This window comes from Dromaius novaehollandiae, chromosome 1 (assembly GCF_036370855.1).
Source record: "Dromaius novaehollandiae isolate bDroNov1 chromosome 1, bDroNov1.hap1, whole genome shotgun sequence".
NCBI lineage: Eukaryota > Metazoa > Chordata > Aves > Casuariiformes > Dromaiidae > Dromaius > Dromaius novaehollandiae.
This window is the reverse complement of record NC_088098.1, coordinates 87,341,940-87,444,362: the sequence shown is the minus strand read 5'-3', so window position 1 is coordinate 87,444,362 and position 102,423 is coordinate 87,341,940. Positions and strand designations below refer to the sequence as shown.

Below are 102,423 nucleotides of genomic sequence, written 5' to 3'. Positions count from 1 at the left end.
CCGCTGCCCTAAGTGGGCAGGTGTGGCCCCGGCCCTGCTCCTTTCGTGCCCAGCTCTTATTGTGAAAGGGGCCTCAGCGCAACCCAAGCTGCATCTTCCTCCCCGCCTCAGTCCACCCCTGCTGTCTGTCTCCCCGCCCCTGCTCTCCCACAGGCCTGGCCCCGCCAAGACCCCCCCCCCACACCTCTGGCCCCTGGGGGAGGTCCCGAGGCCCCGGGCCAACGCTGTCTGCCGCCGCCCAGCGACGGCAGCCTTCACTGGCTGCTTTCCTGCAGCAGGCTAGCGATTTGCACAGGCTGCTGCCAAGCGAAACACGAGTCAGAAGAAAACACGCTGTTACAAGGGTCTCGGCCCACTCGCATCTTGCTTGTTTTTTAATTCGTGGGGAGTTTGCTCTTGAAAGAGAGGATCCAGTTTGGACTGCTCCTGCTGATGGTGGGGCTGGGCCCGGAGAAATGATCACTTCACTTTCTGAAAGACCTGAACACAAACCTCGTCCTCAGCCGTCATGCGCTGGGGGAAAGGTGAGGATAAAAAGATAAACGGGTTTAAGCTGGATCCTTCCCGTCTCTCATCTCCCCCTCCACCCCTGCTTGGACCCAGGCTGCTGTGCTCCAAGGCAGGGCTGTGCTGCTGCCATTGCCTGTTGCCCACAGCCCTGCCTGCCCTCTCAGCTTGCATGGTGAGCCTCCCCTCACAAAGCCCCAGCTGGTCACATTGCGGGGCGGGGAAGGGACATTAGCTTCACTGAGCTGAGTTAACTTTTAAGTCGCGGAGGCGGATGTTTGTGTGAAGTGGTCATTGCCCCTGAAGAGCCAGATCAGGCCCCTGAGAGGAGCTGGAGGGAAGCTGCACAGGCTCCTTCACAGCCTTCAGCACCCACATGGTGTATCCCCCCATTCTCTGGGATTTAGCACGCTGCACCAGACCCTTCCTCACCAGATGCAGCTGGTCCCCCTCCAGCCAGTGCCTCCAGCCTCTGTTCCTCTTCTCTCCTAGCTGCTCGCAGACCAGCTGATCACCTTCCCAGGAGACAGTCGTCTGAAAAAGGAGGAGAGGTGGAGACATAGTCCCAGGAAAAGAAGGTCCTGGCAGTACTGATCTCCAGGGCTGACATTCACTGTTCCTCTCAGACACATATTAAAATGCAGTCCCTGATCTGGCATTTCTTTTGTGGCTCCTAGGGACTGATGCTCTTTGTGGGGGGTGAATGACCCCATGGCTCTGCAACTGAGTACTGGTAGCGGGCTGAGTTTCTGGCTTTACAGGGCTTTGCTACAGAGGATAGTATCCTCTGTGTCCCCAAAGTCCTGGTTTTCTAGCCCTCTGGTATACATCCCTCTGCTGTGGGATATTTGCTCATAGAATCACTTACTCCTGGACCTCCAGGATAAGGCCAGCGCTGAGCCGGGCTCTCTCTTGGTTCATGCATCAAAAGCTGGGCAAGTTCCTAAATTTCTAATCCAGCCCAGTCCACTGACATACTGCCCTGCCTGGGCTTCTCACCTGGCACTTGCGTCCATCTACAGGTCCCAGGTCTTCCTCAAACTGGACTCCTAGGTCAAAATCCATCACATAGTCTCGCAGGGAGGTGATTGTGCGGATGATCATGTGATCTCCTGTGTGGATGATCTCTTTATCGGGCTTTAGGAGGCAAACCAGTTTCCGCAGGACCACGTTGATATCTGGAAGATGAGACGGGAGTGGCAAGGTCTGTGGGCTACCTATGCACCTCCTCTAGCTGCACCCCTGCAGAACTCCTCCAACCCTTCAGCTGGGGAGTCCTGACCATGATACCCCCTTCCCCCCCACCACATCATGGGGGTATCCCGGGGCTAAAAGTGAGAGTCAGACAGAAGGATCAGAGGGCTCCCAAATCTTTTCCTCCTCTTGCTTTATTCTTGCTCTATGTTTGGAGACAGAAAGAAGGAAAAGAGGAGGAAGGAGCTGGAGGAGGAGGGTGGAGTTACCTAAAGCCCGCAGGTAATTGTCCATATTCTCTTGGGAGACGAAGCGGTAATAGCCGGTGAGGTTGGGAGGCATCTCGGGGCAGAGGGCCTGGCCTGGCAGAGAGGACGAGAGCTGGGAGCGCTGCCCGGCAAGGACGGGACAGGCCTGGGGGTGGGAGCGGGTGAGCTCCCGCGGCCGGGCCAGTCCCTCTCCCGCGGCGCGGCGAGGTCCGCGGGGCAGCCCAGCTCTGGGCTCCTCGCTGCAGTAAGAGTCCCCGCGCCGGCAGGAGCAGGATAGGCCGGGACTGCCTCTGCTCCCGGCATCCCCGTCTCAGCTCGGGAGGACGTGAGGGCAGCAGGTCGCCTTCTCGCCCTCCGCGGAGGCTGTTTTGTTAAACTCCCGGCTGCCAAGCAGCAAGCAAGGCCCCGTCCGCTCCTCGCGCCGTGACGCCGGTGGCTGCGAGCTTCCCCAGAGCTGTGCCCTGAGCCCCGCTCCCCGCGGCCCGGCCGGTCTATGCCGTCGAGGAGGCGCCGCTGCAGGCTGGCAGCTCCGCCTTGCGTCCTCCCGGCCCGGGGAGCGTGGGCGGCGGGGTCTGGACGCGGTTTGCTGACCCCGCCCCGGCATCCTCCGGCCCTCCATTACCCCCCCCCCCCCCCGCAGCGGAGAGCAGCTTCCTAGGGGGAAGCGCCCCCCACCTCTCGCCGGACTGCAGCGAGGGGGGTAAACAGCGGCTACCCCTGCAGCGCCGCGCCGCGCCGCGCCCCCGCGGCTCGCCTGCCCCCGCCCCCCTGCAGCACCTGGCTGGCGGGCTCCGTGCATTGGCTGTCGGCGCCCATCCATCACCGCCGGGTCCGTGACGTCATGCTGCAGTGGCGGGGCGGGGCCGGGGCGTGGGGCTGCCGGGGGAGGTGCGGCTCCGTCCCTGCGCCCGCCGCCGCCGCCGCCGCCGCCGCCGCAGCCAGGGCGTGGGCCGGGCTGGGCCGGCGCTGTCCAGCTGCCCTCAGCGCGCCGCGGCCGGTGCCGCCATGGGCAGCCCTCGGCCCCGCGCCTCCGTCCTGCTCCCGCTCCTCTGCCTCTGTGCCCTGCCGCTCGGCGGCTCCTCCAACAAAGGTGAGCGGCGGCGCCGGACAGCGTGCCCAGTCGGGGCCGGGGCTGCAGCCCTGCGCTCCGGTGGGACCATCCGGCCGCCCTTCGCGGCGGGGGCTGCGGGGCAGCTGTCAGCAGCAGCTCATCCATCCGCCTTCCGCGATCGCGGTGTGGCTCATGTGCTGTCAGTCGCCTTCATCTGTCACATTTCTGTCTCCACTGACCCCCAGCACCTCGGGCTTTCTCTGCCGTTTCAGGCACTCTCATCCCATCCCTTCTCTCTCTTCAAGTACTCACTCCATCTGTCTCTCTCCACTCTTTTTCTACAGTCTTTTCTGCCAGTGTTCCCTCCTCCTTTTCTCTTTTTTCACCCACTTGTCTTGCTTTTGTTTCAGTTCTTACTCTGTGGGTTTAGCTTTCCCTCCCTTCCTTAGCATGCTGACAGAGAATGTGTTGCTTCTCCACAGACCCCTTCAGTTTTCTGAAATCCATCTCCTACATCCATCTTTCAAGCCTGGTTCATGCATCTGGGATCTGCCTATAGGAATTACTGTACAGTTATGTGTTAACTATGCAAGTTGCTTACATAAAACTGTATTTTATGCGCTAAATAATAATAACCGCCCCCCCCCCAATGCAACCACTCTAACATTCTGAATGCAGATGTTCTTTGAACACATAGAGTGATGGATAAAGATGTAGGTTCCCAGTTCTGTAGGCACAGAGACAAGAGATCCATTCTAGGGAAGTCAGTGAGACAATCTGACAGAGTGGGGAACCCTGAAAACATGCAAGGCACTCAAGGGTCATCAGGGAATGTGACATTTTAAGGTGTTTTCTGTGCTTCAGCAGAGGCAGGGCTAGTTCCGACTGCAGACAGCAGGTGCAACAGAGATCACTGTGTATGCTGATATTGGCAGGGGTATTTATTTGTATTACTCTAGTGCTGAGGGGCCCAGTTGCAAGGCAAGGCCCCTTATGCTCTGTTTTTTCTCTCTCCTTTGTGAATTTACACTCTGTGAAACATCTGCCTGCCTTTGGCAAATGATTTTAGTCATGTAAGAGCTTTCTTGAAGCTGGTAGGAGCCTGTTTTTCTAATCCCCAGGAACTTGCTTCCCAAGAAACCAGGCTGGTGATTCCCAAGTTGCAGGTGGATGCAGCAAAGGCTTTATCCCTCTACTACCAGCTTGTTACCCCAGCAACAGGGCATTTTTGGCATTTGTAGCTATGGATTCCCACCTCAGTGGTGTGGTGCATGGACTAGAGCCATCACAGAGAGGAATCTGGCGGGGGCAGTGGAGGAGTGGGGGGAAATGTGGGCACTTGCACACAGGAAGAATTCTGCCTGCATGCTGAGCAGGATGGATGTTTCTCTGGATTTTCTACACAATGCTTTATAATCTTGATGAATATGGTGAGAGAGAAATCCGAACCTCTAGCCTTCCCCGCTATGCCAGGCTGGGTCTGCTGGCTCTGTCCTGCTGGTAAATCCCCACTCTGACCCATAGACCCTGCTGCAGCAACATCCCTTGGTCCTGATTTGCAGAAGTGATCATGGCTGAGTTTGTAATGGATGCTGTCCCTTTTGAGTCAATACTTAACCCCATTCTCAGCATGGTCCCATAGGGTACTTTGCTGCAGAGAATGGATTCACATATTGGAAGTAGTACCCTTGAGGGGAAAGGCTCTGTATTTTATTCTCCACCCACTCTGAGCCAGGCTGTGCTCAAAGAATTGCCTGGTTGTAATAAATCTTGGTCTCCACGGGGTGGGAGAGTGGGGGATTATCTGGGAATGAGGGTTGTAACTAGGCCATGTACTATAATCTCTGAGGCCCATTTGGCAGGGAGTGGGCATGGGGGAGGTTAATTTGTAATGATTTTTCTTCTCTCTTCCCTCCCTTCCCCCCACCCCTTTATTTCTCCCTTTCCCTTTCCCGGAGCCTGTGTGATAAAGATTAATCTGCTATTTCTGGGCCTGTGACATTTTTTGGAGCCTCCTGCTGGTTGCTGCCTCTATGTCAAACCTGGCTGGGCTCCAGCCAACAGGATAAGCAAGGAGGGGTCAAGGGAATATGGTGCTTGCCATGGCGTAAGGAAGGAAGGAGCAAGGGACTCTGAAACTAGATTGTTATATGCATAGGAAGACTGACTGAGAGTGGACCTGGGCATGTGTTTGAAGATCCTACACCTTAGCCCCAAGGATGCAAGGCAGGAGTGTTAATAGCTGCACACAAGACTTGTCCCCTGGGGACACCCTAAGGGAAGATGTATCCTGGATCTTTTAATTATGGCTTCAGTGAGCTAAAGGATTTAGCATTTGGAATCTGACCTCAGAACCAGGCTACTTCTGCCTCTTGAATTTTTTAAAATCTCTTCAGCCTTCCTGGGCCCTCAAATGCCTCTCCACACCTGTCTAATAAGATAGGAGGAGGCCAGAAGGAACGCAGTATTTCTGAAGAGGTCTCCCAAGAGCGAGGTAGGGTAGAACTAAAGAAAGACAACTCCTTCCTCCCAACCTATTTTTAGCCTTCTTTATTGTCAGAGAAGAAGGTGGGGAGGGGTGATTGTCACCTGCCAGTGGATGACATTCTGCTCTTTCTTTACTAAATCTGTCATTTCTGGTTAACACATTCCTGTGCTCCTTCCCTTCCCCCAAATCCATCTCAGCAAATAAACACAAGCCCTGGATTGAAGCCGAGTATCAGGGCATCATCATGGAGAATGATAACACGGTCCTGCTCAACCCACCACTCTTTGCACTGGACAAAGATGCCCCACTGCGCTATGCAGGTAGGTGGGTAACAGCTTTGGGAAGGGTGGGAGGCAGGAGGAGACCTCCAAAGAGACAGAGACATGGTCAAATACATCCCTGTGCCAGATTCTGAGTCTGTTCAGGAAATGACCACCTCCAAACATTATTCTGGAGGAGCTCCCCAGAGAAGTCTAAAGACAATTTTGGGTATACCTTGATTTAAGATCCTGTGAACTGTTTTCATTTGAGAAAGAAATGAGGGTGGAGCCAGCTACTTTTTGACACAGTTCTGCTATTTACGAAGATCATATGCACAGTCCTGTTTCTAAGAGTGGTGAAGAAAGCTGGTAGGGCACACTTTGCAGGTCCACATCCCTCACAGTGAGCACAAATCTCTGAAAATTCAGACAATGCTTCTCTGAGATTTTTTTTTCACGGTGCTTGCTTAGGCTGTGCCTGGAGCTTTCTTATGCCTTCTTTCTCAGCTTTGAGAGAGAACAGGTTGTGCCTGAGAGCTGAACTTTAGGATTTAGGTGACCCCATCTGTAATTCTCTGAAGGACTGTGCACATATTGTGTGGGGATGGATGAGACATCATGGATCTGCATGTTTTGGCTGTCTATCTGCAATAAATGGCCTATTTGGCCTCACTTAGGGGAGGAGGGGGAGGAGAAATAATGATGGAAAGGTGCTCCCTCAGTACTGTCACTGTACAACCTTAATACAGCTAGCTTGAGCCTTGTAACCTCTAGTCTTTGCTGATGCTGGTTGTCTCCTTGCTGCGGGAATAGTCTCCAGCAGAGGGCAATCTGCACCATAAATGGCTGCAAGAGATGGTAGAAGGAACTCCTAAGGAACCAGAAATTGCACCAAAATGAGGGGTGATAGTGAGGGAGAAAGGAGACTGTGAGTTACAAAGGAAAAAATATAGGAGAAGGAAGCGAGGGGATGTACTGCAAGGATGCTGGTGCCCAATGAAAGGAGAACAGGGAAAAGGGTCACAAGGAAAGGAAAATTACTGCTCTCCTCAAGCCTTTCATTTCTCCCCTTCCTCTTTCCCCCTGTGGGTACCAGGTGAAATCTGTGGCTTCCGGATCCATGGGGCAGGGGTGCCCTTTGAAGCTGTGATCTTGGACAAAGCTACAGGCGAGGGGCTGATCCGGGCTAAGGAACCAGTGGATTGTGAAGCACATAAGGAACACACATTTACCATCCAGGCTTATGACTGTGGAGAGGGACCTGATGGGGTTAATACCAAGAAATCACACAAGTAAGTCTATGTGGTGCTTACTACATGTTACGAAATGCAGTCTGTTATGGAAGTGGAAAGGAAAGATACCGTGGGAGCTCTTCCTGTAGCTATGAGGATTTTTCTCTAGCCTTGAGCCCGTAGTATGTTAATAATACTGAGTGAGAAATGTGATGGTCCTGTTCACTGACTCTGTGAGCCACATGAGTGAATACACTAGAAATGAGGAGCGTTTGACAGTTGTGCCTAAGGGTAATGTCTTATGTTGCTGCATATGGAAGAGGTCCAGATTATATTTTCAGTCCTGTTACTCTTTCTCTGGGATCAGAAACCTTTGTCCAAACTCCCATGGGCCAACACTGCTGTGCTGAAATCCAGGTCCCTTTCCTTATCCTTGCCTCTGATGGCTGGAACTGGAACTAGTGCACTTCAGGGGCACCGATTTGCAGGGAAGTTTAGGTGGTGTTTGGTTCGCCATCAGCCGATAAGTTCTTACATTTCTCTGCATCAGGGCCACAGTGCATGTTCGAGTAAATGACGTGAATGAGTTTGCTCCTGTCTTTGTGGAAAAGTTGTATCGTGTGGCAGTGACTGAGGGAAAGCTGTATGATCGCATCTTGCGTGTGGAGGCCATTGATGGAGACTGCTCGCCACAGTACAGCCAGATCTGCTACTATGAGATCCTGACCCCTAACATTCCCTTTCTGGTTGACAATGATGGTAAGAGTCTGAGCTGACCATGACCATGTCACACTCCCTTTCTGTCTTGTTCTCTCTGCCTGTCCCATTTGTTGGCAGATGTATGCTATATGAACTGTGATTCTTCTAGCATTCCTGTCCTTTTATTTCTATTCTATCCTTGTGCAGAGATGCAGCAGCCATTTTGTGGGATGCTGTAGCATGTTACAGAGAGGCACTCCTTTTTGGTGGTTTTTGTAGTTGAGTTGACTGTAGTTGAGTAAGAGTGGTTTCTACAAGGAACATCTTTGATGAGGCTGTCTTTCTTCTCCCTTCACCTCTTTGTTTTGCTAACCAGGGAACATTGAGAACACGGAGAAGCTGCAGTACAGTGGAGAACGTCTCTACAAATTCACAGTAACGGCATATGATTGTGGAAAGAAGCGGGCTTCTGATGATGCTGAAGTGGAAATCCAGGTGAAACCCACCTGCAAGCCCAGCTGGCAGGGTATGAAACCTCCAGATAGAGTTCTGTCTTCCCTTTGCTTATGCTGAACTGCTTAGTCCTACTGATGGGGAATGTTTATATATATGAATATAAATACGTGTGCACATACATATGGTTAAATTCTGGCACCAACCCATCAGTCCCATCTAAGGTCACTGTATTGCAAAGCTACCAGAACACAATTCTAACATGGGGAAATCATTCCTTGTATGACTGGGAACTATTGTGCATTTGATAAGCCACATAGACTGTATTCAGTATAGACTGATTTCTTTGGTCTGCTCATCTTGAGAATCTTTGGCTTTTCCAGAGGTGCTGTGTGCCCACAGATTCAGCTAAGTTAATAGAATTAAGGGGAAATCAACAGATAAATGCTTTGCCTGATAAGAGAGGTTAAAAATCCATGGGACTAGCTGTAGAAGATGAGAATTTGGACTCTGTGCTTCTAGAAATTCTCCCCTTGCAATGATCCCAGCCATGTAAGGTTGAATGGCTTGTTTTTTCAATGCAGAAAGGGCCAAAAATCTCTGGTTTTGGCCCAGTCCATAGATGTCGTTTGTGTGAACCAAATGGTCAGGCCTTGGGTCCTTGTCAGGACCTAACTCCTCTTTTTCTCTCACTCTCCTTTGCTAGGCTGGAACAAGAGGATTGAGTACACACCGGGTGCAGGCAGCCTTGCACTCTTTCCGAGCATTCACCTGGAGACCTGCGATGAGCCCCTGTGGAACATCCAGGCCACGGTGGAGCTGCAGACAAACCATGTGGCTAAGGGCTGTGACCGCGATAACTACTCTGAGAAGTCACTACGCAAACTCTGTGGTGAATGATTCTTTCATGAGCCAAGCACAGCTCTGACAAAGCAGCCTGCCCCTTCCCCTAAAGGGAGGCACAGTAATACCTCTGCACTTCGCACAGGAGAACTGATGAGACACAATCCTCATATCTGCTGTGGTCAGCAGCGCCATGAGGATGCCTAGCTCACCTGATGCACTGAGGGCAATGAGGACCCTGCCTATATTACTAAGGGACTCCCAATGCTGTCCGTGCTGGAAAGCTGGAGATTTCTGTTCACTGTCCCATTAGACAGAGTCTGTGGGACTTTCCTCAGCATAGATGGAAAGTCACCATCCCACTCCATGTGTGGCCCATAGGCAGCTCCTCTCCCTGTGCTCTGGGAAGTTACAAATGGCCCTCTAGCACCCTCTTCTTCTGTGCCTCAGTTCCTAGGCTCCTCAGTCTCCTGTTGCGACATTCCTGACTATTTCCTTCTTGGTAGGTGCTGCTTCAGGAGAGATCGACTTGTTGCCTGTACCTAGCCCCACAGCAAACTGGACTGCACGGCTCTCAGTGCACTACAGCCAGGACAGCAGCCTCATCTACTGGTTCAATGGCAGCCAGGCTGCCCAGGTGCCTGTGGTGAATGGGCCAAATGCCCATGAGGGGCTGAGTGACCACTTCACCCTGTCTGTATGGATGAAACATGCTGTGGTGCCTAGCAAAGGCAGGAGGGAAGAGGAGACAGTGATCTGCAGTACAGTGCAGAGTGGTGAGACACTTTTCCTGGGGAGCTGACACTTCTGCCCACTTCTAACTTGTTAGAAGGGACTGTCCTTGCAGGTGGAAATCTCTTTTCAGAATGGGACTTGGGAAGGGGTCTGTCTTTAGGAACTTATCTTCTCCAGCCTGCCAGCTCCTATCACTTTTTTTGAGAACAGTCAAGCCCACTGTGAACACATGGTGCTGAGTGCCAATCATGCAGGCTAGCATGTGTTTCTGGGCTCTGGCTAGTGACACTGCTTTGAAGAGTGATATGTAACTCCCTGTGCTTGCCCCCTTGCAGAGGATGGCTACTCACATTACTCTCTGGCTGTGCATGGCTGCCGAATTGCATTCCTATACTGGCCATTGCTGGAGAGTGCAAGGCCTGTGAAGTTCCTTTGGAAGTTGGAGCAGGTGAGGAAGTGTTTGCCTTCTCTTCTTGTTCTTTCTCCTTCTTGCTCTTGCTGATCCCTCCTTCTGCTGTCTACTATATATAGGTCTGTGATGACGAATGGCACCATTATGCCCTCAACCTTGAGTTCCCCACTGTCACGCTTTATGTGGATGGAGTCTCTTATGACCCCGCTCTCATCCATGACAATGGCCTCATTCATCCTCCGCTGCAGGAGCCCTCCCTCATGATTGGAGCCTGCTGGACTGGTGAGTGCCCACTCACCCATGTGCCCAGACCTATGCTGTTCCCATAATGGAAACAAGGGAGTGGAGGGAAAGCCAGAAGAGGTGGAAGGAACACTGCCTAATATTAAATGATGCAAACAACATTGCAGCCATCTCAGCACCTTGGCATCAAAACCAGCGTGGCTCCTTCTCTCCTCATGGGCTAAGCCAGGAGGTCATGGTAACAATAGCTCAGGAACAAGTGTCAATGGCAGCAGCAGTAGAACATGCAGACAGATAACCAGCTTTCAGGTGAAGGAGAGATGAAAATACCTCATTTAGGCACTGGCTTTTTTACCAAAGCTTCTCATCAGAGGACAGGCAGTACTGTTTATGCTGCTGGTTGTATTGTTGAGGATTCATGTGCCTTTAGTGTCTACATGGAGAAGTCACAAATCATTCTGCCCAGGAGATGAGTTGGTAGACAGAGACCAGGTTAGGAACCTAGTTAAGCCACTGCCAAATTAAAACCAGTGCTGTGGAGATGAAAGGCTGCCTTTCCAAGATCTTTCAGTTCTCCTACAAGAATGGAGCAGGACAAAACCAAAGAAATTTGCCTGCTGCTTGTCATCACTCCAGCAGAAACTGCCAGCAGGTCAGACCTTTCCTATAGTCCTGCTTCTGCCTGGCCAGGGATATTAATCAGGTTGGGACACGCTCCTGGAACCGTCTGAGTTTCAAAGAGTGACAAAAGTGGCTTTGTTGAGAACATGGCTAGGATCAGTGATAAATGAGAACCACTTAGTTCCTGGAATAGGTATCATTTTGAAAGGAGGAAAGAAACCATGCTTTCTTCCTTTTATCAGTAACTCATCCTACAGTCTCACCTTCCCCTTCATAAGAGGGACCATGCCATCTCTCTTCCAGGATGTACTGTCTGTAGGGTTGAAGGGTACACTGCGTGGCACATGACTCCAGAGCTGTTCTTTTGCAATAGGTGATACCAGAGCTTGCTTGGCTCTGAGTCCACCCTCTTCCAAGGCCTAATTGCTTGTCTGAATGTTCTCCTTTTGCAGAGGAGAAAAACAAAGAGAAAATCAGAGGAAATGAGAACACTACTGATACTGTACAAGGTAGGGTAAAGAAATAAGGTAGCTCTCTTCCTCTCTTCACCATGCATGACTATCACTTCTTGCATTGTCTCTTTCTCATACAACTCCCCCCCACCCTGGCCGAATCCTGCCACCTCCCACCATCTTGGGAGGAAAACCCTTATTATCTGACAGACTGCTCCTTGACACCTTGATCTCTGTGGAGCATGAGAAAGCCAATGGGAGGACTACAGCCTGCTTTGAGAGACTGAATATGCTTTTCATGTGGAGAAATAGAACAGTCCTCATGCCCGGTCATTGAAGTTGGTCTCTGAAGAACACAACAGCTATTAGAGACGTCAGGAGATACCACCCCATCCCTAACTGTCTATAGAGCATATCATTTTTTTGAAAGCCCTCACAGAAACCAGAGTAAGAAGGGGAGGAGAAATTGTTTCCATCTGGCATTCAGCGGTTTGGCAGAAACTTCTCTACACTACCCACTGTTCACTGCCCTAGTCTTTCTGTCAGTTGGTTTTTCTCATTCTTCCCCCTGTCTGGAATTCCAAGAATTGCCATCTCCTAACTTTAACAACCCCTGTCTTTGTTGTCCTTGTTCTTCCCTGTCACATGTACTGCTCTCTTTCTCTCTCTCTCCTTCAACATTTATATGACCCTCACTGTTGCTTTTGTCTTTTCTCTCTTCCTATACCCATCTCTCACACCCTTCACCTCCCATGTTTCCCTCAGGAGATCCTTTGCCGATACACCACTACTTTCATGGTTACTTGGCTGGCTTCACTGTGCGGCCTGGCAGCTTGGAAAGCCGGGAGGTTATTGAATGCCTCTATGCCTGCCGTGAGGGGCTTGATTACAGCGACTTTGACAGTCTGGGCAAAGGGATGAAGGTATGCTCATCTCCCCAGCCTGCATGGGTCTCCTCCACTCTCCCTGCTTTACTTTCTAGGACTTTGCGTGCTTCCCCACCTCAGACAGATCCCTACCTTTCTCCTTTGCATCTCCCTTAACCTGGACTCCTGGCATTTGCCAAAAAACCCTGAGTATTTTCTTCTCTTTCACCTGTAGGTTCATGTCAACCCCTCTCAGTCCCTGCTCACCTTGGAGGGTGACGATGTGGAAACCTTCAACCATGCAATCCAGCATGTGGCTTACCTGAACTCACTGCGCTTTGCTACTCCTGGAGTCCGGCCGCTCAGGCTCACCACTACTGTCAAGTGAGTGGACAAAGCAGCACCTCCGGCTAAGCTCAGTAGGAAGATTACCTCTCTTTTGGCTATAATTGCACTCCCACACCTTGTACTGTAACTCTGATTGATGCCCCTGCATAGTTAAGAGTCTTCCTAGAAAATAAGCATTAAAGCATCCAGATGCTTGCCTGGGGTCCATTCAGGTGTAGCAGAACTTCTGCTTTTGCTCATGATGTTCCAGGCATGTGGGCTGGTTTTAATTTTTCTCTACGGTGTGTGGATGTCACCAAGTCACCTGAAATACAGTGATGTCATTCCCAGCACATCTCTCTGTCTTGCATAGCAGGCCATAGGGAAGCTTTTGGAAGACTGCCAGAAAAAATATTCCCTTCACTGGCAGTAATGGGCGGGAGATGCTCTTTGGCCATGGGGTGGGTAGAATCTAGGTCCAAGTAGTACATTCTCCTTCTCTCCTTCAGATGTTTCAGTGAAGAGTCCTGTGTCTCCATTCCTGATGTGGAAGGCTATGTTGTGGTGCTACAGCCTGATGCCCCCCAGATCCTGTTGAGTGGCAATGCCCACTTTGCTCACCCTGCCTCAGACTTCGAGGCACCTGATGGGGTTCCCCTGTTCCCCAACCTCCAGATCACCTGCTCTATTTCTCACCAGGTGGAGGCCAAGAAGGATGAGAGTTGGCATGGTACTGGTGAGTGGAGTATAGGGAGAGGTGTAAGACAAATCAGAAAGATGTGCAAGTGATGCTGTTCTGCATAGGGAGTAGAGCCCCTCATGACACCCAAAACAGGAGAGAGCTTACAAATACAGAAGCAAAGCACGTTGTCTGTAAATATTCAGGGTAATCGGTTCTTCTCCCTTTCTGCTCCTCCCAGTACTTTTTCCATCCTCCCAGTTCCTTGCCTCACTCCCTCCTCCTTCTTTCCCAGGCTGCTGCTTCCTAATCCCTTTCACAGTTTGCCTACATTTCCCCTTACTGAACCTAACACTGGATGTTATTCCTCTTCTCCTCTCCACTCCTGCACTTCTTCAGTCTCCTCCTACTTCTGTCTCTACTGCTTCCCATATTTTTTGCCCTCCAAACTCTTCCTTCACCACTTATTCCTATAAATTCTGCAGTTCATTTCCTCACACCCTATAATATCTTGTCTCTCAATTTCCCTCCATTGCACTCAGATTCCTTCTCTGCACTCTATGTTGCACATGTCCTTTCACCTCTTTTGTCTCTCTTCTGCTAATCAGAGTCTTTGCTCATAGTTTTCTGTTTAATAGCTAGAGATATGGTTACTTTTTCTGAAGATGCTCTGGACGTGCTTCCCTGTTTGCTTCAGGTAGTTGTTAGTAGATCTCTTTCCTGGGGCCAGCTTTGCCTTTGCTTATACAATGATGAGTATCTTGACTTAGGACAGGTTGGTCTTAGCCCTGCTGAAAGCAACTAGTCATTGAGAGTGGTTGCCATTTTGAGTAAGATAGGATCTCAAACATGGTTACCAGCAGTTGTGAGATACGGGAAAGCTTTCAAAAGCATTCAGTGTCTGGGAATGTGTGATATAGTTGTTGCTAATTTGCACATTGCCATCCTCAACAGAGTCCTTATAGCCAAGATGTATTATCATGAACCAGTTCCATAATGGTATGTTGTTCCAAGATAGAGTAACTTTATTATGTGCATAAATAATATCATTAGAGTCAGAGAGAGTCCTCCAACAAATAATTATAATAACAATGATTTTACTCAAGATCCATGCGAGCAGAGAAAGAGAAGTCATTATTTATGATGTGGGCACTTCTAAGTAAGTGGGTACCATTATGAGTAACTCCTGTCTTGATTCATGTCTGTCTGGCTTTCTGGCCCTCTCTTCTTTCCTCTCAGTGACAGACACACGAATGTCAGATGAGATTGTGCACAACCTGGATGGCTGTGAGATCTCACTGGTAGGAGATGACTTGGACCCAGAGAGGGAATATCTGCTGCTGGATGGGGCATCCTTGCAGCAGCGGGGCCTTGAGCTTGTTAACACCTCTGCCTACCTCACCATCACAGGTATGTCTTCTCCTTGGCCACAGTTGTCTTTTCATGCCTCTTTCACTGCCGGTAAGGCATTGCTGGGAGAAGCACTTAACCCAGTGTTAGAGATGCTCTGAGGTACTTTGCAAGGCTCTGAGAGGTAGCTGTTTTCTGAACTACTGGCTTTTGATGTCTCAGACCATTTCCTTGGAGAGATGGTTCCTCCTCCAGCACACAGTGCTGGGGCACAGTGTCTGAGCTCTGACTCAGCCTTGCATCAGTCCTCCTGACTTTCTCCCATTGCCCTTGAGGTTTGATGGTCTCAGATGCCAGTAACACTGGTGCAATGCTTGTGCCCTCTCCAGAACTTAACAGGACTTTTGCTCTAGATCTTTCCCTCCCTTTGACGTGTTTTAGCAATGCAAGCAAGGATTTCACCAGATCCTTTCCAACCAGTTCCAAAACTGCTCCTTTCCATGAACCCAGCATTGCCTTAGATTTCTCTATAGCTCTCAGGCTCTACAGGACTGTTATGCTAGATAACACAGAAGCAGGAACTTCCTCATCCCACAGCAGTTCTCTCTTCTTGGTCTCAGGAGTGGAGAGCATTGCAGTATATGAGGAGATACTACGTCAGGTCTCCTACCACATCAGCCATGGTGCTGCTCTTTATGAAAGGAAATTTCACCTGTCCTGCACTGAAATGAATGGACGCTACTCCAGCAATGAATTTACTGTTGAGGTACAAGATCAATACATGCACATACAGTTGCTTCTGCGTGCATGGAGAGGAAGTGGTGCACAGGAATGCACAGCAATGTTGGCGGGATCACAGTGAACACAGGGCTAATTCTCTCTCTCCCTCACTCTGGTCTTTCTGCAGGTGAATGTCCTCCACAACATGAACCGAGCTGCTCATCCTAACCATATTCTGAGTTCCCAGCTGTTCATGCACCGAGGCCATCACTTACCCCCAGAACTATCTGGGCACAGTTTGGCAAGCACACATGGTGACTCTAGTATGTAACTCTATCTTTTGGTTTTATTCCCTTGAATCAGAATGTTAGTTTTCTGATATCTTGGTAGAATCTATAGCATAGACTTCCTTTCAGGCTCACTCCACCCATCTTACAGAGGTTTAATTATACTGTCCTGTCCCACTCTTCTTGAGCAAATGGACTGCAGTCTTGATCAAATTTTGTTTTAGAGCTTGGTGTGACCATTATTCCCCTTTGTTGTGTTGCTTCTCTGATGTACGTAGAAGTTGTCTGAAACCTACACCTGGGAAGGTCTAAAAAGAGCAGCCATGAGCTGGTACTATTCCATTTGTACATCTTGCAAATGGGCTATACAGGGCTGGGTAATGTAATTTCAGACAGATGTGAAGAGAAAGAGAATCAAGGCTGGCACTGCTCTAAGAGGAGATAGAACTAGGTGATGATCAGTAAGGCAAAAAAATATGGGAGTCAGCACCCTGCAGACAAGAGGCTAAGAGGAAGATTCTTGTCCCCAGAACAGAGAGCGAAATGAGGACTGAATCCCAGACCAGAGATTAGATTTGTTCGTTTGACCTGGCAGCTCTGTGCCACAAGCATGAAAGCAGCCTAATTCGTTCCTCCTAGGTTGTGAAAGCTCAAGATCTGTTATAGAGGACCCTATGTCATTTTTGGCATCCTCCTGTAAGGAGCATGGATGCTTTGCCTTTGGTTCTAGCTTCGTGCAGCAACTGATTCAAAGCTGGTCCAATCTGCAACTGAAACTGAACCACTGCAGGGATAGCATGCTGGGAGAGCACAAAAGATCTGCCTTTGCCACTCCCTTCCCCAGCTCTTCCTGAATGCAGCAGAAGCAGCTAGGAAAAGTTGTCCCTTGCTGTACAGAACCACCCAAAACTAATCCAAGGAGAGCCTAGATAGGTTGTCCAGGAAAGATGATTCTTTGGGGAATCAAGGCTCAACCTAGAAACCTAACGGGTTGGGCTGAGGCTCTTAGATGAATTTGAAATCTTCTCCTGTGGAGAAGCTGGACTTGGACTGTGACATTAAATTAGAAGACCATCACAACCCTCACCGCTGCCGCATGTGCAAAGCACACTTCTTTGGGCTTCCTTTCTTCCCTAATCCCACCCTCATGTTTCTATCTCCCAAGGGTAGGATACAAATGACTACTATGTGATGAATTCTGATTAACTCAGTAAGTGAAGACATGCAGATCCTACAGGCAAGACCTGATGTTAGAGGACTTGGGCATCCTGGGAAACTGTACAGGCATTGAGCAAGGATGCAGCAGCAGAAGGCAGGAATCGCCTGTGCCCAGGGGAGTGGAAGAGTCAGGACATGTTCCGGCCAAAACTAAGAATGCAATCTCTGCCCAGCAACCCTGTTTTCTATGGGTTAGGTGTGGGTCAGATTGGAAATATATGTTTATGTGACAGACTCTGACCACTTCTCCTCCTTTTCTCTCTCCACAGTGGTCCCCAGTGCAGCCACTATCATCATTGTGGTGTGCGTGGGCTTCCTGGCACTCATGGTGATCCTTGGCATCCTGCGCATCCACTCACTTCACCGCCGGGAAGCAGGGCAAGAGGTCCGTGGGGCTGCTACAGGGGGGCGCACAGGCACCAGCAGCAAAGACGGTGACATGTTCTGGGATGACTCAGCCCTCACAATCATAGTCAACCCCATGGAGGTGAGAAGCAGTTACAGGGGATTGGGCTGGGGGGGCGGGGGACAGCTGGGTTGCCAGATCTTTCGTCTCACCGGATGTCTCATCTCCCCAGTCCTACCAGAGCTGCCAGGAGAGGGCAGCAGAAAGCAGCGAGGGCAGAGCTAGTGAGGGCATGGAGGAAGATGATGACAGCAGTGACTCAGAGACACCTGACTCCCCAGACAGCAACGATGTGGATGACCGACACATCATGGGCAAAAGAGATGGCTCTCACCACTACTAGGAGCCTTAAAACATCATTCCAATGGATGCCCACACCATATGGAAAGACGGTGTGTCTTATTTTAATCTCCTCCTTCCCCTACCTTGTACACATACTCTCCTCCCTCATTTCTGCCTTCCATGTTCCTTCCTCTTCTGTCATTCTCATTGTGGACATTCCCCACACTACTGCCCCCCCCCCCCATTTGGCTCTCTAGAAACACCTGTTAGAGCACTTGCACCTGACAGTGGCACAGTTCAAACTATGATGAGGAAGGAGGGGCTTGGAAAGAATAGAAAATTGGAAGAGGAGTCAGCCGTAGGGCTCAGAGTGGGGTCTCTCACAACCCCTCCCCACTCTCCAGATATTATATATATATATTGTATATTTTTTCAATGTTGTCATTTGAGGTTTATTCTTGTTTCATGCAAAAAACAAAACACTGCAGCTTGTGTCGCTTTGTAAAGTTGTCGATACTCCTAAACTAAATGAACGAAGGAAAGAAGGATGAGGAAATGAAATGGATTTTAAAATAAATGGATTTAAAATAACATGTTCAGGGCTTCTGTGGTTTTTCACTATGAGCAGGGAGAGAAACAGCCAGCGTAGTCTCTAGTGTAAGACTGGAGATTGTCCAGCCCATGTATTTACTTAAATAATTGCCATCTCTGTGAAAGATTATGTTTGTGTGTTTGTGCACGCATGTGTTAGAACAAGAAAAACACATCCCCCCTGTCCTTTTCCAGAGTCAAAATACTCTCTTTGCAAAGACAATGTAGCTTCCCCACACATGGGGTCTAGGAACCCATAGAGGAACAGAAGGCATTCCAGGCTGTGGCAGACAAATGTAACACATGTAGCAAAGAGTATTCTTTGATTGCAGAAAAAATAAGGCTCTTTCCATACACATAGTGTGTCATCAGTAGAAACAGGCCAAATCCTCCACTTCATCTACCTTTTCTCCAGATCCACTTCCTTTAACAGCATAAAAGTATATTTCACACCAGGGATTCCAACTTGCATCATAATGGCCCCAGCACTTCTGACGGAAGTAGTTGTCCTCCTCTTTCTGTCACTCAGGTAAGAAGGGGGTGCAAGAACAATGGATGTAAGCAACACAAGGCTACGAGCTATTAGGGTAGTGCTTCGTAGCAGGTTGTGTTTCTTCCCTTCATCTACTTAGTCCAATTTCTCAGATCCAGCAAAAGGAAGACACTGTGTAACTACTCAGCTGCCCAACATTTCCTAGGGCCAATGGCTACATTGTGCTAAGGACTCAAAGCAAGACTCTGTAATAAGACCTTTACTGGCAGCCAAAGTGGAAGAATCCTCTTTAGAAGTCAGAGGACAGTACAGTAGGCAAGAGCCTAAGAGCCCCTCTGAGGGCATGAAAGGTCTCACCACAAGATCTCTGTTCATCTTACCACATCTCACAGACATCTCCGCTCTAGACCCTGTCTTCAAGTCCAACTGTGCCCATGTGTGGGTGCTTCTGGGTCCAAATGAAGATTCTGAGGCTAAGATACCCACACACTTTCTCCTTTGTCTCCCTTCCCCCTCCTTAAGTTCCACACCCTTGCTTTGTACAGACAGCTAACAGTAGGCACTGTCAAACCAGTGCACTGATACCTTGAAGCACTGTTTTCTGGAGTACTTCAAGTCTCCAGAAAGAAGGGCTACATTGTGCATTCTGGAGCTGAAAGTTTCGCACAAAATAAATTCCTGAGAATGCTATGCCTGATGTTGCAGACACCACCCAATCCTGCTATGCATTGGAAAGCACCACCTCTCAGAACATGGAACAGGACCAAGTCTCAGAAGCATGAGGCCCCTGAGGTCCAGCAGCCTCAGCCTGGTGCTGCAGTGTGCTTACAAGGTGGAGGAGGCCAAATGAACAATGAGTTCATAAGTAGCCATCACGATAGCTGTGTTGGGAATCTGGCGGATCAAATGGGCCAGGAGCCCTCGATATAAAGCCATGGGTCCCTCTTCATGGACCACAAGTTGCAGAGTCTGTATAAAGGAGCGGTACCGGCACCCTTCTTCTCGCAACCGTGTCCGAATGACCTCTGGAGAGACAAAAGGGGAAGGGATATTAGCAGACTGATCCTACAGGCAAGGTACCATACACCAAGGGAAACAGAAGCAAGGAGAGCGGACCCACTCACCATGTGGATATGCAATGCATGAGGCACATGTTTTGGAGACAGCAGCAGCTCCCATTAGTCCAAAGAAATCACGGCTGTTTGGTGGAAGTCCGAGCGGTGGGGACAGGGAATGACAGCTGTTCCTCAGCTGCTGTTTTAGTGCTTCATATATGACAAAGTGTATGATGGTCTCTGATACTCCAGCATAGGAGGCACTGATTCCACGGTAAAATCCACGCAGGCCTTCAGTGCGGTATACATGCATGGCACATTGGAGGGCATTACTGCTTAGCTCCCCCTTCACCCTGTAAAGGGGAAGAGAGGGGAGAGGGTTAGAACTGCATATTGCTTCACTGACTTAAAATGCTGTTGTGAACACAACTGTATGACTTTTCCCCAGCCTGCCCTGAAGACATGTTCTGCTGGTGGGTCACAGACCCATCCCCAACCCCATTCCCAAACCAGCCTGAATTTGACACAGAGTGGCTCTAAATTGCTAGCCTTACCTGGCTTCCAGTTGCATTCTGGTTTTCACTAACCAGATAGGATTAGTGAGCGTGGCAGAGGTAACTCCTGGAGAACAGAAGGGAGAGACAGCAGTGAACACCAGGATCATGCTGACATTTTATGGGGAGTTCCTGATCTATCGGCTCTACAAATGCTGCTTGGCAAGCTGCAGGTTTCTGCAATTCGAGAAAGACCTCAAGTTCCCTGAGAGAGGAGACGTTTAGGGCAGACTATTTGATTCTCTCCCTCCCTACAATCCAGCCTTTGTCTGGTGGTTCCTAAGCTCTTCTGCCTCCCACTCATAACCTTACTGTAGGTGCAGCTCTGACAAAGAGGCAGGAAACAATAGGCTAAACTTGTGAGGGCAGACAATTTTGTGGAGAACTCTGAAATATCCAGAGATGTAATTCTGTGAAGGGTCTAAATTATACATGGCCTTTTCCCTCCTCACACCTGAATGGAGCTCTTTTGCTGATAGCAGCCATAGGGCTAAAGACTAAATCCATGACTTCAAGTGATTAGCCTAAGAAGAATGAAGAGGGAGCAAACGTTTGTTTACCCCAAAAAATTGCTGCTGCAGATGGGGAGGGAGAAAGCTTCAGAAGAGGGAGCAGGACTGAAGGGAGCAGCAAAGGGGAGGGGGTGAAATCTCTTTCACACTCAGAGCCAAAAGGACCCCTTGGCTCTGATCTGGGACAGAAGAGGCTCACCTGCACAAGCTGCTGACAGCATGTGTACTTTCTTGGACTCTGGTACAAGAACAGCATTGAGCCTCTCCTTAACACCAGAATAGGCAGCAAAATAGATAGCCCTGGTTGAAAAGAAATACAGAGAGGTTACAGCTCACCAGGAAGAGTGAGAACAGCAGTGCTGTGGGGCCTCACTCCAACTTCGCTTACTCTCAGCATGGGTTTGTCTCATGTGACCTCGGACATCACCTACACTTGGCCTGCAGCAGTCATCTTACCCTTCAGTTGTGATCAGAAGGTCTAAAAAGTGCCTGGATGAAAGGGTCCTGCAGCACAATGAGCTCAGGACCCTGGCTGCTTTCCAAAGGTGGAGTAATAGCTTTTATGGATGTACTTTAGAAAGTGTACAGCTTGGGCTATCCTCAGGGAGAAGTACTTACCGAGAAGGAGCAACCCCAACAAGGTTTGGGCCCAGGCCTCGGAACAGGGATCGTATGCCTTCCTTCTCAAGGATGGCCCTATGGAAGGAAATGAACAAACAAATCAGGAAAAGACCTAAGCTGAAGGCTCTCTTGTTCCTCCTTCCTCTTCCTTCAGTACTTCCTATAGTCTCCTCTCTCCACCTCCAACGCTATCCTTTTTCTGCCCTACTCTCATTTTCTTTCCAGTTACTCCTCCTCTCTCCTTCAGTCATTTCTTCGTATTCTTGCTGACAGCATCATGCTGGGTGTGATGAAACTACTAGCTGAGAAATTTCTCCCAGTCCCAGCACCTCCCTTTCAGGCTCAGAGTTCACAGTACAGATCAACTGTGATGAGCTGTATCTGTGCTCATATGAAACTTTTCACCACAGCTGCAGAGCTGTTACCAGCCTCAACCCAAACACTGCTTCCATCTGTCTCTCCATCTGATGGCCAAACTTTCACTTCCCCGACACTAACATGCATGCTACCCCATCCTACTCACCTCAGCAACTTGAGTACTCCAGGGGACGGTGGGGCTGGGTGTATCAGCCTCACACTCATACCCGGCAGCTGTATCTCAGGGAGGCACACAGGCCGCAGCGTCAATTGGGATGACTGTAGACGTGTCTTCACCACTTCCAGGGGGCAGGTCAGGATGGCTCCAGCTGTGCCACCACATCTAGCGCATAAAAAGGGCATAATAGCATATGTAAGAATGACACCTGTGCAGGAAGAGGCAATAATTCTGACTTTGTTCTTCCCCTGCCTCTCCCCTGTGTTGCTTTTAGGTCCCCTAGCCTGTGTCACATGCGACCTCTTGCTCTGACATTGATTAACGTAATAATGGCTTAGCTTGGGACATCTCCTGGCAGGCTCACTCAGAAACCAGCATTTGAGACAAACAGTCCCAAGTCCATAGCAATGCAAAAGTCCCTCAGCTCAAAGCTGCTGATGTTTGCATTTAGAATTTCCTAGAGCAAATAGTTCTTCTGCCCAGTCTCACTGCAATGCCTTCGGTTGAGATCACCAGGCACAGTACCTCACACCTCCCCAGAGAAGCATTGGCTCAGACAGAGGCAGCACAAACTCTCCCACCTCTCAGCCTGCCTGCTTCTTTCAATCTGTAACCTATTCAGTCCCATATTTGCAAGGCCCTGTAAGTAAGATGTGCATTTTCTGCCAACAGCCAGGCTCACACTCCCCAGATTTGCCTAATGAAAGAGGACCCTGACCTTCAACAGACAAAAGCTATTTTTGCAACCCATGAACCATCGGTCAACCTAGTCATACTTCAAAAATGTTGAGAGGACACGTACCCTCTTTTCCCCTTTTTGCCATTCAGGGACAAATCAGAACCAGAGAACTGATCTATTCAGCTCCCAGCTTTTGACCCTTCAGGTCTTCTAACCAAGAACTCTGTTCTTCCACAACCTGCTCAGGTAATACCTGAAAGACTGTTTTGAGATGAATTTGTGTGTAATGACGACAACTTGAATAATATAGCCAGGCAGAGACTTTGACAAGGAGACTTTCATCTCTGCTATAGCCAAACTCACAAGGGACAGAGGGTAAAAATGCTCACTCTAGACTCAAAGAAACATATATGGAGCAGCTCACACATGACTTTACTTCTGGCACTTCATTTATTGTTGCTTGCAGGTTAGGAAAAAAATAGGCTTTGGTACCTATTGCAATGAAGTCCAAGAGGTGACATTCCAGCAGCTGAACAAGTCTAAAAACAGGATCTGCAGATAGCAATACCAGCAACTACTTATGCTACTCCATTGCACTCCTGCTGCTTTCTCAAGCCCTTTACAGATCTGTGCAGCTCTGATGACAATCAGCAGCAATTTTCCTCAGCAGATACTACAATTGGTGGCAGTCCGGAGATCAGGCAGAACTTGACCAAAGAATGTAACTAGGGTTCAGAAGACAACACAAGCACAAGACTAAGCATCCTGGCTCAGGTCCTCTGGATGAACAAGCAGCTCAAATATGGAATCCAAGACAGCCTGCTTAACCATCCAGGAGTTATGTGAGGCAGAGCCTTCTTTTACAAAAGCCACACTGATTCTTCCCAAATAGACCATATTTATTCAAGTGGCTAACAGTCCTGTTCTTTACCGTAGTTTCTACTGATTTGCCTGGCACAGACTCCAGACTTATATGCCTGTTGTTTTGTGGATCAGAAGTGTAGTTTCCAGCTCAGGAAAGAATTGAGTGCAGTGGTGACAGATTGAGGAGTCTCAGAAGTCTGAATAAATGCTACTACAAGAACAGTTTCAACTTCTTACATAAAAGCTTGGCAAAAAGTACAAAAGGACTACACTTACAGAAACAATTGCTTGGTACCCTAAAGATTTCTCTCTGGAACTGTGCATGAGGATACCAATTTTATGTCATATCTGTGCTTCTTCAAGAAGCCCCTGGAAAGAGCAAACTGTGGTCTGCACTAAGGTGGCTCCAAGCCTCTGCCTAAGCATGGTGAGGATATGAATTTGAGCCCATTCCCCACATGTATATGAAAGTTTCCCGAGTTCAACTTCCTTAAGCTACCAAAAGGTGTAGCTAATAGAGAAGAATTTTAAAAGCAACAGTAAGAATTAAAGAAATTGTTACTCTTTAACATGGTGGTTATTTAATCAGCAGTTACAGAGTCTGAGGAGAAGGGAGGACTTCTAAGCCAGTATGGCTAAATGGCAAGACTAAGGAGAATTTTTCAGGGAGCGAAGAATCCTGACTAAACTAAAGCTATGGAAATAAAGTGTCCAAAAAAAGAGATCTTAACTGTGATGTCTTATCATGCACTAGAAGATAGTACAGCTGCCCTCAATGTATGAAAGGCATATGTCTTCAAAATTCTTTGGTTTCAGAAGAAACAGAAGACAACATATTCTCTTCACAAAGAGACAAACAATTTTTTGGTCCAATATTAATGAAGGCAAAATGGAATGAAATCTAGTAGAAATAAAAATTTTAAAAATCAGCAGGCATGAAAAACCTGTGGCCAAGGATACTGAAAAGAAATGATTGAGGACACATCTTGCCTACAGATTTAAGGGCTTAATAAATCTTAGAACACTGGGAAAGTCTACTAACCTAGAAGAGCGATAATTACTAAAAAAAAAAAGTGTATTTGTAATGATTTATGCTGCTAAAGGCTGTATAAATGGAGATTCAAGCCAGGAGAGAATTACAGAATCAAATCACTACAGACTTAAGATACTTTGTATTAGTCAATGTTGGTAGAGGGGTTATATCATTTTTTATAGAACTTATCAAACTAAAAAAAGCCAACAAAAGTGACTACAAAGATGTAAAATACTTCAGTTTTTGTAAAGAGCAGCCTCGATACCTCACAAAACTGCACTTATAGCCTTAGCACTCTATCTACAGCATAAATGCTAAACAGATTAAAATTGGACCACAAAATCTTAAAAAAAAAGAACAAACAAACAAAAAACCAACCCCCCACTTTCTCCTCCCTCTCCAAACAATTATAAGGAATCAAACAGCAGTGCTCAAGTGAGAGTCTAGGAAAACTAGTTCTAGACCTAATAATTTTCAGTATTTCCATCCACAGTCAGGAGGTAACATTTAACTGCTGATAAAATCCATGGGTGACAAAGATTGTCACAGTGGCAAATAACAAACAGAGCTCCAATGAGTGGCAGAAAAATGAGAGAATATATGGAATGGAGAAGTCACAAAGGGTCATTATGCTGGGCTTACACTGATTGTTTTAACAAAGCCAAAATCCTGAAGTCTAGAAACAGGCAAAAAGGCAATTCCTACAAAACAGCAGGGAGAGCAGCAGTGGACAAGCAGTATAACATGCTCCCAGAACAAAGCAATGGCAAAAAGGGTTATGGAAGGAGAAGGCAGATAATTCTATCTTAGAAAACAACACTGCCTCTACATCTTGTTTTCACATTTTAAAAGGAAAACTGGAAAGTTTGAGGTGGCAGAAAAGAGCACAAGAAACCTGAGGGCTGGAGAAAGAGGATTAGTAGGAATATAAAAAGCACCATTAGCATTGTTTAATGATCTGAAAAGGCTATGCACTGAGGTGACAAGGTTTACTACTAATTTATATTTACTTAGGCTAGCCAAAAATTGAGATGATGTGAGAATCTTCATTTAGGAATGGCAGTACTAGGTCAGACCAAATCTCCATTTAACCCAGGATTCTGTCTAGGACACAGACTAACAACAGTTACCTACAGAAGAATAGGAGTAGAGAGTAACATAAAACTCTTCTCCAGAATACACTCCCAGCTTCCTGCAGATTCCAGCTCAGGGATTTGCTCAGCCATACGTGTTGCATTATTTAATAGCCTTCAACTCTTTTTTCTTCATTAATCTGTCTAAATGCTTTTTGGACACATGTAAAAAGTTTTTACCTTCTAATGCCCTGTGGCCAGGAGTTCCTCAGTTTAACTGCACACTCTGTTAAGAGCTACATTTTTGTGTTAGTTTTGAACAAACCTCTCACAGCTTCCATTTGATGTTCCCTAGTTCTCATACTAGAAGAGAAAATGAACAATTGCTCCTTCAACAATGAGATCTGTTTAATTAGGTAAAGCAATAGTATTAACTAAACATTGCAGCAATAATCCAAACTTCTTATTTATCTTTTGGGTTTTAATTGTCATTTGAGGATTATCGCCCACTGGGCTGGGGCAGGATACAAAGCTCCCACTAACGCATGGTCTGTCACTCGCCAAACTTTTGCATAGTTTCTTAAGAACCATAGTGCAAAATGAGGATGAAGGAAAGCTTAAAGAAACTTCCTCATGAAAAAAGACTAAGATACAGTGACTTTGTAGTTCAGAGAAGAAATTAACAGAGGGGAATAAGGTATACAAAATAACACAGGGAATGGAGAAGGCAAGTATACATAAGCGAAGATCGATGCAGCACAACAATTATATGAACTGCAGAAAACTGGAAATTAACTAATTAAAATCAATTAAATGATATTTTTTACTTACATGTTAGACTGTGGAACTCACAGTAATATGGACTCCAACAGGTTGGTAGAATTCAAAAAGGGATTAGACATTTGTTTAGACAATTAAATTAAGCAGTTATTCAGAGAAGTCTGGAGGGCCAGGATATCTTCTACTTTAGGAAATCATAAACTTAAAGTCTGTTATTGTTTTGAGGCTTAATGATAGATGTTTCTTAAAGAGAGGAGCAATGAAACACATAGCAAGAAGGGCTTTGCTCAAGGGCAAATTCTGAGGCATGGCTAGGATCAGCGCTCCAAATGTCTGACTCACCAGAATCAGCTGCACCATTTAAAGTCAAAAAAGACATGCAGGAATCTGAGACATGCAATCATTAAGTGCTGGCCACCCGCCCAAAGACATAGATGCTCCATGATTTGCTCTGCTGAAGTTGTCTTGTGGCATCTCTCACTCCCTGCTCAGCACCCTGCTCTCTTTCCCCACCATCCATGGTGAACTCGGGTTGAATGAAAAATCAGTCTGAGACCACTGTAACTTCACAGGGAGGCTCCCTTTCTTCCCAAACTACAGAATCATGAATTCAAACAAAGTGCTACAGGTGCGCACCGTATGCATAAGCCTGTATCTGAATCTGGAACAGCGAAGAAAGCACGGGTGGAAATTGCAGGACATAAGCAGGAGCTGGAGTGGGGAAAGACAGGACCCCTCCTCTCTGAGCTCTCTGACAGCTCTTCCTGGACAGGGGGACACCTGGCTCTGCCACCTCCGGGGTGAAATAAGACTGTGGAAAAGTGGGGAACGCAGGTCACTTGCTCAGGTCCCAGTGTCCCTGGCAAGCGCCAGAGACGCTGGCGGGCCACGGGTGCGGATGCAGCGCAAGCCCCAGGGCCAGCGTCCGCCCGGAGCCCCCGGCTGGGAGGCAGGCGGGGAGCTGGAAAAGGCCCCGCACCCCCCACCCTCCGAGGTGAGGAGGGCGCCGCTGCCAGGCGGCCCGGGCCGGCTCGGCGAGAAGGGGACGAGGCTCGGGCCTGTGGCGCCCCGAGGAGGCGGAGCGCCGCGGCCCGGCGATGCCCAGCTCGGGGAGCTGCCGCGGCCGCCCCGGGGCTCCCAGCTTCGCTCCCATCCCGCGCGGCGCCACTCACCCTCCGGCGACCAAGTGGAGCAGGGTGCTGTGCTGCGGCATGGCCCGGCCATCTGCCGCCGGGCCCGGCCTCGCCGCCCCGCCGCAGGCCCCCGCCGGGGCGGCGGCTTGTCCCGCCCGCTGCCGCCCGCCATTGGCTGCCCCGGCCTGGGCGGGAGGCGCCGCGGCGGGCCCGGGAGGAGGCCCGACCGGGGAAAGGCCCGGCTGGCCGCGCTGGGGATTCGGCCGTTCGAGGGGCTGCCTGGGGGCCGTGTATGGAGGGCCAATCCTCCGGGATTGCTCCGCTGCCTCCCCCTGCTGCTGAGCCACTTTCCACCCAGAGGCGTTTTGTAGGTGGGGGAACCAGGGCACAGAAAACAAGGTCGTTTCTTTGAGATCGGACCACAGGGAAGCGATGGGTCAAAGAGGAGAACTGGATCATTCCTGACTCTCATCTTGGCCCTATGGGACTGCAAATGCTTCCTGAGATGTTTTGTTTTATGTGAAATCAGGTCAAGATGCTCAAGAGAGAAAATAGAACAAATTAGACCCACGATTTAGATTTTCAAGGGTTCAGTTTGCCAAAAAGAGGGAATATTCAGGGCCAAAAGATCCTCAGACTGCTTCAACAAGCATAATGTAAAGCTTCACATGACATCAGAGTTCACAAAATACCATCTCCACTGGAAAAAAAGCAGAACATACATCAGCAATGTAGTGCTCTTGCCAAAAAGGCACATGTCATATCAGTATGCATAGATGCATAGACCAAAAGATAGTCTGTAAGATAGGTGAAATAAGCTTTCAGCTCTCCTTTCTACTCGTGTGACGTTCGCAGGAATAGAGCGTCCAGTTTGGGTACCACACTGCTACAAAGCAGGCAAATATTGGGGAGGGTTCAGAGAGCAGAACAAGTAATTTAATCTAAGTAGGAGGATCTAAGTAGGATGATCTAGTAGTCCATCTAAGTAGGAAGACTGAAAACAAAGTGGCAATGTTAGTCTAAAGAAGCTGTGGAATATGCTTCTTCAAGGCCTCCAACAGGCTATCTTCAGACTAGTGCAAATGATACTGTCACATTTTCAACAGATCGAAGGGTTGCTTAATGTTGGAACTGTTCAGTGGCGTGCAGAGTCATAGTGCTGCTCTGCAGGAGCCTTGGTGTACCTGAAGGGAGCCAAGAGCCAGGGAAAAGGCACTGTCTTTTCATGAGAAGAGAAAGAAGGGAGGAGAAAAGAAGAGAGGCTATATTTCTTTGTGTCTTGTTGCTGCAGGCAGTGGAAATGAGACTGGGTGCATTCCCTATTGTGCCTGTTCTTGCTGTCCAGATTGAGGAAGGGATGCTCGTGGGGCCATTCTTTCTGAGCTGTCTTTGAGTTTCCCTGCCCTAAACCAGTAAGACAGGCTGAACTGGCATCATAAGCTGGTGTTGTGAATGCACCCCAAGATCCTGGCACAAATGTTTACGAGTTAAAGCTGCTTCACCTGCAGTTCTTCACTGCTCCCTATTTCGGCCCAGTCTCTGATTGCTTTTGGATTTTGCCCATGCCTTATTATCTCACTGCCTACATTCTTCTTATCTATGTCTTTATGCACTCTACTGTTGTCCCTAGGACCAGCACTGTCTCCGTCTGTTCTTCTCAAATGTAATTGAGGATTCTCTCAAAAAGCCTCCTCTCTCTGTCTGTCTTTTCACGTGCTCTTGCTAACCCTTAATCACGCTAAGTATGTACAGGATTAGCATTTTTAATAGTTGGTGAGTTTTGTTTTTCATTCCAGGGGCTTCTTACTGGAAGGGCCAGGTTGCTCCTAGGTTGACTACAACTTGCAGGCAAGTAGAAAGCAATATCATAAGGCAGACATCTAGAAGAATGAGATGTATTTTACCAGCTTTACATAACACATGCAGCCTAGGGCCCTATGGCTCTAAGAGTGGTCATGTCAATAACTTTTCAAGTGTTGACATGTTAATGCAGCTGCCTGCCAGATGTAGGGCACTTGCACATTAGTGTGTGAATTGATGTTAGAAATGTGCTTTCAAAGTGAATCTTCCAGTCATCCTCACTGGTTCATATTGCAGAACAGTCTCAGAGTGTGCACACTACACTCCTCTCAGAGGAAACTAAGCTAGCAGATGTGCCCAAAGAGCACACCTAATGCACTTCAAGCACTAACTGGTATTCAATCCATGGGGTCAGAGAAGAGAGAAGCCAAAGTAAAACCCTCAAACATGTTTGGTGTAGATCTTGGATCTCCAGCCCCACCTGTATCACTTTAGAGTTCCTGTTGAGCCATGCTACTTGCTAACATAGATCTGGCCATAGATGTCATGTGAATTTCAAAGCTGTGAGGGGAGCAGTCAAGAAGATTTACTGCCAAGGAATACAGTGTCTAAAACAGCACCAGACATAAGCTTTTGGTCAGATGAACTGCATCTGGGAAGCGTGGCAGGGATGCTGCAGAGGAACATATTCCTTTTGAGAAGGAGGAGACAGGATTTGATTCTTTAAACATTTTTTTAAGCACCCTAATGTCACAGGAGGCAGTATTCATCACGCAAACTCCTCTTTGTGCTTCTCCCTTTCTTTTAGAAGCTATGATTTTATCAGCTCTGATTTTCCAGGTGGTTTGCTCTTCCTTTGGAATCACACATGTAGTGAGAGGGCTGAAAACTTTTAAGGAATTGATATTTCTATGGCTTATCTGAAGCCACTATGTACTTTTCAGTTAAATGCAGTTTCTACCTGTTACTGCTAGCTGCAATATTTTAGTGGTCCAAGAGCAAATAATAAAATAGCAGTCCATCAACCAGATGAATGTGTGCTATATTACAAGAAACTCTTATGTCCTTCATGTACCTTTACAACAGCTCTCCACTCAGGCTAGCAATGTAGCCTCCTGTAAAGTGAGCTACAGTTACTCTTAATGCAAAAATTGCCTACCCATATTTGCAATTCAACCAAGATCTGTGGTGTACAGTACACCAACATCACAGCACCACTGCTGACCTAAATATATACAGTATATTTATGGATTCCATTCCAATCACATAGTATAAAACTATATATATGTGCAATATATGTAAGTACCCAAATGAATGGGCACAGCCCGGAGCCTGGAAGTGCACAGTGGGATGCAGTGCCTACACGCTGCACCAGCCCTACCTCCCCATCCCCATCCCGCCGGAGCTAGCCGGCACTGGCTGTGCACAGACCCCGCGCTCGGAGCAGCCCCGGCGTGCCGGGGACGGGCGGGGCGCTGCCCCTTTAACGCGTGCCGCTGGTGCCTGCTCCTTTAAGGATTAGCCCCACCCCGCCGTGCCCCGTGAGCGTCGCAAGCCCTGGCGGACCCGCGGTAAGGCACTGGGCGGGGGGAGCCCCCCGGGCCGTACCATCCTGCCCTCGCGGCGGGGGGGGTCCTGCCGCCCGGGCTGGTGGCCCGGGAGGGGCTGGCTGGCAGGCGGGCGAGGGCGGGGGCTGCGGCCGCGGGGCTGGCCAGGGGGGCTGCGGCCTTGCCGCCCTGGCGAGGGGGCTGCTCTCCCAGGCCAGGGCGGGGCGAGTCAGGGAGGGGAACCCCCCCGAGACGCCGCCAGGCCGCGGGGCGCCGCTGCCCGGCGGCGGCAGGGCGCGGGGCCTCCTCTGCGTCGGTGCGGGCCGTGCCCGCCGGGCCGCCTTCGGCGGAGCAGGCGCTGTGGCGGCATGCCCCCGAGCCAGGGCCCTGCCCCAGGACCTCCCCGCCGGCAGGGCGGGGGCGGTGCCGCCGGGGAGGGGGGCGGCGGCGCGCCCAGGATGGCCGCGCGGGGGCCGGGGCGCCGGATGCGGGCGCCCCCGGCGGCGCGCGAGGCAGGGCGGCGGCGCTGACGTTCACCGCGGGGCCCGCGCGCGTGTCGCTGTCCCCCGGCGGCAGGTGAGGCCCGGCGGGGGTCGGCGCTGTCGCCGCGTTGCGCCATGGCCATGAGGGATTTGATCGAACCGGAGTGCGGGGGCTCCAACCCCCTCATGAAGCTGGCCGCCCACTTCACCCAGGACAAAGCCTTGCGGCAGGAAGGACTCCAGGGCCCCCTGAGCTGGCCGCCCGGGGCCCCCGGAGCCGTGAGTGCTGTGGGAAGGGGGCGGACGTGGTGCCTGCCCGCAGTGGGGGGTGGTGAGCGCGGGGAAGGGGTGCGCGGGCCCCTGATGAGTGCGGGGCAAGTGGCTGCTGGAGGGACTGTGGGTGCAGGCCCTGCTGCTTTTTTAGGGGGGTATTGAGGCTGTGGTGGACTGTTTGCCTTACTGTTGTGGGAGCTAACCCAGAAAGGAAGGGTTTAGGCAAACATCACTGGGCATATTTCTGCTCCTGCAGCTTCCACATAAGCAGATAGGTAATGCCAAGAAAGTGCTGTCAGCCTAACCTCAAGGAAAAGGAGTATGTGAATTTATCAGGTCTCAGCGTGTGTGTGTGATGGGGGTCAAAGCTGTTGGGGTAATTGTCCTCTATTCCCTGCAGGTATCCAAACCGCTGGGAGTGGCCTCTGAAGATGAGGTAAGAATAGACTGATGTATCTCCTTACTGTTTTTCTTTTCAACACCTCACTTGTTACTTTTTTCCCCTGTTCATTCTTTCCTTCTACCTAGCCCACTTCTTTCTCTCATGCTCCATTACTCTGCCTGTTTTTCTTCTGTAGTATATTCATTCTCTATCTGTCTCTTTGGCAGCTGGTTGGAGAGTTCCTGCAAGAGCAGAATGCCCCTTTACTGTCTCGTGCACCGCAGACTTTTAAGATGGATGACCTGTTGGCTGAGATGCAGGAGATTGAACAGTCAAACTTCCGACAAGCCCCTCAACGAGGTGAGGGACGCTGGATTAGGTGGAGAGCAGGAAAGGATCTCAGTATTTTGGTTAAGCTCCTAGCAGGGTGGTTCCCTTCTATTCACCACTTGTGAGATTGCATCTGGGGGCTGAAATACATGATATAAGAGGAAGGGCTGAGGGAACTGTGTGTGTTCAGCTTGAAGAAGAGGATTCTAAAGGGGAATCCAATTGCTGTCTTCAGCTGCCTAATGGGGAGACAGAGCCAGAGTCTTTGCAGTCATACAGAGCAAAAGGACAAGGAGCAATGGAGACAAGTTGCAAGAAGGGAAACCATCTCTAGATATAAGGAAAAGTATCTTCCCTTGGAGGATGATTCAGCACTGGAACAGGTGCCCAGAGACCAGGGAATCACCATCCTTGGAGATGTTAGAAGTTGCCTGGTCAAGACCCTGAGCAGCCTGATACAACTTTGGAGTTACTGTGCTGTGAGAAGAGAGGTAACTTACAGAGGTCCCTTTCATGTGAAATCTTTCTGTGATTCTGCTCTAACAGACAGAAAGGAACCTGATCAGAGAAGATGAGGGCTATCTGAAGGAGCCTGGGACACTTAAATCGTGTCTATGAGTCTTCCCATCCTCATTTATGTTTTTCTTCCTGTAGCTCCAGGCGTGGCAGCCTTGGCACTGTCTGAAAACTGGACCCAGGAGTTCTTGGCTCAGGCAGATAGTTCTGGTGATGTCTCTTCAGACTACAATGAAGCTGACTGGTCACAGGAGTTTATTGCTGAAGTGACAGGTGAAGACCCTTTTGGAAGTATGGCTGAGCTGTTGCCCAGTCACGTGTTTTTGTACAGTGGAGTTACTGAATGTGAAATAAGAGTAACCGTTTGGGGCCCAAGAAGTCAGTGTTTTCTCTAGCAGTGTGAACGTGAAAAGAAGCTGCTTTGGGATAGCTTCACCAAACTGTTCACTGTCTGGTGTGGGTGCTCCTATTCAGGTGTAAGGGGCTTTTGTTTTTAGCCGGGATTACTTGCAAAACTCAGTGGAAGCAGGCTATTCAAACTGTTTTTTTTTTTTAAACTAATATGATTCAAACTGATGCAAATTCTGTAGGTGGACTGGTACTGCTTCTTCCTGTTTACGTATGTTTCTGACCCATAGGATGAGCTCTGTGTTCCAGTCAAGGTACTAGTTCATCTGAAAAGCCATTTTGCACTGTGTATAGAGCTGCGACCATCTATGACCTAACTTGGAAATAATGAGTAAGATTTAAATAGATGCTATTCTCTCTCCCAGCAGTGTCCACTGTAGAGAGCCTGGTAGACCCATTCATTCACTTTTTCTCTTTATATTCCTGGGAGTAGGTACCATAAGTCTTCAGCACTTGCTAAGGTCTTCAAGAGAGTCTTGATGAAAAGCACTGGAGACTTGTAATGCATTGGTAATTTTCCTGACCTACATTGCATCTCATATAGAGCAACAGAGTAAGTTGTGAAATTGAAGTAAATTATCATAAAGATATTGGCATATCACCACAGTGGCATCTGTCTGAGGAGACTCTCTGAACCCTAGGCTCAATTTTTAGATCCGATAAACAAACAGAAGAAATAAGCATTAACAATCTTTCTTTGAAGCAGTCTTCCCTGCATATGTTAGCTAACTGCATGTAAATTGGAGAGGGCAGAATCTGAAGTTAACCTGAGTGATGTTCTACCCACATTACTCTACTTCCCATTCTTCCCCATGTCCTATGCAGATCCACTGTCTGTGTCTCCTGCCAAGTGGGCAGAAGAATACCTAGAACAGTCAGAGGAGAAATTGTGGCTCGGGGAATCGGAAGACCAGTCACTGGCAGATAAATGGTGAGTTTTTCTTCTCAAGACTAGTTATTACTGCTAGGCACCCAGATGAGTGAAGTATGGATATGTGACAAATCCTGTGTGACATTAATGCTATTGAGTGGTGTAACCAAAATCAACATTCTCAGGCCTTTGGTTTCAGAGAAAGGAAGAAACAATGCTTGGAGATTGAGTTTTTTAAGGGCCCTCAGCTTTTCTATTTTTCTAGTTCCAGGAAGGCATTGCGATTAGGTTAGGCTAGGTGATCTCATGCCTAACATAAAGTGATTTCAGTAGTGAGTTCAGTAACTCTTACTTGAGCAGAACTTGTTTTCCACAGCAGATGCATTTTTAGACTTGTAGATCTCAAATGATAGACTCTACTAATTGTGAACTTTCATCACCTTGTTCTTCCTATTTGACAGACCACATCCAGCCTTTTCTCTGCATATTTCTAGATTCAGCCTTCCAGATATTATTATTTTTCTCTGTGGTAGATTAAAGAACTCTCAACTACTAGAAATCTGCTCTGTATCGGTACTTGTTGACCACAGTCAAGGTTTTCAGTTGAAGAAGCAAAACCAGAGAAAACATGTTGAGTTGTGTGCTCACTCTGAACCCTAAATCCTCTTCAGAGTTTCCGCTTTCCCAAGATATGGTTCCTATTCCATAAGCATGACCTACTTTCTTTGTTCCTAGATGTATGACCTTGTCTTTGGCAGTATTAAAACATGCAATGGTTGATAGCATATTAGCTTGCCAAGTAATTTGGGCTGTTCTGCAGAACTGTGCTGTCATCATAATTGCTTAATTCTGCTGCTGTTTGTGTAATTTGCACAATTAACCTAGTAATAATTTTGAATTTTTGCACATGGATAAAGGTACTTTGGAGACCACTCAGAGTCTTTTGGGAGGGATTGAATCCCTGAATAATATTGTCTGCCGCTTTGTGCAGACCAGCGTTAGTGAAAGAGTTTAGCATGGTCTAGTATCAGACCATCTCTTTCCCTTTTATGGTCTTTGTGAACACAGGTATGAGGAATATCAACCTGAGGATGATCTTAAGAAAATTGCTAGTGATTTCCTTTCTACAGTGGATGATCCCAAGCTCAGCAATTCTGAGGTGAGAAATACCTTGAAGAGGACTGAGCTGAAAGATATCTAGAGTGCGTAAGGGATGTGGGGAATTGAGAAGGGGGAAGACAAAGGAATAAAGCCTCCTGCTGTCCCATGTTTCCCATTTCTTCCCCAATTCCTAGAAGTTGAACCCTACAGTCCCTGTCAGATGTTATCCCTCTCTACAACATGAGCCTGGTGAAGTAGGAAGTCCTCTTTTGGCTTTCTGTGCCTGCTTTGCAGAGAGGAATCCTGTTAGTGAAGAAGAGGCATGGGCAGAGGGATTGTTGGTAAAGCATCTGCCCAGCTCTACCCTTGTTTCATTTCTCTGCCACAGTTCCTAAAGTTTGTTCGCCAGATCGGAGATGGGAGGGTATCGATCGAAGCTAATCAGGTGACCCTCAGAGACCAAGATCAGGCAGAGCAATGGGCAGCTGAGTTTATACAGCAGCAGGTAGGAGCCGAGACCTATGTGCACCCAAGGTGGAAAGTTCTTTGCTGCAGTGCACAATCTGGGAGCTAGGGAGAATGGCAAGTCAAACTCTCACCAATGCTTTACTAATGATTAGCCTGGGGGGAGAGGAGGGGCACAAGACTGCTGGTCTTTTCATAGCAGAGTCTAGCCAGAAGTTGGGAAGGTCTTTGGCAGTGTGAATTTTCTCATCTCACACAGCATCTGGGAGGAAGGGAGAATCCAAAAGAACTCTTCTCCATTGTACAGGCCATCAGTTCTTGCTCATGGGGAGGAGAGGTTATCACAGCCCCTTTTGCTGTTTTGGGATGTGCCCTGAGGTTGCCAGATTCTAAAAGGAAAAGTGTGTTTCTGTTTCCAAACTCCCAGGGGGCATCCGATGCCTGGGTGGATCAGTTTGCGCAATCTGGGAACATGTCAACTCTTGATACGGAATTTGAGCAGGCAAAGACTGCTGTGGAGGTAAAGCTGGAGGAGGAGGAGGGCTGGGATAACAACAGAGAACCCATCATACGGTTACCCCTCTCCTTTGCATGTTGTGAGGAGGGCTAGAAATTCTAAGAGGGTGTTCCCTGGGGTATCTTTAGAGCTCACTTACAGTTTGAGGTACTCTAGTGGCCTTCTGTTCTCCCTTCAGTCAGATGTGGACTTCTGGGACAAACTCCAGGCAGAATGGGAGGAGATGGCCAAGAGAGATGCAGAGGCTCACCCTTGGCTCTCTGATTATGAAGACCTAAGCTCCTCTTCATATGACAAGGTAATAGAGAACAAGGTCTCCTAGCCCTGTGATGGGCTACCCTGAAGAGGCTGGCAAGCTCTTTGCCTCCCAGGTGAGTTCCTCAGACCCCAAATGCTGCTAGGATTCTTCCTCACGCTGACTTTTTGCAGTTGTTTGCTCCCTCAGCCTGGATCAGCCAGGGCTTCAATAAGTACTGTTCTTGTGCTCCTGTGCAGAAGTGGTCTAGTTCTTGTCCCACACCAGACATCAGTTAATGCCAGGATTCCTTGGAATGAGCAGACTAATTGTCTGTACTGCCTACCCCAAACCAGAGCTGATAGGGCCCACACCAGATGTTCAGGCACTATTGGAACTTATTCCACATCTGGTAGAGTCGCAGGTTGGGGGGATTTTTCAGCACAGAGCAGGCAGGAAGAAGAGCCATTGTTCTGCAGCAGGCTCCCAGCTAGCAGAGTGGATGAGGTGCTGGCTTCTCTGCAGCTTGAGTGTTTCTGGTGGGACCAGACCAGACTGAGGTGTGCCCTAGACAGTGCTTCTCTTTCTAAGCCTGTCCCCTCATATTAGCTCCCTGCTTGTCTTTCCTGCCAGGGTTACCAGTTTGAAGAAGATAATCCCATGAGAGATCACCCTGAGGCATTTGAAGAAGGACGGAAGCGCTTGGAGGAAGGAGACCTCCCCAATGCTGTCCTGCTGTTTGAGGCTGCAGTGCAACAGAAGCCAGATCATATGGAGGTGAGTGGGAACAAAGCTGTTGGGCCTGGGCCAGTTATCTTGCTACTTGGTTCTTTTTCCTGTGTGGTGTCAGGATGTGTGCAGAAAACTCACTTCAGTGTTAGGAGCTATGTAGGTTGTATAGAAACATCTCAGTTTTCTGTGGCTCTGAGTATGTAGCTGATGTTTGTCAGTTCCAAGGAAGACCGTGGGGAAGAAATTTTATGCCTTAGGTCAGATTCAGAAAGCACAAAGCCTTCTGGACCAAAGTCGGGTAAATTCTTTGGACCAGAAGAGACTACGTGTGGATCCGAGATAAGGAGTGTTCCTATTTTTAGTTGCTTCTCTGGAAGTCTTTATTGGCATTGTTGATGTAGGGGTGCTTTTGGTGGTGATGATGACTGTTTTTAATATCTATATTAAAGACTAATTCTAAACAGTTCGTAAGATGTGGGGTCCTGGTTAACATCCTCTCCTGGTATATGGAGGATCTACCCAAAAGGGTTGAGAGAGATGGCTTGGGTGTCTTCACTGTCATCTTGTCAAGCTATGGACCAGGGAGTATAATTTTGATGTTGAGAAGAGGGTTTCAGCTTCTAATTCAGTGAATAATTACTTACATAAAGCAGTTCAGCTTCTGTAGGAGGGGTTTCAAAATGGAATAGTCTGTGTGCCTTTCTCCAGAGGCAGAAGACATGGATATCATTCTCAGGAGGAAGAAGAGGAATGCAAACCTGCCTGTGTTGCCCACTTCTGGAGTGCTTGCTTCAGGGAGCCAGGGATGCTGAATTCTCAGAGTGTGTCTGATTCAAGCTCTGCTATTTGTATATAATGGGAAATACCTAGTTTGTTAATCCTGACACTTAGATTTGAGTTTGACCTCTCAGAACAGAGGTTCTTGGCATATGAGGATACAGTCATCTGACTTTCTAGGGTTCTTGGGGGGGAAGTGGCAAGTGAGCGGGAGTTTTGAAGATCTACTTTAGCTTTAAAGCGTTCGAAAGATGTTACTAACACTTCTTGAGAATCTGGCCCTCTTTTCTCATAGGCTCTGAGGGCTGCAGGCTGAGCATAATAGAGAGGTAGTTTAAATTTTAGGGGAAGAAATCTTGGGCCACTTCTAGCTAGCTATATAGAAAGTCTTTTGAATTCTTCTGCTGTGACTCTGCAGAAAGCAAAGGAGAAGTGCTCTTCATAGTCAAGACTTTGCAGATGATACAGTGATTATATAGACTTGTACAATTTCTTGCTGTGAAAGAAATATGATAGTTTCTTTGGTTCAGATCACAACTTTACCTTTAATCTCAGTTCTTCTGCCCTCAGAACACTGCGGTTATCACTGGTCAGCTCTGTGTTGGAGCTAGTTGCAAAGCGAGGCCTTAGAGATTTGAGGCAGTAGATCACCTCTCTGCCTTGTGTTGGCTCATGCAGGCTACTGCAGTATGTCTGGGTCTTTGCTAACGATACAATTTCCTTCCATAAGACAATGGATACTGCATTTTACATGACTTAAATTCAGGAAGCAGCTACTTCATGCTGACAGTCCAGCCAACTATTCTGTCAATTTTTGAGCATGCAGTGAGGTTATCAACATAAGGTGAATGGGTGCTTACTTCAGATTTAGTGCCTTACTTAAATATTCATTATGTCAGCGGCCTGGAGATGGAAGTGGTTTTAATGTATGGGTGTGGTGATGATCGATGATTCAGTCAAACAGTGCTTCTGCTTTCAAGTCTCACAGTTGCTTCCCCAAGTAACTTCCCCAAGATCATCGCTTGCTGGTGCACCACTGCATGAGCATATATAGCTGCCTGCCTTGGGGGGTTTCCTTACTATCAGCACTGCTGCTAGGCTGTTTTACTCTTATAAAGTTGGAGGTCTGCTTTTCCCTCCTTCCTCTGTGATTTGGCCATAGTTAGATGCTCAAGGTGGAGCTTCTATGGCTACCAGGGTGAACTGCCAACAGTTGGTTTATGATAAGTCTCTAGGCTGTCATTCACCTCTCCTATTCACTAAAATAACCTCAGTTTTATTGGCCTTGAGAGCCTATGGACCGTAAAGCCTGCATGTCTCTCTAGGGAAACTTGAGGACATCTACAACTGGTGTGTATGCTTGACTTGTATATATTTGGTCTCTGTGTGGGAATGCTCCCATCATGTGTGGGATAGTATGGCAGATTTAATCTGTGTGCCTGTGATTGGTTGGCTGATCTTTTTCTCTGGATCTGAAGAAGTCTGACTTGGTGCATCTTTCTCTCCTCCAGGCCTGGCAATATCTGGGAACGACCCAAGCAGAGAATGAACAGGAGCTTTTGGCAATCAGTGCCCTCAGACAGTGAGTATTGCAGAAGGTCCTCTGAGCAGTGCTCATTGTTTTGTGCATAATGCTATAAGGATCAGCTGGCTAGTGTGATGTGCTCTGTCTTGATTGTGTTACCTCCTGTATCTGAATGTCTCCCATCCCGACTTAATACTGTAGTCACTTTTCTTTCTTTGGCCTGCAGGTGCTTGGAGCTGCAGCCTGGGAACCTCACCGCACTGATGGCATTAGCAGTCAGCTTCACCAACGAGTCCTTGCAGAAGCAGGCATGTGAGACCCTGCGAGACTGGCTACGCAATAAACCAGCCTATGCCCACCTGCTGGAGAAGGAACCAGAGGGGAGTGTCTTGGGGACAAACCTTGGGCCTCCCAAGCGTGTGCTGGGTTCCCTGTTGTCTGAGTGAGTTAGGGGTATAAATTTCAGCCTTTAGCTGAAAGTCTTCTTCAAGGGCCAGGACTTGGCCGGGCAGGAGCAGAGCGGGCAACCCAAGGTCAGCTTACTCCACAGTGCACAAATACCCTTGTTCTGTGCTTCCCTAGCTCACTTTTCTTGGAGGTGAAAGAGCTGTTCTTGGCAGCTGTGCGCAGCAACCCCTCGGCTGTGGATCCTGATGTTCAGTGTGGCCTGGGTGTCCTTTTCAACCTGAGCGGCGAGTACGAGAAGGCTGTGGATTGCTTCAGTGCCGCACTCAGTGTGCGCCCCAATGTAAGAAAGGGCAGAGCAGAGTGCTGTGGTGGGATGCCTGGATGTTTATGAGTGAAGGTCAGGGTGGAGGTGCTGCTTTTCTGAGGAATATATCTTTTGGATCTAAGTCAGGTACATCGGGAAGGGAGGGTTGGTTTGGAGCTTAGAGATCAGTTTGTCTCAGTCCCTCTCTCTGCCACTTCCTCCAGGACCATCTTCTGTGGAACAAGCTTGGTGCCACCCTGGCCAATGGGAATAGGAGTGAGGAAGCTGTGGCTGCATATCGCCGGGCACTGGAGCTCCAGCCAGGATACATCCGGTCTCGCTACAACTTGGGCATCAGCTGCATCAACTTAGGTGCCCATCGGTGAGTCAGGGGTGGGCAGGTCTGCTGTAGGCCGTAAGCATGCATGCGTTTGTGGGAGAGAGACTGCAGTACGTTACTGGGGCAGTGCTGTGCTGCATGCAGCCTTCCCTTGGCATTGGAGAGCAGAGAGAGCACGTCTGTTTGAGGACTCTGCCCTGAGAAAAAAGTGTCAGGCAATAGTAGTTAGAGCAGGGAGCATCTGGACTTTGGTTTCCATTAAGAGAGAAAAGGGGGGATCTCTGACAAGTACTTGGGAAGGGAGGAGAAGGTAGTTCAGGAGGAAATGGGGAAGGAAGTACAGGATGTACCATCTTTTCCAGTAAGAAAGTGTGTGTTCTCTGTTGACAGTGAGGCTGTGGAGCACTTCTTAGAGGCTTTGTATATGCAGCAGAAGAGCCGAGGCCCACGTGGGCAGCAAGGTGCTATGTCTGACAACATCTGGAGCACCCTCCGCATGGCCCTCTCCATGCTGGGGCAGAGTGATCTGTATGGGGCAGCTGATGCCCATGATCTTCCCACACTCCTTCAGGCATTTGGCCTCCAGCAGTGACTCTGGGATGGGCTCCCCTGCGAGTGCAGGACTGGCCCAGCCCAGCAGTGACCTTCCCTAGGGAGAAAATGTTCACTAGGGTTCACACATATCTTCGCTTTGGTAGGACAGATCATTGGCAACCATTTTTTTGAAGGACCTCCTGTTGAAGAGTACAGCTTCCACTACCCATCTGTTGTGGCCTGAGGATCTCCGAGCTGTTCACGTTATCACCTCTATGGCTGACTGACCCTCTGCTGGTAGGCAGATGATTGAAGTGAGGAAATGGCAACCCCCAGTCCCCTTGCCAGACTGTGCATTTGTAGTCATGCTCAGCATGGCTTTGAAACCTTACAATAACCTTCAGAGACTGCCTGCTGGACATGTCATGAATGCAGGTTGCTTTGGTGGGGTGGGATTGCCATTTGATGAAAGGGTGACAAATTCTGGATTTTGAGCGTGCTTCCTCCATGTATGTGAGTGCACGTATGTATATGTGAGTTGCTAGGGCAAGCTGGGAGCAGCAGCTCCCTCTTCTGGGTACTAGTGACTTTACGGTACAGCCACACATTAGTTTGAGTGTTTTGGTGAGTCTTTTCAGAGCAGAGCACTGTACTCATGCTAGGAGCATGGGTGGGAGCCCTTAGACTATAGGGGTAAAAGGAGATCCCAGAGTTCAGACTTGAGGGACTCTGATGTGAATAAGAGTCTAAAATGTAAAACCCTCTCTCAGAAGGGGAGAGAGGGTCAAGTCTTAATTTTCACACGATCATCTGTCATTGTTTCTCCTTTGTGCAAAAGTTCTCCATCCTGCTTGTAATTGAATCTTGTTAATTATAAATATCTGTATATGATTCTGTTGGGGAAAATGTTTTTTTAATTGTAAAGTATTTTGTATAATATAAAGGGGTGGAAAATTAAAATTGCCAAAATGATATCTCTCTCTGTGATCTGTTGGAGCTGCATACAGTGGGTAATTAGATCTCTGGAGGTATAATCCCACTGGAATTCAAGAATTGGGTCAGCATCCCCTTCTGTTTCTGTCTCCCCTTTCCGCACAGGTTTTGTTTTATTGATAGTTCCCATGCAAATGAAGTTTTCAATGAGGGAAGCAGTGTTTAAAGCATATTGGCTCTTTAAAGAACCTGGAGCAGGCAACAAACACTTATCCTTCCTCTTCCACCAGGCACCTGTTTCCTCATACCACTGCCTCACAGGCTTGTTTTTCTCAGTGTATCCTCTCTCCACCATAACAATCAGGAGCAGAAAGTGTGGACAGGGAGCTGTTCTTGCTGTGTGTTTTCTGATCCCCTAGCTCTACCTGTGCCTGTCAGCCTGTGACAGCAGCATGGCACCAAAATCTACATGCACTGTTTTGGAATTGCTATAATGCACACAAAACAAAATGTTGCTTTCTGCTACCCAGAAGGCAGGAAAATGGTGTTTCTGCCCCCCCCCCCCCCCATACGCTGTGCTCTTGGGCAAGGATGTTTCCCTTGCTTTTGCTTTCTACTGGCCTCCACTGTTCTGCCAGATTCTTCTGTGCCTGATAAACGATAATGTCAGGGCCTTTGCAGTTCCTTGCTTCCTGTCCAGGTGTTTTTCTCCCTTCCCTAAATTCTTCCTGGTTCCCATAAAGGTGGTTCTGTATCCAGCTCTCTGCTCTGTTCCTCTCACCAAGAATTTTCTCTGCTTGCCTTCTTGCTTCACACTCCCACTATCACAGCTTTGCCTTCACTTCTCTCACCCCCAGGCACCATTTAATGCTTCTATCCTCCATGAACCCTAGTTGTCTCAGTTTCCCTCGCTATTTGGCTGAGTCTCTTTACCTTGTGTTTGGTGTCCTTCCCTATCACATATCCCCTCCTGTCCCTGGAGCTAGAGTGGTTGTCACCACTTGTTCTCTTTCCCTGTAAATCATTCTCATTTTTTCTGCTCCCTCCTGCCTTAAATCATCTCACTTCTCGCCAGTCGCTGCTTCTAGCCCCCTGGCTAGCATGATAGACCCTGACCTATGGACAGGGCTTCTACAACAATACTTACACTAACAATGAGGAAGAGAGATCATAGTAATGGTCCTTGAGCTGTGGTTTCTCTCCCTTTAGTATTTGTGCCATTGCTGAGGTCTGCCCTTGACCTGGACACCACTCCCTCTTACTCCTCCCAGGGGTGAGTGAAGGATAAGAGGTTGAGTTGCCTCAGTCTGGACTGTGTCTGACTGTATCCTGCTAAGACTCAATCTTTTGGACAGGATGTTGGTTAGCAGCTGGCTGATCTCATCTGTGCTCAGGTATCAGTTCAGCACGTCCTGCCTGCTCTCAGCAACCCTGTCTCTCTGGCCACCTCCAGACCAGACTTACACTGGGACTCTGTAGGTATCTTGATCTTCTGCTTGAAGTAGGGGAGAGAGTAGGGCCTAATCTGCTTTCCAGCCACATCCATCTCTTCTGTCCCTAAGCTCTTTCATTCAGTGGAGGTGAGTAGCAGACACTGAGCATTTCAGATTGGCAGAAAGATCAAGATAGGGAGGAGCTTTTGGAGGTCTGTTGTCCAACCCCCTGCCCACAGCGTACCTGACTTAAGATCAGGTTGCTCAGGGCCTTATAGATGGTTGTACTCTGAAATTTCTATCTCCTTGCCTTTTTGTACCTCCTCTGGTGTATAAAACACAGTGGCAGGACCTATCACCACTGAAAGCATGTAAGGAACTGCAGCAGGCCTTTCTTTGTTCTTTATCAATTCCATGAGCGTCACAGGATACAAACTAGGTTTTTCCTGGAGCACTGGGCATGTGGTCAAAGTGTGGTCCAGTATGTTGTTCTTTTACTGACACTTCTTGCTCAATTTCTAGTGTGTTTCTGCCTTCAACATTTTATTTATTTGATTGCTAAGGCTTCAAGAAGTCCTAGATTGTCTTGTCTCATGGTGTTGGCCATGCTCAACCCTCACCTGGAGAGGTACCACAAAATTAAGCTTTCTGTTCTTTGAGATACTTATATCTCTAGCCACAGTGCTCCTTGTTAGCTTCCATACTATCAGGAAGGAGGATGCGCTGTGAGTGTATTCTCTGCATTCCCATTGCTGTTTCCTAGTCTTGAACCTCTGAGCTTCATTATGTCAGTTTTATGTCCATTTTCTTGAGTTACAACCCTCTGATCTCTTGTTCTGGGTCCCTAGGCTCCTCCCTATTTTGCCTGTATGTGTAGAAGTCCTTTCTATTCAGAATGGGCCTAGACCCATCCTTCTCTAGAGCAATGTTGTGGGCCAGTGGGCAGACATGGGTGTTCATGGAAAAACTGTAAGGATAAGCATATAGTAGATACGCTCATTTTCTCTGGGAATCTACTGGTTAAAGACTGCCTGACCCAGAAGTTGTATCTATATGTTTAATGACCTTTGGTGAATTTATCTTCTATGACTGTCATGTTGATTTTTGAACCAATTGGTGCTTTTGGCCTCCATAATGTCCTGCAGTTGCACAAATGAACTGTATTAGACATCCAGAGTGTTCTGTTTTAAGCCTGCTGACTCTTCCTTTTCCGCCCCTTACTTCTGGTACTGTAAGAAATGGCAAATAATTGGTCTTGGGGTCCACCTTCCGTAGTTTTATTAAATCTCTGTCATACCCTTCTTTAGTGTCTCTTTCCTGAATAGGAGAGTTCTAGCGTAGTCTGTTTCTCTTCAGAAGGAGCCCTTTCCCTACCTCTGTACCCCATGCTTCTGGATCTTTCCTAGTTTTATCGTATTCCAGTGTTTCTTCCCTGTTCTAGCCTGCCTCGGGGCCCTGAATAAAAATGCCATGTCTCTTCCTCCTCCTCTGAGTCAAGCCCTGATGCTCAGAAATATTCTGGCACACAAGTCAGCTCCTGCAAAAGGGTAGAGAGTTGCAGAACAGCTCTCTCTCACCTAGAGCAGCTGCAAAAGAGCAATGGAGGCAGGCTGCTTTGTCAGCGACTCTTTGGGAGCTTCTGTGTATGATGGTCCCTCATTAACCTACTCCTAGGCCTGTGTTTCCCTGCTTGGGCAAGGACATAAGGGGAGAAACCTTCCGCCTGTCACCATTATGCTTTGTCTGGTATTTTCTGCTGCTTTTGGATACCTGATTTGAGACCTTTGTACCTTGAAACTCAGTAAAAAAACCAGAAACTGGTTTTAGGCAGTTATAGATACAGAGAACCCCTGAAAATCAGATCCCAGACAGGTAGTTTTTTGAAACTTTTCAACTTCCCTGTTGCATTTTTTAAGTGAAAGTGACACCTAGCATTGAGTCAAAGACAGGTCAGTGTCTGTCACATTTTTTTTTGGTTGTTCCAGGCCACCAAAGGTTAGAGGAGCACTATCTGCTAATAAGCCATGTGAGAGTTACAAAATGCTCGCTACATTTTCTGAACATGAGACTTGCAAGCTGAAGAGGAGAGGCTTTCCCAGCCAAATACGGTGTCGTGAAGCTAGGATCTTGTGAGCGTCCATTTATTTACTTATTTATTTGCCTTATTTATTTAAAAGCTTCTAATTAGTCTGGGCTTTTGTGTTTGCAGATTCCAGCTTAGCAGCCATGCCATGGAAACCCATTTGCACATTTATTAAATGCAGGTACAGAAAACAACCCAGTTGGATTTCTGACATTTCAGACTAAAACAATTACAGTGTTTACTGAGGGCCTGTTGCCCTTTCCTACATCTGGGAAGGGGAGATTTTGGGAAAGAAATGGGAAAGGGAAAAGCTTTTCCCTTCCCCTGCTGGTTTCTGTCTCATGTCAGCTGGGACTCATAAGACTTTTGTCACTCTGCGTTTGCTGTGCCTCTCTTTCCAGTATATCTTTTGTGGGGCTCACCCCCAGTGCTGTGAGTGGATATGCAGCACCCATCCAGTAAGGGTGCAGCTCTAGACAGTAATAGCAGAGGCAGAGAGCAGATCCAAATATCCTGTTGTACTTCTCTTATTCTTTGCTGTAGAAGTGGTATTGTTCAGCCCCCTTTGCTCAGCACCAGCAAACGGCAAGTGCAGCAACCAGAGTGGCAACCAGAGAAAAGAAAAAAAGGAGAGTTTGTGTGGGACGTATGTTAGGCAAAAAAGAGGCATTATTTTTTCCTCAAGAGTTTGGCAGTGAATATATTTGTCTTTTGGTGGCTGGGCTGTGGACAGGAGGCTGGCTGGTTGAGTGCCTGGCCCTGCAGTCCTCTCCCTTAAGCCAAGCTACTCTGCCTCTCTTAAGGAGTATGTGAGCCACAGCCTGCAGACAGAAGAAAAGTGAAAGTGAAGAGAGAAGGTGGGCTTTATGAGTCTTGTCCCTGCTGGCACCTGAGCTCAAGCTGTATGCTGTCTGGAAGGCCTGTCCCTCCCTGACTGAATGGGGAGAGAAGTACCAGATACCAGGGACAGGGTTTGGGGATGCAAGGAGCCCATCACCTGTGATGGTTTGGTAGTTGTGGCTAGGCTAGAACTACCATGTGGTGCTGTGATCAGACCATGGCACGGATGGTTATGAACTGGAGCTGCTCCTCACAAAGGATCACTGCTTTCATGATGTGAGACTTGTGGTTCACAATGAAGGTACTGGCCCAGCCAGGTTGTTCCACATTTTGACATAACTTATCAAAGGTACACCTAGAGAAACTGCTTTTTTGGAAGGAATTATCCATGGTTTGACTGTGGATTGCCACATCCATTAATAAAATATTCTATATATTCTTCCCTGTCATTAAATTCCAAGGATACTGGGTGCTGCTGTCTGCCTGGCAACAGCTAATCTCCAAGGTGCTCCTATCATTGCTCACTTTTACCTCCTGGAAGATGGTGCTGTTGATAATATTCTTAGGGAGATGAGTCTGACCCTGTGAACAGCACACACAAAACGTTACAATGTTTGCTTCTTCAGCAAGTCCAAGAAAACCATGTTATAGGTGCCTTGGCAGTAGCCTACTGTTCTTGGTATTTCGGCTCACTGAAAAGGTAAGTGATGGTAGCATGTGTTAATGTGTGTCTTAGATACCTAGCTTAGACCCACACTCATCTCCTCTCACCTTATCCACCCATGTTGTTCCCCAGTTAATGAATTCCCAGGCTTGCCCAACCAGACCTTGTTCCACACCCATGCTCTGTCTACTCACTCAATCTTTTCTTGGCTGTCACCAAATCTTGGATCAAAAGGTCTACATAGGGCCTATCTCTGTCTCCCTCCAGTCCTTCTCTAATTGAAGCAATGCATAATCTACACTTTTACAATGCTGAGGTTCCTGCAGAGAGCTTTTTCTCATTCTTTTTCTTGCTCTCTCTGCTCGTGCTGTTGCTAATTCAAGGGTCAAGTGTACACAGAGTCACTGTATTAATACCTATGGGAAACCTCACAGTTGCCTCAGAAACCTCATTCTAGAGGTGCCTGACTGACATCCTCTTAGTAGTGGCATGACTGAATATAATGGACCCACAGAAAGCAAAAGAATTAGTCACATCTTGAAGCAGGAAGTAAGTTATGGTATGCCTAAGAACACATAGGTTGCTCTCACTGGGTACACTGTACACGATCATTGTTCACAGCTCCAGTGTCAGGATACAGCGGTTAGCTAGAAATGCAGGCTTGCATGCAGAGTTTGAGGGGGAAACTCCAGAGCTCCAGCTCATTTCAAATTTACAGCCTCTTTATGGAGCTGCATAATGATAAAGATACATCATGCAAGACTATGAGTTTATTTTATGCATCACAGGAAGCTCTGCAAGCAAATGCTATATACAGGTGTGTTTCTAAGCTACAGTTCATCAGGTTCTTGCCTAGGTGCCTTCAGTCCACAGCTGTCAGGCAAAATAGCAAATAGAGGGACTGGGAATATGCAATCCATGTGTTATTTCCCCCCTTATTTAAAAGTAAGGAGTAAGAAGAGATGAGTAATTACTGAGATATAAACTAAGCTGTCCACTATGGTGGAGAAGGTAGCTGGTTAACTATCGCCACTAAGACAGTTGGAAGTTGAAGTATGTGACAAGTGAGGAGAGGCTGATGAAGCTGGGTTTGTTCAACCTGGAGAAGAGAAGGCTGAGGGCAATCTAGTTGCTGTCTTGTAAAAGGTGGTGTTACAGAGGCATCAGAGGCAGACTCTTCTCAGAGGAACACAATGAAAGTACAGGAGGCAGTGCAAAAAGGTTGCACCGGGGAAATTCTGATAGGACGTAAGGGTAAAAACGTCTTTCCCTGAGGGTGGTTCAGCACTGGAACAGGTGCCCAGAGAGGCTGGGGAATCTCTGCCCTTGTTCAAAAATTTTCTGGACAAGGTTCTTTGCTACTATGAGGTCATGCTGATCACATCACCACCTAGCTTAAATCCTGGGGTAGGACCTCTCTGTGCAATAAACACAACCTCTGTCTCTAAGCCAGACTGGAATATCATGCTCCCATGCAAAAGCAGTCAAAGTCTTTGTTTCCTGTTCTTGATTTTATTGAATGAATAATGTTTATCTATTTTTGGTAAATGCTTTAAGACCTCCAGGTGGAAAAGCAACGTGCAAGTGGGCTGCGTTATTTTTCAGATAGAATAGTCGTGGCTCAGGGACAAACATCCCTTCTGCTGGAGGTACTGTGTTGTGAGTGAAATGCATCACAGCTTCTAATTCAGGGTCTGCTGCTAGGTCCTCTAAAGCATATTGCCACTTTTTACCTAATGGTCGAAGTCGATCAGCTTTATGGCGAATACTTTCTTCCAGGTATGGGCATATCGTGCTAGGCTTGACCTGAATTAGGTGGGTTTTCATAAAAGCTGTTTAGCTTTGCCAGCATGTTCATAATTGACTTTCACAGTGTTATCAGTTCTTAGGACATTGTGGATCTGGTAATACTGGACAATGTTTTTACAGTCTGTGTAGCTGATGTGAATTTACTATCAGACTTCCTTAAATGAAAAGTGCAGAGCCTACAGGGCTGCAGAGACATACTTCAAAGTGTGAACCAGCTATGCTCCAACACTGGCAGGCAAATGGAAAGAATCCTATGATTATTATTTTAAAATCACTTGCTTTTCAGTGCAATAGTGAGCTAAAAGAAGGCTGAGATCTCTCACCCGAGCTATGGTTGCTTCTTCTTTGGCTATTTGCTTTTAAGACAGGATAGAGGTTGGATGAAGAAAGAAAAGATTGGGGTTGCCAATGGCCAAGGTTTGTGTGTTCTTTTGTCAACAGTACTAGATCTAGGTAACTTGGGCTGTTGGTCATGTCTGGATCTCTTTCAAGTTGTAGGTGTGAAACTCTCCCATTCTGTTCTGTACATCATCAGAGACAATTGGTTCAGAGACATCCTTTCTTATATAAAAGCATTTTCAGTCAAGCAGATATGTCCTCAACTCAAAGAAAAATGCAATGATTGCAGCTTTATGGTCCATAGCTAGCTGAATAGGACAGCCTGTTTGGAGAAGGCTTGTATGATGTTGCTCATTCTAGATCAAGCAGGGATCAGTCATTGGTCAGTCTTGGGTCTCCCGCATGTTCTTGATCATTGTGTGCCTTTTTTTTTTTTTTTTAAACCACGGTCTATAATGTGCATGCGTGCGCACGTGCACGCATGTGTGTGTGTGTGTGTGTTTTAACCTAGATCTAGTGGGGGTGGGAAGGGAGAGAGGATCTGGAGGTGGAAGGAGTTTATTGTTAATTTGATTTTCTACCATTTTACCTTTTAACCACTGTTGTAAAGTGGATGCATATGTGCCATCTGCAGCTTGAAGTTAGATTATTTTAGCATCCTGGAATCTAGGAGAAAATAGAATCTGACTGTTACGGAAATTAGGCTTGTCGGCCACCATAACAGGGCTCGACCCTAGGTTCCCGCAAGTAAAGTTCAGAGCCAAATCAAAACAAATTAAATTTTAATCACACGCGTGCCATAATTACAGCTCGAGCTGGGTGCCTCCAAAGAGGGACCCTAACGTAAACAAATCCTGGGCAATTATAGTTTTTTCAGCTTTCATTTCCCACCCCTCATGCGGTAGTTAGACCAATAGTAATTTTTTGGTCTGGGGTCTCCTGCTCCTCATTGGGTCTCATTGTCATTCTGAGGTAAGCTGTTTTTCTCCTTATTTTTGTTTTTTGCGGTCTCTGATGATGGTTGTACCTCTGTTTTTGTTGGGTCTGGCGGTTGTCTCCTAAGGTCTTATTTTTCAACTGTTTTGTCGTCTTCCCTTTTGGACTGGGTAACACAGGAACGCAGACTGCGTGTGGCTTCCTTATTTTCCCAGCCTGAACGAGCTCTGAGGCACTATTTTTTACTAAACTAGGTAAAAGTTTATTACTTTTCCCAAGTGCAGCCTAAGGCTTCAGCAAATTTAGCTACTCATGCTAAGCAAGTTTTATATAAGTTGTGCTAAGCAGCTATTTCTAGACAGCTTCAATTCACTATTCTTTAACACTGACAGTGCAATGACAATCACAGAACCATAGAATAGTTGGGGTTGGAAGGGACCTCCTCTGGAGAGCTTCTAGTCCAAACCCCCTTGCACAAGCAGGGTCAGATAGAGTAGGTTGCCCAGGACCGTGTCCAGTCAGTTTTTGAATGTCTCCAGCGATGGAGACTCCACGACCTCTCTGAGCAATTTGTTCAAGTGTTCAGTCACCCTCACAGTAAAGAAGTTTTTCCTTAGAACCAGACAGAACTTTCTGTGTTTCAGTTTGTGTCCGTTGCCCCTCGTCCTGTCACTGGGCGCCACTGAAAAAAGTCTGGCCCCATCCTCTTTACACCCTCCCTTCAGATGCTTGCACATGTTGAGAAGATCCCCCCCTCAGCCTTCTCTTCTCTAGGCTGAACAGTCCCAGCTCTCTCAGCCTTTCCTGAGATGAGAGATGCTCCAGTTGCTTAATCAACTTAGTAGCCCTTTGCTGGACTCACTCCAGTAGCTCCATGTCTCTCTTGTGTTGGGGAGCCCAGAACTGGACACAGGACTCCAGGTGTGGCTTCACCAGGGCTGAGCAGAGGGGGAGGATCCCCTTCCTTGACCTGCTGGCAGTGCTAGTCCTAATGCAGTGCAGGATACCATTGGCCTTCTTGGCCACAAGGGCACATTTTAACTGGCGTAAGTCCAAGTCATTAAAAATGTCTTGCACTTTAACTTTCTTTTTGCATTGAGCTGTTGAAAAATAAGTCAGGAACTTACTTGATTAGTAAGTTAGTTGCATTTCATGTGCCCTAACACCTAGCAGCTGCCCAGTTATCAGAAACTTTATACTGACTTTGTTTGTTGAATAAAGTGGAAATACAGAAATGCCATTTTGTAATGCTGGAATGTTTGGGTGGTTTGCCAGAGCTTTTTTTGTGTTACTAATGAAGTACAATGTTAAGTTGTAATAATAGTAATGTCACAGCAACATAACAAAGTTTTGATGCAAGTTTGACAACACTGATTTGTGCAGTCAAATAAAATATTTGGCTTCATTATTTAATGTAGTTTGGAAATCTTTAGAAGATACTTATGCACATTTGATTGATAAGATAAGATGTAAAAGACATGATCTTTAGATCTTTCCTTGGGCTGATATGTCTGGATGTTGAGTTTCCCTGCTTCTCCCACACTGTATTAAGATCAGCAACTGCTCCAGTTTTGTCAGTAAAGAATGTTGGTTCTGCATCTTGACTTTCATTGTGCTTATTCAGAAATGAACTGACCACGGATAATGGGTGCATGTTTGGATATGTCTAATCTCAGTCTTGTCTGACAGTGATTTGAGCCCCCAGGTCTATTTTCCCTTCCTAAACTCTTACAGACTCAAGGCTTGGGAATAACCATGTCTGATATGTATACATCATGGCTGATGTATTTGAAGAAGACTTTCTTGTTGTCCTTGACATTCCTTGCCCGATTACATTCCAGATGGGCCTTGGCCATCCTAGTCCCATCCCTGCATACTCAGATGACATCTCTATATTCCTCCCAAGTGGCCTGTCCCTGCTTCCACCTTCTGTACACTTCCTTCTTCTGTTTGAGTTTTGCCAGGAGCTCCTTGTTCATCCATGCAAGTCTCCTGCCCCCTTTGCTTGACTTCCTGCTCATTGGGAGGGACCATTCTTGAGCCTGGAGGGGGTGAACCTTGAATATCAACCAGACTTTCCACACTGTCTTTTGGCAGAGTCAGCTTCCTCTGAAAATTGCTCAGTGATTCTGAGGTATTTTGGCCCAGAGTAGGGAGAATGCTCAACTTTCTTTGAGCTGAATGTTGAAATCCTTTTAAAAGAAGATTTCGCATGAACAAAGCAAGGAAACTGAAAATTGGCTGCAAAGTATTAAGAAGTGTCCCAAAACTTTAGTCCTCACATACAGCACATACACTAGTTAATTAAATGGCACTAGGAGACACTTCTGGAACTTAATTGCCTCTGTAGGTAAATTGTCTCCGTCATCGTTTTGGTCTAGGTCATGTAACACTCTCTCAAACATCTTCTGGGCATAGTCTGGAAGATAGCCGAGAGCAGGAAACATCCCCAAATAAATCTGCAAGCAGCTGTTTAGCTTTGGTTGCTAAGAGACTTTAAAAATATGGATACAAGCCATTCTGTGCCCCCAGAGGAGTTAATTGTTCCTGTAAGTGACAAAAGCCAGGGATTCTTTTTCCAAAAAGAAAGGGATATACCCAGATCCTCCAAACCTCACACAGATGTTCTGGACTAGTCAAAGCCTCTCTCTCTGCTCATCTGAGGGGAACTCATATTCCAAATGCAGTTGTTTGGAAAGTGACTCTATCAGAGTCACTATTAGAAGAAAGGAATCTTTTAGAAGAAAGGGAATCTCAATTCTGATTGAAATACCGCAATTCCAAAATAATAGTAATGAGTGAGTGTCCTAGTGTCAGCAGTTGGTGGGACCCCAAGGTTAGGGGCTCTTATCTATATCTGCTCTTATCTAGAAATGCCGTCATCTTGTTTCATTCTTCTTTACAAAACTCCAAAACTTCCTCCCACACCTTCCTTCAGCTATCTGCAGTCACTTTCCAAACAACTGCATTTGGAATATGAGATCTGCAAGGCCTTGCTGCAGATGTGGGATCACCAGCTATCTCAAGAACTGGTTTGCCGTATACAAATTTACCTGGCAAATGTAGAGCTGTAATTCTGAACTACCACTGCCTAATGGCATCTACACTCTGAGTCATATATCCTGAGAGTTGTCATGTAGGTCCCCATTGCGATCTTTACCTAGCTCTGGGCTGGGCTCCTGCTTACCACACTGTTTTTGTATTTACAGCTAGAAAGCCAGCCCTCTCACCTGCTGGGCTTTGTCCCATTTTGGAACAAGACTACAGGCTCTGCTGACTTAGCATGCTCACCACTTGGATACCATACCCAGAATTTATCAAACAGCTGGGGAGGGGTTGGCTTCTGCTTGCCCCCTGGAGTGGATCCTCAGTGTTGCTGTGTTCCACCAAATCTATCAACTCAAACAATATCAATGAAATTAGTTTTTTTTTCTTTAGGATGTTATGCTTTCCGTGCTGGTATTTTTCCTCCTGAATTCTTGAGCTGTTACTGATCTTTGCCTCAGCAATCCTACCTCTGTCTGTAAATTTACTTTTATCTCAACCTGCTGCTACAGCTTTGTCGCAAGTTTTCTTTCATGATTTAGCAATTAGCTCAGCAATCTAAGTTAAGATTATGCAACAGAACCATATCAGAGCTGGTCCTTTGACCGCAGATAGCTGAAGGAAGGTGTGGGAGGAAGTTACAAAGGGGTTATGGAGGGAGGGTTGCAGCACCATTCTCAAGAAATGGGAACATCTTCTGTGAACAATGAACGGCTGGATTAGAGAGCTGATATTGCAGACAGCTGTTTATGATGGAAGCTGAAGTATACAGTCCACATAGTGGCCCAAGGGCTGGCTTTCACCATATGACCCACTGTTTTTCACTCAGAGATGGTGGAGGACAGTTGACCAAATAACGCTGCTGCCCCAACAGCCAAATGCATCATCTCAGTCCCACACATGGGGCCTCAGCTATCATCATCACATCTGCCCACCTGGACCTAGAAGAGAACTGCAAGTGATAGGTTGATAAGTCACTTGCAGACTTATTTGGGGATGTTTCCTGCTCTCGGCTATCTTCCAGACTATGCCCAGAAGATGTCTGAGAGAGTGTTACATGACCTAGACCAAAACGATGACAGAGATCTGAGATCTCTGGTCAGCACGTCAGGAACTGCAGACAGCAGGCCAGGGCCTGAGGCTATAACTTGCAGTAGCAGAGCACAGGTGAAGGCTGGAGCTATAGCAGCAGGAGGCAGAATCAGGAACCAGAATGCAGGGCCCTGGCAAGGATTTCTGGCTGGCTTCAGGATGACCTGCAGGCTCAGAGGCTTTGTGCATTCCCTTAGCGTCTGCCAGTATGCACAAGGGCTTGTAGTGGGTCCATTTCACTGCCAAGGAGAACTACTCACACAGCCTGCAAGGAAGCAACCAGCAACCATTTCCCCCAGAGCCTGTCCTGAGTTTCTGGTGTAGTTGTCCTAGAGCCAAGAGCAAGAGGAGGGTGAGGCAAGCTGCTCAAGGGCAGAGTAGCCAGCCATGATGCTCGCAGGTAAGCAGCATGTGATTTCATGGAGAGTCTGGGCAACACATATCAGTGCACTTCATAGATTAGGTAGGAGCCCGGCTGGGCAGCTTTCGTGTCTCTGGGTTAATCAAAGAGCCACTTAAATTCGACCCCTGGCAAAACATCCGAGAGAATTCAGTGGCTCTTGCGCTGCAGTTCACCTCGGCTGAGGGAATGGTAACATGGCAGAGAATTCCCAAACTGACAAAACCGGTTTGGAAGGGAAAGGAAATACGGTGTTTGCTGGAGAAGGGAGGACAAGTGGTCACATGGGAAAGCATGCTGAGATACAGTGAAGAATGAGAGCAGTTCTGAACCCTGAATCGGCACTTTGTTGAGGAAACAGAGTTCAGGAGAAACGGGAAGGCGAGCAGAGAATGGCAAAGGAATTTCTTTACGTACCCAGAGCAATGGAACTGCACATGGAGAGCGTGGTTGGTTTGTTCCTTTGTTAGCTGCCTTATTTCATGATGAAGCTCAGCTGGAGGGTGGGTGACAATAAGCCATGGTCGTGTATATGCCTCAGAGGGATATAAACAATGCTTCCCTTGATATTAATGCTAGAAGGGCCAGCTATCGTAATTGTCTGAGCAGTCATCCTGTGTACACAGACCATAAAATTCAGCCCAGGGCTTTTTACATTAAACCAATCACCTCAAGAGTTGGAGAGTACAACTGTCCCCAATAAGCTGTTTCAAACATAAATTATCTTACAGGGTAGATGGAGAGCTATATCAGTATCTAGTTTAATGTTTGCTGCAGTTCCTACAGTCTTCCTCCTCAGCATCTGTTCTTGTAAGGGAGGTGAAAGCTAGGCTGTTGACCAAGACTGGGCAGGAAGAAGATCAGTTGTGAAGAAGAATGGTAATAGGAATTGCTAACAGGGAACAGGTAAGAAAGAGTGTGGGGTTGGAGACTACTGCCCTGGAACATCAGCTCCTCCTGCCTCATCAGAGGGATGAAAGACAGAAAGGGGGAGGACTTGAAAAAAGAGCAGTTCAGAGAAAGATCACAGATTCACAATGATACTTGGGGAATGGTTCCCCTTCGTGAGAAAGAACTGAACTTTCAGGGTGTTGATCTTAGGCTTGTAGAGCACCAGAATTAGTTCTTGTATCTGCAGTTTCTAAATAAAACTGATCTGCTGCTGAAGGAGCTGGCCTGCCTGTTTCTTCTACTGCTGAAGCTTGGATTCCAGTGCCCAGAAGTCCTCATCACGTAGTGTGCTCCAGTGAATTGACATCGTGTTGCTGGAATGCTGTTATGGTCATACCCACTCAACAAGTATAAAGCATGTGAGACCAACCCAGCTCTAGTGGTAGACTGGTTCCCTGCTAGCTGAGAGAGGAAAAAATAGTATTTGCAAGGTGGTAGCAACAGTGAAATAAAGCTCAATGCAAGATGGTATAGGAGGAGAAGGCTTGTTTAGTTCTAAAGTAAAACTGTTTTTATTCACTCCTGCTCCTATACCCAGATACATTTGTCCCTGTAGCCTGGTCATCATTACTTGTGATGATATACAGTACAAGGGATACTGGCTATTGAGTCCCCATCATGTCTCTGGGATTCTTCTTAGGTTGGTGACCACTGGTTTTGGATGTGTCTTCTGTACAGTTTAGGAGCTGAGAATGACTGTGATCATTCATCCCTTCGTCCTGTTCACCTCTGTCAGTCACTAGGATTTACTCACTGTTCCTTGTCTCCTTCTCTGGCTGCCCTGTGGCTCCAGCCTGTTTTTTTATCTTCCCACAATGGCTTGATTTTCTAGAATGTCCTTTGGTTTAGTCTTAGTGGAGGCTGTGCCTTGTTTTATGTTGTTCATTGTTTTAGGTGAACCTTTGTCTTCTGGTCTGGGTATCTTGAGAAGCTGCATGTTGATGCACTAGGATCCTGATGACCTGTTGATCTAGCTGCCATCAATACCTGCCATTCTTAAAGTCACACTCCTGCTGTTTGTTCCCTCTGGTACTTCTGCTTGCAGATATACCCTTTTTCATTCTCACTCAGACCAATCTTAGTGTTTCTATCAGAAATATCTACAAAAGGAAGACTCAGAGAAATTTAGCTTCCTTCAAAATCCAGTTCCTGGAATTTTGTCTTCTCCTTCCAGTGTGTGCACATTCTCTTCACTAGGTTATAAAGTCAGGCTTCCTTCCTGCCTTCACAAATAACTGTGCCTCAGCAGCTTTAGGTACTTCATATTGAATCCCCTACGCCCATTGGATATTATAGATGAGGACTCCTGAAGTGCAGTGTTTTATAGCTTTCATAGTGTTTTATAGTTCATGCAGCTCTGCCAGTGCTTCTTCATCCTTCTTCCCTAGCTCTGGGTCCCTGTGGCAGCTCCAAAATGGCTAAATCAGTAGGAAGGGGGAAAGTGAATTTCAAAAAGCTACTTAAATGCCACCTCTGTCACCTGGATATGTTACATGGAAATCCTTTGGAAAACTGACATGGTACATTAGATGTGCTCCTTCCTAAAAAGAAAGTAAGCAAAAATGCGAACTGCAGCAAGCAAAAAATTTCTACAGCCCGTGCATCACAAAATACTTTTATTATGCTTCTGTTACTGTCATTCAGCTGACTTCTGGAGAAGGAAACAGGAATCAACACTCCAAGGTCAATTAAGATATGCACTCTTCAATAGCTTTTTGAACCAGAGCAAATGAGATAGTTATAGGAAGATTAAGATCAAAATAAGTTAATGATTGTTGATCCTTCAAGGCCATATTGGTCACATCTCATTTCCGTTGTATGGGGTGTGTCACAAGAGTGCTGTGCCATCTATGAAAACGAGCAAGTGGATTGCCTCTTGCAAACAGCAGCAACTGGACTAGAGGGAGTGCGGACAGATCTCCACATCTGAGAAGCTGCTATCAAGGTGAGGCACACACTTTTTATCGCAAAACTGTAAATGACTTCTTGGGTAGCAACTATGAAATGCAAAGAAAAAGGTTTAAGTGTTGGGATGAGAACTACAACACGTCTATGAGCATCTGATGTCATGATTTTCATTGTGTGATTTAGAAAAGGTGCTGTTATCTGACATGGCCTCTAGCTTCTGTTTCTGCAGTTGTTACTTACAAATACCTTGTTTCTTTATCTGATTCTAGAGAGCTCTGTGTGGAATTGGACGTGAGTATTTGTGACAGTGCTATAAAAAGATGTTTAAAACCTGAAACTTGCTCTGACTGAAAGGGGCTGGTTCTTTAAACTTGTTTGGGTCCCACCTTATGTCTAATGGTTAAGAACAGGAATTTTTTTAGTTCAGCAGAAATGAATATAAAAGTAGAAATAGAGTATTTCAGCGAGTCTAAAAAGTTCAGTTCTGGTCTTAACAGAACAGAATTTTTAAATTTTCCATGTAAAATGAACATTCATTTAGAAATTACTTAAATGTTCCACTGCTTCTTTACTTGTATTATTATGCAGATGGTGAAATCAAGTCTGAATTACCAATGCCAGTTTTTAAAAGAATTCTCAAGGGCAGTATCCATTACTAATTGGAAGATCAATCACCAGTTGTTTATATTATTTCATTATTCCTTATTTAGGGTAGATCAAGAAAACGTTAAACTAAATGTTCAGATATCACTCAGACATGCACAGAACCCATACACACAACCAAATAAAACCAGACAGTTTTGAGGCATATTTCTCATTCTCCTTTTTTTTTTTTTTCCTTCTAAAGTCAGGTTTCCAAGTCACACCTTCACTCTTATCCAGCTGCTGCTAAAATTTATCCCTGGCTAAAAGTGATTTACTTTTCTGGTTTTCATTTTTTCCTCCCCTCCAGCACTGTCTCTCTAGTATGAAAAGGCTTCTTATGAGCCTGGTTTCTTTTCTGTCCTTGTCCTTTCTTGCAGGCTATCATTCAGCTCTTACAGCAAGAAATCCAAACTACGGAAGTCCTGCTGAGATGGGAAAAATCATCATTTATGAGCATGCCAACTTCCAGGGATACTCCAGAGAGTTCACCTCTGACATTGCCAATCTGAAAAATGTAGACTGGAATGACTGTGTCTCCTCAGTGAAAGTAATTGGCCAGCCTTGGGTGGCTTATGAGCACCTCAATTATACAGGCAAGCTTCTCGTACTTGAGGAGGGAGAACATAGCTTCGTTGGTCCTGAGATGAATGACAAGATCACTTCTCTGCAGCTGATTACTGAAAACCTGCACCATCCCCAGATCACTCTCTATGAACATGCCCACTACCAAGGGAAGAGCAGGGTGATAAAAGAACCAACCAACTTGGCTAGGGGATATGACAATGACAAGATATCTTCTCATAAAGTCCAGAGAGGTGTCTGGCTACTGTGTGAACACAGTGATGGAGGTGGTTCTCGTTACCTTGCACGAGAATGTGAACATCTTCCTGATTATAATGCAATCAGTTTCAACGACAAGCTCTCATTTCTGCGTCCCCTTCTCCCTGGCAAGCATTGTGGCTGCTAGACTGTGAATCCCGCAGTCCTATGGGTAGATGCAGTCTCTGCAAAGAGGCTGAGACCTAGGTTTCTGCCCATGCTGGTACTACTTTTTTCCCCCAATGTCATAGAAACAGTGAATGTGGAAGGTCTCTTTCATGTGTTGCTGCAGATCAGTTTTTCTTTATTCTGCCTCACGCTGTTTGCCCTCCCCGTGATGCTCATGAGTGTAAGAGCTGTCATATTTGGTCAAAACAGTGGTCATTTGTCCCAGAATCCTATGCCTTACAGTGATGTGGCAGGTGCTAAGGGAAGAGTGTAAGAACAAGGCAAATAGCAAGTGTTCCATCCTTGGGCACACACCAGTGTTTGGCCACGTCTGATTTGGCAAATTCCCACTGCCCATCGCTAAAGGCTTCTTCTTATAGGAGGCCTTCATTTCTGCATCCTCTGTGCCTTGTCAGGAGAGAAATGTCCCATTAACACTGAAAGAAACTCAAAGATGTAGCACCTGCCTTTGTGATTCTGTGCTCAAGTACTATGTAATGAAGAAGTGTTGCATGCGGCTGCTGTTGCCATATGCATAAATAAGCCGTGAGCCAGGAGAATCATAGCTGTGAAGTAAAAGGAGCTACAGTTTACAATGGAAAATGTGAATGCATAACCAGGCATCACTTGCTTTGTAATTTGCTTCACAGTGATCTCTTGCTTTACAATGACCTCTTCCATGTTCTTGCTTTCCATTTTGTGTCGTTGTCATTAAAGAAGTTATTGAAATCACCAACGTGTCTATTTCATTATTGTTTGTGGTTTGGCCTTCTTGGCCACAAGGGCACATTGCTGGCTCATGGTCAAGTTGCTGTCCACCTGGACAACAAGATCCTTCTCTGTGGAGCTGCTTTCCAGCAGTCAGCCCCCAGCCTGTACTGGTGCATGGGATTATTCCTCCCTAGGTGCAGGATTCTGCATTTCCCTTTGCTGAATTTCATGAGGTTCTTCTCTGCCCAGCTCTCCAGCCTGTCAAGGTACCTCTGGATGGCAGCACAGCCCTCCAGCATGGTATGTCAGCCACTCGTCCCAGTTTTGTATCATCAGCAAACTTGCTGAAGGTGCACTCTGTCCTTTCATCCAGGTCTTTGAGGAGTAAGTTGAACGGGATTGGATGCAGTATTGACCCCTGGGGTACACTCATCGTTACTGGCCTCCAACTAGACTTTGTGCCACTGATCACGACCCTCAGAGTTCTGCCATTCAGCCAGTTCTCAATCCACCTCCCTGTCTGCTCCAGCCCGCACTCCCTGAGCTTGCCTATGAGGATGCTATGGGAGACAGCATCAAAAGCCTTCCTGAAGCGACGGTAGACAACATCCACCACTCTCCCCTCATCGACCCATCCAGTAATTCCATCAGAGAAGGCTATCAGGTTGGTGAAGCATGATTTCCCCTTTGTGAATCCATGACGACTGCTCCCAGTCACCTTCTTATCCTTCATGTGCTTGGAAATGGTATCCAGGATTAGTTGCTCCATCACATTCCCAGGGATCGAGGTGAGGCTGAGCAGCCTGTGGTCCTCTTGGTCCCCCTTCTTGCCTTTTTTGAAGACTGGAGTGACATTGGCTTTCCTCCAGTCCTCAGGCACCTCTCCTGATTGCCATGACCTTTTAAAGATGATTGAGAGTGGCCTTACCATGACATTAGCCAGCTGCTTCAGCACTCATGGGTGCATCCCATCAGTGCCCACAGACTTGTGTATGTCCAGTTTGCTTAAGCGATCCCTATCCTGATCCTCCTCCAGCAAGAGAAAGTCTTCCTTTCTCCAGACTTTATCCCTGGTCTCCAGGGTCTGGGATTCCTGAGGGCCACTCTTACCAGTAAAGACTGAAACAAAGCAGGCATTTACCATCTCTGCTTTTTTTCTATCTTTTGTCACCAGGCCCCCTGCCTCATTCAGCAGAAGACCCACATTTCCCCTAGCCTTCCTTTTGTTGCTGATGTATTTGAAGAAGACTTTCTTGTTGTCCTTGACATTCCTTGCCCGATTACATTCCAGATGGGCCTTGGCCATCCTAGTCCCATCCCTGCATACTCAGATGACATCTCTATATTCCTCCCAAGTGGCCTGTCCCTGCTTCCACCTTCTGTACACTTCCTTCTTCTGTTTGAGTTTTGCCAGGAGCTCCTTGTTCATCCATGCAAGTCTCCTGCCCCCTTTGCTTGACTTCCTGCTCATTGGGAGGGACCATTCTTGAGCCTGGAGGGGGTGAACCTTGAATATCAACCAGACTTTCCACACTGTCTTTTGGCAGAGTCAGCTTCCTCTGAAAATTGCTCAGTGATTCTGAGGTATTTTGGCCCAGAGTAGGGAGAATGCTCAACTTTCTTTGAGCTGAATGTTGAAATCCTTTTAAAAGAAGATTTCGCATGAACAAAGCAAGGAAACCGAAAATTGGCTGCAAAGTATTAAGAAGTGTCCCAAAACTTTAGTCCTCACATACAGCACATACACTAGTTAATTAAATGGCACTAGGAGACACTTCTGGAACTTAATTGCCTCTGTAGGTAAATTGTCTCCGTCATCGTTTTGGTCTAGGTCATGTAACACTCTCTCAAACATCTTCTGGGCATAGTCTGGAAGATAGCCGAGAGCAGGAAACAACCCCAAATAAGTCTGCAAGCATGCTTTATATTTGTTGAGTAGGTATAGGAGCAGGAGTGAATAAAAACAGTTTTACTTTAGAACTAAACAAGCCTTCTCCTCCTATACCATCTTGCATTGAGCTTTATTTCACTGTTGCTACCACCTTGCAAATACTATTTTTTCCTCTCTCAGCTAGCAGGGAACCAGTCTACCACTAGAGCTGGGTTGGTCTCACATGCTTTATACTTGTTGAGTGGGTATGACCATAACAGCATTCCAGCAACACGATGTCAATTCACTGGAGCACACTACGTGATGAGGACTTCTGGGCACTGGAATCCAAGCTTCAGCAGTAGAAGAAACAGGCAGGCCAGCTCCTTCAGCAGCAGATCAGTTTTATTTAGAAACTGCAGATACAAGAACTAATTCTGGTGCTCTACAAGCCTAAGATCAACACCCTGAAAGTTCAGTTCTTTCTCACGAAGGGGAACCATTCCCCAAGTATCATTGTGAATCTGTGATCTTTCTCTGAACTGCTCTTTTTTCAAGTCCTCCCCCTTTCTGTCTTTCATCCCTCTGATGAGGCAGGAGGAGCTGATGTTCCAGGGCAGTAGTCTCCAACCCCACACTCTTTCTTACCTGTTCCCTGTTAGCAATTCCTATTACCATTCTTCTTCACAACTGATCTTCTTCCTGCCCAGTCTTGGTCAACAGCCTAGCTTTCACCTCCCTTACAAGAACAGATGCTGAGGAGGAAGACTGTAGGAACTGCAGCAAACATTAAACTAGATACTGATATAGCTCTCCATCTACCCTGTAAGATAATTTATGTTTGAAACAGCTTATTGGGGACAGTTGTACTCTCCAACTCTTGAGGTGATTGGTTTAATGTAAAAAGCCCTGGGCTGAATTTTATGGCCTGTGTACACAGGATGACTGCTCAGACAATTACGATAGCTGGCCCTTCTAGCATTAATATCAAGGGAAGCATTGTTTATATCCCTCTGAGGCATATACACGACCATGGCTTATTGTCACCCACCCTCCAGCTGAGCTTCATCATGAAATAAGGCAGCTAACAAAGGAACAAACCAACCACGCTCTCCATGTGCAGTTCCATTGCTCTGGGTACGTAAAGAAATTCCTTTGCCATTCTCTGCTCGCCTTCCCGTTTCTCCTGAACTCTGTTTCCTCAACAAAGTGCCGATTCAGGGTTCAGAACTGCTCTCATTCTTCACTGTATCTCAGCATGCTTTCCCATGTGACCACTTGTCCTCCCTTCTCCAGCAAACACCGTATTTCCTTTCCCTTCCAAACCGGTTTTGTCAGTTTGGGAATTCTCTGCCATGTTACCATTCCCTCAGCCGAGGTGAACTGCAGCGCAAGAGCCACTGAATTCTCTCGGATGTTTTGCCAGGGGTCGAATTTAAGTGGCTCTTTGATTAACCCAGAGACACGAAAGCTGCCCAGCCGGGCTCCTACCTAATCTATGAAGTGCACTGATATGTGTTGCCCAGACTCTCCATGAAATCACATGCTGCTTACCTGCGAGCATCATGGCTGGCTACTCTGCCCTTGAGCAGCTTGCCTCACCCTCCTCTTGCTCTTGGCTCTAGGACAACTACACCAGAAACTCAGGACAGGCTCTGGGGGAAATGGTTGCTGGTTGCTTCCTTGCAGGCTGTGTGAGTAGTTCTCCTTGGCAGTGAAATGGACCCACTACAAGCCCTTGTGCATACTGGCAGACGCTAAGGGAATGCACAAAGCCTCTGAGCCTGCAGGTCATCCTGAAGCCAGCCAGAAATCCTTGCCAGGGCCCTGCATTCTGGTTCCTGATTCTGCCTCCTGCTGCTATAGCTCCAGCCTTCACCTGTGCTCTGCTACTGCAAGTTATAGCCTCAGGCCCTGGCCTGCTGTCTGCAGTTCCTGACGTGCTGACCAGAGATCTCAGATCTCTGTCATCGTTTTGGTCTAGGTCATGTAACACTCTCTCAGACATCTTCTGGGCATAGTCTGGAAGATAGCCGAGAGCAGGAAACATCCCCAAATAAGTCTGCAAGTGACTTATCAACCTATCACTTGCAGTTCTCTTCTAGGTCCAGGTGGGCAGATGTGATGATGATAGCTGAGGCCCCATGTGTGGGACTGAGATGATGCATTTGGCTGTTGGGGCAGCAGCGTTATTTGGTCAACTGTCCTCCACCATCTCTGAGTGAAAAACAGTGGGTCATATGGTGAAAGCCAGCCCTTGGGCCACTATGTGGACTGTATACTTCAGCTTCCATCATAAACAGCTGTCTGCAATATCAGCTCTCTAATCCAGCCGTTCATTGTTCACAGAAGATGTTCCCATTTCTTGAGAATGGTGCTGCAACCCTCCCTCCATAACCCCTTTGTAACTTCCTCCCACACCTTCCTTCAGCTATCTGCGGTCAAAGGACCAGCTCTGATATGGTTCTGTTGCATAATCTTAACTTAGATTGCTGAGCTAATTGCTAAATCATGAAAGAAAACTTGCGACAAAGCTGTAGCAGCAGGTTGAGATAAAAGTAAATTTACAGACAGAGGTAGGATTGCTGAGGCAAAGATCAGTAACAGCTCAAGAATTCAGGAGGAAAAATACCAGCACGGAAAGCATAACATCCTAAAGAAAAAAAAACTAATTTCATTGATATTGTTTGAGTTGATAGATTTGGTGGAACACAGCAACACTGAGGATCCACTCCAGGGGGCAAGCAGAAGCCAACCCCTCCCCAGCTGTTTGATAAATTCTGGGTATGGTATCCAAGTGGTGAGCATGCTAAGTCAGCAGAGCCTGTAGTCTTGTTCCAAAATGGGACAAAGCCCAGCAGGTGAGAGGGCTGGCTTTCTAGCTGTAAATACAAAAACAGTGTGGTAAGCAGGAGCCCAGCCCAGAGCTAGGTAAAGATCGCAATGGGGACCTACATGACAACTCTCAGGATATATGACTCAGAGTGTAGATGCCATTAGGCAGTGGTAGTTCAGAATTACAGCTCTACATTTGCCAGGTAAATTTGTATACGGCAAACCAGTTCTTGAGATAGCTGGTGATCCCACATCTGCAGCAAGGCCTTGCAGATCTCATATTCCAAATGCAGTTGTTTGGAAAGTGACTGCAGATAGCTGAAGGAAGGTGTGGGAGGAAGTTTTGGAGTTTTGTAAAGAAGAATGAAACAAGATGACGGCATTTCTAGATAAGAGCAGATATAGATAAGAGCCCCTAACCTTGGGGTCCCACCAACTGCTGACACTAGGACACTCACTCATTACTATTATTTTGGAATTGCGGTATTTCAATCAGAATTGAGATTCCCTTTCTTCTAAAAGATTCCTTTCTTCTAATAGTGACTCTGATAGAGTCACTTTCCAAACAACTGCATTTGGAATATGAGTTCCCCTCAGATGAGCAGAGAGAGAGGCTTTGACTAGTCCAGAACATCTGTGTGAGGTTTGGAGGATCTGGGTATATCCCTTTCTTTTTGGAAAAAGAATCCCTGGCTTTTGTCACTTACAGGAACAATTAACTCCTCTGGGGGCACAGAATGGCTTGTATCCATATTTTTAAAGTCTCTTAGCAACCAAAGCTAAACAGCTGCTTGCAGATTTATTTGGGGATGTTTCCTGCTCTCGGCTATCTTCCAGACTATGCCCAGAAGATGTTTGAGAGAGTGTTACATGACCTAGACCAAAACGATGACGGAGACAATTTACCTACAGAGGCAATTAAGTTCCAGAAGTGTCTCCTAGTGCCATTTAATTAACTAGTGTATGTGCTGTATGTGAGGACTAAAGTTTTGGGACACTTCTTAATACTTTGCAGCCAATTTTCAGTTTCCTTGCTTTGTTCATGCGAAATCTTCTTTTAAAAGGATTTCAACATTCAGCTCAAAGAAAGTTGAGCATTCTCCCTACTCTGGGCCAAAATACCTCAGAATCACTGAGCAATTTTCAGAGGAAGCTGACTCTGCCAAAAGACAGTGTGGAAAGTCTGGTTGATATTCAAGGTTCACCCCCTCCAGGCTCAAGAATGGTCCCTCCCAATGAGCAGGAAGTCAAGCAAAGGGGGCAGGAGACTTGCATGGATGAACAAGGAGCTCCTGGCAAAACTCAAACAGAAGAAGGAAGTGTACAGAAGGTGGAAGCAGGGACAGGCCACTTGGGAGGAATATAGAGATGTCATCTGAGTATGCAGGGATGGGACTAGGATGGCCAAGGCCCATCTGGAATGTAATCGGGCAAGGAATGTCAAGGACAACAAGAAAGTCTTCTTCAAATACATCAGCCATGATGTATACATATCAGACATGGTTATTCCCAAGCCTTGAGTCTGTAAGAGTTTAGGAAGGGAAAATAGACCTGGGGGCTCAAATCACTGTCAGACAAGACTGAGATTAGACATATCCAAACATGCACCCATTATCCGTGGTCAGTTCATTTCTGAATAAGCACAATGAAAGTCAAGATGCAGAACCAACATTCTTTACTGACAAAACTGGAGCAGTTGCTGATCTTAATACAGTGTGGGAGAAGCAGGGAAACTCAACATCCAGACATATCAGCCCAAGGAAAGATCTAAAGATCATGTCTTTTACATCTTATCTTATCAATCAAATGTGCATAAGTATCTTCTAAAGATTTCCAAACTACATTAAATAATGAAGCCAAATATTTTATTTGACTGCACAAATCAGTGTTGTCAAACTTGCATCAAAACTTTGTTATGTTGCTGTGACATTACTATTATTACAACTTAACATTGTACTTCATTAGTAACACAAAAAAAGCTCTGGCAAACCACCCAAACATTCCAGCATTACAAAATGGCATTTCTGTATTTCCACTTTATTCAACAAACAAAGTCAGTATAAAGTTTCTGATAACTGGGCAGCTGCTAGGTGTTAGGGCACATGAAATGCAACTAACTTACTAATCAAGTAAGTTCCTGACTTATTTTTCAACAGCTCAATGCAAAAAGAAAGTTAAAGTGCAAGACATTTTTAATGACTTGGACTTACGCCAGTTAAAATGTGCCCTTGTGGCCAAGAAGGCCAATGGTATCCTGCACTGCATTAGGACTAGCACTGCCAGCAGGTCAAGGAAGGGGATCCTCCCCCTCTGCTCAGCCCTGGTGAAGCCACACCTGGAGTCCTGTGTCCAGTTCTGGGCTCCCCAACACAAGAGAGACATGGAGCTACTGGAGTGAGTCCAGCAAAGGGCTACTAAGTTGATTAAGCAACTGGAGCATCTCTCATCTCAGGAAAGGCTGAGAGAGCTGGGACTGTTCAGCCTAGAGAAGAGAAGGCTGAGGGGGGGATCTTCTCAACGTGTGCAAGCATCTGAAGGGAGGGTGTAAAGAGGATGGGGCCAGACTTTTTTCAGTGGCGCCCAGTGACAGGACGAGGGGCAACGGACACAAACTGAAACACAGAAAGTTCTGTCTGGTTCTAAGGAAAAACTTCTTTACTGTGAGGGTGACTGAACACTTGAACAAATTGCTCAGAGAGGTCGTGGAGTCTCCATCGCTGGAGACATTCAAAAACTGACTGGACACGGTCCTGGGCAACCTACTCTATCTGACCCTGCTTGTGCAAGGGGGTTTGGACTAGAAGCTCTCCAGAGGAGGTCCCTTCCAACCCCAACTATTCTATGGTTCTGTGATTGTCATTGCACTGTCAGTGTTAAAGAATAGTGAATTGAAGCTGTCTAGAAATAGCTGCTTAGCACAACTTATATAAAACTTGCTTAGCATGAGTAGCTAAATTTGCTGAAGCCTTAGGCTGCACTTGGGAAAAGTAATAAACTTTTACCTAGTTTAGTAAAAAATAGTGCCTCAGAGCTCGTTCAGGCTGGGAAAATAAGGAAGCCACACGCAGTCTGCGTTCCTGTGTTACCCAGTCCAAAAGGGAAGACGACAAAACAGTTGAAAAATAAGACCTTAGGAGACAACCGCCAGACCCAACAAAAACAGAGGTACAACCATCATCAGAGACCGCAAAAAACAAAAATAAGGAGAAAAACAGCTTACCTCAGAATGACAATGAGACCCAATGAGGAGCAGGAGACCCCAGACCAAAAAATTACTATTGGTCTAACTACCGCATGAGGGGTGGGAAATGAAAGCTGAAAAAACTATAATTGCCCAGGATTTGTTTACGTTAGGGTCCCTCTTTGGAGGCACCCAGCTCGAGCTGTAATTATGGCACGCGTGTGATTAAAATTTAATTTGTTTTGATTTGGCTCTGAACTTTACTTGCGGGAACCTAGGGTCGAGCCCTGTTATGGTGGCCGACAAGCCTAATTTCCGTAACAGTCAGATTCTATTTTCTCCTAGATTCCAGGATGCTAAAATAATCTAACTTCAAGCTGCAGATGGCACATATGCATCCACTTTACAACAGTGGTTAAAAGGTAAAATGGTAGAAAATCAAATTAACAATAAACTCCTTCCACCTCCAGATCCTCTCTCCCTTCCCACCCCCACTAGATCTAGGTTAAAACACACACACACACACACATGCGTGCACGTGCGCACGCATGCACATTATAGACCGTGGTTTAAAAAAAAAAAAAAAAGGCACACAATGATCAAGAACATGCGGGAGACCCAAGACTGACCAATGACTGATCCCTGCTTGATCTAGAATGAGCAACATCATACAAGCCTTCTCCAAACAGGCTGTCCTATTCAGCTAGCTATGGACCATAAAGCTGCAATCATTGCATTTTTCTTTGAGTTGAGGACATATCTGCTTGACTGAAAATGCTTTTATATAAGAAAGGATGTCTCTGAACCAATTGTCTCTGATGATGTACAGAACAGAATGGGAGAGTTTCACACCTACAACTTGAAAGAGATCCAGACATGACCAACAGCCCAAGTTACCTAGATCTAGTACTGTTGACAAAAGAACACACAAACCTTGGCCATTGGCAACCCCAATCTTTTCTTTCTTCATCCAACCTCTATCCTGTCTTAAAAGCAAATAGCCAAAGAAGAAGCAACCATAGCTCGGGTGAGAGATCTCAGCCTTCTTTTAGCTCACTATTGCACTGAAAAGCAAGTGATTTTAAAATAATAATCATAGGATTCTTTCCATTTGCCTGCCAGTGTTGGAGCATAGCTGGTTCACACTTTGAAGTATGTCTCTGCAGCCCTGTAGGCTCTGCACTTTTCATTTAAGGAAGTCTGATAGTAAATTCACATCAGCTACACAGACTGTAAAAACATTGTCCAGTATTACCAGATCCACAATGTCCTAAGAACTGATAACACTGTGAAAGTCAATTATGAACATGCTGGCAAAGCTAAACAGCTTTTATGAAAATCCACCTAATTCAGGTCAAGCCTAGCACGATATGCCCATACCTGGAAGAAAGTATTCGCCATAAAGCTGATCGACTTCGACCATTAGGTAAAAAGTGGCAATATGCTTTAGAGGACCTAGCAGCAGACCCTGAATTAGAAGCTGTGATGCATTTCACTCACAACACAGTACCTCCAGCAGAAGGGATGTTTGTCCCTGAGCCACGACTATTCTATCTGAAAAATAACGCAGCCCACTTGCACGTTGCTTTTCCACCTGGAGGTCTTAAAGCATTTACCAAAAATAGATAAACATTATTCATTCAATAAAATCAAGAACAGGAAACAAAGACTTTGACTGCTTTTGCATGGGAGCATGATATTCCAGTCTGGCTTAGAGACAGAGGTTGTGTTTATTGCACAGAGAGGTCCTACCCCAGGATTTAAGCTAGGTGGTGATGTGATCAGCATGACCTCATAGTAGCAAAGAACCTTGTCCAGAAAATTTTTGAACAAGGGCAGAGATTCCCCAGCCTCTCTGGGCACCTGTTCCAGTGCTGAACCACCCTCAGGGAAAGACGTTTTTACCCTTACGTCCTATCAGAATTTCCCCGGTGCAACCTTTTTGCACTGCCTCCTGTACTTTCATTGTGTTCCTCTGAGAAGAGTCTGCCTCTGATGCCTCTGTAACACCACCTTTTACAAGACAGCAACTAGATTGCCCTCAGCCTTCTCTTCTCCAGGTTGAACAAACCCAGCTTCATCAGCCTCTCCTCACTTGTCACATACTTCAACTTCCAACTGTCTTAGTGGCGATAGTTAACCAGCTACCTTCTCCACCATAGTGGACAGCTTAGTTTATATCTCAGTAATTACTCATCTCTTCTTACTCCTTACTTTTAAATAAGGGGGGAAATAACACATGGATTGCATATTCCCAGTCCCTCTATTTGCTATTTTGCCTGACAGCTGTGGACTGAAGGCACCTAGGCAAGAACCTGATGAACTGTAGCTTAGAAACACACCTGTATATAGCATTTGCTTGCAGAGCTTCCTGTGATGCATAAAATAAACTCATAGTCTTGCATGATGTATCTTTATCATTATGCAGCTCCATAAAGAGGCTGTAAATTTGAAATGAGCTGGAGCTCTGGAGTTTCCCCCTCAAACTCTGCATGCAAGCCTGCATTTCTAGCTAACCGCTGTATCCTGACACTGGAGCTGTGAACAATGATCGTGTACAGTGTACCCAGTGAGAGCAACCTATGTGTTCTTAGGCATACCATAACTTACTTCCTGCTTCAAGATGTGACTAATTCTTTTGCTTTCTGTGGGTCCATTATATTCAGTCATGCCACTACTAAGAGGATGTCAGTCAGGCACCTCTAGAATGAGGTTTCTGAGGCAACTGTGAGGTTTCCCATAGGTATTAATACAGTGACTCTGTGTACACTTGACCCTTGAATTAGCAACAGCACGAGCAGAGAGAGCAAGAAAAAGAATGAGAAAAAGCTCTCTGCAGGAACCTCAGCATTGTAAAAGTGTAGATTATGCATTGCTTCAATTAGAGAAGGACTGGAGGGAGACAGAGATAGGCCCTATGTAGACCTTTTGATCCAAGATTTGGTGACAGCCAAGAAAAGATTGAGTGAGTAGACAGAGCATGGGTGTGGAACAAGGTCTGGTTGGGCAAGCCTGGGAATTCATTAACTGGGGAACAACATGGGTGGATAAGGTGAGAGGAGATGAGTGTGGGTCTAAGCTAGGTATCTAAGACACACATTAACACATGCTACCATCACTTACCTTTTCAGTGAGCCGAAATACCAAGAACAGTAGGCTACTGCCAAGGCACCTATAACATGGTTTTCTTGGACTTGCTGAAGAAGCAAACATTGTAACGTTTTGTGTGTGCTGTTCACAGGGTCAGACTCATCTCCCTAAGAATATTATCAACAGCACCATCTTCCAGGAGGTAAAAGTGAGCAATGATAGGAGCACCTTGGAGATTAGCTGTTGCCAGGCAGACAGCAGCACCCAGTATCCTTGGAATTTAATGACAGGGAAGAATATATAGAATATTTTATTAATGGATGTGGCAATCCACAGTCAAACCATGGATAATTCCTTCCAAAAAAGCAGTTTCTCTAGGTGTACCTTTGATAAGTTATGTCAAAATGTGGAACAACCTGGCTGGGCCAGTACCTTCATTGTGAACCACAAGTCTCACATCATGAAAGCAGTGATCCTTTGTGAGGAGCAGCTCCAGTTCATAACCATCCGTGCCATGGTCTGATCACAGCACCACATGGTAGTTCTAGCCTAGCCACAACTACCAAACCATCACAGGTGATGGGCTCCTTGCATCCCCAAACCCTGTCCCTGGTATCTGGTACTTCTCTCCCCATTCAGTCAGGGAGGGACAGGCCTTCCAGACAGCATACAGCTTGAGCTCAGGTGCCAGCAGGGACAAGACTCATAAAGCCCACCTTCTCTCTTCACTTTCACTTTTCTTCTGTCTGCAGGCTGTGGCTCACATACTCCTTAAGAGAGGCAGAGTAGCTTGGCTTAAGGGAGAGGACTGCAGGGCCAGGCACTCAACCAGCCAGCCTCCTGTCCACAGCCCAGCCACCAAAAGACAAATATATTCACTGCCAAACTCTTGAGGAAAAAATAATGCCTCTTTTTTGCCTAACATACGTCCCACACAAACTCTCCTTTTTTTCTTTTCTCTGGTTGCCACTCTGGTTGCTGCACTTGCCGTTTGCTGGTGCTGAGCAAAGGGGGCTGAACAATACCACTTCTACAGCAAAGAATAAGAGAAGTACAACAGGATATTTGGATCTGCTCTCTGCCTCTGCTATTACTGTCTAGAGCTGCACCCTTACTGGATGGGTGCTGCATATCCACTCACAGCACTGGGGGTGAGCCCCACAAAAGATATACTGGAAAGAGAGGCACAGCAAACGCAGAGTGACAAAAGTCTTATGAGTCCCAGCTGACATGAGACAGAAACCAGCAGGGGAAGGGAAAAGCTTTTCCCTTTCCCATTTCTTTCCCAAAATCTCCCCTTCCCAGATGTAGGAAAGGGCAACAGGCCCTCAGTAAACACTGTAATTGTTTTAGTCTGAAATGTCAGAAATCCAACTGGGTTGTTTTCTGTACCTGCATTTAATAAATGTGCAAATGGGTTTCCATGGCATGGCTGCTAAGCTGGAATCTGCAAACACAAAAGCCCAGACTAATTAGAAGCTTTTAAATAAATAAGGCAAATAAATAAGTAAATAAATGGACGCTCACAAGATCCTAGCTTCACGACACCGTATTTGGCTGGGAAAGCCTCTCCTCTTCAGCTTGCAAGTCTCATGTTCAGAAAATGTAGCGAGCATTTTGTAACTCTCACATGGCTTATTAGCAGATAGTGCTCCTCTAACCTTTGGTGGCCTGGAACAACCAAAAAAAAATGTGACAGACACTGACCTGTCTTTGACTCAATGCTAGGTGTCACTTTCACTTAAAAAATGCAACAGGGAAGTTGAAAAGTTTCAAAAAACTACCTGTCTGGGATCTGATTTTCAGGGGTTCTCTGTATCTATAACTGCCTAAAACCAGTTTCTGGTTTTTTTACTGAGTTTCAAGGTACAAAGGTCTCAAATCAGGTATCCAAAAGCAGCAGAAAATACCAGACAAAGCATAATGGTGACAGGCGGAAGGTTTCTCCCCTTATGTCCTTGCCCAAGCAGGGAAACACAGGCCTAGGAGTAGGTTAATGAGGGACCATCATACACAGAAGCTCCCAAAGAGTCGCTGACAAAGCAGCCTGCCTCCATTGCTCTTTTGCAGCTGCTCTAGGTGAGAGAGAGCTGTTCTGCAACTCTCTACCCTTTTGCAGGAGCTGACTTGTGTGCCAGAATATTTCTGAGCATCAGGGCTTGACTCAGAGGAGGAGGAAGAGACATGGCATTTTTATTCAGGGCCCCGAGGCAGGCTAGAACAGGGAAGAAACACTGGAATACGATAAAACTAGGAAAGATCCAGAAGCATGGGGTACAGAGGTAGGGAAAGGGCTCCTTCTGAAGAGAAACAGACTACGCTAGAACTCTCCTATTCAGGAAAGAGACACTAAAGAAGGGTATGACAGAGATTTAATAAAACTACGGAAGGTGGACCCCAAGACCAATTATTTGCCATTTCTTACAGTACCAGAAGTAAGGGGCGGAAAAGGAAGAGTCAGCAGGCTTAAAACAGAACACTCTGGATGTCTAATACAGTTCATTTGTGCAACTGCAGGACATTATGGAGGCCAAAAGCACCAATTGGTTCAAAAATCAACATGACAGTCATAGAAGATAAATTCACCAAAGGTCATTAAACATATAGATACAACTTCTGGGTCAGGCAGTCTTTAACCAGTAGATTCCCAGAGAAAATGAGCGTATCTACTATATGCTTATCCTTACAGTTTTTCCATGAACACCCATGTCTGCCCACTGGCCCACAACATTGCTCTAGAGAAGGATGGGTCTAGGCCCATTCTGAATAGAAAGGACTTCTACACATACAGGCAAAATAGGGAGGAGCCTAGGGACCCAGAACAAGAGATCAGGGGGTTGTAACTCAAGAAAATGGACATAAAACTGACATAATGAAGCTCAGAGGTTCAAGACTAGGAAACAGCAATGGGAATGCAGAGAATACACTCACAGCGCATCCTCCTTCCTGATAGTATGGAAGCTAACAAGGAGCACTGTGGCTAGAGATATAAGTATCTCAAAGAACAGAAAGCTTAATTTTGTGGTACCTCTCCAGGTGAGGGTTGAGCATGGCCAACACCATGAGACAAGACAATCTAGGACTTCTTGAAGCCTTAGCAATCAAATAAATAAAATGTTGAAGGCAGAAACACACTAGACCATGCATAGGGAAATCCTCTCTGATGTTGGCTGTCATGAACTCAGGAGACGCAGTGTGGGAAATCCCTGCTGTCAACAGAGCAGTGCCAGAGGTGCCCTCAGCACATCCAAAGTGATGCTCACAAAGGTGCTGGAAAGGAGTGGCAACCTTGCCCATTATTTCACCTTTAGCAGGTGCACTGCCAGCTGTCCAGCTTTCCTCCCACCCACCTTAACCAGCATGGGTCCATCAGTTAGCAAGCTGGCTGCAGTCTGATGAGCTTGAGGATAATAGCGCATGCTGTCTTCAGGTAGCATTTGATGAGGCCACAGGTGTCTCATGTCCCATGCTTTAGCTTCAGGGTACTCTCATTATGTTCAGACAGGCACTCAGTCTCCTGTGATGCCTTTCCAATTACTTATGCAAATATCCTGTGGTGATTAGTCCTTTTAATTTCTCTTCCTTTTGGCCCACCAAGTGCCAATCTAGGGAGTCTCCTCTTCCCTTGGGAATTCTTGTTTTTGCATTATTTTGCTTGCTAAATATGATAGATAGGTCTGGCAAAGACCATAGCAAAAATGTTGAGAGGTTCTTAAAACATGATGTATGAGAAACAGTTGACCAAACTGACTGACTGCTTAGCTTGAAGGAGGTGTCGAGGAGAGTTCAGAACAGTCTTCAAATACATAGAAAGAGGAAGGAAATAGTCTGTTCTGTGTGCCTCTGCTAAAAAGAAACACTATAATTATTGCTGGCAGAAGCTGTAAACTTTTTAGAGATCTTAAATGGATTTCACATAATCTCCATCCTGTCACGAACAGGGGCTTGATAGAAGTCTCCAGAGGTCCCTTCCGTCCTAAATCTTTCTATGATTCTGTAAACCCCACTTGGGCATATCATAGGCACAGCTGCTTATGCACTAGGGAAGGATATGGTCTAGGAACCTTTTGAGGTCAAAAGCCAAATGAGGGAATTTAAGAAGACAGCAAGATGTAATAAGGCTGTAGGCTGTAGTATCAGCACTATAGCAGTAAATATTGTAAAGTTCTTGTAGATGTCACAACAGAAGAAAATTTTAAGGAGAGATGTGGTTGGGGATGTGTCTGGGGCTTTGCATCTGTTTATATAGAGCTTTTGTTAATGAGAGTCAGAATGTCAGAACGTCCTTGTTGCCAGTTGTGACTGTTACTTCTTGTCCTTTATACTATGCATTTCTGAGAATAATCTGGCCCTGTCTTCTCTACACCCCTTCCCTTGCAAGAGACAGGACAGACAGCAATTAGCCTTCTCTTCTCCACGATCCCTTAGCCTCTCCTGGTACATGGCTTGTCCCAGTGCCATGCAGTGGCCCTCTGCTAGACACTCCCCATTTTGTTCACATTTCTTTCCAACTGGAGGATCTCAGATCAATACACTATTCCACATGTGGCCTCATGAATGCAGAGCAGAGGGGAATAAATGCTTCTCTTAAGCTGCTGGCTACTCCTAATGCTGTTCAGTAAACAGTTGGCCTTCTTCAGCACCAGGACTCATTATTAACATCTTGTCCACCAAGAGCAGATGGAGAGAGAAAGATAAAACTCAGAGACACTAGAGTTCTTTAATTTCTCTGTGTCTTGCATATATTAAATACTGTTAAGTTTGGGGCAGGGTAAAACCTTTGTAACAATAGTGAGTGCAACAGTTACTCTTCAAAATGAGTATAAAAAGGAAATAAGGTACGTGGGAAAGAGCACAAAAATCTTTTCAGAGACTACATTCAAGTTGGAATTAGATAGTCAGAATGCATTTTTGTTGGCTCTGAGCACACTCTGATGAGTTTAGATGTGCGTCTGAACTCTGTGTGTGTGAGGGGGGGAAGTAGATGAAATCATGAAAGCAACAATGGCTGAGGGACCTCAAAGTTGAGTGAAGCACACTTGAGATAACATCAGAGAAATACTAGACTCCCTTTCAAGTTTCATTTCCTAACAGAATCAATTTACAATCTTCTTCCTCTTTTGTTAAAGGATCAAAAGGGTTAGCAGCAACCTGTTCTCCTAATTGGTGGCTTCAGTGACCCTACAGTCAAATTTCACTCAGAAATTGCAATCATTAATGAAAAAGAAAGGAATAAAGAAAGGCAAGAAACAGTGCATGACAGAATTCAAAGGCATAAATAAATAATTGTTCTATGCAGTCAAATGTTAATAAAGGAGCTGTAAACAAATAGAGCTGTGGTAACTTATTAGGAGAGACAGAGAAATCTAGTGATTTGTTATGAGTTGATTCAAGTACTGTTTTCTTCCATGCCATCACAACACTCAGTATACCTTTTCTTTCTCTGATAGATTACTTTTCAGGAGCTCTGAAAGTATGGTTTGACCAGGAATTAAGTTGTGGCTAGCCTCTGTGGTGTGTTCTAGAGGGATTGTTAGCCTGAATGAAGCAGAAATTTGTTTTCCAAAGTTTCTGAAATTTCTGAAGATATTTGTTCTGCATGGGGAGTTGGATGCTTTTCCTGAAAAGCTATCAAGAAAGAGACAAAGACAGAGAGAGAGTCCCATAACAGACTAGCCAACATATCTGCTGTAAACATGCTTGTTTATAACATCTGAGATTGACAGTTGAGACCCCAGTTTGTCTGAGCCAGGCCCAAGTACACAAACTTTCAACTTCTCTCATTGAGGTGTACACAGTCTTATGTTTGCCTCCAAGTATGTGTCTCCCCAAGGGTTGTTACCCTGGAGGACATGACATAAAACCAGTTCCTATCCTAGTCTCCTTTCCTAAATGCCAGGAACATATTCACATTTAAGAGCATCAAGATAAAGTCCTTTAGAGCAACTGACATAGTCTAAATTTTGTGCCCTGTGCATAAGTTTTCCAGGTAACCAACTGCCTTTTAGAAGTTCCTTCAGTACTTCCAAAATGAGAATCTGGCATTTGCTGTGGAATGTGTTTTAGATTCTCCAGTTTCAGCTGCAATCAGTGCTCCCTCCCTAAGGAAAAACATCTGCAAAGAGCAATTCAGAGAGCTTCCACCTAGGCCAGCAGCAACCCACAGAATTGCCTTGAATTCACTGTAACCCTGTCAGTTCATTAACTGGAGGAGTCTTCAAGCTTAGAAAGTTCCTAGGCCTCTGAGGGGACAAATGGTCCCCAATTCTAATCCATCATTTTCCCAGCTGTGAGACCCAGAGAGCATGGCACATTAGCACCAGAACATATGGTTTTCTAACTTCCATCATGCCAGTGCTGTCCATTATCTTTCTTCACAACCCTCATAAACATGCATAAACTCACTAATGTAAGTGCACTTTGGCCCTGAGCTTTCTGTCTTACACGTTTCAGGCACCCCACTGCCCAGTTCGTCAGTCAGGTCACCATGGCTACAACTTGCATTCAGATGATAAGCCTTCTACAAAGTACAGGGTTTCCCTCTCCTATGACAGCTTCTCCTTTACTAAAGCTGCGGTTCCCATTCAAGTTTGTTAACTGACCACTTCCAGAGGCAGGTCTAGCTATCCCAGTGTGGGGATTCTTGTGCTGCAATGCCAATGCACTTCACATGCAAGCTACAGTACAGTAATCTCGAACCAGGAACTGGCAGCAACCTTCAAATGCATCTCATGCATCACTACTTCTCCCTCAGATGGTCCAGACTTCAGATATCCACAGAAGAGCTGCACCATAGATACTGTTCTTGCAAGATAGAAAGCAAAAAACAGGGTCATGCACTGGGGGAATTACAAGTCTTATACTGCTCCACAGCAACTTTGGCAGCTCCAGAGATTCCTAGCAGAGTATGTGCTATTGTCCGTGTCTGGTACCTTTCTGACAGGCCAGACTCACCTGGAGCGGAAAAAAAAAGGAGGCTGGGAAGACCAGGAGAAACAAATTCTGGAGTTCAGGAATTTAAAAAGACAGAAAAATATGCTGGGGAAAGGTAATCTCTGCTTTCAGGTACCATGGACAGAAATGGAAACAGATAATATGTGAAAAATATTTAAAAGAAATTTTATATAAAATATTTCCTTCAGAATGAATGGTGAATAATGTTTAGTGTCGTAATTAGCACAACATTATTATTATCGCTTGTCAATTGTGCAAAGCACTATTTATAACTAAATAAAGTTATTTAGTTTCAAAACCGACAGTATAAAGCATCACTTGCAATATTGGATAATTACTCCAAATTATAACAAATGTCTACAATCATGTATGTTTTCTTTCCAAGCTTCTCCTTTAAAAACATGATTTTTTCTCTGGTTTTATGCCATAATAATAGGTCTTTTTTTTATACCCTATTTCTGGGTTCTACACTTTGACCTTCTTTTCTGTTTGTAAGGGAACAATACTGGTGCTTTATATTATCATCTATAATAGATGTATCTAGATGTAGTAATAGATGTATCTAACTATGCATATATGTTATCACATATGTAGCTATAGATGTACTTATTAATACACATGATATATTATTTTCATTTTGCTCTAAAAGTATATCAACATGAAAGAGATATATTTAAAGATAACAATATACAGTTAGTACAAGGTGTGTTTATCATTATTCAGAAAATAAAATTGTTATTTGTCTCACAAATTAGCACAGCCCCTGTCATGTGCTAGCAAATTACACATAACTTATTTTCCATTTCTTGAAGAAATAAACACATTTTATTTTCAACGTGCAACCCAGTGCTGTGGTAGTTCAATCTTCCCCTACCCTGAAATCCCAAGTTTTCATGAGAAAAGCAGGAAATGCAATGTTTCTTTCATATGTTCAAAAGGTGCAGAACTCTGAACATGGCTAGAGATCCCAGATACCGCTCATGCTGAGTAGGAATACACCTCTGGGGAGCTATGTGGTTGGACCCTGGGCAAGGCAGAGGTATTGTGGCCAGACAGTATTTTTCTCCCCTTGCTCTGCTCACAGTATTTTCTCCTGTTATTATCTAGGTCAGGACTTCATTGCTACAGAATACTACTTTATTCTGCAGTACCTTGAACTCTTGGAAAACTTGCTGAGCTCAAATCTTGAAATAGTGGAAAGCTCAGTAAGGTCTGATCCAGGGATGAGGAAGAAGGGTTCTTTGGTGCTGCTTGACCTCTGCTGCCCGCCTCTGGAAAGTCACAGGACAGAGAAGCAGGGAGCTAACCGTAATGGGCTTCATTTGTATGTTTGGGTGGTGATCATGGGTGACAAAGCTAGGCTTTCATCCAGGGGGTGAACATCGCCATGATAGCACTGAAGCTGGTCCCAGCGTGCCCTGAGGAACTGGTTGCCTTCATGTTGTGCTACAGCCTGTGGTGCTGCGGCCAGGAGCCTGACAGTGTCAAGGGAGTCTTAGAGAAAGGAGGAAGACATAATAAAGTAGCTCCTGTTTTAGGACCTATATAGATATGTAGCTAGGAGGAGGGCACTACAGAGAGTCAGTAAGGCAGTGTCAGCAAACACACCTGGCTTGAATGAGCTGTGAGGTTGGCCAGTAGCTGGCCTGTGGTACTCAAGTCAACACTATAGAGTTGCAGGCCCTTCCCACATTGGGCTGTGGTGAGTTACCCTACGTGGCCCCAGGACAGTGATGGCCTCAAGATAAATGGTAGGACCCTGACACATATCATTATGGGGGGAAGAGGCTGTCTCCAGTAAGCAGTGTTAGGAGGAAATCTATGCCAGGTAAGCTCCCAGCTAAGCTTGAGGTTAGGCTTTCTTCTTACTCTTGACCCCTACTGTGTATTTAAACCCCCTTGTTTTACACTCTACTCCAAAGGATTATTGATTATTAAGTGCCCACCAGGCGGAATTCCACTTCCTGGGTTTCTCAGTCAGAGATTTTAGCCAGTGATGTTTAAGTGTGTTTGAGTATGGACCAATAGAAACTGACTTATTGCTCTCTGACAGTCCTTGTTAGAGAGGTTAAAATGTAAAACAAACATGTCTGGACTATCTTTATTTGCATAGTCCTTTTTCTGAACACAATTCATCCTTAGACAGACTATTAATTGCAAACTACAGTGGCCAGTATCAGATCATTGTGGTGATCATAGCCTGAATATTTGCTTCTTAAAAAATAAATAATGACACTCAGTATCTTCACTCATGCTTTTTGTTGTCTGGGCTCCTGGACAGCCAAAAAGGAAGGGGGAGGAGAGGGGATGGTTGGCTCTGTGTCAATATTTTTAATTCACCCATCCTTGCAGTATTTGAACAAAACTCTGCTGAACTTGCCTGGATTCTTTGCAGAATTACCTATTGCACTGTCATTATGATTAATGAGATGTCAAAGAGAATTGTATTGTTGTTGAGCAAAGATGGCATGGCCCTAACCTCAGGATGTCATTTGATAAGGCTATCATCTGATGGTAAATGAATTTGACAGGAATATAAAAGATTGGTGATAAAAACAGCTCCCAGTCAACAGCAGCAGCTGGAAAGGGAAGCATATTAAGACATCCTCTAGGTGAGAAGTTGAAGCCATAAGCACAACTAAGAATTCATTTATTATTTATCAGTTGTCCATGGATTCTCATGTCATCAAATGGGAGGAATATTGTGCAGAAGGGACCTCTGGAGGTCCCCAGTCCAGCTTGAAGTGGGACTAGCCCCAACACCACATTAGGTCACTGTGGCTCTGTCTAGTCAAGTCTTGATAATATCCATGGATGAAGATTCCATTAGCTGGTACCTGTTCCAGTGCTGTACTGACTTCTGGTGAAAAAGTTTTTCTTAATGTCCAGCCCCAACCTCCCATACCACAGTCTGTGTCAGGGCAATTATTACTATGAGGGGGTGAAGGCTTGTGGAAATGACAAAATGGTACCATTGTAGTGAAATGTACTGAGATTATAGTCAGTGAAAGCCCATGTGTAAATACTGATTTGTCTAAAGATTTTCCACACCACAGCACATTCCCTACACTACTACAGGCTAAGTAGATGTAGCTTTTTCAGCAGAAATCCTGTATCTCCCCCAGTGGGGGTAGAGAATATGTCAACAGGAATAGTTCTGCTTGTGTAGTATATCTCCCTCAGCTATCAAGGAGACAGACGCGCTTTCCAGTATGTGGCACAATTATGCTGACTGGGCTGGATTTTTTTCCTGTTCCTAACTGACATATGTATGTTCCAGAATACAAGGAAAACTCCCACCCTGACCCTGCCAAGGGTGGTTCAGGATTGTCACAAGCACCAAGAGAGACTGGGGAATCTCCACACTTGGAGATGTTCAGAGGCTACCTGGACAAGGCCCTGAGGAACCTGACCTAACTTTGCAATCAGCCCTGCTGTGAGCAGGAGATTGGGCTACAGAATTCCAGAGGTCTCTTCCCAGCTTATTTTTAATGTGAGTCTGTGATTCTGGACTTTAACCATCTCATTTACTTGATGCAAATTAATTTTCAACAATATTTCTGCCCTTTTTCCAATTACTCCACCTAAATGTAAAATTAATTACCGCACTGCAAAGTTATGACATCAAGAACATCCTGCATATTTTCCACAGTAGTGTTTGGGTTACTTAGAAGTTGTATTGTTGTAAATCTGAATTTGGCTTTAGATCTTACTACAGAGCAAAAAACTTATGTTTACAGTTTTGAGGGACATACTTGTTTGAGGCCATTCCTGGATGGAGGTGGATCTTAAAAAATTTCAGCATAATAAAGACTGTTGTTTCTAGGTAGAGATTTGAATCCTTGCCTAAAGCTGTCAGCACCATCAAACCTCACAGATTCAGTTAATTACAGGGAAGAACTCCTGCTTCTGGCTTATTGTCTGGATTTTCAGACTTTAAATTTTCCCACCACATTGCAAAAAAGATGTTGGTCCATTTATCTATTTGAATTTCAGCACACTGACTGTTCAGCTTCCTCTGCAACAGAGTTTCCAAAATTCCCATTTTTCCCCCAAGATTTCCCTTTTAAAGAAATACCACATGAGATAAGTATCAATGCTCAGACTTGGTCTGCTCCCAGTTTTCCCACTCTCATTTTCACTTTGACCTGATATTTTGACGCATTTACAAATTTCTATTCCCAGTGACTTCACTGTTTCTTTTCAGGGTGCCCTTTTTGTTTTTCATGAAATGCTCAGCTCCTTGCACAAGTAGAGCTATAATTTGCATCTTGTGTTCTACCCATCATGTAGCAATTCCATTGCTCTATAGTCCTCCATTTCTGTCACAAAATGGGTAGTATTAAGTCTAAGATGAGCAATGCTTCCTGAAATGAAAAATCTGTAGGAAAGATGTTCTTTGGGAAAAAAATGGTGATTCTGGGAATAGTCTGTGAGATTCCAGAATCAGGCAGGGCAAGTAGTGCATTAAGAAAGTCAGGACAGAAGTGAGGAAAACATTGTCATTCCATTGTGGGTAAAAGTTGAAGTCTCCATTTGGAACATCTTGAAAGGGTTTCCTTTCTTTAATTGTTGAGATATAATTTGCATTACTTAATTCATATGAAGTTGATCTTCTGATTTCTCTATCCAGCAGCAAAAGTCTCAATAGCCACATATTAAACCTTCTATCACTAACCATCTCTCTAACATATGGGACATTAGCCCTATCCTAAATTTCAGGCACAAAAAGGCTAGTCTATCCATGTTTTCAATAACATGCAGACTTTAAAGAGCTTCATCTCTGATATTTCCAGCTGGGGTTTAAAGATTTCAGTAATCTCACATCCTTCATGAGTGGCCTATCCACATCATAGCTAAGGCTGTATGCAAGCTGGAAAACATTTCAGTATCACATCCAGCTGATTCAGTTTCATTATATTTTCTATTCATCAGGCTGAAAGAACATCTGAATACTTTGCTTGTTTTTTTGCTCAGGCTGTTGCAAGGTCTTCAGGCTATGTTCCCAAATTAGGGAAAGTCATGTTCTTCTAATAAAAGTAAGTTGCTAAAACTGAATCTATAGAAGGCTCTTCACAGTATTTGAATAAAAAGGCATTGGCATAGATCCTCTTCTTGGCTAGCATGTGCTCTAATGAGCAGTGTGTTTTTAAATCCCAGACTTTGCACCAAATAGCTTCATAAAAATAAGGTTTGGAAAACATTAGTGGCACACAGAAATACTTAGCAGCTCCAGAGGTATCAGAGTTAGGGTCTTCCATCCAAGACCTAGTTTTGCTCTACTGGTGAGCAAGCATGTAAATATGAGCTTGGTCTCTCACTAAATATAAGTGTGCCCACAAGTGCCCTGCCCTGGGCAGGGTTCAGGGCTCTGACAGCCAAAGGGTTTTTGTCAGTGCTGTAGATGCCACACAAGGCTCTAGAGATCCCAGTCAAGCACAAGTCCTGTGTTATTGCCACATCTTCACCGACACTCCAAGAAGGTGGTAAGGACTTGATCCTTTTTGTCCTGTGTTTGCAGTGAAAGTTCAGTTTCACTTCACCTACCAATCATTTGTGATGAGGGAGTTCCCATAGCAAAACTGAATTGAAATGGGGTAGTGAAACTGACTGGTCTAGTTTGGTTGCTCAGCAGGAGAATAATAAATATACTGTCCCCTTCTTCCCCTTAATCTTCCATGTCTTCCATTAGCATGTCTCAATATACTTCACTATGCTGTTGTACCATGCACTACCTCCTTCAGATCAAGTCTTTTCTCACCCATGGAGAGCAGTGAAGAAATTAAATATATGATACCTCTCTAGACCGGGGTCCCTGTAGGCTGAGATTCCTATCTCCTATCTCTAACAGGTCCTCATGCAGCAGAGAAGCTATTAAAACCCTGTCTCTCCTGTATTCACTTATCTAGAAACTGTTTCCTGTTGACCTGTGTTCATGCAGACCTACATTAGTATAATTTTAGCACAGCTTACCCTTTATTCTGCAGTGGTGCTGAACTGCTTGACTTTGTATTAAGGAACAGTTTGTTGAATTCTCACTGAGACTTGTTTTAATTTTTGCTCTTATGCTAGATAAGTATAGAGACATAATGAACAGGTACACAAGAAACACAGAATAATGGAAGTGAATAATGTGTACAACTTTGTGTGAGAGAACAAACGTAAATGATGCTAAACAACAATGCTGAAGTCAAGTGCTGAATGGCTCTTTGGTCAGAAATTTTTCTCCCTTGTGGGTTCACCAGCTATCTGGTCCATCAAGCAGCTACTTAAGGTTTCTAAAGCATACCTTCTGTCCACCATTAGTGACAGATTGCTGTTATCTTTCACCTTCTCCATATAACTTGCTCAATGAAGTGTTGCTGAAATAACCTCCAGAGTTCAGGGTTGGAATGGATTCTTCTGCCTACCTGGTTTCTCTGGCCACACATATATTGACTGTCACAGTTACTCTGTCTAGATGAGCTCCAGCTCATTTGGAGTTTGTACACTCAGTTTGGGATGCTGGTTGCCTGGGTTTACTTTCTGCAATAGTCTTTGGAAAAAACACATTGGGCAAACAGTTATGTGCCTGACTCTCTGAAAATGAGCCTTGAGCTCCTAAGTCACATAGGTCCAAACATTAACCTAGATGGCTAAATGTGGGATGGGAGGAGGAGAAAATGGACAATACCCTGACTGGGTACATCAGGGTGAGTAATGTGTATGCAGCATCAGCTTGGGGTGGTGTCTCCTGTAGAAAACTTCATAAGAGAATGAGCTTTTCCACTATCCCTCCCAGGAGCTGCAGTTGCATCAGATCAAATTAAGTAAAAACAAATCATGTTCCCAGGTGGACTGACTGTCTCAGCTGCTACCACCCTAAGGAAGAGGTCAGGTGGGGCAATATCTCATCTACAATTGCACTGGGAACAAAAAGAGGCAATCATTTTCGGATGTCAACATCAGTGGGTTTCAGCAAGGCCCTGGGGTGCTGTGATCCCAGTCCCAAGACAGGCTGAGCACTGCTTAGCTCCTGCAAAGACTGTGGGAGATGCAATTGCTCCCCTCCCCTCCAGTTCAGCCCCTCTGGCTGAAGGTTATCACCTGCATGTTAAAAAACAAACTTTTAATTAGATCCACAGAGACAGCTACAAGGTTGTCCAAATGAATCTAAACTGACTTCCAATGACAGAAGAACTGCACTCTCCAGATATCTTCTCTGAAAGGCCACCAGCTCATTTTGAACACTAGGGAAAGGCTTCCAGGCTGGCAGTGAAGGGGACTGCAGCTCCCCATTAACATCATCTAGTGGGATATATGCACTCCAGCCACATGACTGGGGTGTGCAGTTCTTGCTCTCTCAGTGGTCTAGCTCTCCCTTTCCCTTCCTCAACCTTATTGCAATATTTTTAAGGCCCTTGTTTCTGCACTGGCATTTTTCTCATTTTGTCTATTCTTAGTTACAGATATGCAACTATTTTATGCTTGTCCTCTTGGCCTGCAGCACTATGAGGCTATGTCATTTTGTGTCATTCAGTCCTGCCATTTTATTCTCATGTGATTATCCTGCTGAGGGCTTCACTGACTTTATAGATGACAGGAAGTGGTCAAGATGTGAAACCTAATGTGAGGGGCTGTCACATTGTGAGAGGAAGGGTTGAAAAGGGCAGCTCACAGGCACTTCAAGTTTTTTAGTATTAATGAAGGGCAATGGCTTCCCCTTAAAGGCTGTGAAGAGCTGAGAACATGGAAAGACTTAGATGCCCAGGAAAGCTGAAATCTCAAAATAATCATGAAGCAAGTTCTCAATCAGATATGAAAACTTAAATCTGTCTTCAATTGTCAGGCTTCCGTATTTCTGTTACCTTCTTCCTGGTCTTAACTCTAGGGACTTAGGTTAATATTTTCCATGGCCTGCAGGTTAATTTGCAGCCTGTCTGTCTTTTTGAAACATTTCCACTTGCTCTTTTTCTTTTAAACCTTTTCATCCCCCCTCCCTTTCCTTTTGTTAATTTTTAGATGTGTCCTTTCTCTCTCTAGTGTTAAAATAGTTTTCTTTATGTGCCTGCATTTTGTTCTGACAGGAAAAGCTTCCATGCTTATGACAGTATTAACTAATACATGCAACCATTTTCCTAGTACAGATGCAGGACAGTACCTTTGGCTGGGCTGGAGTGCGATTAGGTACAATGAAGCAATGAAGTGAAAGAGAAGCCTCTCCTTTAACAAAGTAAGAGGACAAGTCAGCTGCCAGGCTGCCTACCAGTTTTTAGAAAAATCTGTTGGTTGGTTCAATGTCTTTTCCAGAGTGAATTCCCAGCCAATGTTTTTCAAGCCAAACAATAGATACTCAATGAGAGCAAGGAGATGCTTTTTCTCACAAAACCAAAAAGCTGCCAGTCATCTTACTGTTATCACCCTGGCCAGTGTTGGTTTCCAGTTCCCAGAAAGCTCTGAACATGACAGAAACAAGGAAACACTGTTTCTCCGAAAGGCGATGTGAAACTGATTATCTTGCTGTCATTATCTTGCCTTTGTGAGAGGCGGTGTTTCTTGACTCATGTTGAGTGCAGAATGGGGATAAGGATCTCTTTAAAAGTCTCTTTCAAGATGATGCAGTGTCAAGCTCCTGATGCAGCCACATCCTGATCCTAATCAGCCTACAGGGTATCTTTGGCAGCCAGTCTCTAGGGTGCTGGCTGCTAGTGAGTATGCTTACACAGTGCATGAGAGATTCAAGTTTGATTCCCTCTTCTGCCTGAGGAGCATCAGCCATGGCTACGAAGCATCTCTTCAGAACAGAGCCTGGGGTCCTGGTGGGGAGGAAGATGAACATGAGCCAGTAAGGGGCCTTTGCAGCAGGGATGGTTACTTGCATACTGAGCTGCATTAGCCAGCAGGTGAAGGCAGTGAGGACCTCCAGAGGTCCCTTCCCATCTAAATTTTTTCTATGATCTATGTTATTTCTAGCTAATATTAATTAATTTGTAATAATGTCATTCTTACTGGAGCCATAAATCCACTTTCTCAAATTATATTAACATTTATTTTCATATTATCATTGTTACACTGTCATTGTAGTGAATCTTAAATTTCATTACTCACCAAAAACAATTCAAGCTATCTACTTTAAAACTGTCTTAATCTTCCTAATCAATTAAGTCACTATAACTTTTCTGAATAACAAAGTAACTTCCACTGGGGAACGTACCTGCAGCAGAATATTAGGGAAGTTTCTAAACCCAAAATCTCTGCTTTCTACAATGATAAAATACTTCCATATCAATACAAGTGTGCTTTTTGTATGTAAATAAGATCTTTTAGGCAAGAAAGCAGCTTAGATGGATCTTGATGGGAAACACCATTGTAATTCCTTCTCTTAGGAGAAAGAGTAGAAATGTGTCAAGCAGCCATGCGGATACTATACTCAGAGAGCCACTTCCTGGTCTTTTACTGGAACCAACGGTTCCTCTCATCCAGAACCCCTTGTATGTATCTTAGTTTCCATTTTTGTACACGTTGCTCCAGATTATGATTAGCTTCCCAGTAATACTCTCCTGGCCATTTTATTCATTTTCTTGCCCTTTTTGGAGCAGGCTGGTGATTCGCAGATGTGGATAGGCAAGCCCAACACAGGTATTTTTTTTCTCAGGACTGAGAGGAATGTCCTCTGCAGTATGTTGCAATTGTTGACAGAACATGATATGATGTGATTCATTAACCATACCTTGATTCCAAGAAACTCTTTATTCAAATTTGGGTTAAGGAAGGCCAGTCCCAAAGCCTTGCAGGTGTGTACTTAAAAAAAAAAAAAAAAATCACAAACACAGTTACAGAGAGTGCGGAGGAGGAGAGCAGGGCCAAACTCCACAGTGAGGAATAAGGTACATACCTCTAACATGCTCCAGATTCAAGACAGACAAACACTAATGCTAGCAGGCAGTTTTTATTAATCTATCAGGAATCTGGCTGTAAACTGATGTGATGAAAATGCTGGGAACCTGAAAGATGTGGGCTAAAGGAGGAAGTATGGAATCACTTTGATATGCATATTCTCATCCTCTCCTGCTAGTTGTTTGTCTTGTTACTGTGTTTTCTGGCACTGAAATACATAGGTTACTCCAGCTAACTCTTCTCTATTCGGTCAGTGAGCCATGTTTTGAAGGTAATATGTAGGTGTGTGTTGAAAGGCTGTGGGAAGGGGTAAGTTACATGTTAATAAGTAACAGCTTATCTGCACACACACAAACCAAAACAATAATTCGCTTTAATTATTTTAGCATAAGGCTTGAAAAAAGAAAATTAGGGCATATTACTGCTGATTGTGTGGTACTGATCACTGGGTATGTGCTGACTCATCTAGATTCACCTCCAGTCTGGTGGCAGAAGGCGGCCAGCTAAAGATAAGAAAGCTGTAACAGAGTAGTCAAAGTGGTCAAATTAGTTCCTTGTAATTAGTTTTATATTTTTACCAAAGTATCAGATTTTCTCCTATAGTTTGGGTTAGAGAAAAGAACTGAAGTAAGAAATGGCACCCAAATCCCTAAATTTTGTTTTAGAACACAAAGAAAACCTAAACATGAGATTAATCAGCTGATGTTCTGAAATTCTCACAGAATTTGCTAGATGGAGCAATCTTACCCTGTATACCATTTGATTAAAATAGACTCTTCACTGTAAATATTTACTTTCACTTATATTCTGCCAGATTTGTCAGGTGAAGCTATAAAATAACCAGCTCCTGGTTCTTGCTCCTGTTACAGCTGCAGAAACAACATGCCACAGAGAGAGGTTTCAGAATTGTTGTTTTATTTGTTATTATATAACACTATCTAGAAATTCCAGCCAGATTCAGAATTTGATTTTGTAAACACTGTTAGGACATTCCCTGCCCAGAATAGTTTGCAGCATCTTAAACGGTACAAGCGTAGGGGGAAATTTGAATTAAAAAAAAAAAAAAAGTGAGACATAGCTTTATTAATTCCAAGAAGCTACGTGACAGGTTTAAAAAACAGAGTAAACTTTGGCATTTAAGTTCTGCCTAATATCAAAATTATGGTGCTACAGCATCCCAGTTAGGGCCTTGGAGGGACCTAAACTCCACAGCTATTCCAATTTGTGACAATAAAGTTTCTCAGTTCTGCTTCTGTCCATACTGGAAGTCTGATGAAGGTTGAGCAGAATCATAGATTCATAGAAATATTTAGGTGAGAAGGGACCTCTGGAGGTCTCTAATCCAAATCCCTGCTCACATTACAGCTAACTCCAGAGCTAGACCAGGTTGCTAAGGGCCTTGTCCAGGCAAGTTCTGAACATCTCCAAGGACAAATATCCCCCAGCCTCTCAGGACACCTGTTTCAGTGCTGAACCAGTGCTGAACTTGTGAGGAGAAGTATTTTTCCTTTCCAGTCAGATTTTCCTGATGCATATTTTCTGACTGTTTCACTGTACCCCTCTGAGAGGACTCTGCCTCCTTGTCTCCCCAACAGATAGCTGAAGTCATCAGTTAGATCTCATTTTGGCCTCCTCTTCTCCACGACGAACAAACCCAACTCCTTCCGCCTCTTCTTTGACATCATGTGCTCCATCCTCCTCCTCATCTCTGTGGCCCTCCCCTGGACTCATGCCCATTTGTCACCATCGCTCTTGTATGGGGGACTCCAACAGTGGCATTGGTATTACAGAAGTGGCTTCACGTGTGCCAGGTAAGGGGGAATAGTCACTGTCTTCACCTGCTGGCTAATGCAGCTCAGTATGCAAGTAGCCATCCCTGCTGCAAAGGCCCTTTACCGGCTCGTGTTCATCTTCCTCCCCATCAGGACCTGAGGCTCTGTTCTGTAGAGCCTCTCCCAGTGCAGTCAGTTCCTAGACTGTACTGACATATAGGATAGTTTTGTCCCAAATCAACTATGCCATATAGATAAAATAGGATAGAAAAATACTTTAAGAGAGAGCGTTCTTCTCAGTCACATCCTGGGAAATATTTCAGGGTATCATATTTACATACTTACTTCTGCCAAGCTGGGTTAACAGAAAATAGTTCCATTTTAGCAGTTGAAAATCTTGACTTTGGCTCTTGTTTTCTACTTACATAAGCCTACAGATCTCTTTAATGATTTCAGTGTAAGTGGTCAGGAATGAATGTAGCAGTGGTCACAGACATAAACTGGGCCCAAATAATCTCAGTTTAATCCGTTGGTGAAAGGTGATTTCATTTGAGTCAATAAAAAGTAATGGTTTATCTAAACTGGTGAAAACTCTGCACTACTTGCAGATTGGTTTAAAGCTTTTTATATCAGTTTTCCTTTATCTACAGAGTTACTCACAAAGTGTGAGTTCAACTTACCTAAAGATCCACAGAGCCATCTTGATTTAAGAGTAGCAGTGCATTCTGCTAGGCAAACCATTGCTCTTTGGGGTACACACCTGCCCTACGAATGATCAGCTCTTTCTAGCTACTCCAGTGGAAGTAACAAGAACTTTTCAGGGAGGATTCCTCTGGAGGTGCACTTACACCCTGTTGCTTGATTCATGGAAAAACTGTAACCTCCCTTTCCTCTGGAGGGATGGAACTGCCTGTCATTCATGCAGGGAGGGCAGAGACAGCAGGGAAGGAAGAAAGAGCTCTATTTTATACTGTATATAAGGAGCTGGGTCCTGTGGAGTAGAAGAGGGAATGTTTACAAAATGCTGACAGAACACTTTGGCTCTAGGGAACACTCGCAACCAGAGGGACCCCAGACTGGCAGAGAAACAGAAACTCAGCCAACACTGAACCGGGCACATCACTGGGAGGAAGAAGCCTGTATTTCCTTGTCCTCTAATCCAGAGAAAGTAAGTTGTCATGGATGAGCTCCAAATGAAAGGAAGAGAAACTCCTGTTTCCTTCCCCCTCCATTATCTTGTCCTGTTTAGTCAAATTCTGTTAAAATCTCATTACTTGGAGTGAGGGGACCCCCAAGTGGAAGTCTTGAGATTATGTATCTACTCATTACTTCTGTTTTCTGTCAGGTCCTGTAAGTTGCATACAGTGTCAAGAAAGCTTTATAGTAAGACTGGTTAGAATAGCTGTCAGCCAGAGTCCTGGAGCAGTGACAGGCCAATGTAGGAGTTGGCCATGGCTTTACAACCACTGGGAACTGTGCCGAGCCTTGTTCTTGTTGAGCTACCTGCTTTTGTGGGACCACTGCTATTCTCTGACCAGCTACCTTTCAGTCTTCACTGACTGTCCATGATTTTGTCTTTGAGCTTATAGTAAAGTTTCTTCCTAACATTGTCATTTGCTGGTTTATGTTCTGCAGGACAGAGATTTAAGTCCTAGTTTTTCACCTCTGGTAAAAGAATTGCCAATGTTTTCATTATTCTCCTGAGTCCCCAAATGTTCTGAATCCTGCTGAGATACTGGATCACAGGAAAGCCTTGGGGCAGAAAGTTCCAGAGACTGCAGTGGCAAAAATAAAGGCAAAGGTGCGTAGGCTCATCAGATTCACCTCCACTACCTTATTGATTCTTCCTTTCTGGAGCTATTTTGAGATGTCTTCTTTCCCAGGAAAATCTCTCTCACCACTAATAATTTTTTGTCATCAACTTCCTAGTCCTTCTAGTTATCCTTGATGAAATGAAGATAGAATGCTTGAGATCAGAGAATCTAGAGGATTTAAATAATAGCATTGGAATATTTCATGTAATTTTCCACCTGCTTTATACTACCATACTGCTGTGTTTTTGATGTGAGCAGAAGTCTTCAAGGAATCTCAGCTCTTGTTTCTGGTTTACAGTAAAGTGTAAAAAGAGTTGAAATTATTCCTTGTAATAAGTATTGTATTATATGATGCACATATGAGTAACGAGCACTGATCACCTGTGAGCAGTAAATGTAGTTTATTATCCTGCTTTCTGTGTCCTTATCTTTACTAGATCTCTACAACTTAATTTACATCACTCTATATTCCTGCACTTCATTATTCATGTGGTTTTTTATTCAGTGCCATGGGCTCTTGCTCAAGAGCTAGCCCAGTGTTCAGATTTGGTCAGGTTTTGGTTGAGGATAGAAATTTATCTCTCAACCTTGCATCTGTTCTTGAAGATAGACATAAACCATGGCTTAGGGCTTTTTGTCAATGTAGGCAAAAAACAAATTTTATAGAGGAAAACTAAAGCATGATTGGAATGGCAGTTGAGAGAAGCAAGGTCAGGAAAAGAAAGAGGAAAATTTGGGGTGTTTGGGGACCTGAGAATGGTGGTGGTAATGGTGGTGGGGAGTGGTTCCTGTTGGAATCTATCTATTTGCTATAGCTGCTCTAAGAAACTTCATCCCTCCCAGTTTCTGTTTGTTCCATTTTATTCTTCTGCTGCTCACTTTTCTCTTCTGATTGTTAATTTCTAATTTAATCCCTTTTCAAAGCACTTCAGATGTCTCCTCAAAAGTCCCTAAGAACTTTGCATCCCTCCCATGATAAGCAATCTCATATTTTGTAATGCAGAGTATACTGCTATGGACATCTTTGGTTTTGAGTCTGGAAGCATGTCTGCTTTAACTCTGATGCCACAAGGCTAAGCAGGGCATAAAGACATAAGCAGCAAAAATGTCAAGTTAGAGTTCAGAATCCTCATGGCTAATCACTGACCCCTTCCATTTGAAACCATGTCCAGCGTGGACTTTGAGGCAGATCCATGATGCGGAAGAGAGGAGCCAGTCAGTGAACATCTGAAATCCCCATTAAATGGGGTCGGAATATAAAGCAAAAGCTCCAGCCCACTATCTGCTTCTCCTTGCATATCTCTGGCACGGATATAAAGAACTGCAATAGAAATATTAACACTGCTGTGACTAGAGAATGAATGGGCCTGCTTGGGAGTGGAAGCACCAGAAGGAAGAGAAGCAGGATGTGTGTAAGAATAGCAGGTGCTGATGGCACTTAGATTAGCAAGTCAAGATCCCAATACATCCAAAGGCAGCTTCTTAGGACACCCAGATCAGAAGAGAGAGAACAATGAGTAAATCTTGATGACTTTCAAAGGCAGGACAAGATGGAGAGACTAATCACTGTGAGCTGCTAAAGGGTAACTAAGGCATATTCAAAACCTGCATGTGGTTATCAACCTCAGAATAACCCAGAAGTGATGAAAACCCAACAGCTGATGTTCCTTGTCATCAGTGTCATGATGAAGAATGCTGGGCAGATCATTCGGACACAAACACCTTGCTGGTTGTAAGAACATAGGTCTGAGAGTATGAATGTGAGTGAGGGAAATCAGTTTTGTTTTTAAATAAAATAACCTTTCTCTCCATAAGATCCCAAACTAAACTTCACTACACTGTTGCTACACTATTGCAGCATTATTTCCAGCATGGGGTTGGCTGCCAAGCATCAGGTCAAATTCAGCTATCTTCCTTCTGTTTCTGTCCCTGTAGATGCCATGTGAAGGCTGTGTGGAGAGGGACAATGGAAGCACCAATGCAACCATGGGATTTCTCCTGCTCGGCTTCTCTGAGCTGCTCCGTCTCCGGGCCCTCCTCTTCCTTATCTTTCTTACTGTCCATCTGGCCACGCTGGCAGAGAATGTGGTGATCTTCATGGCAGTGGTTATGGAGCCTTCCCGTCCTCCCATGCTTTTCTTCCTCTGTCAGCTCTCTGCCATTGAGCTCTGCTATACCTTAGTCATTGTCCCGAAGGCACTCCTCAGCCTGACAGCAGATGGCAGCACCATTTCTTTCATAGGCTGCGCTGCCCAGATGCACCTCTTTGTGGCGCTTGGTGGAGCTGAATGCTTCCTTCTAGCAGCCATGTCCTACGACCGTTATGTTGCCATCTGTCAGCCTCTTCACTATGTGGCAGTGATGAGTGAAGGGCTCTGCCTCAAGCTGTCTGTGGCATCCTGCCTGGGTGGCTTTGCTGTTGCACTGGGGTTGACAGTGGCTGTTTTCCACTTACCTTTCTGTCAGTCACATCATATCAATCACTTCTTCTGTGATGTCCCTGCTGTTCTGCACCTTGCTTGTACTCAGAATTACACCCTAGAGCTGCCCTTGCTGGCTGCCTGTGTGCTCCTCCTGCTCCTCCCCTTCCTGCTAATCCTGACTTCTTATGCTTGTATTGCTACCGCTTTGCTGCATGTCCGCTCCTCCATGGGAAGAGGCAAGGCTTTTTCCACTTGCTCTTCACACTTGGCCATCACCTTGCTGCACTATGGATGTGCCACCTTCATGTACATTCATCCTAAGTCCAGTTACTCACCAGCTCGAGACAAGATGGTATCTCTGGTCTACACCAACATCACCCCATTACTGTATCCCCTCATTTATAGCCTGAGGAACAAGGAAATCAGAGGGGTCCTGAGGAAAATGTTGAGGAGGAAGAGAATAGCTCAGCTGAACTGGGATACTATCAGGGCTGTGATATGTGGGTGTGGTAAATTTTAGTAGAACAAGCATGTGCTTGGTGGAAAACAGCCTATGACTAGGTTAGGACCAGATTCTCTCTAGACTTCACAAAGGTAAACATCCAGACAGAATTCAGCATGCATTTGTACACCTCTGACAGAACTATATCTCTGCTAAATAAAAGGCCTCTGACATAACACTTTAGCTAAATGGAAATGTCTTTACGAACTTGTGAGGAAGAAGAGTTTTGACCAGTTTGTAATCTCATCTCTGTGATCACAGACATGCTTAGCATGATCAAAAGATCATCAAGAAATTATTTAAGCTGCTGTATTGTTTTCACTATTTTTCTATCAATTTGAAAGTAGATTTCAAACTGAGAAGACGATAAATATTCTTAGATTGCTGCTAAGTTGCTAAGTGTTTGCTAAGAAAACATAAAGAGTGTTATTGGAAGTTTAGAAGGCCAATGCCTTGAAAGAAACAGAAATTAAGCTGTGACCTTCTCCAAATCTAGCAAAGGCTGCACTCTAGCATCCCATCACAAGCAAAAAGACCGTTAGTATAAATTCATCTTACTTTGAATTATTCTAGATAATGAAATTGAAAGCGGATCTGTATTTGACAAGAGTATGACTTTACTGTGCCCATTTTGGAGGGAACAATCTTTCCTTGTATAGGGAGATGCTTCAGATTTGGATTGTTCCTATGGCAGCATAAGGATAAGATACTAGTCTTATCCATGGGACTTTTATTAGGAAAGGCTGTATCATATAACTATGGATGCCCAAAGAGTGTTAAAATCTATCAGCATAAGTCTAATACAGCTGCCACAGTTGTTGTTATTTCTTTAACAGTACCAGTGAGAGTTCCGGTGTATGCCAGACTGCAGCAGACATAAGAGGCTGAAAGGTGCAAGGCAGTGTTATTTTGTATGTTTCCTACATTTAGGCAGAACAGGATGATTCAGACAAATTAGTGAAGAACGGTTTTGGACAGGAACAGGGAGAAGAAAGCAACTTCAACATTTTATTTAATACTTCATTCCCCAGTGGCTTTTCAAAACACCAAACAGATCTTACAGTTCAGAGCCCACCTCTTTACATATCAATTATTGAGAAAAAATTAAAAGGTTTGCTTCTGTTTCTCTGTCTAATCCAAAGGAAATTCAGCACCCCAGCTGCTCTCAGATCTTCCTGCTGGCAGACTGAGAGAACAGAGTGATATTTGCTTTCTCTGGGCTACAATCATTAAAAAATATGGTAAGTGGATTTGACTAATGTAAAAAAAAATTGGCACTGTAACTGAGGAAGTTAACTTGGAGCCATCTGACAAAAGAGAAATGCAGAATTTAAAACTCACATTAAAAGCAGCCTTACAGTTGACAGTCTAACCAGGCTAAAACATTAACAGAGAATATTGGCTTTCATGTCAATGAATACTTAATTACTGCTATAAGCAAAGGTTTAGTTGCATTATTTAAAATGATCAAAGTTGTAGTGAACATTTTAATCACCTGCCAGGTCTGCCAAAAATGAGAAGGGAGGATCTCAGCAAACACATTAGAAAACTACTTTAAGGCAAATACTATTACAGGATTTAAAGATAATAAATAATTGTAATCTGCATGGGACAAAACTGAAGCCTCAAATCCAAACCCTGTCTAGTCCTATTGAGCTTTGAAGTTAAACCTGCTGTAAGCAGTGGGCTGGACTAGGACCTTCGGAAGTCCCTTCTGAGATTGCTAGGATTCTACAGCAGAAATTTCTAACTTGCTCTCTAGAAGCTATTGATGTGTTCATATACATGACAATAGAACTAAGGGAGGAAAAGACACTGGGCTTTGTAACGCTGATAAGGACCTTGGAAAGGGTCCTCACATGTTTCTGTCAGCTCTGGGGATTGGATAGCAGAGATGCAGATATTGGCTGCTGCTAGACACAGAGGATAGCAAGGCTTGTCCTGAACTAGAGATGTTCCTTAGGGACAAATGCTGGTTGAGAGCACTTTAGCAGACCTGTCCTCGCTGTGAGGATGTGGATGATGCCTTTGGGAGGGATGAGATGGCTGAAACAGCAGTCAGGCTAGACTCCTGACTCTTCAGTTCTGAGATACTTGTGAGGAGAACACCATCCCCCCATCCTACCCCAGACAGTATTCCCAAACCCATCCACAGCACTCTCAGCCCCTCTTCCATGCCCAGCTAGGCTGAGCAGAGGGCTTTGCTGTATAGGTTTGCAGTGAGGATCAGGGGAGAGAGTGGGAGGAGGGAAACTTAGGATTTAATAGCAGCACATAGTTTATTACTTCCAGGAATCAATGTGTATCAGAGGTCAGAACTTCTCTTTCTTTAAACATTTTCTTCCCAGCCCCAGAAGCCACCTGAGATCCCTTTCCTCCACCCCTCCTTTACAACTGGCTGGCTCAGTCCTGTTGGCTTGACACAGTATGTTGAGAGCTGGAGAATGCCTAAGTGGAGTAAGAGAGCAACATCCCTCAGGTGCGGGATGAGCACAGAAAAAAAAAAAAGATGTGAATTTTGAAGTCTTTTCTAGAATTTCACAGGAAACACCAGGCTCCAGTCTTTCTGAGGACACTGATAAATTGGCATCCAGTCAGGCAGGGAGTCTGACTCATGGCAGTGAGGCAAGTGTGTGTTCCCCTTCCAACCAAAGATGGATAGGGCAAAGTTACCTGTCCATGGGCATCATAATTGTCTGGGTTGGGTAGGGTCTTAAGACCCCCAAGTGTATAAGCATGGCTGGGGACCTGCATTCCATGAAAGAGCCTGTCCTTTCTTGGAAGGAGAGTGCCTACAACCACAAATATGCAGAGGCCAGAGATCTGTCAAACAGCGGTAAGCCTCCCTTAAGTGCTTTACAGATCCATGACAATACAGAGTTCATCCTTGCAGTTGATTTTGTTAAGGCTACCCTGGGCAAGGCACTGCATGAGAACACAGATTTCATCAGTGTTTCAGCAGGAGAGCAAAGGCCTGTAAGCTCTTATCAGTATTGTCCATGTGTTCCAAAATGAAGATGGTTTGGAGGATGATGTCAGAGACCTTGAGTACTGCTTGAAGTACTCAAGGTCCAGTACCTTGAGTGGTACTGGTAGGACACCAGTGAAACTTCCTTTTCACTGGTGTGAAACCTGTGAAACCTCCTCCCCACCTCCAACTGTCATGTTTTGTTGGCAATCCAGGCGAGATATTTCCTAAAAATGTTTACTATAAATAATCTACCTCCTAAAAGAATTACATACACTTTGGGATTTCTTTTTTAAATCCTTGCTTTTCTAGGAGCCTAAATACAAAAAGCTTATTAAGAGGATGTGTTTCTGTTATGGGTTAGAGAAGTTGAAATTCTGCTGGAAATCCAATTTATCAAGAGCACTGAGGAGATTTTTCCTGTAACCACCTCCCCCGGACTAAAGCATATTGTCACAGCCTATCCGTCTTGGCTTACATGCAAAGTGAGTCCATCAGCCTCCCTTGTTTTGCATTCATTAAAAGCTCAGAAAACCTGCAGATAATCCTACAGTTATCCAAACAGCTTCTTTTGTCCTTTGGTCTGAAGCAGGAGGAAAGCATCAAGGTGAAACTAATCTAGCTATTTACAACAATGGAGTTGCAGCAAATGAAAATGGATGTGTGGATAGTATTAAATCTAGACAAAGGGCTTTGCTGTTGAGGGGTGAAAGCTGCCAGAGATGATGATTTGCTATTTAGAGAAAGGATCCTTGTTTTCTGTATGTTTATCATCCAATGTGCCAAGAGCAGTAGCTATATTGGCTTTAACATGATAAACACTACTAGAATGCTATAGGAGTTCCTGTGAAATCTTGCATATGTAAAAGAAGAGGGTAGATAAGCCTGTCCTGAGATTGCTTTATGCTATTATGTGAAATTACCCAGCATATAAAATCTGATATGATCCTACAGAATTTCAAAAAACAAAGTCCACACCCCTATAAGCAGGCTAACAAGGAGCAAACACCCTTAAAGATTCTAGCCTTCCCTCCAGAATCAAAAGTATCTAGACTCTAAAAGCTTTTTATTTTCCAGCTGGGAGGTTGTGCAGGCCTTCAGGCTCTTAAATGGACTGCCTCAGGGAGGGACTAAGAAGAGGGGACAAGAAAGAGTCAGTGGCCAAAGTGGCCAAAAAGGAGGTGAATGAAGCTCTGTGCCAGCTAGTTTATTTCAGAGCCAGTTTCACCCATCTCTGCAAGGACCCCCAGATCAAAAAGCCAACTGAACTGGTTGGTGACAATTCCAGCATTGTATCCCTAACCTAAAGCTCTTGGCTTGAATTTAATATGTTGCCATGTTCAGTTACCTCCTAGACAAGTTAAAAAGAAAGTGGAGATGGAAAGGTCAAGATCCACCCAGTGTGTACCCTAGGTTTGACCTGCATAAGCTCAAAAATATAAGACTGTCTACAAATTGGTACATAAAGCTGAGGGAAGACCAGATGGCTCAGCAGCATTTGGCCTCCATCCCAGTCACTACTAAAAACCTGGACTCCCAAAGCCTGAGTTTTCAGGCTGCAGGTGGTTTCAGCCTCAAAACTCAAATGGGAAGCTGAACTGGGAAGAGAGCTGACAAAGAGTTGGGAAGATGTTACTATCACAATCAGTGCCCTCATCCTCCCTGCAAGAAAACAAGGTGTCTGATTCAAATATTTTCTCTTGATGTCAACACTGAAACCATTCAGGATGAATAAAGGTTGTTAAAACAGTGACCAGCTGCAACTATTATTTCATTTATGCACAGGATAGCAAGGGTTGGCAATGCTACAACATCAAGATTATGCTGCAACATCAAGAAATAAGGGCAAGCTTATTGTGTTTAGATTGTTGAGGCATCTGTAATTTATCAAGAAGAGGACCATAAAGATAACTGCAGATTTGAAACAGAGATAAACATAAAAAAGATTCTAATTAAGAAATAGAAATAAAAAGCTTTGTTAGCTCACTCAGTCAGCCATCAGTGCAAAAACATATAATTAAAAATCACACTATCAAACTGATATGGCTGCTTGTTGTGTGTTATGAGTGCTAATAATTTTTTCCAATATTGGAGAGGTATTTCCACACTTAGATCCAAGCATAATTACTCTGACAGTGGTAAAGAATAGACAGAAAATATGAAAAAATGACAAATTAACGAAAGATATGTACTTGCCATACAGAGACTACTTTTGGTATAATAATCTGTGAATCAATTCACTCCACTCCTAAAAATATTATAATCCAATTTGTCTGCAATCTACTTGAAGAGGTTACGAGCATCTCTAGTAGAAATCAAAGTTCTCTGGGTCAAATCTTATGTTTATGGTTCACATGCTGTTCTGTTAGTAATGCTCAAAGAAAAATTGAATCCTGTTTTTTTTTTCCTCCTGCGAGCAGTAATAGAAATAACAAAATAAGAAAATGTATGCCACCAGGATAAATAAATGTCTTTAAATATGCCCAGAAAGCAGATGTGCTCAAAAAGGAGTGTTAAGTGCAGAACTGTACTTTTTCAATTTATTTATGTGTGTGTATATATGTGTATATATATATTTATAATGTGCTGTAATATCTGTTAGAAAGTAGCTAACTCTTGTGACCAAGATTTGTACCACTTAGGACAGTTTTATGAAAGGGAATGTGAAGGTTCATTTATCAGATTATGTTATGGTTAGATTTGGTTTGCTTTCCACTGTATATCCAAAGTGTAGCTGCTTAACACAAATAATGCTCTATTTCGCTTAGATTTTTTTAATGGATTCCCCAGTCTCTCATAGACTGACAGTGGCCCAGAAGTGCTAACTTGGAACAAAACAAAATCCTAGACATCACCAGAAAAAGCTGATTACATCACTTTTAAGCTATGTGGATTATTGATGAATGGGTTCCTCTCTGCTCCTGACAAAACACAGGCATCAGAAATGTCTAGGGCTCCAAATCCATTCCACCACCAGAGGGAGTAGAACTGGGAAATGAAGGAAAGAGGATTTTCTCAGGCAATTTCTGGTGAGAAGAAAGGTCCTCCTCATTATTGAGACGGTACAATAATTGAGTTTATTCCTGTTTTGCAAGCTCAGTAAAAGCATGGCAGACTGGGTGCAGGAGAGGTTATCAAGAGACAACAACCAGGGGACCTGCACTTTGGCTGCACTACACCTTAAAAAAAAAAAGTCGGAGTTTCTATATGAAAAAAGTCTATGTCCAAAATTTAGCGATTTAATGGTAGGAGCATTTAGATGGTAGGAGCCTATCTTCTGCAAAAAAACTGTTTGAAGTCAGCTAGTTGAAATATTCTGAGCTAATTACTCATGAGAGTAGAGCCAGAAGACTTTACAAGATAAAAAAAGAGAACATTAGAAAATTAAACTGTGCTCATGGAGGTGAGAATAAGAGAGAGAGGGTACAAATTCTCTACAGTGAATGAAACATCATCACACAGAGTGTCCTCTATGTTCTATGGAACTGTTACTGAGATTTTTTTTTTAAGAGTTCTAGAATCAGTATATAAAAGGAATGAATCAGAGGCCAAAGACTAAGGGTCTGGTTCCTTCTCCCAGAGACATCTCCAGGGAAATTTCCTCTTTTAGACTGAAGTGGGCTTGTTGCAGAATGTCGTTGGGGCCTTGGCACTCTGCGTTATTTGTTACTATAATGTCTTACTGAAAGCCAGTTCAAGATGCATGGATTCAAGCCAAAAATATGAAAAGCTGACCAATGTAAGGATGCTCTGTTAATCTGGGAAGTAATATCAAGGGAGGCACTCCAGAGATTGTTCCTAGATTCAGTTTCATTCATCGTCTAGAAGGGCATTTAAGAGCATGTTGGTGAAATTCACAGCTCTTTCTAAAATGTGAGGAAACCTAAGGGTACAGCAGTTCAGAAGAAGCACACTCCAGGTCCTGCATCTTGGGAGTGCCTTTTGTCCCAACAGGATATCAAGGCAAGACCCTGGTGCATACCATTCCTCCCCACCCCCCACCATAAGTCCATATTTCTGTAGGAGGAAAGGCCAGGTGTATTGTCTAGTGGTATATTCCAGCAAGACACCTAGCCTCAGCAATATGTGAAACAGAATAGTGGGAAACAGAAGGAAGAAAATTTTCCCTGCAGTACAGAAGTACTCAGAGGGACTAGAAACAGAAGATGAGATTCAACCCAAAGAAACATTGAGAGTGAGTTTAAAACATGCAACTATCCTCATATCATCAAACAGCATCCCAGAGAAGGCTAGGAAGCAGTGACAGTGAAAGGTTTGTGGAGGTGAGGTGATGAAGATTTTTTCGAAATTATTTCAGATTTTTTTGCATTAGACATGCAGGGAATTAGCTCTATCCAACAGTTTACAAGAAAATCCGGCCTTGTGATGCACATGCAGAAAGATCTTGTCAATGAAATACTTAACAGAGCTGCAAAGTGATTTCACCTATGATACTCTAATTTATTGGGCAGAGTCTCTGTGTAGAGTGTCTATTTTTCCCATTGGATCTGCAGTTCAGTGCATGGGCCAGATGGCAAAGCAACGCAGCAGAACTTTTCAAGGTATCAGTAAAGCTTCAAGCATCTGGGATTTCTATTTTGGATAATTCCCACCTGTTTATAGACTTGCTGCAAATCTTGGTCTGCCAGGACATTAGAACATTTTTTTTTTCAGCTACCCTTGTGCATATTCTGAGAGGCAGCTGCAGTAGGTAACAAACAAAAAGTGAACGCCAGCCCACAGAATAACGAAACGATGTATATGATTTCTGATCCCCGTCAGCTGGAATACCCCATCAGACAACACTAAAAGGAGGAAGAAGGGGAAAGTAAATCTTGTTGAGGCCACCTTGTCCTATAAGCCTTAATAAATCTGTCTCTGCATATTGCAAGTAGCTTAGACCAAATGTCCTGAATATCTGCCAACAAATGAAACAGAGAGAGAATCCCCAGGTTCTTCATCCCCAGGCTTTGGCACTTTAGCTGTTCTACAGAGCTGTATAATCAGATATGGATGCAAACTCTGCTAGTCCTGAGGAACTGCATGCAAGACCTGAAGTTTCAAGCCTTTTGCCTTAGAAAGGATGTAAATTCTTAAGCTGTCCAAGAACCTTCTCTTCAGATTGCAAATGGTTCTTTCCCATCCCCATGTTTATGTGGGCCTCATCTACACTGCCCTATCATGAAGAAGTTAGCTTTAGGTCCATCTGCCCCAGTGCTACATCATAGGACGAAGAAGGCCCAGTATTTCACAGCTGAAACTGAAATGGATACATTCTCTTAGTGCAAACTTAAGCTA

General features: G+C 45.2%; 5 protein-coding genes and 1 long non-coding RNA gene across 10 annotated transcripts; 4 read left to right on the top strand and 2 right to left on the bottom strand.

The window, feature by feature from the left end:
• Positions 1-347: 347 nt before the first annotated feature.
• Positions 348-2,805, bottom strand: RBP5 (retinol binding protein 5). 2 transcript variants are annotated; one of them, XM_064519115.1, is made up of 5 exons: positions 2,748-2,805; positions 1,971-2,063; positions 1,507-1,685; positions 940-1,041; positions 348-513 (listed from the first exon to the last, which is right to left on the bottom strand). In XM_064519115.1, the coding sequence occupies exons 1-5, from the start codon at positions 2,788-2,790 to the stop codon at positions 460-462; spliced, it is 471 nt and encodes a 156-aa protein (XP_064375185.1). In that variant the 5' UTR covers positions 2,791-2,805; the 3' UTR covers positions 348-459. The 2 variants fall into 2 exon arrangements, with proteins under 2 accessions (XP_064375185.1, XP_025969032.2); XM_026113247.2 differs by lacking the exon at positions 2,748-2,805 and adding an exon at positions 2,646-2,736.
• Positions 2,806-2,849: 44 nt separating this feature from the next.
• CLSTN3 (calsyntenin 3) lies at positions 2,850-18,187 on the top strand. The gene is made up of 18 exons (XM_026113257.2): positions 2,850-3,060; positions 5,707-5,829; positions 6,866-7,061; positions 7,552-7,760; positions 8,077-8,226; positions 8,860-9,045; positions 9,503-9,772; positions 10,067-10,179; positions 10,263-10,425; positions 11,460-11,516; positions 12,225-12,382; positions 12,561-12,709; positions 13,162-13,388; positions 14,571-14,741; positions 15,302-15,447; positions 15,589-15,724; positions 17,176-17,393; positions 17,485-18,187. Exons 1-18 carry the CDS (start codon positions 2,976-2,978, stop codon positions 17,653-17,655), a joined length of 2,928 nt encoding a protein of 975 aa, XP_025969042.1. The 5' UTR covers positions 2,850-2,975; the 3' UTR covers positions 17,656-18,187.
• LOC112991060 (solute carrier family 25 member 36-like) lies at positions 18,022-27,706 on the bottom strand. 2 transcript variants are annotated; one of them, XM_064519101.1, is made up of 7 exons: positions 26,436-27,251; positions 21,944-22,120; positions 21,418-21,495; positions 20,999-21,099; positions 20,288-20,354; positions 19,803-20,086; positions 18,022-19,703 (listed from the first exon to the last, which is right to left on the bottom strand). In XM_064519101.1, exons 2-7 carry the CDS (start codon positions 22,000-22,002, stop codon positions 19,504-19,506), a joined length of 789 nt encoding a protein of 262 aa, XP_064375171.1. In that variant the 5' UTR covers positions 22,003-22,120; positions 26,436-27,251; the 3' UTR covers positions 18,022-19,503. The 2 variants fall into 2 exon arrangements, with proteins under 2 accessions (XP_064375171.1, XP_025969043.2); XM_026113258.2 differs by lacking the exon at positions 26,436-27,251 and adding an exon at positions 27,557-27,706 and having other exon boundaries at positions 18,922-19,703.
• A 3,119-nt stretch (positions 27,707-30,825) lies between these two features.
• Positions 30,826-42,036, top strand: PEX5 (peroxisomal biogenesis factor 5). 3 transcript variants are annotated; one of them, XM_026113302.2, is made up of 16 exons: positions 30,826-30,888; positions 31,441-31,625; positions 32,020-32,055; positions 32,229-32,361; positions 32,986-33,120; positions 34,081-34,186; positions 35,195-35,285; positions 35,616-35,732; positions 36,120-36,212; positions 36,388-36,507; positions 37,078-37,221; positions 39,465-39,535; positions 39,705-39,920; positions 40,061-40,226; positions 40,415-40,572; positions 40,921-42,036. In XM_026113302.2, the coding sequence occupies exons 2-16, from the start codon at positions 31,482-31,484 to the stop codon at positions 41,120-41,122; spliced, it is 1,932 nt and encodes a 643-aa protein (XP_025969087.1). In that variant the 5' UTR covers positions 30,826-30,888; positions 31,441-31,481; the 3' UTR covers positions 41,123-42,036. The 3 variants fall into 3 exon arrangements, with proteins under 3 accessions (XP_025969087.1, XP_064375137.1, XP_064375146.1); XM_064519067.1 differs by lacking the exon at positions 30,826-30,888 and having other exon boundaries at positions 31,309-31,625; XM_064519076.1 differs by lacking the exons at positions 30,826-30,888; positions 35,616-35,732 and having other exon boundaries at positions 31,309-31,625.
• Positions 42,037-57,377: 15,341 nt separating this feature from the next.
• Positions 57,378-59,861, top strand: LOC112993187 (uncharacterized). The gene is made up of 2 exons (XR_010391279.1): positions 57,378-57,534; positions 58,520-59,861. It is a non-coding gene; the product is annotated as an uncharacterized LOC112993187 (long non-coding RNA).
• Positions 59,862-93,167: 33,306 nt separating this feature from the next.
• LOC112993448 (olfactory receptor 10AC1) lies at positions 93,168-94,175 on the top strand. The gene has a single exon (XM_026117123.1). It carries the CDS (start codon positions 93,168-93,170, stop codon positions 94,173-94,175), a length of 1,008 nt encoding a protein of 335 aa, XP_025972908.1.
• Positions 94,176-102,423: the final 8,248 nt, after the last annotated feature.

Bases quoted from the DNA above. Each gene is read 5' to 3' on its own strand.
- LOC112991060 (XM_026113258.2), bottom strand. From the start codon at position 27,597: ATGCCGCAGCACAGCACCCTGCTCCACTTGGTCGCCGGAGG. The intron at 20,355-20,998 runs GTGAGCCTCTTC...TCTGTTCTCCAG, and splicing joins GCTGTCAGCAGCTTGTGCAG to GAGTTACCTCTGCCACGCTC. The intron at 20,087-20,287 runs GTAAGGCTAGCA...TCCCCTTTACAG, and splicing joins AGAATGCAACTGGAAGCCAG to GGTGAAGGGGGAGCTAAGCA.
- RBP5 (XM_064519115.1), bottom strand. From the start codon at position 2,790: ATGGATGGGCGCCGACAGCCAATGCACGGAGCCCGCCAGCCAG. The intron at 1,686-1,970 runs GTAACTCCACCC...CTCATCTTCCAG, and splicing joins CAATTACCTGCGGGCTTTAG to ATATCAACGTGGTCCTGCGG. The intron at 514-939 runs GTGAGGAAGGGT...CCTTTCCCCCAG, and splicing joins AGGGGGACCAGCTGCATCTG to CGCATGACGGCTGAGGACGA.
- PEX5 (XM_026113302.2), top strand. From the start codon at position 31,482: ATGGCCATGAGGGATTTGATCGAACCGGAGTGCGGGGGCTCCAACCCC. The intron at 34,187-35,194 runs GTGAGTTTTTCT...TTGTGAACACAG, and splicing joins CAGTCACTGGCAGATAAATG to GTATGAGGAATATCAACCTG. The intron at 36,508-37,077 runs GTAATAGAGAAC...CTTTCCTGCCAG, and splicing joins GCTCCTCTTCATATGACAAG to GGTTACCAGTTTGAAGAAGA.
- LOC112993448 (XM_026117123.1), top strand. From the start codon at position 93,168: ATGCCATGTGAAGGCTGTGTGGAGAGGGACAATGGAAGCACCAATGCA.
- CLSTN3 (XM_026113257.2), top strand. From the start codon at position 2,976: ATGGGCAGCCCTCGGCCCCGCGCCTCCGTCCTGCTCCCGCTCCTCTGC. The intron at 12,383-12,560 runs GTATGCTCATCT...TTTCACCTGTAG, and splicing joins GTCTGGGCAAAGGGATGAAG to GTTCATGTCAACCCCTCTCA. The intron at 15,725-17,175 runs GTATGTAACTCT...CTCTCTCCACAG, and splicing joins AAGCACACATGGTGACTCTA to TGGTCCCCAGTGCAGCCACT.